Source organism: Triticum urartu, chromosome 4A (genome assembly GCF_056163025.1).
Source record: "Triticum urartu cultivar PI428250 chromosome 4A, HENAU_Tu73, whole genome shotgun sequence".
In the NCBI taxonomy this organism is placed as follows: Eukaryota; Viridiplantae; Streptophyta; class Magnoliopsida; order Poales; family Poaceae; genus Triticum; species Triticum urartu.
This window is the reverse complement of record NC_141876.1, coordinates 617448422-617592600: the sequence shown is the minus strand read 5'-3', so window position 1 is coordinate 617592600 and position 144179 is coordinate 617448422. Positions and strand designations below refer to the sequence as shown.

The 144179-nt window shown below is 45.3% G+C and overlaps 2 protein-coding genes and 2 pseudogenes across 4 annotated transcripts; 1 reads left to right on the top strand and 3 right to left on the bottom strand.

Annotated features, from left to right (window-relative positions):
- Positions 1 to 62973: 62973 nt before the first annotated feature.
- On the bottom strand, positions 62974 to 67414 carry LOC147977446 (mitogen-activated protein kinase kinase 5-like; annotated as a pseudogene). Its single transcript, XR_015601898.1, has 3 exons — positions 64263 to 67414; positions 64095 to 64152; positions 62974 to 63612 (listed from the first exon to the last, which is right to left on the bottom strand). The product of XR_015601898.1 is annotated as a mitogen-activated protein kinase kinase 5-like (transcript).
- A 16-nt stretch (positions 67415 to 67430) lies between these two features.
- On the top strand, positions 67431 to 83251 carry LOC147977445 (uncharacterized). The gene is made up of 3 exons (XM_087519329.1): positions 67431 to 68306; positions 81820 to 82361; positions 82524 to 83251. The coding sequence occupies exons 1-2, from the start codon at positions 67619 to 67621 to the stop codon at positions 82143 to 82145; spliced, it is 1014 nt and encodes a 337-aa protein (XP_087375455.1). The 5' UTR covers positions 67431 to 67618; the 3' UTR covers positions 82146 to 82361; positions 82524 to 83251.
- An 11464-nt stretch (positions 83252 to 94715) lies between these two features.
- LOC147977444 (uncharacterized) lies at positions 94716 to 99673 on the bottom strand. Its single transcript, XM_087519328.1, has 2 exons — positions 98388 to 99673; positions 94716 to 96124 (listed from the first exon to the last, which is right to left on the bottom strand). Exons 1-2 carry the CDS (start codon positions 99549 to 99551, stop codon positions 94976 to 94978), a joined length of 2313 nt encoding a protein of 770 aa, XP_087375454.1. The 5' UTR covers positions 99552 to 99673; the 3' UTR covers positions 94716 to 94975.
- Positions 99674 to 138407: 38734 nt separating this feature from the next.
- Positions 138408 to 141657, bottom strand: LOC147977443 (uncharacterized; annotated as a pseudogene). The gene is made up of 3 exons (XR_015602226.1): positions 141567 to 141657; positions 138990 to 140895; positions 138408 to 138754 (listed from the first exon to the last, which is right to left on the bottom strand). The product of XR_015602226.1 is annotated as an uncharacterized LOC147977443 (transcript).
- Between the last annotated feature and the right edge of the window lie 2522 nt (positions 141658 to 144179).

The window sequence follows — 144179 nt, the reverse complement described above, 5'->3', positions numbered from 1 at the left end:
CGGGCTCTTGTTCATCCAGCCTCCATCGTGCGCTCCTCCACCGGTTACTGTTCAACCAGCCCTCTCCACGGGGTCCTGTTCAACCACCCCTCCACGGGCTACTGTTCATCTAGCCCTCCACCGGCTACTGTTCAACCAGCCCTCCACCGGCTACTGTTCAACCAGCCCTCCACCGGCTACTGTTCAACCTTCCCTCCATGGGGTCCTGTACATCAAGCCCTACCAGCTCGATTGATCGGGGTCCTGTTCATCCAGCGGCAACACGGGGTCCTGTTCATCCAACCTCCCCACCAGGAATTGTTCATCCAAACCCCCCCAACAACGCTCACTGTTCATCAAGGGAAGGAGGCAGCAGGTTCGATCGGCTTCAGTTAGAAGCAGTAGCGAACAAAGGAATCGCTCGATCGGGTTCAGATAACAACCATCGATCGATCGCTCAGGTTCAGTAACGCGTGGTCTGCAGTGCAATCGCTCGGGTTCAGTTAGAGCCCAACGCCTTGCTCGGGTTCAGCTAGAGCCCAACGCCTCGCGTACGTACGAGAGAAACGCGCATCGCTCGGCCCCCGACCACCCATCGTAACCGGGAACTCCCCCGATATTTTCCTCGCCCTCGCTTCTACCACGGTTTTGTCCGTCATGGACGACCCAAGGAATGTCATGCAGCTGCGTCTCCGGCCCGCCCAGGACAAAAAGCTCATTTTCTGTCATGAATTTTTGTCATAGAAGTAGGAGCCCACCACATCTATGATGATACCGGGTTTTGCCACAATTATCATCATAGAAGTGTCATAAGTATGACATAATTTTTTTTCGTTCAGCCCTAAATGTCATGGATGTGTCTTTTTTTGTAGTGAATCTTCATCATTTAACGGGATGCTCGGGTCAATATTCACTGTGACAGGAGCAATTTCATGAAACTTTTCATAATCTTCTGACATGTCTGTCTTGTCCTCCACTCCCATGATGTTTCTTTTTCCTGAAAGAACTATGTGGCGCCTTGGCTCATCGTATGATGTATTCACTTCCTTATCTTTTTTTTCTCGGCTTGGTACACATGTCCTTCACATAGAAAACTTGCGCCGCATCATTGGCTAGGACGAATGGTTCGTCTGCGTACCCAAGATTGTTGAGATCCACTATCGTCATTCCATATTGTGGGTCTTCATTTACCCCGCCTCGTGTCAGATTGACCCATTTGCACCGAAACAAAGGGACCTTCAGGTCACATCCATAGTCAAGTTCCAATATCTCCTCCATGTAACCATAATATGTGTCATTTTGCCTATTGGTGTTTGCTGCATTAAACCGGACACCACTGTTTTGGTTGGTGCTCTTTTTATCTTAGGTGATCGTGTAAAGTGTATTCCCATTTATCTCATACCCTTTGAAAGTCTATATAGTCGAAGATGGTAACTGGGATAGCAAGTACAGTCATCTGCAACAGTGTCATCATGCATGAGACGTGTCTGCAACCAACCAGGAAAGTCCCCGTTTGTTCATGTGTAATCCAGTCGTCAGACTGCTCTGGGTGTTTGGAGCGTAGAATATTCTTGTGTTCCTCGATATATAGAGCCACCAAGGTGGAATTTTGTAGAACTGTGTAGTGTGCTTGCGCCCTAGAATGCATGTCCATACATATTACTTGGTCCCTTCCCAGCATGCCATTTCCATCCAGTCTACCCCCATGCCACGATTCAGGAACACCAATTGGCTTAAGGACATGAATAAAATGAACACAAAACTCAATGACCTCCTCTGTTTCATGGCCCTTGGAGATGCTTCCTTCTGGCCTAGCACGGTTATGAACATATTTCTTTAAGACTCCCATGAACCTCTCAAAGGGGAACATATTGTGTGGAAATACAGGACTCGGAATGGCAATCTCGTGGACTAGGTGAACTAGGACGTGCGTCATGATATTCAAGAAGGATGATGGGGACACCAACTCGAAACTGACAAGACATTGCACCAAATCATTCTGTAACCTTGGTAGAATTTCTGGATAGATTACCTTCTGAGAGATTGCATTGAGGAATGCACATAGCTTCACAATGGCTAATCGAACGTTGTCCGGTAGAAGACCCCTCAATGCAACCAGAAGCAGTTGCATCATAATCACATGGCAGTCATGAGACTTTAGGTTCTGGAACCTTTTATCTTCATATTTATTAATCCATTTATATTCGACGAGAAGCCAGACGGGACCTTCATACTGAGCAGGCATTCAAAGAAGATTTCCTACGCTTCTTTGGTAAGAGCGTAGCTGGCATGACCCTTGCCAGGGATATACCCCGCGGTGTAAACCGGCCGGAAGTTAACCCGGCCGGACTTGGCGGTTTATCTGAAGACCCCACTGATACTTGGCGAGTTACTAACGACCCGCCCTGACCTGGCGGTTTACAAGCAACCCACCTGGTCATTATGACTCACTGGTGATCCGGCGTGCGGGACAGACGGATGACAAGGCCCAAGGCCCAGAAGGCCGGTTCACGTTTAACGGTGGGCCGGTTTAAGAGGAAAGGCATGAGGAATATTTGTCCTACAAGGAGTTAAGACCTGGACTTATATCTGGTTTGTATTAGAGATAGACTAGTCCTAATCCTAATAGGACTCTACATGTAACCCGCCCCTCCAACATATATAAGGAGGGGCAGGGCTCCCCAAAGGGGACAAGATTGACAAGTTCCTCAAGTTGGATAAGTTAGGTTTAGACAATAGCTCTCGAGTTAGAGCACTCTTGTAACCGTGATCATCATCATCAATATCAATGAAGCAGGATGTAGGCTTTTACCTCCACCGTGAGGGGCCGAACCTGGGTAAAACATCGCGTCTCTCGTCCCGCTCAACCCCTCTCAAGCTACCAGATAGATGTGTTGGCCTCGCGACTAAGTCCTGACACTAAGGACATCTGCCGTGACAATTCCAGTAGGGTGGATTATCCTCAGGCGGTAGGTCTTTCCAGTAGGGTAGGTCCCAAAATATAGATTTCTTCTTCCACATGGGTGCGTGTCCCTCAGCGTCATTCGGAACAGCTAGTCCACCGGGACCCTTTCCAAAGATTACGTAGTGTAAATCATTGACCATAGCAAGCACGTGATCACCGGTGCGCATGGCGGGCTTCTTCCGGTGATCTGCCTCGCCTTTGAAATGCTTGCCTTTCTTTCGACATTGATGGTTGGTCAGAAGAAATCGACGATGGCCCAGGTACACATTCTTCCTGCATTTGTCCAGGTATATACTTTCAGTGTCATCTAAACAGTGCGTGCATGCGTGGTATCCTTTGTTTGTCTGTCCTGAAAGGTTACTGAGAGCGGGCCAATCGTTGATGGTCACGAACAGCAACGCCTTAAGGTTAAATTCCTCCTGTCTGTGCTCATCCCACGTACGTACACCATTTCCATTCCACAGCTGTAAAAGTTCTTCAACTAATGGCCTTAGGTACACATCAATTTCGTTGCCGGGTTGCTTAGGGCCTTGGATGAGAACTGGCATCATAATGAACTTCCGCTTGATGCACATCCAAGGAGGAAGGTTATACATACATAGTGTCACGGGCCAGGTGCTGTGATTGCTGCTCTGCTCCCCGAAAGGATTAATGCCATCCGCGCTTAAAGCAAACCATACATTCCTTGGGTCCTTTGCAAACTCATCCCAGTACTTTCTCTCGATTTTTCTCCACTGCGACCCGTCAGCGGGTGCTCTCAACTTCCCATCTTTCTTTCGGTTCTCACTGTGCCATCGCATCAACTTGGCATGCTCTTCGTTTCTGACCAGACGTTTCAACCGTGGTATTATAGGAGCATACCACATCACCTTCGCAGGAACCCTCTTCCTGAGGGGCTCGCCGTCAACATCACCAGGGTCATCTTGTCTGATCTTATACCACAACGCACTGCATAACGGGCATGCGTTCAGATCCTTGTATGCACCGCGGTAGAGGATGCAGTCATTAGGGCATGCATGTATCTTCTCCACCTCCAATCCTAGAGGGCATACGACCTTCTTTGCTGCGTATGTACTGTCGGGCAATTCATTATCCTTTGGAAGCTTCTTCTTCAATATTTTCAGTAGCTTCTCAAATCCTTTGTCAGCCACAGCATTCTCTGCCTTCCACTGCAGCAATTCCAGTACGGTACCGAGCTTTGTGTTGCCATCTTCGCAATTGGGGTATAACCCTTTTTTGTGATCCTCTAACATGCGATCGAACTTCAGCTTCTCCTTTTGACTAATGCATTGCGTCCTTGCATCGACAATGACCCGGCGGAGATCATCATCATCGGGCACATCGTCTGGTTCCTCTTGATCTTCAGCAGCTTCACCCGTGGCAGCATCATTGGGCACATCGTCTGGTTCCTCTTGATCTTCACCAGCTCCCCCCGTTGCAGCATCACCGTATTCAGGGGGCACATAGTTGTCATCGTACTCTTCTTCTTCGCCGTCTTCCATCATAACCCCTATTTCTCCGTGCCTCGTCCAAACATTATAGTGTGGCATGAAACCCTTGTAAAGCAGGTGGGAGTGAAGGATTTTCCGGTTAGAGTAAGACCTCGTATTCCCACATTCAGTGCATGGACAACACATAAAACCATTCTTCTTGTTTGCCTCAGCCGCATCGAGAAACTCATGCACGCCCTTAATGTACTCACGGGTGTGTCTGTCACCGCACATCCATTGCCGGTTCATCTGCGTGCATTATATATAATTAAGTGTCCAAATTAATAGAAGTTCATCATCACATTAAAACCAAAGTGCATACATAGTTCTCATCTAACAACATATAGCTCTCCAGAGCATCTAATTAATTAAACCATACATTGAAACTACGTAAAACATTTCAATGCGAAAACAAATGCGATCATAATCGCAACCAAGGTAACAATTGATCCAACGGCATAATGATACCAAGCCTCGGTATGAATGGCATATTTTCTAATCTTTCTAATCTTCAAGCGCATTGCATCCATCTTGATCTTGTGATCATCGACGACATCCGCAACATGCAACTCCAATATCATCTTCTCCTCCTCAATTTTTTTATTTTTTCCTTCAACAAATTGTTTTCTTCTTCAACTAAATTTAACCTCTCGACATTAGGGTCGGTTGGCATTTCCGATTCACATACATCCTAGATAAATAAAATCTATGTCACGTTGGTCGGCATAATTTTCATAAACAATAAATGAACCAATAGTTATAAAGATAATATACATACCAAATCCGAATCATAGACAGGACGAGGGCCGACGGGGGCGGATACCAAAACCATCGCACTATATAAGATGCAATAATAAATGTAAGAAAATGATACAAGTATCTATCTAAACATACAAGTAAGAATATTTTTCCTTTCAGAAAGAAGATAAGAACAAGAGGCTCACCATGGTGGTGTCGGTGATGAGATCGGCGCGGGTGATCGACGGCGGTGAAGACGGGGACGGGGCGTGACGGACCGCTAAATCTAGACAAATCTCGAGGAAAATGGAGCTTGGAGGTCGAGCTTCGAGAGGAGAAAGCTTAAGTAGTGTGGCTCGGGCATTCCATCGAACACCTCATGTGCATAGGAGGTGAGCTAGAGCACCACAAAGCCCTCTCCCCCTCGGCCAGAAAAAACAGAGCACTGTGCTCTGCTCTTGCGCGAGGGGGTATATATAGGCACCTCATTGGTCCCGGTTGATGACATGAACCGGGACTAAAGGGAAGCCTTTGGTCCCGGTTAAAGCCACCAACCGGGACCAATGGTGGTGGGCCAGGAGCGAGGCCCATTGGTCCCGGTTCGTCCCACCAACCGGGACCAAAAGGTCCAAACGAACCGGGACCAATGGCCCACGTGGCCCAGCCGGCCCCCTGGGCTCACGAACCGGGACCAATGCCCACATTGGTCCCGGTTCTAGACTGAACCGGGACTAATGGGCTGAGCCGGCCTAGACCATAGCCCTGTTTTCTACTAGTGCTCGCAAGTTCGAGTTTAAAGGCCGTCAGAAAATTTCCGGTTAAAAATGAAGATTCTGGTTTAAAATCCGGTTCAAGGGAAAGATGTCTCCCACAAAGCTTTGAAGCTCTCAATATCCGGTTCAAAATCCCGGTTCAAGAAGAATTTATCTCTTGCAAAAAGTTAAAAATTGCCAAAGAGGACCTGCTGCCATGATGCGCGGTTCAAACATGGGTATCCCGCCTTACTGGCCTGACATAATATTGATCACATGGGGGCTTCTGCTTTATAAAGCGGGGTCTCTGTTCTTTTACATCATGTGTGGTTACACGGAGTTGTTCTAAAGCGGCCTCCGGTTTACCCCTTAAGTTAGCTTTTTAAAAGCATCATGTTATATCACTTGGGGGCTTGGTCGTGTCCGAACCAATGCAATACCTCTTGATAGGCGAGAGCCACCAGATCACTTGGGGACTTGGTCACGTCTGAACCAGTCATGCCTCTTGATCGGCCTAAGGCCACAGAATCACTTGGGGGCTTGGTCGAACCCGAACCATTGCCATGCCACTTGATTGGCATAAATGCCACGGTTTCATTTGGGGACCTGGCTGACTTGAACCATAGCTACACCTATCGGGAGCTTGGTCGTGTCCGACCATGGTAACGCCATCTGATCAGCTCAAATAAGCTTCTTTTTGCAAACAGTTTTATCATTGCCTTTGCTTCACAATTTTCTTTGATAGATATTTCTTTCTTTTTGTTGCGTTTTTAAACCGACATTTCTTAAACCGATTCGACTGTCAATTACAAATGGATGGGACACGGTCAAATCTTAATTCGGAGACTATCTGCCCGGTTGGATTTTCTGTTACCATCCTATTATGGAGTAAACCGGTGTTTATCAAACCGGCTCGGCTTTCAACTACAAGTTGTCAGTACACGATCAAGTTATAATCCGGAGTCTATCAGCCCAGTCTGGTTTGACTACAAGTCACCAGTATTATATATGGTTAATCCGGTGTTTATCACAGCCCGGCACGGTTTTATCATAAACCGGCACAATATGAAAGGAGTTATCAATACTCAAGATTTGGGTTATCACCCCTACTACAAAAAGTTGGTAAAACCAACAATGTGATTCAATGTCACAGGTATGATATATTTCATATTTGATTATTCTTAAGTGCAGCCTTGGTTATAAACCCGGGTTATATGTTGGGTGTTATGACCCGTCCGTCGGTAAACCGCCAGGACACTTTAAACTTGTTGTATGCAGAAACAGGTTGAATAAAGCATAATTACAAATCACCGGTGTTTATTGAACCGGCCTGGCCTTGGACTATAAGTCGCCAGTATATATTTGGATTGCGCCATTGGAATTATGCGCTTATAAATCATTGGGTATATTATTCAAATAGCCAACATGGCTGGATTTTTTATGGTTATCAATAACCAGTATTATGATTAAGGTTTTCAAAGTCGCTTTAGCGCAATGTCTATTATTTTTTATTCTACAATGGAAGGAATAGTCCCGAGTCGCTGTAGGTTTACAACCCGGCACTTGGGGGCTACATTATTCAAATTGAGATTACATGCAAGTCTCATGTCGCTGCAAGCATGCATCATGACACTTGGGGGCTAATGTAAAGTCATTTTTACTAGTCTTATTGAAGACCCGACTCATCATATTATAATGAGCCGGCCCTTGGGGGCTACCAATTGCTCCTGTCAACAATTCTAGGTACACACGTTTTCATCTATTATTGAAGGATCCACTGCTCAGTTGGTAAAGCACAAAACTCTCAACCTTGTGGATATGGGTTCAAGCCCCATGATGGGAGTTACATAATATAATGTTATTCTCAATGAAGTATATATAAAGTCCTAGCTCAATATTATCTTACTGAGCCGGCCCTTGGGGGCTACATATAATTTGCTGTTAAAGTCTACATGATCATATTTTCAAAGTCCCTGCTCATTATTTACATAATGACCCGGCCCTTGGGGGCTACACTGGTTGAAGTTTTTTATGAGCATCAGGAAATTACAAGTCCCAGGTTGCTGCAAGCATGACAACCCGGCACTTGGGGCTACATATATGGAGTATTCAGTTTATATGATTGAGATGAACTAATTGGATTTTCTTCAAGGTTGAAACACTTATTGGAGCAAGTCTTAAGTTATCACTATGTTCTCCTCTTAAGACTTGGGGGCTACAGGTATTATGCATATAAAGGAGGAACATCTTCATCTGTTTTGAGCAAATCAGGAAGATCAATTACATGACCCGGTGTCGACAACAATTATGACCTGGCGCCATCAATATTTATAAACCGGCCATTTTGGTAATATTAAACCGGCAAGTTTTACATCTTCAAACCGGCTGAATATCAGATAAGTATTTTCAGACCCATATTTCTTAAACCGGCGGAGCTGAGTCAAAGGAGTTATTCTTCACAATATTTCTCGGTGACAAGCCAATGTCGACAAATTGATTATGAAGCTGGTCTGTTGACCCGGATTTCCCAGAAGGAGGAAATAATAAGGACTTAAGGATGATCAGGTACCGGTTTACAAAAATTCTTAACCCGGAGCATAACCTGTCAAATTTGTTCTTGTGTTTATTTTGCAGCATAAGCTTACCATGAATAAATCCAAGCTAAACTTGGGGGCTAATGTCTGGGATATACCCCGCGGTGTAAACCGGCCAGAAGTTAACCCGGTCGGACTTGGCGGTTTATCTGAAGACCCCGCTGACACTTGGCGAGTTACTAACCACCCGCCCTGACCTGGCGGTTTACAAGCAACCCACCTGGTCATTATGACTCACTGGTGATCCGGCGTGTGGGACAGACGGATGACAAGGCCCAAGGCCCAGAAGGCCGGTTCACGTTTAACGGTGGGCCGGTTTAAGAGGAAAGGCATGAGGAATATTTGTCCTACAAGGAGTTAAGACCTGGACTTATATCTGGTTTGTATTAGAGATAGGCTGGTCCTAATTCTAATAGGACTCTACATGTAACTGAAAGTGCGTTATATCGACTAGAGGGGGGGTGAATAGGCGATTTTTATGAAAGTCTTCAAAACTTGGGAGTTATGAAGACAAACAGTGAAGATTATGCCTATTACTATGCAGCGGAAGTTAGATTACACAAGGCAAGCCATGGTCAAGTATTCAGTATAGTGAAAGCACAGTGACAACAGCTTCAGTGTAATAAGGATCAGGTAGGAAGAAGTTATGAAGCCAGACAACTCATACAGTTACGTTGTGAAGACAAAAGATAGAGCAAGCATGCAATGGCTTCACAACGAATAACAGTAAGTCAGAGGGAGTGAAGAAGAAACCAGTGACACTTTGAAGACAATGATTTGTTGGACCAGTTCCAGTTGCTGTGACAACTGTACCTCTGGTTGGGGCGGCTAGGTATTTAAACCAAAGGACATACAGTCCCGGACACCCAGTCCTGAACACGCAGCTCAGGACACCCAGTCCTCACCGTTTTCTCCTTGAGCTAAGGTCACACAGACCTCGCCCAATCACTCTGGTAAGTCTTCAAGGTAGACTCCCAAACCTTCACAGACTTCATTCACTGGCAATCCACAATGTCTCTTGGATGCTCTGAACGCGACGCCTAACCGTCTGGAGGATTCACAGTCCTCAAGTGTAATAAGTCTTCAGATCACACAGACACGAAGACTTAAGTGATGCCCAATTTACTCTGGCTCTGGGTGGTTAGGGCTTTTCTCCTCGCTAGGAATTTTCTCTCAAAGGCTTCGAGGTGGGTTGCTCTCAAACGACAAAAGCCGTGCACTGAAATCTGAGCAGCCAACCGTTTATGGTTGTGGGGGTGGGCTATTTATAGCCACTTGGCAACCCGACCTGATTTGTCCGAAATGACCCTGGGTCACTAAGGAACTGACACGTGTACCAATGGTCAGATTTCGAACTCTCATGGCAACTTTACTTGGGCTACAAGCAAAGCTGACTTGTCCGGCTCTGGACAAGATTTGCTCTCATTGTCTTCGCTCGAAGACATAGGATTTGAATTAGGCATCACTTCAGTCATTCTGACTGGTTCTCTTGGACCCCACTTAACAGTACGGTGGTTCCTATGACCCAACATCAATGAAATAAAACTATGAAGGATCTAAGTCTTCGAGTTCCATTAGCTTCATAGGGGGTCTTCTCATGTCATTGTCTTCAATATGAATGTCTTCATAAACCACCATTGTCTTCAATGTCTTCGTACATTTTTAGGGGTCATCTCTGGTAGTAAAACCGAATCAATGAGGGACTTCTACCTGTGTTTTCCTGCAATTCTCACAAACACATTAGTCCCTCAACTAGGTTTGTCGTCAATACTCCAAAACCAACTAGGGGTGGCACTAGATGCACTTAGAATCTCCCCCTTTTTGGTGATTGATGACAAACTAGTTGAAGTTTTCAACGGGGAATATAATTTGTGAAATTGTAAAGGAATTGTCTTCATAAGTTGCAAGGGCTCCCCCTGAAGATGTGCATATAAGTAATTTGCTTCTTGAATGCAAATGCACATGGCAGGTTGTACTTGTGGAGATCCACTTCAACTTATGATGACAATCCACTATGCATGTGAAAGTATATGAAGATAATGACATGCATAATGGAAAATGGACGCCTGCAGAATGAGATGAGTGCGGAATTTATCGTCGCACATGCGGAATTTATCTTCGCATAACAGAGTGACAAACAGGTAGCAGATGACTATCAAGGCTAAGTGTTACAACTCAAAGAAGCAAATGTAGCAAAAACGGGAGTTGTAAGCACGAAGCAAAATGTAGCAAAAATATGAAGGCACCCGCCCATAGTGACCCGCTTGAAGACTATAAACATCATATGCTTCTCCCCCTTTTGCCAGGAATGACCAAAAAGGTTTGAAGACATAGAGTTTTCTACGCGTTCCCAGGCGCAGCAGGGTCGGTGTAGTTGTTTGGCGGTGCTGAGCTTTGAGGCGCTGAGGCAGGTGGTGGTGAAGTAGCATCATCATCTTCATCAATGATCCTCGCAGTGACGGTGGCAGCAGATGAGGAATACTCAGAGTCTTCAAGTGACGGTGTGTTGCGCATCACAGCCCTCCTAGGAGGTGTGGTGTCAAATTTGAAGCACTCTGTGAAGCCATCCTCTTCAAGTTCAGCTTCAGTGCAGATCATTGAGAGCCCTTTCCACGTGCGACGGCAAGTCTCATGTGTAACGAAGGCATTCTTGGTGGCCAGGTTTCGAAGACGATTGACATCCACCAAGAGGCTCTTCATCTGACGTTTCAGCCAGTCGTGATGCCTATCTTGCTTTTGGTGAAGGGCCACAAGAAGCTCTCGGTCAGTGAGGACACGAGCACGCTTCTTGGGTCTTGGAGCGTTTGTGCTATCTGTGGCTTCAGTTGATGCTGGTGCACGTGTAGTGCCAGCCATTGGATAGACCCTGGTCATGGCTTCAACACCTTCAACATTTTGCGTGAAGCTCTGGTGTTCGGCATTCTGAAGACTTATTGGTTGCTTGGCAGGCTCAGGGTATATTGCTTCAGCAGAGGTGTCCATATCTGGCAAGAAGATCCGATGGTTGCGGGCTGAGGGCTGATATGAAGTTGCAGAGTGAAGCTTGATCAGCCTCATAACCCAAGGAGCATAAAACTTCAAACCAAAGAGATCTGAGCCGGATGTTGCAAGTTGGCGTATAAAGAGATCCTGTGCGTTCAAGCATTTGCCATGCAGAATACAGAAGATGAGAGTCTTCATTGCACCTTCAACCTTGGCATATGGAGAGTGCCCCTTAATGGGCCATAGAGTCCGCCTGACGATGTGATATATGGTTCTGGGCAGGTACTCTAAGTCTTCAACGAAGAACTCAGTTGGATAGGGTGCATCATGAGGCAATGGCTTCATCATTGAGAGCATCTGACTCATATTGGGTTCAGGTCTCTAGAAAATACTCTCAATAGCTTCAGAGTGTGCTTGGCAGCCTTCCTCGAAGAATTCGCCTGGAGTGGGCAGGCCGGTGAGCTCAATGATATCGAAAGCATTGGCTTCATGATGGACATTGCCGGTCATCCACTCCAGGACCCAAGTCTTCGGATCTCTGTTGCAGCCTTTGATATGCAGGGTGGCATAGAACTGGAGCAGAAGCTCTTCATTCCAGTGCTCTTCATCGGTGATAAATGGCAGCAGACCCACATGCTTGAAGCAATCCAGTGCGTCTTCCAGGCTAGGCAGGCCAGCAACAGCTTCAACCTCAAGGCGCTTGTGAGGAAAGATGCGGCCTTGGTTGTATAGGATGCATGAATAATAGCTGCGCTGTTGATAGCTCCAGAAGCTATCTGATACAATCCGTTCCCTTGAATAAGGGTTCTTGGAGCTGTTGAAAAACGTGTTGTCTGCCCTGAAGCCGTTGATGTTGAAGGAGCCAGGAGCTGATGCAGGACCTGGGAACCTTGGCAGTCTTGGGATCGGCTTCTGGACCTTGGGCCTGTGCGCAACATGATAGTTGAATTGGGGACCGGCAGCAGACTCAGGCACAGAAGGTTCAGGAGCAGTAGCTTCAGTGTCTTCTGAAGCTGTTGTTGGGGAGGGCTCCACATTTGCTTCGGCGTTGTTTGTGGCAGCCTCAACATTTGCATCCTCCAGACGTGTAGTGGGAGGGACGAACTCAGGCACGTTCTCCTGGAGAACTGCTTCTTGTTGGTGCGGGGGAGTTGGAGCTTGTGGTATTTCTGCATGCTCTTCGGCTGATGCAGCCGGAATGTCGTCAGCAGCCTGAGCCCTTGGCCCTTTGCGAAGCCTACGGAATGTAGGCGCCGGTGGAGTTGCTGTGGGCTGGGGCTCATTATCTTCCTCTTGTGGGCGATCTGCCCACGATGCATCTTGTGTGATTGGCGTCAATGGACGACCAATGCTGATCAGTTCGCTTGTCTCAAGCTGAGGAAGGGCTGCATCACCTTGGACATTGTCTTGGAGACCAATGTCTTCAGCAGCGTTGGGGTCGGCTGCTGGAATGTCTTCAGCGTGCGGAGCCTCTATGAAAGCAGGCTCACGCACTGTTAACTGACGATCTGCGTCAGGATAGCGGACGGAGAGGGGTTCAACTATCAAGGGCTCTGTGGGAGCAGCCCGAGATTTCTTGGTCTTGCGCTTCTTGATGGTGGGGTCAGAAGGAGAGGCTTCAGAGTGTTTCCTCTTCCTAGCTTCAGCCTCTGCAGTCCGTGTCCTCTTGAGCTCTGAGGCGGTTGATCGACTCTTTGGCTTCGAGCCAGTCGTTGCAGTGGGGAAGACAATCGGAGCAGTTTCTGACCTTGGCGCTTCTGGTTCAGGCACAGCAGGCTTCTTTTTCTTCTTCGCGGCCACCCTGGGGTCAATGCCGGGACGCCCAAGTGCCTTGCGCTTCTCGGCCTCATTGTAGGCCTACACGCAGCGATCAGGCAGAGTCTTCATGCGTTCTCGCGAGCCTTGAGCTTCGGCACACGTCTTCAGAAAGTTCTCTTTCAGCTCATGCAACATGATCTTGAAGTTTTTCACTTCTTGCACGCTAAGCTTGGCCACGTGCTTCTTGAACTGAGCCTTTTCATAATCAATTTTCTGCTTCAGTTCAACAATGCGCTGGGCTATTGCAAGTTCTGAAGCAATTGCGCCTTGAAAGGCAACGCTGAGGCCTATGGGCAGCTGCAGATCGTTGAAGCTGATGTCCGGTGAGGCAAACCATTCATCGATGAAGTTGTGGATGATGGCGACATCAAACAGAGGCAGATTGTTGAAGATTTCATCCTCCTCCTTGCTCTTGATGAGCTGCTCAAGAGCGTCATCTCCAAGATCTTCATCGCTTGAGAGATCAATGGTTTCGCAGCGCAGAATGGCAGCAGCTGTGAGCTCTTTGCATGTGTGTGGCTGAGGCTTCTTGGCTTCTTGGGGCTTGGAGACTCGTGATAAGTCTTCAGACTGCACACTGGCAGGAGGTGCAGTTGCCAATGGCTTCGCTCTTGAGATTTTGGGAGAAGCGGCTGGCTTTGAAGCTTTTGGCTTCTTCTGCTTTGGCTTCGGCGCAGCAGGGGCGTCATCAGACTCAGTATCTGCTGGAGGGTCATTCACGGCAGTCCCTTGGACTAGGATGCGGGTGATGAGGCCTGCAAGATTGGCATACGGCCCGATGATATTGGGATCGGTGTCGCGTGTGCCATCTGCCCTTGGTGAGGAGGGACCAGGGTTGAAGTCAAGCCCAAATTTCTTCTTGTTTTTCTTTGCAGAGTTCTGAGCAAATTGGAAGTTGCGCTTGAACAGATTGTCATCGCGACACCAGAGAAGTGATGATGGATGTGCTTCAGCTGGCTGTGGTCCTCTCACCATGCATGGATAGAAGCCTTGAGCAATGGCTTCGTCTCTGGACCTGGGTACGAGATTTTTGTATAATACGTCTCCCCACGGTCTCTTGATGGCGCACTTCTCTGCATACTCCTGAGTGACGAAGCGGTATTGAAACCATTGCTCTGCCCAATATCTTCGAATCCATTGGATTCGTGTCTTGCGCTGACCATAGCTTTCTTCAGGATCAGTTTTGTACATCTCTGCCAATTCATCAGGCAGATCTTTAGACGTTCCACCACGTCTCGGTCTACCTCCCTTCCTTGCTGCTGTTTCTGAAGCCATGAATATTAACTTGGAAGGCTTCAAGATGTTCAAAGTCTTCAAAGGCTTCCTTTTGCTTGACCAACAAGAACTGGCTTCAGGAGAGTTGATGTGATGCTGCAAGTACTCTGCAAATGAATGCAGACTATGAGAACCAAAGGATTCTCCCACGGACATGTACCTGTGACAGCATTCAGGTGCGAGGGAAGGGGAAGAGGTCATATGCATTCTCAGAAGATTTTGAAGATAAATCGGTTTAGAAGACATTGACCTCATTGTGCGAAGACATTCACTTATAGATAGGAAGTTGGTTCCAGATTTGTACGAACCCATAGATCAGTACAAGTGAGGAATCTAACTACTTTATGAAGCACAAGTGAATATACTAGGCATGTTATGAGATGCAGCGAGAGATCTAACTGGTGTGAAGAGAAACTTCTTATGGAAGAAAGTGACTAAACTATAGGATCAAAAGAGGCTGTAAAAAGAGGTTTTATTTACCACACTTGGAACTGCTAGACGAAGTGAGAGTTGAGGCCGAGCAGTTTGATCCTCCGTGCCCTAACTTGGCGACGGAAGACACCTACGGCGACGGCGGAGAGAGCGATGTCCGCTGTCGGCGTGAAAACGGCGTCGGAGAGGTTGCGGCAGTGAAGCGCTTCGTCGCCGGCGTCGTTGAGAGCTAGCGGTGGCGCTAGGGTTCGTGCGAGGGTGGAAGAAGAGATAATGACCGCAGTGAATCGTGTATTTATAGGGATAGAGGCGGCACTGCGCTATTACTCAGGTGCCCCTGGCAATTCGCATCTGAACAGCACGTGGCCATCATGCGGTATTTTGGGGGCAGTTCCACATCCCACGCACGCCTTGATTGTCGGGTGTCGTTCCTACTTCTCCGGATTTCTTGTGGATGAATTGAGCATTGAAAACGATTTTAAAGTTTGTCTCTATGTCTTCAACTGACAAGGACACAGTGAAGACATTGACTGCTTCAACAGAATGCATATGACTTGGAGAGATAGAGTTTGAGATAGAAAGCATGGAGAGGTTAGGGTCCGATCACATTCACTTAGTTCAAAAAATTCAAACAAGAAGACATAGCTATAAGTGAATGCTGTAGAGGATAGAACACCAGTACATATATATATATATATATATATATATATATATATATATAATCAACGCAGTGAAGATAATCATGAAGACATATTGATATTGAAGCCAAACCAAATGTGAAGACATTGCGAGGTAACGCCATGAGTGAAACACTTCAAAATAGAACGTTTGGTGGTGGCGTTACCCACCGTATAGGAAGTATTAGACCCAGACACGGCGCACAATTATCGTGGCGCTCCGAAGTCAAATTCCACATTAATGTATTCACACTTAGAATGTATGTCTTCATTAATTGAAGATATACTTTACTTTGTGTGTTGCACATCTAAGTCATCAATATGCATAAGTGTTAGGATGTGTGCCTGATCACAGGACATTTGAGGATTCCAAGATATTTAGCTCACAACGTAACTTGCAAAATCTCTTCTCATCCAGGGGCTTGGTGAAGATATCTGCCAGTTGCTCTTCAGTGTTGACGTGTATGATATCAATGTCTTCCTTCACAACATGATCTCTGAGAAAGTGATGACGAATTTCAATGTGCTTTGTCTTCGAGTGCTGAACTGGGTTGTTGGCAATCTTGATGGCGCTTTCGTTGTCGCAGTAAAGTGGCACTTGCTTCAGATGAATGCCATAATCCTTGAGTGTTTGCTTCATCCACAGAAGCTGAGCGCAGCAAGATCCAGTAGCAATGTATTCAGATTCAGCAGTGGAGAGAGATACACAGTTCTGCTTCTTTGAAGACCAACATACAAGTGATCGTCCCAGAAAGTGACATGTGCCTGATGTAGACTTGCGATCAACTTTGTCACCAGCATAATCAGCATCCGAAAATCCAACCAAATCAAACTCTGAGCCCTTTGGATACCATAATCCTAGAGTTGGGGTGTGAGCCAAATATCGAAGAATTCGCTTCACAGCTAAGTGATGCGACTCCTTTGGTGCCGCTTGAAATCGAGCACACATGCAAACACTAAGCATGATATCTGGCCTAGATGCACATAAATAAAGCAAAGACCCAATCATGGAGTGGTATACCTTTTGATCGAACTCTTTACCATTGTTGCCAGGACCTAGATGATGTTTGGCCGGCATTGGTGTTGTGAAGCCTTTGCAGTCTTGCATACCGAACTTATTCAAGCAATCTTTAAGATATTTCTCTTGAGATATGAAGATGCCGTTGCGTTGTTGCCATATTTGAAGACCGAGGAAGAACTTTAGCTCCCCCATCATGGACATCTGATATTGCTCTTGCATCATATATCCAAACTCTTCACTGTACTTCTGATTGGTGCAGCCGAAGATAATGTCATCCACATATATTTGGCACACAAACAGTTCACCATCATATGTCTTCGTGAAAAGAGTGGGATCCAGGGAACCAGGTATGAAGCCTTTGCTCTTCAGAAAGTACTTGAGTGTATCATACCAGGCCCTAGGGGCTTGTTTGAGGCCATACAGTGCCTTGTTGAGCTTGTATACCATATCAGGATGTTTTGGATTTTCAAAGCCAGGTGGTTGTGCAACATACACTTCTTCTTCAATCTTGCCATTGAGAAAGGCACTTTTCACATCCATTTGATATAGAAGTATGTTATGATGATTTGCATAGGCCAGCAGTATGCGTATGGCTTCAAGCCTAGCCACAGGAGCAAATGTTTCATCGAAGTCAATGCCCTCCACTTGAGTGTATCCTTGAGCAACGAGACGAGCTTTGTTTCTGACAACTTGACCATGCTCATCTTGCTTGTTGTGGTATATCCATTTGGTGCCTATTATGTTGTGCTTCCGTGGATCAGGACGCTTAACCAGTTCCCATACATTATTCAGCTCAAACTGTTGAAGCTCTTCTTGCATAGCTTGAATCCATTCAGGTTCCATGAAGGCTTCTTCAACTTTCTTGGGTTCTGATATTGAGACGAATGCAAAATGCCCACAAAAGTTTGCTAGCTGAGTTGCCTTTGAACGAGTGAGTGGACCAGGTGCATTGATGCTGTCAAGTATTCTGTCAATCTGTACTTCATTTGCAACACGAGGATGTATAGGGCGAAGACTTTGCTCTTGCTGATCTGTGTTGTCACTTGGAGGTATATCTTCAGGCTGAGCATTGTCTTCATGTGGATCAGGTGTTGAGATGATAAGTTCTTCTTCAGGATGAGCTTCAGAAGGTACAATCTCTCCAGTTCCCATAAGCTTGATTGATTCACTAGCTGGAACTTCATCTAGTACATTTGGCAATTGCTCTCTTTGTGATCCATTGGTTTCATCGAACCGCACATCCACTGTTTCAACCACTTTGTAGTGGAAGAGATTGAAGACTCTGTAGGAGTGCGAATCCTTTCCATATCCAAGCATGAAGCCCTCATGTGCTTTTGGTGCAAACTTTGAGGTGTGGTGTGGGTCCTTGATCCAGCATTTTGCGCCAAATACTCTGAAGTAACTGACATTTGGCTTCTTGCCAGTTAGGAGTTCATAAGATGTCTTGTTCAGAAGCTTGTGAAGATAAACACGATTGATTTTATGGCATGCAGTATCAATGGCTTCACTCCAGAATTTTCTTGGAGTCTTGTATTCATCTAGCATTGTTCTGGCCATCTCAATGAGTGTTCTGTTCTTGCGTTCGACGACGCCATTTTGCTGTGGCGTGTATGGAGCTGAGAATTCATGTGTGATGCCCAAGGTATCCAGATATATATCAAGGCCAGTGTTCTTGAATTCAGTGCCATTGTCACTTCTGATGTGCTTTATCTTGGCACCAAAATTGTTCATGGCTCGATTGGCGAAGCGTCTGAAGACATCCTGCACTTTAGTCTTGTAAAGGATTATGTGTACCCAAGTATATCTAGAGTAATCATCAACAATGACGAAGCCATATAGGCAAGCAGAAGTAGTAAAAGTTGAGTAGTGAGTGGGACCGAAAAGATCCATGTGAAGCAGTTCGAAGGGTTGAGTAGTAGTCATGATTGTCTTCGAAGGATGTTTTGCCCTTGTCATCTTCCCTGCTTCACAGGCACCGCATAAGTGATCTTTCTTGAACTTGACGCCCTCGATGCCTATGACATGCTTCTTCTTCGCAAGGGTGTGGAGGTTCCTCATGCCAGCATGCCCAAGCCTTCGATGCCAAAGCCAGCATTCTGAAGCTTTTGCAAGAAGACATACTGCAAGTTGTGGTCCTGCTGAGAAATCTACCACGTACAAATCACCTTTCTGATACCCTTCAAACACTAGAGATTTGTCAGATTCCATTAGCACCAGGCAACGATATTTTCCAAACATTACAATCATGTTCAAATCGCAAAGCATTGAGACAGACATTAAGTTGAAGCCAAGGGATTCAACAAGCATGACTTTATCCATGTGTTGATCCTTTGAGATTGCAACTCTACCTAGACCCAATACCTTACTTTTACCAGTGTCAGCAAATGTGATGTGGCTCTTGTCGGATGGACGTAATGTTGAGTCCATAAGAAGGCTTCTTTTGCCAGTCATGTGATTTGTACACCCACTGTCAATAATCCATTCTGAAGACTTTGAAGTCGCTGGTGTCGTACCCTACAGTGCAGTTAGGGGGATAGGCTTCACGAAGAGAGTTGTGAAGCATAAAAATTTGACGAACCAGTGGGTTATGAAAACTTAGATCTAGATTAGGACTAATAGGGAGAGTAGCATGCGATTCAGGAGCAAAGTACATAATGATGCCATTTGGGCATTTTATCTTGCGCCCCACAAGATTTTTATGGTCCCCAGCAATAGCATCAGAAGATTTTGTTTTTGTGCTGGAGACCTTTCCCTGCAAAAGAGAGTTAAGCTTTCTTAACCACCCACATCTTCAAGGGTGGCTTAGAAGCAATAAGTCTAAGTGCAGCATCTGAGAATTTTGGCTTTGGAGCCCTAGCAAACAGTCTAGCAGGGGGACAATAGTAATCATAAGAGTAGGCAGAATAGTTCTTATTCATATGAACATGGCGGTTTGATGAACCGTTCTCATATTCATATGCCTGATTATGGTTTCCCTGCAAAACATTTGCGTTACTGCGACTCTGGTGAGTCCTCTGTCTGTATGAAGCCTTTGGACCATATGAAGCCTTTGGTCTGAGGTTTGTCTTCTTCAAGTGAGGTGTCAAGAAGACATTCACAGGAAGATTTTCCAGACATGTTTTCGGAACCCAGATCTTCTTCATAGGCGGTCCATTCCTGCAGTTAGTACCAATGTACCTGGCAAACACTTCACCATTCTAATTCTTAAACGGTTTATAGTTTGCATCAAAGGATTCATCAATGATAATGGGGTTAGCACAAGTGAAGCCAGACAGATTGGATGGATCTGTTGAGGATTCCTTTGCAGCAACCCATGTGGTTTTGGGGTACTGCTCAGGTTTCCAGTAAGAGCCATCTGCATTAATTCTCCTCTCAAACCCAACACCCTCTTTCCTAGGGTTTCGGTTCAGAATCTGCTTCTTAAGGACATCACATAATGTCTGATGCCCTTTCAGACTTTTGTACATCCCTGTTTCAAGCAATGTCTTCAACCTAGCATTCTCATCAGCAATAGCAGTGGTATCCTCAGCAGAGGGGTTAGTTACCACATCAACAGTTGAAGATATTGGAACAGCAGTAGCAGTGGAACATTCAGCAACAGAAGTAGCATTATCACGCTCAATGCATTTAAGACATGGTGGTTCAAATCCTTCCTGAGCGGGACTGATCTTTTCGGAGCGAAGTGACTCATTTTCCTTTTGAAGATCTTCATGAGCCACCCTCAATTTCTCAAGTTCTTGCTTCCTTTGAAGATAATCAGAGGAAAGCTTTTCATGGGTAGTTGAGAGAGTCTCAAGACGATCTTCAAGTTCCTGATACTTAACGTGAAGATTTTTTATGTCTTCAATTAAGGATTCAGAACGAGTCATTTCAGCACCCAACAGATCATTGCTTCTGTCTAACAGTTTTTGAATGTGTTCCATAGCTTTCTGTTGTTCAGTTGCAATTTTAGCAAGTGTTTTGTAGCTAGGTTTTGAATCACATTCAGAGTCATCGTCACTAGATGTTTCATAGCGAGTAGTGCGTGTGTTTACCTAGGCACCGCGTGCCATGAAGCAGTAGGTAGGAGTGGAGTCGCTCTTGTCATTTGCGTCGATGTCGGTGATGCAGTCATTGTCTTCAGTGTTGAAGATGGACTTGGCGACGTATGCTGTAGCCAGACTCGCAATGCCAGAATCAGACTCCTCCTCAGATTCCACCTCTACCTCCTCAGATGCGGACTCCTCCTCTGAATCCATCTCCTTGCCAACAAATGCACGTGCCTTGCCAGATGAGCTCTTCTTGTGTGATGAAGACTTTGAAGAAGACTTGGAAGAAGACTTTGAGTATTTCTTCTTCTTCTTGTCATCAGAATCATATTCCTTGGTCTTCTTCTTCCTTCTGTTCTCATTGTCCCACTGTGGACACTTAGAGATGAAGTGTCCAGTTTTCTTGCACTTGTGACATGTTTTCTTCTTGTAGTCATGATCAGAAGCTTCATCATTCCTTGAGCTTGATCGTGAAGATTTTCTGAAGCCTTTCCTCTTGGTGAATTTTTGAAACTTCTTCACTAGCATTGCAAGTTCTCTTCCAATGTCTTCAGGATCATCAGAACTGCAGTCAGATTCTTCTTCAGATGAGGAGACAGCTTTTGCCTTCAAGGCACGAGTTCGCCCATAGTTTGGACCGTAGATATCTCTTTTCTCAGAAAGCTGAAACTCATGTGTGTTGAGCCTCTCAAGTATGTCAGACGGATCGAGTGTCTTGAAATCAGGACGTTCTTGAATCATCACGGCCAGAATGTCAAACGAACTATCAAGTGATCTCAGCAGCATCCTGACGATTTCATGTTTGGTGATCTTAGTGGCGCCGAGGGCTTGAAGCTCATTTGTGATGTCAGTGAGCCGATCAAAGGTGTGCTGAACATTCTCATTGTCATTTCGCTTGAAGCGGTTGAAGAGGTTGTGAAGAACACTGATTCTCTGATCTCTCTGGGTTGAGATGCCTTCATTGACCTTGGAGAGCCAGTCCCAGACTAGCTTGGATGTCTTCAAAGCACTCACACGGCCATACTGTCCTTTTGTCAGATGACCACAGATGATATTTTTGGCAGTAGAGTCCAGTTGAGTGAACTTCTTGACATCAGCAGTAGTGACAACTTCTCCAGCCTTGGGAACGCCGTTCTCGACGACATACCATAGGTCGACATCAATGGCTTCAAGATGCATGCGCATCTTATTCTTCCAGTAGGGATATTCAGTTCCATCGAAGACGGGGCAAGCAGCGGAGACTTTGATTATCCCTGCAGTCGACATAGCTAAAACTCCAGGTGGTTAAACCGAATCACACAGAACAAGGGAGCACCTCGCTCTGATACCAATTGAAAGTGCGTTATATCGACTAGAGGGGGGGTGAATAGGCGATTTTTATGAAAGTCTTCAAAACTTGGGAGTTATGAAGAAAAACAGTGAAGATTATGCCTATTACTATGCAGCGGAAGTTAGATTACACAAGGCAAGCCATGGTCAAGTATTCAGTATAGTGAAAGCACAGTGACAACAGCTTCAGTGCAATAAGGATCAGGTAGGAAGAAGTTATGAAGCCAAACAACTCATACAGTTACGTTGTGAAGACAAAAGATAGAGCAAGCGTGCAATGGCTTCACAATGAATAACAGTAAGTCAGAGGGAGTGAAGATGAAACCAGTGACACGTTGAAGACAATGATTTGTTGGACCAGTTCCAGTTGCTGTGACAACTATACGTCTGGTTGGAGCGGCTAGGTATTTAAACCAAAGGACACACATTCCCGGACACCCAGTCCTGAACACGCAGCTCAGGACACCCAGTCCTCACCGTTTTCTCCTTGAGCTAAGGTCACACAGACCTCGCCCAATCACTCTGGTAAGTCTTCAAGGTAGACTCCCAAACCTTCACAGACTTCATTCACTGGCAATCCACAATGTCTCTTGGATGCTCTGAACGCGACGCCTAACCGTCTGGAGGATTCACAGTCCTCAAGTGTAATAAGTCTTCAGATCACACAGACACGAAGACTTAAGTGATGCCCAATTTACTCTGGCTCTGGGTGGTTAGGGCTTTTCTCCTCGCTAGGAATTTTCTCTCAAAGGCTTCGAGGTGGGTTGCTCTCAAACGACAAAAGCCGTGCACTGAAATCTGAGCAGCCAACCGTTTATGGTTGTGGGGGTGGGCTATTTATAGCCACTTGGCAACCCGACCTGATTTGTCCGAAATGACCCTGGGTCACTAAGGAACTGACACGTGTACCAACGGTCAGATTTCGAACTCTCATGGCAACTTTACTTGGGCTACAAGCAAAGCTGACTTATCTGGCTCTGGACAAGATTCGCTCTCATTGTCTTCGCTCGAAGACATAGGATTTGAATTAGGCATCACTTCAGTCATTCTGACTGGTTCTCTTGGACCCCACTTAACAGTACGGTGGTTCCTATGACCCAACATCAATGAAATAAAACTATGAAGGATCTAATTCTTCGAGTTCCATTAGCTTCATAGGGAGTCTTCTCATGTCATTGTCTTCAATATGAATGTCTTCATAAACCACCATTGTCTTCAATGTCTTCGTACATTTTTAGGGGTCATCTCTGGTAGTAAAACCGAATCAATGAGGGACTTCTACCTGTGTTTTCCTGCAATTCTCACAAACACATTAGTCCCTCAACTAGGTTTGTCGTCAATACTCCAAAACCAACTAGGGGTGGCACTAGATGCACTTACACTAACCCGCCCCTCCAACATATATAAGGAGGGGCAGGGCTCCCCAAAGGGGACAAGATTGACAAGTTCCACAAGTTGGATAAGTTAGGTTTAGACAATAGCTCTCGAGTTAGAGCACTCTTGTAACCGTGATCATCATCATTAATATCAATGAAGCAGGATGTAGGCTTTTACCTCCACCGTGAGCGGCCGAACCTGGGTAAAACATCACGTCTCTCGTCCCGCTCAACCCCTCTCAAGCTACCACATAGATGTGTTGGCCTCGCGACTAAGTCCTGACACTAAGGACATCTGCCATGACAATTCCACGACAACCCTGATGTTGGAAATATGCCCTAGAGGCAATAATAAAATGGTTATTGTTATATTTCCTTGTTCATGATAATTGTCTATCGTTCATGCTATAATTGTATAAACCGGAAACCATAATACATGTGTGAATACATAGACCACAACATGTCCCTTGTAAGCCTCTAGTTGACTAGCTCGTTGATCAATAGATGGTTGTGGTTTCCTGACCATGGACATTGGATGTCGTTGATAACGGGATCACATCATTAGGAGAATGATGTGATGGACAAGACCCAATCCTAAGCATAGCACAGACCATGTAGTTCGTTTGCTAGAGCTTTTGTAATGTCAAGTATCATTTCCTTAGACCATGAGATTGTGCAACTCCTGGATACCGTAGGAGTGTTTTGGGTGTATCAAACGTCACAACATAACTGGGTGGCTATAAAGGTGCACTACAGGTATCTCCGAAAGTGTCTGTTGGGTTGGCACAAATCGAGACTGGTATTTGTCGCTCCGTATGACGGAGAGGTATCTGTGGGCCCACTCGGTAATGCATCATCATAATGAGCTCAATGTGGCTAAGGAGTTAGGCACGGGATCATGTGTTATGGAACAAGTAAAGAGACTTGCCGGTAATGAGATTGAACGAGGTATGGGGATACCGACGATCGAATCTCGGGCAAGTAACATACCGATGGACAAAGGGAATTGTATACGGGATTGATTGAATCCCCGACATCGAGGTACATCCAATGAGATCATCGTGGAACATGTGGGAGCCAATATTGGTATCCAGATCCCGCTATTGGTTATTGATCGAAGAGGTGTCTCGGTCATGTCTGCATGGTTCCCGAACCCGTAGGGTCTACACACTTAAGGTTTGGTGGCGCTAGAGTTGTAATGGGAATAGTATGAGGTTACGAAGGTTGTTAGGAGTACCGGATGACATCCCGGACGTGGCGAGGAACTCCAGAATGGTCCGGAGGTTAAGATCGATATATTGGACGAAGGGTATTGGAGTCCAGAATTGTTCTGGGAGTACCGGGTGACGACTAGCGTGACCGAAAGGAGTTTCGGAGGCCCCAGCAAGCGTTGGGGGCCTTATGGGCCAAGGGGAGGGGGCACACCAGCCCACTAAGGGGTTGTGCGCCCCTCCCACCCCATCTCACGTAAGCTGGAGAGGTGGGGGCGCCTCCCCTAGGGCAGCCGCCCCTCCCGGCTTGGGGGGCAAGTTTCCTAGGGGTGGGGGCGCCCAAACCCATCTAGGATTTCCCCTGTGGCCACTGACCCTCCCCTAGGGAAACCCTAGGGAGCCTCCTCCTTCCCCCTTCCCCCTATATATAGTGAGGGAGAGAGGGTAGCCGCACCCCTTCCTAGGCGCAGCCCCTCCCTCTTCCAACACCTCCTCCTCCTCCGTAGTGCTTGGCGAAGCCCTGCAGGAGAACCACATGCTCCACCACCACGTCGTCGTGCTGCCGGAGCTCTCCCTCAACTTCTCCTCTCCCCTTGCTGGATCAAGAAGGAGGAGACGTCCCCGGGCTGTACGTGTGTTGAACCCGGAGGCGCCATCTGTTCGGCACTTGATCGGATCTTCCGCGATTTGAATCGTCGCGAGTACGACTCCATCAACGGCATTCTTGTAACGCTTCCTCTTAGCGATCTTCAAGGGTATGAAGATGCACTCCCTCTCTCTCGTTGCTAGCATCTCCTAGATTGATCTTGGTGACACATAGGAATTTTTTTGAATTATTACTACATTCCCCAACAGTGGCATCATGAGCTAGATCTATGCGTAGATTCTATGCACGAGTAGAACACAAGTAGTTATGGGCGATGATTTGTTCAATTTGCTTACCGTTACTAGTCTTATCTTGATTCGGTGGCATTGTGGGAAGAAGCGGCCCGGACCGACCTTACACGTACTCTTACTTGAAACAGGTTCCACCGATTGACATGCACTCGTTACATAAGGTGGCTAGCGGGTGTCTGTCTCTCCCACTTTAGTCGGATCGGATTTGATGAAGAGGGTACTTATGAAGGGTAAATAGCAATTGGCATATCACCATTGTGGCTTTTGCGTAGGTAAGAAACGTTCTTGCTAGAAATCCATAGCAACCACGTAAAACATGCAACAACAATTAGAGGACGTCTAATTTGTTTTTGCAGGGTATGCTATGTGATGTGATATGGCCAAAAGGATGTGATGAATTATATATATGTGATGTATGAGATTGATCATGTTCTTGTAATAGGAATCACGACTTGCATGTCGATGAGTATGACAACCGGCAGGAGCCATAGGAGTTGTCTTAATTTATTTTATGACATGCGAGTCAATGTAAACGCCATGTAATTACTTTACTTTATTGCTAATCGTTAGCCATAGTAGTAGAATTAATAGTTGGTGAGACAACTTCATGAAGACACGATGATGGCGATCATGATGATGGAGATCATGGTGTCATGCCAGTGATGATGGTGATCATGCCGCGCCTCGAAGATGGAGATCAAAGGCGCAAGATGATATTGGCCATATCATGTCACTTTATGATTTGCATGTGATGTTTGTCATGTTTACATCTTATTTTCTTAGAATGCCGGTAGCATAAATAAGATGATCCCTCTCTAAAATTTCAAGAAATATGTTCCCCCTAACTGTGCACCATTGCGAAGGTTCGTTGTTTCGAAGCACCACGTGATGATCGGGTGTGATAGATTCTAACGTTTGCATACAATGGGTGTAAGCCAGATTTACACATGCGAAACACTTAGGTTGACTTGACGAGCCTAGCATGTACAGACATGGCCTCGGAACACAAGAGACCGAGAGGTCAAACATGAGTCGTATAGTAGATGCGGTCAACATGGAGATGTTCACCGTTGATGACTAGTCCGTCTCACATGATGATCGGACACGGCCTAGTCAATTCGGATCATGTATCACTTAGATGACTAGATGGATGTCTATCTGAGTGGGAGTTCATTAAATAATTTGATTAGATGAACTTAATTATCATGAACATAGTCTAAACTATCTTTGCAAATTATGTTGTAGATTAATAGATCGCGCTTTAACTCCCTGTTTTATTATGTTCCTAGAGAAAGACTAAGTTGAAAGATATTGTAAGCAATTGTGCGGACTAGGGCCGTAGTCCGAGGATTGTCCTCACTACTACACAGAAGGCTTCTGTCCTTGATGTGCTGCTCGGTGTGCCAACTCCTCTGGTGTCGTCTGTGGATGTTGTGAACATCTGGCAGACACGTTCTGATGACTACTTGATAGTTTAGTGTGCCATGCTTTACGGCATAGAATCAGGGCTCCAAAGGTGTTTTGAACGCCATGGAACATACGAGATGTTCCAAGAGCTGAAATTGGTATCTCAGGCTCATGCCAGTGTTGAGGGGTTTGAGACCTCTAACAAGATTTTTGCCTACAAGATGGGGAGAATAGCTCAGCCAGTGAGCATGTGCTCAGAATGTCTGGGTACTTCAATCGCTTGAATCAAGTGGGAGTTAATCTTCCAGATAAAAGAGTGATTGACAAAAGTTCTCCAGTCACTATCACCAAGCTGCTAGAGTTTTGTGATAAATTATAACATGCAAGGGATGATGATCCCGGAGCTGTTCGTCATGCTTAAGGCCGTCAAGGTAGAAATCAAGAAGGAGCATCAAGTGTTGATGGTTAACAAGACCACTGGTTTCAAATAAGGGCGAGGGCAAGAAGGGAAACTTCATGAATGGCAAGCCATTTGCCGCTCCAGTGAAGAAACCCAAGAACCCAAACCCGAGACGAAGTGCTTCTATTAGGGGAACGGTCACTGGTAGCGGAACTGCCTCAAATACTTGGTGGATAAGAAGGCTGGCAACTTGAACAAAAGTATATTTGATATATGTGTTATTGATGTGTACCTTACTAGTACTCCTAGTAGAACATGGGTATTAGATATACCGGTTCAGTTGCTAATATTGGTAACTCGAAACAAAAGCTACGGAATAAATGGAGACTATCTAAGGGCGAGGTGACGATGTGTGTTGGAAGTGTTTCCAAGGATGATATGATCACCATCACACGTTCCCTCTACCTTCGGGATTAGTGTTGAACCCAGATAAATGTTGTTTGCATTGGTGTCTGCGTTGAGCATGAACATGATTGGATCATGTTTATTGCAATACGGTTATTCATTTAAGTCAGAGAATAATGGTTATTCTGTTTACATGAATAACACCGTCTATGGTCATGCACCCAATGTGAATGGTTTATTGAATCTCAATCGTAGTGATACACATGTTCATAACATTGATGCCCAAAGATGTAGAATTGATAATGATAGTATGACTTTATAGCGGCACTGCTGCTTAGGTCATATTGGTGTAAAGCGCATGAAGAACCTCCATGCTAATGGACTTTTGGAGTCACTTGATTTTGAATCACCTGACACATGCGAACCATGCCTCATAGGCAAGATGACTAAAACCCTGTTTTCTGGAACAATGGAACGGGCAAGTGACTTGTTGGAAATCACACATGCTGATGTGTGCGGTCCGATGAGTGTTGACGCATGCGGTGGATATCGTTATTTTCTCACCTTCACCGATGAATTGAGTAGATATGGGTATGTTTACTTAATAACGCATAAGTCTGAAACGTTTGAAAAGTTCGAAGCAATTTCAGAATGAAGTTGAGAATCATCATAACAAGAAGATCAAGTTCCTGCGATCTGATCAAGGGAGAGTATCTGAGTTATGAGTTTGGCAATCACTAAAGACAAAGTGGAATCGTTCCACAGTTGACGCCACTTGGAACACCATAGCGTAATGGTGTGTCCGAATGTCGTAATCGCACCCTATTGGATATTGTGCGATCTATGATGTCTCTTACCGATCTACTGCTATCATTTTGGGGTTATGCATTAGAGAAAATTACATTCACTTTAAATAGGGCACCATCTAAGTCCGTGGAGACGACACGGTATGAACTATGGTTTGGCAAGAAACCTAAGTTGTTGTTCCTTAAGGTTTGGGGCTACGATGGTTATGTCGATAGGCATCGTCCAGAAAAGCTCGAACCCAAAGCGGAAAATTGTGTCTTCATAGAATACCCAAAGAAGACGATTGGGTATACCTTCTATCTCAGATCTGAGGGCAAAGTGTTTGTCGCTATGAACTGGTCCTTTCTTGAGAAAGAGTTTCTTTCAAAAGAATTGAGTGGGAGGAAGATAGAACTTAATGAGGTTGTTGAACCTTTACTTAAACCAGAGAGTAGCGCAACACAGAAAGATGTTTCTGTGGCACCTACCTCAGTTGAAGAGAAAGCTAAAGATGATGATCATGAAGCTTCAGATCGAGTCACTATCGAACCTCGTAGGTTGACAAGGGTGCGTACAACTTCTGAGTAGTATGATACGTCTCCAACGTATCTATAATTTTTTGATTGTTCCATGCTATTATATTATCCATCTAGGATGTTTTATATGCATTTATATGCTATTTTATATGATTTTTGGGACTAACCTATTAACCTAGAGCCCAGTGCCAGTTTATGTTTTTTCCTTGTTTTAGAGTATCACAGAAAAGGAAAATCAAATGGAGTCCAATTGACTTGAAACTTCACGGAACTTATTTTTGGACCAGAAGAAGCCCACGGAGCATCGGATATGGACCAGAAGAGTCTCGGGCTGCCCACGAGGGTGGGGGCGCGCCCACCCCCTGGGCGCGCCCCCTGCCTCGTGGATAGCCCGGAGACCCCCTGACTTATTCTTGACGCCAAAACCTCTTATATATACTGAAACTTCCAGAAAGAAACATAGATCGGGAGTTCCGCCGCCAGAAGCCTCCGTAGCCACCGAAAACCAATCTACACCTGTTCCGCCACCCTGCCTAAGGGCGGGATCCCTCTCCGGTGGCCATCTTCATCATCCCGGTGCTCTCCATGACGAGGAGGGAGTAGTTCTCCCTCGGGGCTGAGGGTATGTACCAGTAGCTATGTGTTTGATCTCTCTCTCTCTCTCGTGTTCTTGAGGTGGTACGATCTTGATGTATCGCGAGCTTTGCAATTATAGTTGGATCTTATGATGTTTCTCCCCCTCTACTCTCTTGTAATGGATTGAGTTTTCCCTTTGAAGTTATCTTATCTGATTGAGTCTTTAAGGATTTGAGAACACTTGATGTATGTCTTGCATGTGCTTATCTGTGGTGATAATGGGATATCATGTGATCCACTTGATGTATGTTTTGGTGATCAACTTGCGAGTTCCGTGACCTCGTGAACTTATGCATAGGGGTTGGCACACATTTTCATCTTGACTCTCCGGTAGAAACTTTGGGGCACTCTTTGAAGGTCTTTGTGTTGGTTGAATAGATGAATCTGAGATTGTGTGATGCATATCGTATAATCATACCCACGGCTACTTGAGGTGACATTGGAGTATCTAGGTGACATGAGGGTTTTGGTTGATTTGTCTCGTAAGGTGTTATTCTAGTATGAACTCTAGGATAGGTTGAACGGAAAGAATAGCTTCGTGTTATTTTACTACGGACTCTTGAATAGATCGGTCAGAAAGGATAACTTTGAGGTGGTTTTGTACCCTACAATAATCTCTTCGTTTGTTCTCCACTATTAGTGACTTTGGAGTGACTCTTTGTTGCATGTTGAGGGATAGTTATATTATCCAGTTATGTTATTATTGTTGAGAGAACTTGCACTAGTGAAAGTATGAACCCTAGGCCTTGTTTCAACACATTGCAATACTGTCTATGCTCACTTTTATCATTAGTTAACTTGCTGTTTTTATATTTTCAGATTACAAAACCTTTATCTACCATCCATATTATTGCACTTGTATCACCATCTCTTCGCCGAACTACTGCACCTATACAATTTACCATTGTATTGGGTGTGTTGGGGACACAAGAGACTCTTTGTTATTTGGTTGTAGGGTTGTTTGAGAGAGACCACCTTCATCCTACGCCTCCCACGGATTGATAAACCTTAGGTCATCCACTTGAGGGAAATTTGCTACTGTCCAACAAACCTTTGCACTTGGAGGCCCAACAACGTCTACAAGAAGAAGGTTGTGTAGTAGAGATCAAGCTCTTTTCTGGCGCTGTTGCCGGGGAGGTTAGCGATTGAAGGTATATCTTTAGATCTTGCAATTGAATCTTTTAACTTCTTGTTTTATCACTAGTTTAGTATATAAAAGAAAACTACAAAAAATTGGAATTAAGGGTACCTCATATGCTTCATCGTTTTAATATCTTTCTTGAAAATAAGAATTCTGATAATTGCGCCAAAGTTTTAGAAGAAGAATGCATTAAAATGTTTGGCACTAAATATTTGAATGATGAGCATGATTGCAATGTTGTTAGTATGAATTCCTTGGATATCCATGATGCTAATGATATGCAAAGCCACAAGCTTGGGGATGCTATGTTTGATGAAGATGGTATTTTTTTTCTCCCCCAAGTTTTGATGAGCAAATTTATTATGATAATAGCATGCCTCCTACTTATTATGATTATATTGATAAAAGTGGATTTGGAGAGGTCATAACTTTATTTAGTAATGATTCCACTATTTCGGAAGAGGTTCCAATTGATTATGAGAGCAAAGTTGCTATATATGATGATTATTGTGATGACTTGTATGCTATCAAGAATAATGATAACCATGAAAATTGTAATCATGAGTTTAGTTTTCAATTGGATTATGCCTCACATGGTAATTATTTTGTTGAGTTTGCTCCCACTATTATTCATGAGAAGAATCTTGCTTATGTGGAGAGTAATAAATTTTTTCTGCTTGTGGCTCATGAAAAGAATGATTTATGTGATAGTTATATTGTTGAATTCATTCATTATGCTACTTAAAATTATTGTGAGGGAGGAACATATGCTTGAAGGAATTGCAATAATGTCAAGTTTCCTCTCTATGTGCTTAAAGTTTCAAAGTTATGCTTGTTTTAACCTCCTATGCAAGCTGATTCTTCTTCCCACAAGTTGTCTTTTCACAAAATCCCTATGCATAGGAAGTGGGTTAGACTTAAATGTGCTATTCATATTCTTCATGATGCTCTCTTTATGTTTCAGTTCTTATCTTTTATGTGAGCATCATTGAAATTATCATGCCTGGCTAGGGGTGTTAAACGATAGCGCTTGTTGGGAGGCAACCCAATTTTATTTTTGTTCTTTGATTTTTGTTCATGTTTAGTAATAAATAATTTATCTAGCCTATGTTATGGTTGTGTTTTTTATGTTTTAATTAGTTTTTGTGCCAAGTAAAGCCTTTAGGATCTTCTTGGGTGATTGTTGTTTGATCTTGCTGTAAAAAACAGAAAGTATGTGCTCACGAGAATAATTTTCATTTTTAACCAGAGAGCGATAAAATACCAATTCCACTTGAAGTATATTAATAAAAAAATTGCCTAGGACTTAATAATTTCTCAGGATTTTTGGAGTTACATAAGTATTCGTAACCTACAGATTACTACAGGCTGTTCTGTTTTTGACAGATTCTGTTTTCTATGTGTTGTTTGCTTATTTTGATGAATCTATGAGTAGTATCGGAGGGTATGAACCATAGAGAAGTTGGAATACAGTATATATTACACCTATATGAATTTAGAATTAGTTCACAACAGTACCTAAGTGGTGATTTATTTTCTTATACTAACGGAGCTTACGAGTTTTCTGTTAAGTTTTGTGTTGTGAAGTTTTCAAGTTTTGGGTAAAGATTCGATGGACTATGGGATGAGGAGTGGCAAGAGCCTAAGCTTTGGGATGCCCAAGGCACCCCAAGGTAATATTCAAGGACAACCAAGAGCCTAATCTTCGCGATGCCCCGGAAGGCATCCCCTCTTTCGTCTTCATTCATCGGTAACTTTACTTGGAGCTATATTTTTATTCACCACATGATATGTGTTTTTCTTGGAGCGTCATTTTATTTTATTTTGTTTTTCTTGCTGTTTAAATAAATTACCAAGATCTGAAATTCTTAAATGTTAGAGAGTCTTCACATAGTTGCATAATTATTCGACTACTCATTGATCTTCACTTATATCTTTTGGAGTAGTTTGTCATTTGCTCTAGTGCTTCACTTATATCCTTTTAGAGCACGGCGGTGGTTTTATTTTGAAGAAATAGATGAACTCTCGAGCTTCACTTATGTTATTTTGAGAGTCCTATACATCATGGTAATCGACTTTGGTTATGAATTTAGTCCTAATATGATGGGCATCCAAGAGGGATATAATAAAAACTTTCATATAGAGTACATTGAATACTATGAGAAGTTTGATACTTGATGATTGTTTTGAGATATGAAGATGGTGATATTAGAGTCATGCTAGTTGAGTAGTTGTCAATTTGAGAGATACATGTGTTAAAGTTTGTGATTCCCGTAGCATGCATGTATGGTGAACCGTTATGTGATGAAGTCGGAGCATGATTTATTTTTTGATTGTCTTCCTTATGAGTGGCGGTCGGGGACGAGCGATGGTATTTTCCTACCAATCTATCCCCCTAGGATCATGCTCGTAGTACTTCGTTTCGATAACTAATAGATTTTTGCAATAAGTATGTGAGTTCTTTATGACTAATGTTGAGTCCATGGATTATACGCACTCTCACCCTTCCACCATTGCTAGCCTCTCTAGTACTGCGCAACTTTCGCCGGTACCATAAACCCACCATATACCTTCCTCAAAAAAGCCACCATACCTACCTATTATGGCATTTCCATAGCCATTCCGAGATATATTGCCATGCAACTTTCCACCGCTCCGTTTATTATGACACGCTTCATCATTGTCATATTGCTTTGCATGATCATGTAGTTGACTTTGTATTTGTGGCAAAGCCACCGTTCATAATTCTTTCATACATGTCACTCATGAGTCATTGCACATCCCAGTACACCGCTGGAGGCATTCACATAGAGTCATATTTTGTTCTAAGAATCGAGTTGTAAGTAAATAAAAGTGTGATGATCATCATTATTAGAGCATTGTCCCAAGTGAGGAAAGGATGATGGAGACTATGATTCCCCCACAAGTTGGGATGAGACTCCGGACAAAAATAAAAAAAGGAAAAAAAGAGGTCATAAAAAAGGGAAAAGGCCCAAATAAAAAAATAAAAAAAATGAGAGAAAAAGAGAGAAGGGGCAATGCTACTATCCCTTTACCACACTTGTGCTTCAAAGTAGCACCATGATCTTCATCATAGAGAGTCTCCTATGTTGTCACTTTCATATACTAGTGGGAATCTTTCATTTTAGAACTTTTCTTGTATATTCAAATGACGGGCTTCCTCAAAATTCCCTAGGTCTTCGTGAGCAAGCAAGTTGGATGCACACCCACTTAGTTTCTTTTTGAGCTTTCATACACTTATAGCTCTAGTGCATCCGCTGCATGGCAATCCCTGCTCACTCACATTGATATCTATTGATGGGCATCTCCATAGCCCGTTGATAGGCCTAGTTGATATGAGACTATCTTCTCCTTTTTGTCTTCTCCAAAACCACCATTCTATTCCATCTATAGTGCTATGTCCATGGCTCACGCTCATGTATTGTGTGAAGATTGAAAAAGTTTGAGAACATCAAAAGTATGAAACAATTTCTTGGCTTGTCATCGGGGTTGTGCATGATTTAAATATTTTGTGTGATGAAGATACAGCGTAGCCAGACTATATGATTTTGTAGGGATAGCTTTCTTTGGCCATGTTATTTTGAGAAGACATGATTACTTTGTTAGTATGCTTGAAGTATTATTATTTTTATGTCAATATTAAACTTTTGTCTTGAATCTTGTGGATCTAAACACTCATGCCACAATAAAGAGAATTACATGGACAAATATGTTAGGTAGCATTCCACATCAAAAAAATTGTTTTTATCATTTACCTACTCAAGGACGAGCAGGAATTAAGCTTGGGGATGCTTGATACGTCTCCAACATATCTATAATTTTTTGATTGTTCCATGCTATTATATTATCCATCTAGGATGTTTTATATGCATTTATATGCTATTTTATATGATTTTTGGGACTAACCTATTAACCTAGAGCCCAGTGCCAGTTTCTGTTTTTTCCTTGTTTTAGAGTATCGCAGAAAAGGAAAATCAAACGGAGTCCAATTGACCTGAAACTTCACGGAACTTATTTTTGGACCAGAAGAAGCCCACGCGGCATCGGATATGGACCAGAATTGTCCCGGGCTTCCCACGAGGGTGGGGGCGTGCCCACCCCCTGGGCGTGCCCCCTGACTTGTTCTCGACGCCAAAACCTCTTATATATACTGAAACTTCCAGAAAGAAACATAGATCGGGAGTTCCGCCACCAGAAGCCTCCGTAGCCACGGAAAACCAATCTAGACCCGTTCCGGCACCCTGCCGGAGGGCAGGATCCCTCTCCGGTGGCCATCTTCATCATCCTGGTGCTCTCCATGACGAGGAGGGAATAGTTCTCCCTCGGGGCTGAGGGTATGTACCAATAGCTATGTGTTTGATCTCTCTCTCTCTCTCTCTCTCTCTCTCGTGTTCTTGAGGTGGTACAATCTTGATGTATCGCGAGCTTTGCTATTATAGTTGGATCTGGTGATGTTTCTCCCCCTCTACTCTCTTGTAATGGATTGAGTTTTCCCTTTGAAGTTATCTTATCTGATTGAGTCTTTAAGGATTTGAGAACACTTGATGTATGTCTTGCATGTGCTTATCTGTGGTGATAATGGGATATCATGTGATCCACTTGATGTTTGTTTTGGTGATCAACTTGCGAGTTCCGTGACCTTGTGAACTTATGCATAGGGGTTGGCACACGTTTTCGTCTTGACTCTCCGGTAGAAACTTTGGGGCACTTTTTGAAGTTCTTTGTGTTGGTTGAATAGATGAATTTGAGATTGTGTGATGCATATCATATAATCATACCCACGGATACTTGAGGTGACATTGGAGTATCTAGGTGACATTAGGGTTTTGGTTGATTTGTGTCTTAAGGTGTTATTCTAGTAAGAACTCTAGGATAGGTTGAACGGAAAGAATAGCTTCGTGTTATTTTACTAGGGACTCTTGAATAGATCAATCAGAAAGGATAACTTTGAGGTGGTTTCATACCCTACAATAATCTCTTCGTTTGTTCTCCGCTATTAGTGACTTTGGAGTGACTCTTTGTTGCATGTTGAGGGATAGTTATATGATCCAATTATGTTATTATTGTTGAGAGAACTTGCACTAGTGAAAGTATGAACCCTAGGCCTTGTTTAAACACATTGTAATACTGTTTATGCTCACTTTTATCATTAGTTACCTTGCTGTTTTTATATTTTCAGATTACAAAAACCTTTATCTACCATCCATATTATTGCACTTGTATCACCATCTCTTTGCCGAACTAGTGCACCTATACAATTTACCATTGTATTGGGTGTGTTGGGGACACAAGAGACTCTTTGTTATTTGGTTGTAGGGTTGTTTGAGAGAGACCATCTTCATCCTACGCCTCCCACGGATTGATAAACCTTAGGTCATCCACTTGAGGGAAATTTGCTACTGTCCTACAAACTTTTGCACTTGGAGGCCCAACAACGTCTACAAGAAGAAGGTTGTGTAGTAGACATCATAGTAACCCTGTCTTAAAGGTCATGTTGTTGGACAACAGTGAACCTACGAGCTATGGAGAAGCGATGGTGGTCCCAGATTCCAACAAATGGCTAGGAGCCATGAAATCTGAGATAGGATCCATGTATGAGAACAAAGTATGGACTTTGGTGGACTTGCTCGATGATCGTCAAGCCATTGATAATAAATTGATCTTTAAGAAGAAGACAGACGCTGATGGTAATGTCACCATTTATGAAGCTCGACTTGTGTCAAAGAAGTTTCCAACAAGTTCAAGGAGTTGACTGTGATGAGACTCTCTCAATCATAGCGATGGTAAATGATGACCCACAAGTATAGGGGATCTATCGTAGTCCTTTCGATAAGTAAGAGTGTCGAACCCACCGAGGAGCAGAAGGAAATGATAAGCGGTTTTCAGCAAGGTATTCTCTACAAGTACTGAAATAAGTGGTAACAGATAGTTTTGTGATAAGATAAATTGTAACGAGCAACAAGTAACAAAAGTAAATAAAGTGCAGCAAGGTGGCCCAATCCTTTTTGTAGCAAAGGACAAGCCTGGACAAACTCTTATATAAGGAAAAGCGCTCCCGAGGACACATAGGAATATCGTCTAGTTTTCATCACGTTAATATGATTCACGTTCGATACTTTGATAATTTGATATGTGGGTGGACCAGTGCTTGGGTGCTGTTCTTACTTGAACAAGCATCCCACTTATGATTAACATCTATTGCAAGAATCCACAACTACAACAAAAGTATTAAGGTAAACCTAACCATAGCATGAAACATGTGGATCCAAATCAGCCCCTTATGAAGCAACGCATAAACTAGGGTTTAAGCTTCTGTCACTCTAGCAACCCATCATCTACTTATTACTTCCCAATGCATTCCTCTAGGCCCAAATAATGGTGAAGTGTTATGTAGTCGACGTTCACATAACACCACTAGAGGCTAGACAACATACATCTCATCAAAATATCGAACGAATACCAAATTCACATGACTACTAGTAGCAAGACTTCTCCCGTGTCCTCAGGAACAAACGTAACTACTCACAAAGCATATTCATGTTCATAATCAGAGGGGTAATAATATGCATAAAGGATCTGAACATATGATCTTCCACCAAATAAACCAACTAGCATCAACTACAAGGAGTAATCAACACTACTAGCAACCTACTAGTACCAATCCCGGACTTAGAGACAAGAATTGGATACAAGAGATGAACTAGGGTTTGGAGATGAGATGGTGCTGGTGAAGATGTTGATGGAGATTGCCCTCTCCCGATGAGAGGAGCGTTGGTGATGACGATGGTGATGATTTCCCCCTCCCGGAGGGAAGTATCTCCGATAGAACAGCTCTGCCGGAGCCCTAGATTGGTTCCGTCAAGGTTCCGCCTCGTGGCGGAGGAGTTTCGTACCAAAAGGTTGCTTCCTATTTTTTCCTCGACGAAAGACTTCATATAGCAGAAGATGGGCATCGGAGAGCCACCAGGGGGCCCACGAGGTAGGGGGCGCGCCCTAGGGGGGCGCGCCCCCCACCCTCGTGGACAGGGTGTGGGCCCCCTGGCCTTCATCTTTGGCAAGGATTTTTCATTATTTATTATCAGATATTCGTGGAGTTTCAGGACTTTTGGAGTTCTGCAGAATAGGTCTCTAATATTTGCTCCTTTTCCAGCCCTGAATTCCAGCTGCCGGCATTCTCCCTCCTTATGTAAACCTTGTAAAATAAGAGAGAATAGCCATAAGTAATGTGACATAACATGTAATAACAGCACATAATGCAATAAATATCGATATAAAAGCATGATGCAAAATGGACGTATCAACTCCCCCAAGCTTAAACCTTGCTTGTCCTCAAGTGAAAGACGATAACAATAAATATGTCCCCAGGTTTAGAGGTAGAGGTGTCGATAAAAATAAAATACGGACATGAAGGCATCATGATTATTCTCATAACAGCAACATATATTGATTTTGTCATATGATTTCTTATACTCAAGTAATAATCCATTCACAAAGCAGGGTACGAATCATAAACTTTATTGAGAACCAACAAACTATAATCTCAGTCATTGAAGCAATTGCAATTTATCATAACATCAGAAAGAGTCTATGTGAGAGCTTAAAAGCAAGTCCACATACTCAAGTATCATCTAGTCCTTCATAATTGCTAACACTCACACAATACTTGTGGTTATGAAGTTTTAATCAAACACAGAGAAAGATAGGGGCTTATAGTTTTGCCCCACAACCTTTTACCTCAAGGGTAATGTCAACAATAATAACTCATGCTCCCCTACATCCAATTAGATATATATATATCAGGTTCTTTCCAACATGCTGGGTTTGCCAAAGGATAAAATGAAAAACGAAAGATGAAGATCACCATGACTCTTGCATAAGGTAGAAGATAATAATAAAATATAGGCCCTTCGCAGAGGGAAGCAGAGGTTGCCATGCGCTTTTATGGTTGGATTCATAAAATCTCAATGCGAAAGAATGTCACTTTATATTGCCCCTTGTGATATGAACCTTTATTATGCAGTCCGTCGCTTTTATTACTTCCACATCACAAGATCGTATAAAGCTTATTTCTCCCACACCAATAAATCATACATATTTAGAGCAATTTTTATTGCTTTGCACCGATGACAACTTACTTGAAGGATCTTACTCAATCCATAGGTAGATATGGTGGACTCTCATGGCAAAACTGGTTTAAGGGTTTTGGAAGCACAAGTAGTATTTCTACTTGGTGCTGAGAATTTGGCTAGCATGAGGGGCAAAGGCAAGCTCAACATGTTAGAGGATCCATGACAACATACTTTATCTCACATATAAGAAAACATAAATCATTACGTTGTCTTCCTTGTCCAACATCAACTCTTTAGCATGTCATATTTTAATGAGTGCTCCCAATCATAAAAGATGCCAATAATAGTATATTTATATGTGAACCCCTCCTTCCTTATTACTTCCTATTAATTGCAACGATGACCAAAGCTATGTCTGCCAACTCCCAACAACTTTTAATCATCATACGCTTTCTATGTGAAGTCATTACTTTCAATAAGATCAATATGAACTCTTTGTTTCTTTTTATTCTTTTTCTTCTTTTCTCAAGATCATGGCAAAATAATCAAGCCCTTGACTCAACACTAATCTTTATTATATATATATAGCTCACGGACTCGATTGCATAGAGAGATCATAGAGCAAAACTCAAAACTAGATCATGCCATAAACTTTATTCTACTAGATCAAGATACTACTAATAGGATCGAACTAAGAAAACGGTGAAGATAGGACTTGTGATGGTGATACGATACCGGGGCACCTCCCCCAAGCTTGGAAGTTTCTAAGGGGAGTGCCCATACCCATGTGATTATATCTCCTTTGTCGGTGAAGAAGGTGGAGGTGCTGTTGATGATGCAGGCTTGTCGTCCATCTTCCAAGGCATAGGCTCACCATCATAGAAGGATGATCGAGTCTCCGGGATCCTCAAATCTGCAGGCAAACTCTTCCTTTGGAATCTATATTCATACTCACAGGTTTGATTTTGCAGATCATAGATTTGAGCCTGGAGGTGCTCGATCTTCTCATGAAGCTTGAAGATGGCCTCCCCGATGTTGTCAGCATCCAGCTTGTGATTGCTAGTGAACTCCGCGATCATCATGTGGTTGGAGTTGAGTAAACGTTCCACCATCCCTTGACACTTGAAAACTTGTTGCTCCACTGCTTCGAGCCTCGTCTCCATGCTTCCGGTCCCCTTTGGTCCCTCTTCATCGTGGATGTGCAGCAACCCATCACGCAACTCAGTGGTTTGAGGGTGTCGCAACACCTCCGCGAGGTAAGGATTGATGACCTTCTCGAAGAACTTGTCCTTGGAAGCACTTGGGGACGTCATAATAATCTAGATCTGTCAGAAAAACAGCTCGAAGCAAGAATAGAGAAGATTTCCGTGATACGGGAGTCAAAACCTTCGGGAGAATATATAATGAATTTTTACCGACCAAAATACGTATCGTGCAAGAAAACAGAGTCTGGAAGGCACACGAGGTGCTCACGAGGTAGGGGGCGCGCCCAGGGGGGTAGGGCGCACCCTCCACCCTCGTGGGGCCCTCGTGTCCTTCCCGGACTGCCACTTATTTTTCTATTTTTCTAAATATTCCAAAACGGAGAAATATTGCCTTAAAAATTGTTTTGGAGTCGGTTTACTTATCGTACCACATACCTATTCCTTTTCGGAGTCTGAAACATTCTGGAAAGTGTCCCTTATGTATTCCTCCGGGGTTATGGTTTCAATAATATTGGTTTCAACATTTATGGGATTACCTAAGATATAATGTTTAATTCTTTGACCATTTACCACCTTCGGATTTGTGCCTTCGAAGTTGTTGATTTTTATGGCACCGGAACGATAGACCTCCTCGATAACGTAGGGGCCTTCCCATTTAGAGAGAAATTTTCCTGCAAAAAATCTTAAACGAGAGTTGTATAGAAATACATAATCACCTACGTTAAACTCATGCTTTTGTATCCTTTTGTCATGCCATCTTTTAACTTTTTCTTTAAACAACTTGGCACCTTTCCTTAGAACGATTGGCGCAATTATTGATATGAAGGAAGGGAATATTAAATTCCAATTTCCATTAAGGAAAGGCATGGAACACTTTCCTAGAAAGAAAATTAAATTAACCTATGAATCTATTATGAGGGCCACTTATGGATTGCTTACCAAAGATGGCAATACCTAGATCTATCTTCGCTTTTATGCCTAGCTAGGGGCGTTAAACGAAAGCGCTTGTTGGGAGACAACCCAATATTTTTCCTGGATATTATTTAATAAATAATTTATATAGCCTCTGTTTTGGTTGTGTTTTTTGTGTTTAACTAGTGTTGTGTCAAGTAGAACCGTTGGGAAGACTTGGGGAAAGTCTTTTTGATCTTGCTGTAAAAAACAGAAACTTTAGCGCTCATGAGAATTGCTATCATTTTTATTTGGAGAGTGATATTTAGTTAATTCTTTTTGCAGATGATTAATATATAAATTCCTCACGTCCAGAAATTTATTTTAGAATTTCTCGGGTTCCAGAAGTTTGCGTTAGCTACAGATTACTACAGACTTTTCTGTTTTTGACAGATTCTGTTTTTCGTGTGTTGTTTGCTTATTTTGATGAATCTATGGCTAGTAAAAGAGCTTATAAACCATAGAGAAGTTGGAATACAGTAGGTTTAACACCAATATAAATAAATAATGAGTTCATTACAGTACCTTGAAGTGGTGTTTTGTTTCTTTTGCTAACGGAGCTCACGAGATTTTCTATTTTGAGTTTTGTGTTGTGAAGTTTTCAAGTTTTGGGTAAAGTTTTGATGGATTATAGAACAAGGAGCGGAAAGAGCCTAAGCTTGGGGATGCCCATGGCACCCCAAGGTAAAATTCAAGGACACCAAAAAGCCTAAGCTTGGGGATGCCCTGGAAGGCATCCCATCTTTCGTCTTCGTCTATCGGTAACTTTAATTGGAGCTATATTTTTACTCACCACATGATATGTGTTTTGCTTGGAGCGTCTTGTATGATTTGAGTCTTTTATTTTTAGTTTACCACAATTATACTTTCTGTACACACCTTTTGAGAGAGACTCACATGATTTGAAATTTATTAGAATACTCTATGTGCTTCACTTATATCTTTTGAGCTATATAGTTTTTGCTCTAGTGCTTCACTTATATCTTTTAGAGCATGGCGGTGGTTTTATTTTATAGAAATAATTGATATCTCATGCTTCACTTATATTATTTTGTGAGTCCTTTAGAACAACATGGAAATTTGCTTTTAGGAATAATATAAAAACTTTCATAGAAGTGCATTGAATACATGAGAAGTTTGATACTTGATAATTGTTTTGAGATATGGAGATGGTGATATTATAGTCATGCTAGTTGAGTAGTTGTGAATTTGAGAAATATTTGTGTTGAAGTTTGTGATTCCCGTAGCATGCACGTATGGTGAACCGTTATGTGATGAAGTCGGAGCATGATTTATTTATTGATTGTCTTCCTTATGAGTGGCGGTCGGGGACGAGCGATGGTCTTTTCCTACCAATCTATCCCCCTAGGAGCATGCGCGTAATAATTTATTTCGATAACTAATAGATTTTTGCAATAAGTATGTGAGTTCTTTATGACTAATGTTGAGTCCATGGATTATACGCACTCTCACCCTTCCACCATTGCTAGCCTCTCTAGTATCGCGCAACTTTTGTCGGTACCATAAACCCACCATATACCTTCCTCAAAACAGCCACCATACCTACCTATTATGGCATTTCCATAGCCATTTTGAGATATATTGCCATGCAACTTTCCACCGTTCCATTATATGACACGCTTCATCATTGTCATATTGCTCGCATGATCATGTAGTTGACATTGTATTTGTGGCAAAGCCACCGTTCATAATTCTTTCATACATGTCACTCATGCATCATTGCACATCCCGGTACACCGCCGGAGGCATTCATATAGAGTCATATTTTGTTCTAAGTATTGAGTTATAATTCTTGAGTTGTAAGTAAATAAAGTGTGATGACCATCATTATTAGAGCATTGTCCCAAGTGAGGAAAGGATGATGGAGACTATGATTCCCCCACAAGTCGGGATGAGATTCCGGACGAAAAAAAAGAAAAAGCAAAGAGGCCAAAAGAAAAAAAAGAAGGCCCAAATAAAAAAAGAGAGAAGGGACAATGTCTATCCTTTTACCACACTTGTGCTTCAAAGTAGCACCAAGATCTTCATGATAGAGAGAGTCTCCTATGTTGTCACTTTCATATACTAGTGGGAATTTTTCATTATAGAACTTGGCTTGTATATTCCAATGATGGGCTTCCTCAAAATGCCCTAGGTCTTCATGAGCAAGCAAGTTGGATGCACACCCACTTAGTTCCTTTTGTTGAGCTTTCATATACTTATAGCTCTAGCGCATCCGTTGCATGGAAATCCTACTCACTCACATTTATATCTATTGATGGGCATCTCCATAGCCCGTTGATATGCCTAGTTGATGTGAGACTATCTTCTCCCTTTTTGTCTTCTCCACAACCACCATTCTATTCCACCATAGTGCTATATCCATGGCTCACGCTCATATATTGCGTGAAGATTGAAAAAGTTTGAGAACATCAAAAGTATGAAACAATTGCTTGGCTTGTCATCGGGGTTGTGCATGATTTAAATATTTTGTGTGGTGAAGATAGAGCATAGCCAGACTATATGATCTTGTAGGGATAACTTTCTTTGGCCATGTTATTTTGAGAAGACATGATTGCTTAGTTAGTACGCTTGAAGTATTCTATTTTTATGTCAATATTAAACTTTTGTCTTGAATCTTTCGGATCTGAATATTCATGCCAGAAATAAAGAAAAATTACATTGAGAAATATGTAAGAAAGCATTCCACATCAAAAGTTCTTCTTTTATCATTTACCTACTTGAGGACGAGCAGGAATTAAGCTTGGGGATGCTTGATACGTCTCCAACGTATCTATAATTATTGATTGCTCCATGCTATTATATTATCTATTTTGGATGTTAATGGGCTTTATTTTACACTTCTATATCATTTTCGGGACTAACCTACTAATCGGAGGCCCAACCCAAACTGCTGTTTTTTTTCCTATTTTAGGGTTTCGAAGAAAAGGAATATCAAACGGAGTCCAAACGGAATGAAATCTACAGGAACGTGATTTTCTCAACAAACGTGATCCAGGAGACTTGGAGTGGCCGTCAAGAAACAAGGGAGGAAGGCACGAGGCAGGGGGCGCGCCTACCCCCCTGGGCGTGCCCTCCACCCTCGTGGGCCCTCCGTTGCTCCACCGACGTACTTCTTCCTCCTATATATATCCACGTACCCCCCAAACATCCAGGAGCACCATGAAAACCTAATTCCACCGCCGCAACCTTCTGTACTCGAGAGACCCCATCTTGGGGCCTTTTCCGGAGCTCCGCCGGAGGGGGCATTGATCATGGAGGGCCTCTACATCAACTCCATGGCCTCTCCGGTGATGTGTGAGTAGTTTACTTCAGACCTACAGGTCCATAGTTATTAGCTAGATGGCTTCTTCTCTCTCTTTGGATCTCAATATAAAGTTCTCCTCGATTCTCTTGGAGATCTATTCGATGTAATCTTCTTTTGCGGTGTGTTTGTCGAGATCCGATGAATTGTGGGTTTATGATCCAGATTATCTATGAACAATATTTGATTCTCCTCTGAATTATTTTATGTATGATTGGTTTATGTTTGCAAGTCTCTTCGAATTATTAGTTTGGTTTGGCCTACTAGATTGATCTTTCTTGCAATGGGAGAAGTGCTTAGCTTTGGGTTCAATCTTGCAGTGTTCGATCCCAGTGACAGAAAGGGAATCGACACGTATTGTATTGTTGCCATCGAGGATAAAGGGATGGGTTTTATATCATATTGCATGAGTTTATCCCTCTACATCATGTCATCTTGCTTAAGGCGTTACTCTGTTCTTATGAACTTAATACTCTAGATGCATGCTGGATAGCGGTCGATGTGTGGAGTAATAGTAGTAGATGCAGGCAGGAGTCGGTCTACTTGTCTCGGATGTGATGCCTATATACATGATCATACCTAGATATTCTCATAACTATGCTCAATTCTATCAATTGCTCGAAAGTAATTTGTTTACCCACCATAATACTTATGCTCTTGAGAGAAGCCACTAGTGAAACCTATGGCCCCCGGGTCTATCTTTCATCATATTAATCTTCCAATACTTAGTTATTTCCTTTGCCATTTATTTTACTTAGAATCTTTATCATAAAAATACCAAAAATATTATCTTATCATGTCTATCAGATCTCACTCTCGTAAGTGACCGTGAAGGGCTTGACAACCCCTTTATCGCGTTGGTTGCGAGGTTCTTATTTGTTTGTGTAGGTGCATGGGACTTGGTGATCTCCTACTGGATTGATACCTTGGTTCTCAAAAACTGAGGGAAATACTTACGCTACTATGCTGCATCACCCTTTCCTCTTCAAGGGAAAACCAACGCAGTGCTCAAGAGCTAGCAGTGCCCACGAGGCAGGGGGCGCGCCCAGGGGGGTACGGTGCGCCCTCCACCCTCGTGGACGCCTCGTGTCCCTTTCAGACTACTTCTTATCTTCCTATTTTCTTAAATATTCCAAAACGGAGAAAAAATGCTATTAGAAATGTTTTGGAGACGGTTTACTTACCGTACCACATACCTATTCCTTTTCGGAGTCTGAAACATTCTGGAAAGTGTCCCTTATGTATTCCTCCGGGGTTACGGTTTCAATAACATTGGTTTCAACATTTATTGGATTACCTGCGATATAATGTTTGATTCTTTGACCATTCACCACCTTCGGATTTGTGCCTTCAAAGTTGTTAATTTTTATGGCACCGGAACGATAGACCTCCTCGATAACGTAAGGACCTTCCCATTTAGAGAGAAGTTTTCCTGCAAAAAACCTTAAACGAGAGTTGTATAACAAAACATAATCACCTACATTAAACTCACGCTTTTGTATCCTTTTGTCATGCCATCTTTTGACCTTTTCTTTAAACAGGTTGGCATTCTCATAGGCATGAGTTCTCCATTCATCAAGTGAGCTAATGTCAAATAACCTCTTCTCACCGGCAAGTTTGAAATCATAATTGAGCTCTTTAATGGCCCAATATGCCTTATGTTCTAGTTTGAGAGGTAAGTGACATGCTTTTCCATAAACCATTTTATACGGAGACATACCCATAGGATTTTATATGCAGTTCTATAAGCCCATAATGCATCATCAAGTTTCTTACTTAGACCAATTCTTTCTAGATCTATTAACAGTCTTTTGCAAAATTAATTTGAGCTCTCTATTACTCAGTTCTACTTGACCAAAGGATAAAGTGTAAAAAGGAAAGGTACCATGACTCTTGCATAAAGTATAAGACAATAGTAAAATATAGGCCCTTCGCAGAGGGAAGCAGAGGTTGTCATGTGCTTTTATGGTTGCATGCACAAAATCTTAATGCAAGAGAACGTCACTTTATATTGCCACTTGTGATATGGACCTTTATTATGCAGTCCGTCGCTTTTATTTCTTCCACGTCACAAGATCGTATAAAGCTTATTTTCTCCGCACTAATAAATCATACATATTTAGAGAGCAATTTTTATTGCATGCAAGAATGACAACTTACTTGAAGGATCTTACTCAATCCATAGGTAGATATGATGGACACTCACGGCAAAACTGGGTTTAAGGATATTTGGAAGCACAAGTAGTATCTCTACTTGGTGCAAGGAATTTGGCTAGCATGAGGGAGAAAGGCAAGCTCAACATGTTGGATGATCCATGATAAATACTTTATTTCGGATATAAGAAAACATAACCCATTATGTTGTCTTCCTTGTCCAACATCAACTCTTTAGCATGTCATAATTTAGTGAGTGCTCACAATCATAAAAGATGTCCAAGATAGTATATTTATATGTGAAAACCTCTCTTTCTTTATTATTTCCTATTTATTGCAACGATGACCAAAACTACGTTTGTCAACTCTCAACAACTTTTATTCATCATACTATTTATATGTGAAGTCATTACTCTCCATAAGATCAATATGATCTCTTTTATTTCTTTTTATTCTTTCTTTTATTCCCTCAAGATCATAGCAAGATAATCAAGCCCTTGACTTCAACACTAATCTTTATTATATATAGCTCAAAGACTCGATTACATAGAAGGATCATAAAGCAAAACTCAAAAATAGATCATACTAAAACTTTATTCTACTAGATCAAGATATTACCAAAAGGATCGAACTAAGAAAAACGGTAAAGATAGGAGTGTGATGGTTATACGATACCAGGGGACCTCCCCCAAGCTTGGCAGTTGCCGAGGGGAGTGCCCATGCCCATGTGATTATATCTCTTTCTTCGGAGGTGGTGATGTGATATTCTTGGCGACGATGCCCCTCAGGATACGATTCTCCTCCTCGAGCTTATCGACTTGCTTCTTGAGGTCCATTATTTCCTCACGGAGCTTACCCGTGACGGTTAAAGCTCCTTGCACCCACGGATGTTGCATAGCTGCGGGAGAACAAGTAACACTCTTTTTCATATTTTCATAAGAAAGAAATCTAACATTGGGAGGGATGACCAAGTTTAGAATTAGTGAGCTCTAAATTTCCTCCATGGTGAATATGGCTTTGAGACGAGAGGTAACTTCTTGATCTTCCTCCATGACGTCTATCCCTTTCAGGTCGGCCTCCATCTCTCCCTCAGTTGATGGCCCAAAGTAATCGGCATCACTGTTTGCTATTGGGACCAGTGTTGGGTTAGATACCCGACTCTCCCCGACTGACTCTTGAGAAGACATCTTGATCAAATCTGCGACAGAAACAACTCAAAACGAAAACAAAGGATTGTGTTGTGGTAAGGTGGTTAAAACCTTCGGGAGATTATGTAATGAATTTTTACCGACCAAAATACGTATCGTGGAAGAAAACGGAGTCCAGAGAGCACACGAGGTGCCCACGAGGCAGGGGACGTGCCCTCCACCCTCATGGACGCCTCGTGTCCATTTCGGACTACTTCTTATTTTCCTATTTTCTTAAATATTCCAAAACGGAGAAAAATTGCTATTAGATCTGTTTTGGAGAAGGTTTACTTACCGTACCACATACCTATTCCTTTTCGGAGTCTGAAACATTCTGGAAAGTGTCCCTTATGTATTCCTCCGGGGTTACGGTTTCAATAACATTGGTTTCAACATTTATTGGATTACTTGAGATATAATATTTAATTCTTTGACCATTCACGACCTTCGGATTTGTGCCTTTGAAGTTGTTGATTTTTATGGCACCGGAACGATAGACCTCCTCGATAACGTAAGGACCTTCCCATTTAGAGAGAAGTTTTCCTGCAAAAAACCTTAAACGAGAGTTGTATAACAAAACATAATCACCTACGTTGAACTAACGCTTTTGTATCCTTTTGTCATGCCATCTTTTAACCTTTTCTTTAAACAGTTTGGCATTCTCATAGGCTTGAGTTCTCCATTCATCAAGTGAGCTAATGTCAAATAACCTCTTCTCACCGGCAAGTTTGAAATCATAATTGAGCTCTTTAATGGCCCAATATGCCTTATGTTCAAGTTTGAGAGGTAAGTGACATGCTTTTCCATAAACCATTTTATACGGAGACATACCCATAGGATTTTTATATGCAGTTCTATAAGCCCATAATGCATCATCAAGTTTCTTAGACCAATTCTTTCTAGATCTATTAACAGTCTTTTACAAAATTAATTTGAGCTCTCTATTACTCAGTTCTACTTGACCACTAGATTGCGGGTGATAAGGAGATGCAATGCCATGATTAACATCATACTTAGCAAGCATTTTACGAAAAGCACCATGAATGAATTGTGAACCACCATCAGTCCTTAAATTTCTAGGGACTCCAAACCTTGGAAAAATAACTTCTTTAAGCATCTTAATAGAGGCATTATGATCTGCACTACTAGTTGGAATAGCTTCTACCCACTTAGTAACGTAATCAACAGCAACTAAAATATGTGTATAGCCATTAGAGGAAGGAAACGGTCCCATATAATCAAAGCCCCAAACATCAAATGGTTTAATAACAAGTGAATAATTCATAGGCATTTCTTGACGTCTGCTAATATTACCAATTCTTTGACATTCATCACAAGACAAGACAAACTTACGGGCATCTTTGAATAGAGTAGGCCAATAAAAACCGGATTGCAATACCTTATGTGCAGTTCTATCTCCAGCGTGGTGTCCTCCATAAGCCTCGGAGTGACACTTGCGTAGGATTTGTTCTTGTTCATGCTCAGGTACACAACGTCTATTAACACCATCTACTCCTTTATAAAGGTGTGGGTCATCCCAGAAGTAATTTCTTAAATCATAGAAAAACTTGTTCTTTTGTTGGTATGTGAAACTGGGTGGTATAAATTTAGCAACAATGTAATTAGCATAATCAGCATACCATGGAGCAGTACGAGAAGCATTTATGACAGGTAATTGTTCATCAGGAAAGCTATCATCAATAGGTAGTGGGTCATCAAGAACATTCTCTAACCTAGACAAGTTATCTACAAGGGGGTTCTCAGCTCCCTTTCTATCAATAATATGCAAATCAAATTCTTGTAGCGGGAGAACCCATCTAATAAGTCTAGGTTTAGCATCTTTTTTTCCATAAGATATTTAATAGCAGCATGATCAGTGTGAACAGTTACTTTAGAATCAACAATATAAGGTCTGAACTTATCACAAGCAAATACAACTGCTAAAAATTCTTTTTCAGTACTAGCATAATTTCTATGGGCACTGTCTAGAGTTTTACTAGCATATTGGATAACATTTAACTTCTTATCAACTCTTTGTCCTAGAACAGCACCTATAGCATAATCACTAGCATCACACATAATTTCAAAGGGTAAATTCCAATCAGGTGGTTGAACAATAGGTGCAGAAATCAAAGCTTTCTTAAGTATTTCAAATGCTTCTACACAATCATCATCAAAGACAAAAGGAACATCTTTTTGTAAGAGATTAGTTAGAGGCCTAGAAATTTTAGAGAAGTCCTTAATGAACCTCCTATAAAAACTGGCATGACCAAGGAAACTTCTTATACCATTAATGTCCTTAGGACACGGCGTCTTTTCAATAGCATCAACTTTAGCTTTATCAACTTCTATACCTCTTTCAGAAATTTTATGTCCCAAGACAATGCCTTCATTAACCATAAAGTGGCACTTCTCCCAATTCAAGACAAGGTTAGTTTCTTCACATCTCTGCAAAACTCGATCAAGGTTGCTTAAGCAATCATCAAAAGAAGATCCGTAAACGGAGAAATCATCCATGAAAACCTCAACAATATTTTCACAAAAATCAAAGAATATAGCCATCATGCATCTTTGAAAGGTAGCAGGTGCATTGCATAAACCAAAAGGCATATGTCTATAAGCAAAGGTGCCGAAAGGACAAGTAAAAGTGGCTTTTCTTGGTCCTCTTTTGACACAGGTATTTGAGAGAAACCAGAATAACCATCTAGAAAGCAAAAATATGTATGTTTGGATAGTCTTTCTAGCATTTGATCAATAAAAGGTAAGGAGTAATGATCCTTTTTAGTAGCTTTATTCAATTTGCAGAAATCAATTACCATTCTATAGACTATGATAATTTCTTTGTGGGATCAATTCATCTTTATCATTAGGAACAACAGTAATACCTCCCTTCTTAGGGACACAATGGACAGGACTTACCCACTCACTATCAGCAACAGGATAAATTATACCTGCCTCCAGAAACTTTAGTATTTCTTTTCTTACCACTTCTTTCATCTTAGAATTTAACTGTCGTTGGTGATCAATGACCAGTTTAGCATCTTTCTCTAATTTTATTTTGTGTTGGCATAGAGTGGGACTAATGCGTTTAAGATCATGAAGAGTATATCCAATAGCAGCACGGTGCTTCTTTAAAGTTTTCAATAATTTCTCTTCTTCCTGCTCTGAAAGGTTAGCACTAATAATAGCAGGATATATCTCCTTTTCATCAATATAAGCATATTTAAGAGTATCAGGTAATGGTTTAAGCTCAAACACTGGATCACCCTTGGGTGGAGGAGGATCTCCTAGAATTTCACCAGGCAAGTTATGTTTCAAAACAGGTCTCTGTTTAAAGAATACTTCATCTATTTCCCTTCTGTCATTCATAAACATATCATTCTCATGGTCTAGCAAATATTGTTTTAAAAGATCATTAGGAGGCACGACAATAGAAGCAAGACCAATAATTTCATCTTTACTAGGCAATTCTTTATCATGGCGTTGTCTACGAAATTTAGCAAAATTAAACTCATGAGGCATATCCCCTAAACCAATAGTAACAACATCCTTTTTGTAATCTATCCTGGCATTAACAGTATTCAAGAAGGGTCTACCAAATATAATAGGGCAAAACCCATCTTGTGGGGAACCAAGAACAAGAAAATCAGCAGGATACTTTACTTTCCCACACAAGACTTCAACATCTCTAACAATCCCAACCGTTGAGATAGTATCTCTATTGGCAAGCTTAATTGTAACATCAATTTCTTCTATCTCAGCAAGTGCAATGTCATGCATAATTTCTTTATATAAGGAATGAGGTATTGCACTTGCACTTGCACCCATATCACATAAGCCATGATAACAATGATCTCCTATTTTAACAGAAATAACAGGCATGCCTACAACAGGTCTATGTTTATTTTTAGTATCGGGTCTAGCAATCCTAGCAGCTTCATCACAGAAGTAAATAACATGCCCAACAATATTATCGACCAAGAGATCTTTAACCATAGCAATACTAGGTTCAACTTTAATTTGCTCAGAAGGTGTATGTGTTCTAGTATTACTTTTGTGAACCACAGTTGAAGCTTTAGCATGATCCTTTGTTCTAACAGGAAAAGGTGGTTTCTCAATATAAGTAGTAGGAACAATAGGATCAACATTATAAGTGATAGTCTTTTCTTCAACTTTAATAGGTTCAACTACCTTTACTTCAATGGGAGGATGATATTTAAACCACTTATCCTTAGGGAGATCAACATGAGTAGCAAATGATTCACAGAAATAAGCTACTATCTCAGAGTCAAGTCCATATTTAGTGCTAAATTCACGAAAAGCATCGGTATCCATAAAAGATTTAACACAGTCAAACTTAGGTGTTATACCTGACTCTTTACCTTCGTCAAGATCCCAATATTCAGAGTTGCATTTAATTCTTTCCAATAAATCCCATTTGAATTCAATAGTCATCATCATAAAAGAACCAGTACAAGAAGTATCGAGCATGGAACGATTATTGAGAGAAAGCCGAGCATAATTTTTTTGAATAATAATTTCTCTTGAGAGCTCATGATTGGGGCACGAATATAACATTAACTTAAGCCTCCCCCAAGCTTGAGCGATGCTTTCTCCTTCGCGAGGCCAAAAATTATATATATAATTACGATCATGATGAACAAGATGCATAGGATAAAACTTCTGATGAAATTTCAATTTCAATCGTTTGTAGTTCCATGATCCCATATCATCACATAGCCTAAACCATGTCAATGCCTCTCCCTTCTAAGATGAAGGGAAGACCTTCTTCTTGATAACATCCTCGGGCTTACCTGCAAGCTTAAATAATCCACAAACTTCATCCACATAGATTAGGTGCAAGTCAGGATGCAATGTTCCATCTCCTGTAAAAGGATTAGCTAGCAGTTTCTCTATCATACCCGAAGGAATTTCAAAGTAAACATTTTCAGTAGGTTGAGGAGCAACTCTTTGCTCTACTGGTCAGGGCAAAGATACCCCGAACAAGCCCCTCAAAGGATTATGTTCCATAGTAACAAGTGACAGTAAATTTCAGCACACTATATAAATTTTTCCTTACCAAATTCCACCTACGAAAGGCGCTTCACTCCCCGGCAACGGCGCCAGAAAAGAGTCTTGATGACCCACAAGTGTAGGGGATCTATCGTAGTCCTTTCAATAAGTAAGAGTGTTGAACCCAACGAGGAGCAGAAGGAAATGATAAGCAGTTTTCAGCAAGGTATTCTCTGCAAGCACTGAAATTATCGGTAACAGATAGTTTTGTGATAAGGTAATTTGTAACGGGTAACAAGTAACAAAAGTAAACAAGGTGCAGCAAGGTGGCCCAATCCTTTTTATAGCAAAGGACAAGCCTGGGCAAACTCTTATATAAAGTAAAACGCTCCCGAGGACATATGGGAATTATCGTCAAGCTAGTTTTCATCATGTTCATATGATTCACGTTCGTTACTTTGATAATTTGATATGTGGGTGGACCAGTGCTTGGGTGCTGCCCTTCCTTGGACAAGAATAACACTTATGATTAACCCCTATTGCAAGCATCTGCAACTACAAAAGAAGTATTAAGGTAAACCTAACCATAGCATGAAACATATGGATCCAAATCAGCCCCTTACGAAGCAACGCATAAACTAGGGTTTAAGCTTCTGTCACTCTAGCAACCCATCATCGACTTATTACTTCCCAATGCCTTCCTCTAGGCCCAAACAATGGTGAAGTGTCATGTGGTCGACGTTCACATAACACCACTAGAGGAAAGACAACATACATCTCATCAAAATATCGAACGAATACCAAATTCACATGACTACTTATAGCAAGACTTCTCCCATGTCCTCAGGAACAAACGTAACTACTCACAAATCATATTCATGTTCATAATCGGAGGGGTATTAATATGCATAAAAGATCTGAACATATGATCTTTCACCGAATAATCCAACTAGCATCAACTACAAGGAGTAATCAACACTACTAGCAACCCACAGGTACCAATCTGAGGTTTTGGGACAAAGATTGGATACAAGAGATGAACTACGGTTTGAGAGGAGATGGTCCTGGTGAAGATGTTGATGAAGATTGACCCCCTCCCGATGAGAGGATCGGTGGTGATGATGATGGTGATGATTTCCCCCTCCCGGAGGGAAGTTTCCCCGGCAGAATAGCTCCGCCGGAGCCCTAGATTGGTTCCGCCAAGTTTCCGCCTCGTGGCGGCGGTGTTTCGTCCCGAAAGCTTCCTTCTTATTTTTCTCGGACGAAAGGCTTCATATAGCAGAATATGGTCACCGGAGGCCTACCAGGGGGCCCACGAGGCAGGGGGCGCGCCCAGGGGGTAGTGCGCGCCCCCCACTCTCGTGGCCAGGGTGTGGGCCCCCTCTGGTTGATTCTTTCTCTAGTATTTTTTATATATTCCAAAACGTGCCTCCGTGAAGTTTCAGGACTTTTGGAGTTGTGCAGAATAGGTCTCTGTCGGTGTCAAAACTGGCGGATCTCGGGTAGGGGGTCCCAAACTGTGCGTCTAGGCCGAATGGTAACAGGAGGCAAGGGACACGAAGTTTTACCCAGGTTTGGGCCCTCTTGATGGAGGTAAAACCCTACGTCCTGCTTGATTAATATTGATGATATGGGTAGTACAAGAGTATATCTACCACGAGATCGGAGAGGCTAAACCCTAGAAGCTAGCCTATGGTATGATTGTTGTTCTGTATGTTGTCCTACAGACTAAAACCCTCCGGTTTATATAGACACCGGATAGGGTTAGGGTTACACAAAGTCGGTTACAATGGTAGGAGATCTACATATCCGTATCGCCAAGCTTGCCTTCCACGCCAAGGAAAGTCCCTTCCGGACATGGGACGAAGTCTTCAATCTTGTATCTTCATAGTCCAGGAGTCCGGCTGAAGGTATAGTCCGGCCATCCGGACACCCCCTAATCCAGGACTCCCTCAGTAGCCCCTGAACCAGGCTTCAATGACGACGAGTCTGGCGCGCAGATTGTCTTTGGCATTGCAAGGCGGGTTCCTCCTCCAAGTACTTCATAGAAGATTTTGAACACAAAGATAGTGTCCGGCTCTACAAAATAAGTTTCCACATATTGCCATAGAGAGAATAATATTTACACAAATCTAATCTGCTGACGTATTCCGTAGTGTGACATCGCACCACGGCCAAGCCTTTATTCGAATCGTTTTATTGTCCCACCTCAGCGTGTCATGCGAGGCGGTTTCCTTGGCACGTCTTGTTAAAGCAGAGATCGTGTCCCCTTATTCCGAGATTCTCATCAATACGGGCGTGGGTAACCCAACCGCGCCATTGATTATGGCGCTTGGAGATAAGCGAGTTTTACCAGGCTGGTGGGGACACGTAGTTGCGTCCACCCATATAAGGGGATAAGGATCCACCTTTTCACCTACGCCTTCTTCCTCCTTTGCCTATCCATTTTCGCACACTCGAGCTCCAGCGCCCAAGTCCGCACTCCCCACCTCAACCTTCTCCAGCCATGTCCGGAGCGGGAGGCAAGTGGATGGTCTCCTCCGTCACGGAGGGACACATAAAAAAACTGAGGAAGGCCGGATACTTGTCTAACGACATCGCATACCAGCTTCCCGAAGAGGGGCAGCTCCTCCCCACCCCAAGGCCCCATGAGAGGGTAGTGTTCCTTCCACACTTCCTCCGCGGACTGGGCTTTCCTATCCACCCATTCGTCCGGGGACTCATGTTCTACTACGGCCTGGATTTCCATGATCTGGCCCCGAACTTCATCCTCAACATCTCAGCGTTTATCGTCGTGTGCGAGGCTTTCCTCCGCATCCGCCCCCATTTCGGCCTATGGCTCAAGACTTTCAATGTCAAGCCGAAGGTGGTGCGCGGCAACCAGGCGGAGTGCGGAGGCGCCATGGTGGGCAAGATGCCCAACGTCTTATGGCTCGAGGGCTCCTTTGTGGAGACCCTGAAGGGGTGGCAATCGGGGTGGTTTTACATCACTGAGCCACGCGACCCTAAGTGGGTCGCAGCCCCCGAGTTCCGGTCCGGACCCCCAACGCGGCTCACGTCCTGGAAAGAGACGGGCCTGTCGTGGGGCAGCAAAGGAGAGGTGACTGGACTGCAAACATGCATCCAAACCCTGGTGGACAAGCAGCTCAAGCTTGTCAACGTAGTCCAGGTTATGCTCATCCGCCGGATCCTCCCGTGTCAACAACGGGCCTTCAATCTGTGGGAGTTCAACCCTGCGCAGCACCGAACTCTGAGCAGGCTCTTCGACACGACGTACGAAGATGCCTGGAAGGTGCTTTTTAAGGGCGCCGAGGCTCCCGCATCCGCTACCGAGGATCGCGGATTCATTGCGCAGCGTCACGCTAACGCGGTAAGTTGTTTGTACCTTTTACAGGGTATTAGTTTTTCATAGTTTAACTCTATGCGGGATTTAAGCTCCCTTACCTTTGACAGGATTGGCAGGCGAAGTCCGGACAGATCGACTATCCGGCTCCTTTGCCCGAAGACCCAGCCGATGCTCGCTTGGCGAAGCTTCTGGTTCCGGCACCCTATGCGGTGCCAGAGAAGAAGGCCACGAAGAAGGCCGCGGGGACTCAAAAAAGTGCCCGACGCCCAAAGGTGTCGGGTTCATCATCCGACGGCTCCAAGGCGCATTCCTCCCGTGAAGACGAGGAGGAGGAAGAAGAGACCTCTCCCCCTCCAGCGGGGGGAGAGAAGAAAAGGAAGGCCGCCCACACTGGGGAGGCCGAAGGGTCCAAGAAGGGGAAAACCCTTCCTCCGGACTACTCCACCAACGCCGACGACGGCGGAGCGGAGTGGCCGCTCAGGGCCAAGCCCCTGGCGAAATCATAAGTATACGGACACCAGAGTAATTCATAGTATTCCTTTATTGCACAGCTTTCCCTTATGTCAAATATGATTATGCAGCCCACCCAAAGACCGGCTCGACGCGTCGTCGAGCGGTTCACTGGACTCGTCGGACGTGAATTCACTTCCGACGGCTTCCTCCCCCCGCCCTACGGACGACGCCAAAGTGTTGTCCCAACAGGTTCCAAGCCAGGAGGAGGTGGTCCTGGAGGCGCCGCAAGGCAACCTCCCGGACTCCAGGAGTAAAGGGGATAAAACCCCCCAGGGCTCCAAGTCCGGCTCTAGGCCGGACACCGCTCCGGAACCTTCAAAGGTTCCAGAGTCCGGCGGGCGACCTCCTTCCAAGAGGAGCAAGCCCACCGTGCCGGTGACCCCCATCCAACCGGAGGCGCCGGACAATCTGTTGGAGGTGCTCAAAGGCGCCTCCATCGACGAGGAGCACCGCACCATTATGAGTGCGGTGGTCCAGAAGGTTCAGTCCGCCAAGAGCGGACTGACTGAAGCTTGTACTAGCCTTTTAACAGGCTTTGAGGTAAGTAAGGAATGTGTAAATAATATTACCGCATAGACAGTAGTCCCTGATGCTCTGTTTGGCGTTCGAGAAGAAAAGCCGAATAGAGGATCAAATAAAATTCGCAGGAGTCTAACAAAAAGGAGTCAATATGCGTATGCAGGCTTCTCTGCTGGTGTTCGCCGCACTGACTTCGGAAGTGGACACGCTAAAGCAGAGCCTCGAGCAGTCCGAGCAAGAGCTCGGGCGTGCCAAGAAGCAGCTCGAGGACAAGGAAGGTGAGAAATACCTTGTTTAAATATATATAAAAAAGTGCAATTGCAAAAAATGACAGGATTATCGTGGCTATTCTAGGGGCCACGTCTGAGGTGGCGACCCTTAAGCAAGCGCTATTCGAGGCCGAGAAGAGGGCGACCACGGAGCGCACCGAGCGGGAGAAGTATGAGGCCCAGGTTGGCGAGGTGCGGCAAGAGCTCCAGGCTCTCATGAAAAAACATGAGAGTTTGGAGCTTGACTCAAAGGCGCGAGCGTCCGAGCTCGCGATGGCTATTGAAAATGCCAAGTCTGCCAAGGCCGAATCCCAGAAGACCCTCCAGGAGTTGGATGCGGTGAAAAAGATAGCGGCGGGTAAGGCATTCTTTATGCAAAGCAAACACATAAACGTGAGTTACTTGTTACTTACCCGAATCCGGAGTTCTCCAGGAGCATTCGCAGATCTTCCCCGTAGCGCGTCCGATGCCGCCGCATTCTATCGAGCCAAGGAGGGCAGCTCGACAGAGAAGGTGTTCTGGTCTCAGTATGCTGAGGCCGGACACCCCATGCCCCTGAGCGACCAGCTGAAGCAACTGGTCGAGCTCCACAAGGCGGCCGAACAGGCCATGAAGGGCCTCATAGTTCGGCTGTGGCCTGGAGAGGCTCTGCCTGGGAGCTATTTTGGGCTAGTGCGGCGGCTGGTGGGGGCCTGTCCAAGGCTCGAAGTCATCAAGCGCTCCGTCTGCATTGAAGGTGCCCGTAGGGCCCTTGCCCGTGCTAAGGTGCACTGGGGCAAGATGGATGCTGAGAAGCTTGTGAAGGCCGGGCCACCACCGGGGAAAGAGCATCGCAAGCCCGAGAATTATTATAAGGATGTTCTGAAGGGTGCCTGCCTCATGGCGGATGAATGTTCCAGGGATGTAATTTTTGAGTAAAACTCGCTCGTTTTGTCCTATGCGCTGAAAAGTTGTTCATATGTGCTAAGCAATGTTGTTGGAATTTAAAATATTACCTTCTGTGCGGCTGTTTATCAATTCTGAGAGATGGCGAGTCATCGGCTTCTGCCCCCGTGCCGCTAGTGCTGGGGTGTTCGGGGATAAACCTGAGCGCTCTTTTTCCCATGTTTGGGTCCTTCGAGGGAGGCGCTCAGCACAACGAACAAGGCAATCAGACTATAATGCTTGAACACTCTCACTTAGCCATAGAATTCTATAATTTTAAATTTCGGCGAAGCCCCTGGTATTCGGAAGACCGAGTTCGGGGCGCTATCCACGCCTTGGCCGGACAGAGCCGAATCCTCGCTCTAAGCGGCATAAATCTTTAGGGACTCGAAAAACCTCTCGAACAGCGACCAGCTCTTGCTTCATCATGACAGTCAGTTTTAGCTTTCTCTACTGAGATGCTCGACCCAGCTCAACTGGGGCACAATCGCAGTAGTTCTCCTAGTGCTACCTTAGCCGACATAGCGGAACGTAAGGCACCAAAACATAGGAGCCGGGCAAACCCAACTATTGACCCAAGACATGATTCGGAGCCGATGCATATAATGTTATAAGTTCGGAGTGCCGCACTTGTTAAAGTGTTCGGACTTCTCACACCACATTGAGGGGTGCTAGATCCCCTAGCGTATTTTGGCCGTACCAAAGTGTACGGGTGCGTCATGTCGTTAAGGAACATATATTTGTAAAAAAAAGAGTAATGCAAAAATAGACAAAAGCTAGGCATTGTTTATTAATAAGGGCTGCGATCAAAGCAGAATGATACAAATAATGTGATAAGCAAAACGTTGGACTATTTAACATGTCCGTTCCAGGGGCAGGTTGCGGAATAGTATGCGAAACAGGTATACTGCTCGTGATAGAGACCACCTGGGTGTTCCGTAATGCGGCATGGCTTGTCTGCTTCCCTGGTTCTTGCATCGTTTGTGCGGCAATTGAACTGCCGAACAGGCCTTCCGAAGAATGGAGTCCTGAAAGTAAGAGAAAATTAAAAAATCGGTAGCCCCTGGTGCGGTTTAAGCCGTGTTTCGGGCGTGCCATGATGGTGCCCCTCCCCCTGTACCCATGGTATTTCTAGAGCGTAGTTATGTACGCGAAGCACTGGTGTCGCATTTTTGCGAGGGCTGGGGTTGGGGCCGCATTGCTACGCCTGCTCGGAACGTGCCAGGCGGTCTTGTTGTAGGTTACTCCGGGCGCGCTTGACGGTGTCCGGACGTTTAATGGCCGGACTGGAGAACTGCCTGGAGAGGCTGCTTTGTACTTCCGCTGCAAGGGCCGCCGTGTGCTCCTCCGTTCGGAGGGAGCATTCGGTGTTTCCATTGACCGTAATTACTCCTCGAGGGCCTGGCATCTTGAGCTTAAGGTATGCGTAGTGCGGTACCGCATTGAACTTGGTGAATGCGGTTCGTCCGAGCAGTGCGTGATAGCCACTGCGGAATGGGACTATGTCGAAGATTAACTCCTCGCTTCGGAAATTATCCGGAGATCCGAAGACCACTTCAAGTGTGACTGAGCCTGTACAGTTGGCCTCTACACCTGGTATTACGCCTTTAAAGGTCGTTTTGGTGGGCTTAATCCTCGACGGATCTATGCCCATTTTCCGCACTGTATCCTGGTAAAGCAGGTTCAGGCTGCTGCCGCCGTCCATAAGGACTCTAGTGAGATGAAATCCGTCAATAATTGGGTCTAGAACCAATGCGGTGAATCTGCCATGACGGGTGCTAGTGGGATGGTCCCTTCGATAAAAGGTGATTGGGCAGGAGGACCATGGGTTGAACTTTGGGGCGACTGGCTCTACCGCGTATACGTCCCTTAACGCGCGCTTCCGCTCCCTCTTGGGGATGTGGGTTGCGTATATCATGTTCACCATCCGCACTTGTGGGGGAAAACCCTTCTGTCCACTGTTGTTCGGCGGCCGGGGTTCTTCGTCGTCATCGCTATTCAGCCCCTTGTCTTTATTTTCGGCATTTAACTTGCCTGCCTGCTTGAACACCCAACAATCCCTGTTGGTGTGATTGGCCGGCTTTTCGGGGATGCCATGTATCTGGCACAAGCGGTCGAGTATTCGGTCCAAACTGGACGGGTCCCTAGGATTTCTGTTGAATGGCTTTTTCCGCAGACCGGATTTATAGCCTCTGAATCCGGCATTAACTGCCGTATCCTCAGCATTGTCGCCATTAATGCGGTGCTTCTGCTTGTTGCGACGTGACCTGCCACTACTGTCCCTGGTATCCGAATTACCAGGGTTCTTGGTCATATTGTTGCTACAAGCAAGCCAGCTGTCTTCTCCCGCGCAAAAGCGGGTCATGAGTGTCGTGAGTGCTGCCATAGATTTTGGCTTTTCCTGTCCAAGGTGCCGGGCAAGCCACTCGTCACGGATATTGTGCTTGAAGGCTGCTAGGGCCTCTGCGTCCGGACAGTCGACTATTTAATTTTTCTTTGTTAGGAACCGTGTCTAGAATTGCCTGGCTGATTCCTCTGGCTGCTGAATTACGTGGCTTAGGTCATCGGCGTCTGTTGGTCGCACATAAGTGCCCTGGAAATTGTCGAGGAATGCGGCTTCCAGGTCCTCCCAACAACTGATTGATCCTCCTGGAAAGCTGTTAAGCCAATGTCGAGCTGGTCCTTTAAGCTTGAGTGGGAGGTATTTGATGGCGTGGAGATCATCGCCGCGGGCCATGTGGATATGAAGGAGATAATCCTCGATCCATACCGCAGGATCTGTTGTGCCATCATATGATTCGATGTTTACGGGTTTGAAACCCTCGGGGATTTGATGATCCATTACTTCGTCTGTGAAGCATAGTGGGTGTGCGGCGCCTCTGTACTGGGCTATATCATGACGTAGCTCCAATGAGCTTTGTCTACTGTGTTCGGCCCTACCGGATTTGTGTCCGGCGTGATGGTTATCGTCTCGAGTCGTGGGGCGCCCACGCGATCCGTAGATCGATCTTGTTTTCCTTGCCTTGTCCTCCAACATATCTCGCAGGTCTGGCGCATTTTCCCGTCCCTTGGTATGGGGTGCGGCTTGAGTGGAGGGCTGAGAGGCCTCTCTGTCGCGGCCACGAGGTGGCCGGTCGGCCGTATCTGGTGATGTAGGTTTAAGTGCTTCCTCCTCTAATCGGGGTAGCAACCTGCGCTTTGGGTAGCTTTTGGAGGGGCATTCGAGTTTATGCTCTTCGGCCACAAGGACTTCAGTCCATCTGTCGACTAGCAAATCTTGATCAGCTCTAAGATGTTGCTGTTTTTTTCTTGAGGCTTCTTGCCGTGGCCATAAGCCTGCGTTGAAAACGCTCTTGCTCGACGGGATCCTCTGGCATGACGAATTCGTCGTCGTCGAGGCTTGCCTCGTCTTCGGAGGGAGGTATATAATTATCGTCCTCGACCTCTCTGTCTGCCGCTCTCTCATGAGGGCTGGCTTCTCCATCCTCCTGTGCCGAATCTTGCTGGAGGGGATTTTCTTCGGCACTCTCCGGAGTATTATTATCTCCCATGCTGGAATCGCCGTATTTGCTTTGGCGCTTAGGCTGTTTCTTGGAGGGGTCATCTTCCGCTGTTCCATCGCCATCTCCTTCTTTTGGGGTGTCCACCATGTATATGTCATACGAGGAGGTGGCTTTCCAGGGCCCAATAGGCACTGGTTCTTCATCGTCTCCTGCATCGGCGTCCATACCGTCGATGTCTTCGGAGTCGAAGTCGAGCATGTCGGTTAAATCGTCGACAGTGGCTACAAAGTGGGTGATGGGTGGGCTTTGAATTTCTTCATCGTCTGTATCCCAACCTTGCTGACCGTAGTCCGGCCAGGGCTCTCCTGATAAAGAGAGAGACTTTAGTGTCTTCGGAATATCGCCGAAAGGCGAGTGCTGAAAGATGTCCGCGACAGTAAACTCCATGATCGGCGCCCAATCGGATTCGATCGGCAGGGGCGCGGAGGGTTCGGAGTCCAGAGAGGAGTCCGGCTCCTTGGAGTTACGAGTCTCGCGGAGTGCGGGGCTGGTGTTCGGCTCGATCGCCGTTGGGATCGCAGCCCCCGAGGCGGCGTCCAACCACCCATCCTCGATCGGCGTAGTTGGCTCCGAATTAAGGGTCGAAGCCGATGCGGGTGCGGCCTCCAAGGCACTGTTCGGCGGCAGAGCTAGATCATGCTCGTCGTGACAGTGCGGCGCGCTCGGCAGTGGCTCGAATCCGTCGAAGATCAAGTCCCCGCGGATGTCAGTAGTGTAGTTTAAACTTCCAAATCTGACCTGACGGCCAGGGGCATAGCTTTCGATCTGCTCCAGATGGCCAAGTGAATTGGCCCGCAGTGCGAAGCCGCCGAAAACAAAGATCTGTCCGGGGAGGAAGGTCTCACCTCGGACTGCATCGCTATTGATGATCGTAGGAGCCATCAAGCCTAACGGCAACGACACAGAGGAACTCTCAATGAAAGCACCAATGTCGGTGTCAAAACCGGCGGATCTCGGGTAGGGGGTCCCGAACTGTGCGTCTAGGCCGGATGGTAACAGGAGGCAAGGGACACGAAGTTTTACCCAGGTTCGGGCCCTCTTGATGGAGGTAAAATCCTACGTCCTACTTGATTAATATTGATGATATGGGTAGTACAAGAGTAGATCTACCACGAGATCGGAGAGGCTAAACCCTAGAAGCTAGCCTATGGTATGATTGTTGTTCTATATGTTGTCCTACAGACTAAAACCCTCCGGTTTATATAGACACCGGATAGGGTTAGGGTTACACAAAGTCGGTTACAATGGTAGGAGATCTACATATCCGTATCGCCAAGCTTGCCTTCCACGCCAAGGAAAGTCCTTTCCGGACACGGGACGAAGTCTTCAATCTTATATCTTCATAGTCCAGGAGTCCGGCTGAAGGTATAGTCCGGCCATCCGGACACCCCCTAATACAGGACTCCCTCAGTCTCTAATATTTGCTTCTTTTCCAGGCCAAAATTCCAGCTGCTGGCATTCTCCCTCTTCATGTAAACCTTATAAATAAGAGAGAAAGGGCATAAGTATTGTGACCTAATTTGTAATTACAGTCCATAATGCAATAAATATCGATATAAAAGCATGATGCAAAATGGACGTATCAGCCGCTTGTTTGCCTCAGCCACAAGCAGAAAAGTTTTCACACCATTAATGAACTGGGAGAGCATCGGTCATCGTACATCCATTGCCGGCTCATCTTCATTACACAAAACCAAAAAAACCAAATTAATATAAGTTCATACATAAAGTTCATACACACTTATTTTCATAAAACAACATACAAACTCTCTAGCTAAAGCATTTAAATGCAACAACAAATGTGATCAAGATCGCAACTAAGGTAACAATTGATCCAACCGCATAATGATACTAAGGCCCATAATCAATGGCATATTTTCTAATCTTTCTAATTTTCAAGCGCATTGTATCCATCTTGATCTTCTGATCACCGACGACATCGGCAACATACAACTCTCGTTTCATCTTCTCTTCTTTAATTCTTTTCAATTTTTCTTTCAAATACTTGTTTTCTTTTTCAACTAAATTTAACTTCTTGACAAGAGGGTCTGTTGCAATTTCCGGTTCACATACATCCTAGATAAAAATATCTATGTCAACTTGATGGACATAACTGTCATAAACACGAAATGCAATAAATAGTTATAAAAGAGAATATACCACATCTGAATCATAAACCGGACGAGGACCGACGGGGACGGATATCAAAACCATGCCACTATGTATAACAAACAACATACGGGTAAGAAAATTATATATACAAGTAACTATCTAAATCACACAAACATGATCGCTTTTTTATAAAAGGAATAAGAACAAGAGGCTCACCAAGGTGGTGCCGGCGATGGGACAGTGCGGGCAATCAACAGTGGTTACGACGGTGACGGGAAGGCACTAAGTAAACCACACCTATATATGCAAACTAAGTTAATTTGAGCTCAAGTTGCATATAAATCCAATAAACAACCACGTATAATTACTCCCAAACTAAAACCCACAAATCACTATACTTATAGAGTATTGCAAGAGCTAACCTAGCAATGAGAGATGAAACGACAAAGTTGCTAACCTTTGTGAACACTTGGATAGATGGGGTGGTTTCAAATCTTGACAAATTTTGGCAAAAATGCAGGTGAGCTCGAGCATGAGGGCAAGAAAACAGAGAGGAGGGAGAAAATAGAGAGCTTCGACTCAGACTTGGACGAAGCATTATATATAGTGATATCTTTAGTCCCGATTGATTATACAAACCGAGACTAAAGGTGTACCACTAGTTTATGTCACGAACCGGGACTATATGTACTTGTAGGGGCCCAAACCTGACACAAGCATGCCAACACTTTTTAATTTCGGTTCGTGACACGAACCAGGACTAGAGGCATTGCCATGAATCGGGACTAATGATCACATTAGTATCGAGGTGTTATCAACCACGGGGCTGTAGCCGACACAAAAGGGCATGACGCATGACCCACCTGTCGCGATCGAACCAACCAGTCGGGCAGGGAAGACACCAACACGTATGTCCGGCTGGCCAATCCCTGGGACAGCGCGCAAAGTAGCCACCGATACAGTGGGCGCAAACAGTGGGCGCATGCAGGCGCGAGCGAAACCACGCGCTACCCGCCTGTCGCCACCGAACCAGCCTGGCACGGGGCCAAAGGCCGGTGATAGGCGGGTCCAGCCCCCTGTTTGCTCGGGGGCAACATGGAAAAGGGCTCTCGTGGGTGCACCCGAAGCCGTCCCACACTGCTTGAGGCCTCCCCTGTTTTCTTCTTACTAGAGTAGTATAGTACTCCGATTACCCTAAAAAAAAGGTGGTACTCCGATTGTGAACGAGACAACATCAGGTAGTACTTCCCTTCCCATGGGTCACCACCCCTCGAGCGCATTCGCTCCTCATATGCCTTATACCTTCCTATCAGATCTTCTACTGACAAGGTGTCAAGGGTAGTGACAATTTACATGAACCTAGTAGGTGCAGCAACTAGGAATTTGTGTACCATTGTTAAGTTCGGTCGCATTGTCACTGAGGGATTGAAGCCTGACGACCAGTGTGTGTGAATCGCTGCGCGAAAACATCCGGTGCCTCATCATCCGCTCTTCAAAGTCCAGCCATGTCGATCGCAGGCTGCCTTCTCCATTGCCGCCTCCTTGGTTTCATCCAGTTTGGGAGGCGCCTCCGCCTTGTACAATGACCTAGCTCTAATGCCAAATGTTGGGGGTCAGGGGTTTTATCTCTCTTGTCCGGTGAGCGTTCAAATGGGAGATAAAACTCAGGAGGATTTGGTCCAGCCCTCCTTCAACTCCTCATTTTTTTTTCTCATTCTATTTTTTTTCAGGAGTTAGAGCATCTCCAGTCGGCCCTCCAAGAACACCCCCAAAACCATTTTTTTAGCCCCGGCGGTAGAAAAACGCTCTACTCACACCCCCAAAGCCTTGTTTTTCGCCGGATTTCATTAAAATTAGCCCCGGCGATCCCACCCCAAACCCAGCCCCCCGGGAGGCAGCTGGGGACGCCGACACCACTTTTTTTTGCCTCATGTGGCCCACTTGCAGCCGCATCTCCCCCCACGTTCTCTCTCCCCGTCGCTTTCTCGCCCCCACCTTTCCTTTCCCTGCCCGCTTCTCTCTCCCCGTGCCAGGTCCATCTTGCCTTGCCGTCTGCTCGTCGCGCTTGCCCTGCGCCCTCCTTCCTCCTCCTCCTCCTCCTCCTCTCTGTCCTCGTCGTCACCGCCGCCGCGGCCTCGGAGGAGCGCCCGCGCGTCACCCCTCCTCGCCAAGCTCCCCTCCGCCGCCGCGCCTACGGGATTCGCCTCCCTGCATTCCGCCGGGGTGCCGCCAGTGCCCGGCCGCCGCGGCCAGGAAGCTCAACGACAGCGCGGGCGCGGCCAGCGCGAGCAGATGGGGCACATGTGGGCGGCCCAGTCGCCCTGCTTCCGAAGGTTCTCCCCAAGCGGGAAGCGGCCCAGGTAGAACTCGAGGATGCTGCCGAAGCTCCAGATGTCGCCGGCGTAGCCGTTGTAGTCGCCGTCGTTGAGGAACGCCTCGGACGCGATGCGGTGGCCGTCCATGTACTCGAGCAGGATCTGCAGCTCGCCGGCCTACTCGTACATGTCGTGGCAGCACACGATGGGCGGGTGATCCGCAATGCGCAGGATGGCGATCTCCCGCGTGATCTGCCGCTGCACCGCCTCGTCGTGGTGCCCGTAGAGCACCTTGAGCGCGTAGGCGCGGCCCGTGGGCGCATGCCGCACCAGCCACACCGTGCCGCCGGCCCCGCTCCCCACGCGCCGCGCCGGGGGCGTGCGCATGGACGACGCGCCGCCCGAGCCCGACCCTGACCGCGAGGACGACGTGGACGACGGAGCCAAGGACAGCGGTGGCGGCAGCGAAAGCGGCACGGCTAGCGCGAGCAGGAGGAGCGGCGCAGCAGCAGCAGGCGTGCCGTCCTCGCTTGGGGGTGGAAACGAAATCCCCATGCCAAAAATCTCGCGGTCAGCCCCTCAAGCGGCGAAGAAATGCCTCCTAAAGGCTCAACAGCTGGAGATGCTCTTATCTACTAGTTATCTACTAGGAGTACAGCAACGCTGCCTGTCCTTTTACACCTATTAGTATTATACTCTTACGCAGCAGAGTCAGAGGACGTGCTTCACAGTGCATTCATCGCCCGTGCCTTCACACGGCCAGCTACACACCGCTGACCAATGCAACCCTTGCCTGATGGCTGCTGCTGTAGATGACCGAATGTACCACCGGATCCTATGCTTAGAAAAATGCATTTGGTGGAGATAGCTAGGGACTAGACCACATCATGGGACTCCACTCCTCTGTAGGAGTAGTCTGTAGTCTGTCCTGCTACTAGATCTCTTCTCCGTCCGCCCAGAAAATCACTTTGCTTCCTATCCCCTTTCTCTCCACGCAACTCCTCTCTTCCTCACGCAAGCCTCCTCCTTCATCTTCTCTCATCCGTGTCGAGTTCCAGGCCGCACTACGCCCCCAGACAAGTCCACCCAGGGCCGCGTCTCCCAACATGGACGAGGACGAGGCCTAGCCGGCCAGCCAGCCGAGGTTGCTGGTGGCTGTACGTGGTCGCATTTCCGCTGCGGCTCCTAGCCAGCCGAGGTTGCCGTGACCGTGAATACCTCTGGCCGGGTGTGCTACACACACATAGGGGGAGTGAGATGCATCCTTCCGAGGCGCACAAGGAGAGCAAGCTAGATGTGCAGCAGCACCAACCTGAGCTGCTTATGGCAGCTCGGAAGGGCGATTCTAAGCGACTAAGTGCTATTCTGGGCAACGACAACACAAGCACAACGCCGGTTGTGTTGGTGCCTACAGTTGTCGTCGACATTGAGAGGGTGGAGACCCTTGAGATGGACTCAATCCTCCATGTGGTTGCGGCCAGCGGCGACGGTGAAAATTTCTTGGAATGCGCAAGAGTGATTCACAGCAAGGCCCAACACCTCCTAGATGCAGGCAATAGCAAGGGCGATACGCCATTTCATTGTGCTGCCAAAGCTGGTGGGATGAAGATGCTATCCCGTCTCATCGATCTCGCAAGAGCCGATGGTGGTGATGCGAGGGTGAAGAAGATGCTGAGGCAGCAGAACAAGCAAGGCGAGACAACCCTCCATGAAGCCCTCCGCTGGGCTGACAAGAAAACAATGGCGGACCTGGTTAATAAGTTAATGGCGGAGGACGCAGGATTGGCTTGCATTCCACATGCCAATGGTACCTCGCCCTTGTACTTGGCCGTCTCACTAGGACATGATGCTATTCCAGATTTACTGCATTCTATGAACAAGGACTTGTCCTACTGTGGACCAGATGGGCAAAATGTCTTGCATGTCGCGGTGCTTAGGGGCAAAGGTGCGTCTTACGTATTATTTTATTATTTTTTTCGAATATTTATGACCATCTCATCGTATTTTATGATGCATGTATTTGTAGTAAGGTTACTGCAATTTCCATAGATTTTCTTTTTTAAGTTATACACAACATTTTCGGTTGTATAGTTAAAATCATTATGCTACTACTTCTGCAACTTGCGATATATATATATAGCTGCCAGGTTTCTCAGCCCCATGCTGCGGTTTTCTATTCTAGTCATCGGACTAATTTTTCCTGGAAACGATTAGTGCCGATGGTTCAGATTGGATGGATGGGTTTCTTTTTCAATGGAATACCAACCCTCGTCTTGAATTTGAACAACTTTCGAGTAAATCCGGATGTTTTAACTTATTTTCAAATGCTACACAATATCTAATCATTGACGGTTAATAAATAACATCATATTCTCCCTTCGGATGGGTTTATAAGTCGGGCACAGGTTTGTAGATCTTCATTTTGACTAGGAAAAAATGATTAAACTGTCAAAACATATACTATCATTAGATCATTTGTCAAATGTATTTTCTAACCATATAAATTTTGTGATATATTAGACATGTTTATTTGGTCAAATAGAAAATCTAAAAACACGTGCCCAACTTAAAAACACATCCGGAGGGAATATGGTTGAACGAACTGTCGGATCCAAGGGTATGCCCATAACGGTGGTTCATCATAGACGTTTCTTGGACCATCTGTGACAACCATATTATTGATGGTTCTTAACTCAAAACCAACCCTAAAAGCATCTTCAGCCGTTCGGCCTCCCAGGATGCCGAAAAAGAGCCGTCTGGGGCTAAACAGGCGCTTACTTTGCGCGTGGGGGCGACTGCGTTCCCAGTCGACGCTCCCAGGTCGCCGCCAAAATCACGCGAACTCGGCGATATTTCATACAAATTTGTACAAACTCGACGATATTTCATTGAAATTTGTACAAAAAACAGATAAACATGCAAACTACGCATATCCCTGCTACGGCCACCGCCTGCCATCTACATGCCGAGAAGCCTGTAGAAACGGGTGTAGTCGTTGTCGCCATCGTCGTTGCGCGCCGCGCCGGAGCCGCCGCCGTCCCTACTGCACCCCTGGCCAGGGTCGCCGACGTGCGGTGGGGGGTTGGACGGCCCGGCCTCGTCGTCCTCGCCGCTGTCGAGGACGATGACGCCACCCTTCTCGCGTCCGCGGCGCCGGGCCTGGAGCTCCGCGTATGCCCGGCGCTGGCAGAGCACCTGCTCGCGGACGTAGTCCTCCCTCGCCCACTTGAGGGCGGCCTCATCGTCGGGGGTCACCATGTCCGCGTGCTCCGGCTTCACGAGGAGCAGCCTCGGCTCGGGCTTTGGCCGGACCAGGCGGAGGGAGCGCGGGGAGGGGCGGGCACCCTCGTTGATGATGAGGGGGCCGTTGCGGGTGCGGCATCGAAGCGGCGTCTCTTCCGGCTCCGTCTTGACGGGGCGGAGCGCCGATGAGCTAGAGGAGAGCGAGCCGGAGCCCGACGACGAGGACGTCCCCGGCTCAATTCGCCGCGGCGTCGAGGAGCTGCCACGGCGGCGAGAGAAGGACAGTCGTGGCGGGTACTCGAGACACGGCGTGTTGCCGGTCTCGATGTGGTCGAGGACAGCCTCGAGGGTGCGGCCGGGAACGCCCCATCACTCGCGCCGCCCATCGGCGTTGAGGCGTCCGCGGGGGATGATGCAGTTGGTGGAGGCGATCTGGTCTTCGCGGCGGCGCTCGAAGTACATCGTTCATAGTGTGTGGCTGTCGGCGGCGTACCTCGGCTCGTTCCGCTGCGTCTCCGTTAGCGACGAGCGGATGCGGGCGATCTCGGCCCGCCGGCGCTCAACTTTCACGACCCCAGCACACGCATGTCCGGGGGCTCCGGATACTCGGCCTCGTAGAGGAGGCGCACCTCCGGCTCTTGGAGATGGCGGCGGTCGAAGTCGTTCGCCGCCGGGCCGTCTCCTGGGTACCTCTCAGCCGTTGCTCGTCGGCGGGAGGGGGTGTTGCTTTGTGTGGCGATGCGAGGCGAGGTGTGGCAGCTGTGGCGTTCACCGGCGGGGAGATCGACTTTTATAGCCACAGTGGGGCGGCGAGAGGCTGCGTGCCGGGTGATGCATGGCGGGAGCGGGTGGGACGCGCGTCGGTGGCGCCTTCACTGTGCCGTCCGTGAGGCATCAATGGAGGCTGACCAGCGCGGCAGCCTTGGCATTGATTCTCGCGGGAACCGAAGCGATGAGGACGACGAAGCGGCGTCTCGCTGACTCGGCGGGCCCATCCCCGTTTGCGCCAAAAACGCATTCCCCGACGCCCCCAGCACGTCGGGTTCGGCCTGGGTCCGCTGGCGCCAGTTTCGGCCCAAACAACAAAAAACGAGCTCCTGAGGCGCAACTGGGCCGATTTTCGGCCGCCAGTGCCAAAAAAACACCTAAGGAGGCCTGTTGGGGGCGCGGGTGAAGATGCTCTAATTAGTAGACTGCAAGGATTAAGAAGCACCTGTGATTGCCTAGCCGCAGGAAATGTTAGCCATTCCTTTTTGAAGCAATCGGAAGCAAAACACATATACGACAACATTCAACATTCACAAACTACACACACTGCACATGTCTTATTTCAAAGTTACCAATGCAACCATATAGAGTTTTATTATTGTGGGGATACATACAAAGTTCAAGTTATCATCACAACAGCCACATGTCGTCTTCGACTTTGTGGGCATGAAACATGTTGTATTCGTTTATGGAATCAATCTTTAATCAAGAACGTGGCTATTTTGTTTATGGGATCAATCTTTAATCAATAAGGCGAATGAAACTTCTTCAACTCTTCTAAGTTGGACAGTTTCCAAAGCCACAATTTTCATTCAAATCTGCAGTTGTCATCGTCATTATCAGTTGCCTCCAAACAAGCGACTCTGACTTCACCGTAGAGCACATGGCAATATATGGCCACACTACCGGTCATCGTCACCATCTGGACACATTCCACCACAGCTCCGAATTCACACTAACAATCAACCCACGGAAGAGCTCCTCGGACACGCCGGTAAGAACTAACTACCGAATCCCGATCTGTGATCCAAACTCCACTCGATGCCACCATCGGTGCCAAATAGAAATCAGCGCCCCCAAAATGGCCGCCTCAGCAAACCAGGGGGACAAGCCACCGCCAGTCATCAGTCTCCCAGTCGTAGCCGGCTTCGAGACAATGACCCCAAGAAAGAGAAAGACGTGAAGATGCCTTCATCATCTGATCCAGTGTATCAGAGGTTTTCCACTGAAGTCGAACCGTGGGGATAAGGAGTAGCACACCTCCATGAGGGCCCTTCCAAGAAAATGTTGGAAATATTAGCACTTTTCTAATTAGGCTAATCCATGAGTATACAATAAGCATGGCATAAATGATATGCATCTCATAGCGATACCTAAGCATACTAACACGTACATAACATAGAAGTGAACCATCTATGAGCAGCACATATACGGCTAGCACAAGTATGAGTAAGCGAGGGATGAACAGATCATACCCTCTGGTTGGCTAGGCCAACGCGGCGGCGGCAACAGCAACCTTGGCGTCGTTCGTGGCCTTCTTCTTAGCGGCGGCGTCGTCGGCCATGGTGTCGATGCAGGGGAAGTAGTGGAAGCAGAGGCGGACGGAGTTGGGGACGGATCGGGAGCAGTCGCGTTGAGACGCCCCGCAAAAACCTTATTGTCGTTCTCCCGGGCAGGATCTCGGAGACAGGGTTCCGGAGGCACCTGCTCTCCTGACCAACCGTGCACGCGGTCGTCGGGATGGGGTCGCCGGAGATAGCGCAGAGTGAGGAACTGTAGATGATGGCTAGGTTATGCGAGAGGGAGTGAGTGAACCGAACTAGGTCACTTCACTGGGCAGAGCCTTCTTATATAGGCCATCGGTAGGAAGTCGTGGACCTGGGTGGAGGCCCACGACCGAGTCGACGCACTCCCGGCAAGGGAGTCAGAGAAGGGTCGCACTCCCAGCAAGGGAGTCGATGAATCCCGGGGCTCGGCTCATTCCCACAACCCGCGGCGCACGCGCTTCGTGACGAGGCGAGGCGTGGCGAGGCGGGCGACGAGGGAGGGGAGCACGCGTGTACCACTCCTCTTCCCAAGCTCCCAATTGCAAGTGGTAGAACAACCCTTATAAAGTGATCTCAACTCTCCTCAACTAGGGACTAAACTTCTCACCACCTGCCATCTCATACATGGGCCTCAAGATTAACCAGGGATTAGTGTCTTATATGGGCCTAAGCCCATGCATAATCCAACGATCCCCAACCAGATCTCGAGGCACATAAGTTTGCCAACGGTTCCAAACAATGTTTGATATATCAGAAATTTCAGTGGAGACTGTTAAGTTTAACTTCCACCTAGAGCAACAGAATTAGACTTCTTCACAACTGAACAATGGACTGTGTCTTGAATTTTCAGTTTGGCGTGCAGAAGTTTCGCCTATTGTCAGCTGATACGTGGCATCCGAAGGCTAAACCCCATGGGTGGAGCTTATTAGTCATACTCCGTACCTTCTCATGAGCTTACTAGAGATTATCCAATCTCATAGACCGTGACCAGCAGTCGGGCTCACATACGTGTGTTCCTCCATAGAATGCTGTGTAGGTTAGCATCTTGCTTACATAAGCTTTGGAACACATTAAGATAGAAGTCAGCCTGCCTTAAAGAATTGAGAGTATTGCGCATCTCCAACGGAGTGGGTTAATTAAGGATACTCTCCTCAGTTGACAAAAGTCAGCCTTTGAACTCTTAGCCTTGGCAATCACCGTTTGATTGTCATAGTTCATAAGGACAGTCGGTACTGGTTTATCTACCACATGCAAATCCATCAAAAACTCTCGAAGCCATTCTGCTTCGACGCATGATGTGTCTAATGCTGTGAGGTATGCTTCCATAGTCGATCTGGTTAAGATGAAATAGCACCACCACTAAGTGTGAAGACATGTCCACTTGTGGTTTTCATCTCATCAGTATCAGATATCCAATTCGAATCACTATACCCCTCAAGTACCTTCGGGTACCCAGAATAGTGAATTCCATAGTTCGCAGTACCTTGCAAGTAACGCATCACTTGCTCAACAGCATGCCAATGCACATCTCCCGGATTGGAAACAAACCGACTCAGTTTGCACACAGCAAATGAGATGTCAGGACGAGTAGCACATGCTAGGTACATCAGTGAACCAACCACCTAAGAATATCTCAATTGATCTATAGTCGTGCCTTTGAACTTTCGAATCCGCACGCTAGGATCATATGTGTTGCAGAAGGTTTGTAGTCCGAATATCCAAACCAGCTCAAAATCTTCTCAACATAGTGGGATTGCAAAAGTGTAATTTCATCCTCAGAATTTCTCAGTAGCTTGATGTTCAAGATAACATCAGCCACGCCGAGGTCTTTCATCTCAAATTTATGAGATAGAAAAGCCTTGACCTCCTCAATGACTTTGAGGTGGGTCCCAAATATCAGTGTGTCGTCGACATACAGACACAGTATAACTCCTTCGCCCCCACCATAGCGATAGTATACACATTTGTCAGCTTCATTCACAACAAAGACAGCAGATGTCAGAGTAGTGTTGAACTTCTCATGCCATTTCTTAGGCACTTGTTTCAGGCCATACAAAGATTTCACTAGCTTGCACACCTTTATTTCCTGACCATTTATTACAAAGCCATCTGGCTGTTGCATGTAAATTTCCTTGTCTAACTCTTCGTTAAGGAAAGCCGTCTTAACGTTCATCTAGTGGATGAGAAGACCATGTGAGGCAGCCAAAGCGAGTAACACTCGAATGGTTGTCAGTCTAACCACAGGTGAATAAGTGTCAAAGAAATCCTCTTCTTCTTACTGGGTATAACCCTTGGCCACAAGCCTAGCCTTATACTTCTCAACAGTACCATTGGGCCTAAGCTTCTTCTTGAACACCCACTAACATCCCAATGGTTGACAATCATAAGGACGATCAGTGATTTCCATGTCCCGTTAGACAAGATGGAATCCATCTCGCTATGGACCGCATCCTTCCAGTAGTCAGTATCAGGAGATGCATACGCTTCTGAAATGGAACTGGGAGTGTCATCATCCACGAGGTACACGAGGAAATCATCACCAAAAGACTTTGCAGTCCTTTGTCTCTTGCTCCTCACAAGAGCTTCCTTGTCATCCTCCGTGGAACTCTCATCACTTTTATGTTCATAGTATTCCATCGGAATGACATGTTCAGGAGTCTCATCAGATTCCAGTCTAGAAGTGCTTTGCATATCTTTCATGGGGAAAATATCCTCAAAGAATGTAGCATCCCTAGACTCCATGATCGTGCCGACCTTCACGTCGTGTACATCATATTTCACCACTAGAAATCTATAGCCAACGCTATGCTTGGCATAGCCAAGAAAAACGCAGTTCACGGTCTTTGGTCCCAACTTGCGCTTTTTGGTTATCGGCACATTGACTTTCGCCAAACAGCTCCAAGTGTGCAAGTAAGAGGGTGTAGTTCTTTTCTTTTCTTTTTCCATTACTCACAGGGAGTAGTCTCCTTATCCTTCGTGGAAACTTTATTCAGGACATGACACGATTTCAATACAACCTTCCCCCGCCATGCCTTGAATAAACCCGATGTATCTAACATGGCGTTAACCAAATCAATTAGAGTATGGTTTTTCCGTTCGGCAACCCTGTTTGACTGGGGTGAGTAGGGAGGCGTCCTCTCATGAATAATACCATGTTCCGCACATAATAAATCAAACTCATTAGAAAAGTACTCTCCACCACGATCAGACCGGACCCGTTTTATTTTCTTCTCAAGTTGGTTCTCAACTTCAGCCTTATAGATTTTAAAGTAGGGTAGAGCCTCATCCTTAGTATTTAAAAAATACACATAGCAGAATCTAGTGGAATCATCAATTAGAGTCATGAAGTATTTCTTTCTACCTTTAGTCAACACACCATTCATCTCACAGAGATCTGAATGTATGAGCTCTAATGGTGCCAGGTGTCTCTCTTTCGCAAGCTTGTGAGGCTTACGAGGTTGCTTAGCTTGCACACACGCATGGCACTTAGAGTCTTTGTCTAAAGTGAAACTCGGGATTAAGTCCATCTTAGCTAGCTTCGTCATACAACCGAAATTTATGTGACAAAGACGTGAATGCCAAACCTCAGATTCATTCACATTAGAATGAATTTTGTTCACGACTTTATTACAGAAATCATCCAGGGAAAGGCGGAACAAACCACCACAATCATATCCTTTTCCAACAAATAGTCCATACCGAGATGCGACTACTTTGTTAGACTCAAATACTAACTTAAACCCCTCTTTACATAGAAGGGAGCCACTAACGAGATTCTTCTTTATGACGGGGACATGCTGCATGTTCTTCAGTTGCACGATCTTTCCCGAAGTAAACTTCAGATTTACCGTGCCAACACCATGAACAGAAGCATGCGAGCCATTCCCCATCAGGACGGAACAATCTCGTGCGACCTAGTAGGAAAAAACAAATACACATCAGCACACACATGAATATTGACCCCAGTGTCAACCCACCAATCGGTGGACTGATAAACTGAAAGTATGGTAAACAGATTACCATACCCAGATGCCGCATCATTGTTGCTCAGAGTGACATTCACAGACTTGGAGTCCTGTGCTGGCTTCTTGTACTTGTTTGGGCACTTGTTTGCCCAATGTTCCTCTGAACCACAAGTAAAGCAGTCATCTCTCTTTTTGTCTTTCTTCTTACCCTTCTTAAAGGTAGTATTTTGCTGGACAAAGTTCTTTCCCTTGAACTTGTGGAAGTTCTTCTGCACCACATTGGCGCTAGAAGAACCCTCTGTCCCTTTCACGTATGAGTCCTTTGCTCTCGAGTTTTGCTCAACACTGAGATGACCGATGACATCCTCGATAAAGAATTCACGTCTCAGGTGCTTGAGAGAAGTAGCAAAGTTCCTCCAACTAGGAGGGATTTTTGCAATATTGCAACCCACGACAAACTTGTCCGGTAACTCACATTTCAGGAGCTCCAGCTCCTTAGCAATGCACTGTATCTCATGAGCTTGGTCCAATACAGGACGGTTATCAACCATCCTGTAATCATGGAACTGCTCCATGGCATACAGCTCACTGCCAGCATCGGTTGCGCCGAATTTGACTTCGAGCGCGTCCCACAAGTTTTTGGCAACCCCCATATGAATATATGCGTCAACCAACTTGTCTCCAATCACACTCAGAACTGCTCCCTAAACGATTGTGGTTGCCTCCCTAAACGTCTTCTCCTTTTCAGGAGCAATCATTTCTGTGGGGGACACACCACCAACCCAGAACACGTTCATGGCTGTGAGCCACAAGGTGGTCCTAGTCTGCCAACGCTTAAAATGCGTCGCGGTAGACTTTTCCGGTTTCAGAGTAGCAGCAAAGCCTTGAATCGAAAAGTGCCTAAAATAAGGTTTTTGGATTGTTTGAAATATTAGCACTTTTCCAATTAGACTAATCCACGAGTATACAGTAAGCATGGCATAAATGATATGCATCTCATAGCGATACCTAAGCATACTAGCACGTACATAACATAGAAGCGAACCATCTATGAGCAGCACATATACGGCTAGCACAAGTATGAGTAAACGAGGGATGAACAGATCATACCCTCCGGTTGGCCAGGCTAACGCGGCGGCTGCAACAGCAGCCTCGGTGTCGTCCGTGGCCTTCTTCTTAGTGGCGGTGGCGTCGGCCATGGTGTTGATGCAGGGGAAGTAGTGGAAGCAGAGGCGGACGGAGTTGGGGACGGATCGGGAGCAGTCGCGTCGAGACGCTCCGCAAAAACCTTATTGTCATTCTCCCGGGCAGGATCTCGAAGACAGGGTTCTGGAGGCACCTGCTCTCCTGACCAACCGTGCACGCGGTCGTCGGGATGGGGTTGCCGGAGATAGCGCAGAGTGAGGAACTATAGATGACGGCTAGGTTATGCAAGAGGGAGTGAGTGAACCGAACTAGGTCACTTCACTGGGCAGAGCCTTCTTATATAGGCCATTGGTAGGAAGTCGTGGGCCTGGGCGGAAGCCCACAACCGAGTCGACGCACTCGCGGCAAGGGAGTCGGAGAAGGGTCGCACTCCCGGCAAGGGAGTCGACGAATCCCGGCAACGCAAGTCAGCCCACAGTCCAACGTCTCGGACAGTGGCCCACCTGTTAGCGACTGTGAATTAATCCCTGATTAATTATTTCGTTGCTGAGCGGCAAAAATAAGCTCCGGCTAAGCTCATTCTCGATACCCGCGGCGCGCGCGCGTCGTGACGACGCGGCGGCGGAGGAGGAGCGCGCGTCTACCCCTCCTCTTCCCAGGCTCCCAATGGCAAGTGATAAAGGAGCCCTTATAAAGGGGTCTCAACTCTTCTCAACTAGCAAGATGGGACTAAACTTCCCACCACCTGCCATCTCATACATGGGCCTCAAAATTAACCAAGAATTAGTGTCTTATATGAGCTAAGCCCATCCATAATCCAACAGAAAAGCCATACACCTGCAAAGCGCCGCCGTGGCATATCCTAAACGGCGCTCGCTGCGCCCGTCACAGTACTATTCGCAATCGGGCGCACACCCCTGCAAGGAGCCCTTATAAAGGGGTCTCAACTCTTCTCAACTAGCAAGATGGGACTAAACTTCCCACCACCTGCCATCTCATACATGGGCCTCAAAATTAACCAAGAATTAGTGTCTTATATGAGCTAAGCCCATCCATAATCCAACAGAAAAGCCATACACCTGCAAAGCGCCGCCGTGGCATATCCTAAACGGCGCTCGCTGCGCCCGTCACAGTACTATTCGCAATCGGGCGCACACCCCTGCAAGGAGCCCTTATAAAGGGGTCTCAACTCTTCTCAACTAGCAAGATGGGACTAAACTTCCCACCACCTGCCATCTCATACATGGGCCTCAAAATTAACCAGGAATTAGTGTCTTATATGGGCTAAGCCCATCCATAATCCAACAGAAAAGCTATACACCTGCAAAGCGCCGCCGTGGCATATCCTAAACGGCGCTCGCTGCGCCCGTCACACTACTATTCGCAATCGGGCGCACACCCCCTGCTGCGCTAGGCTGGCCCGTTGTCATTTTTTTTCTGTTTCAAACTGAATCAACGCAAAAAATTAACCAAGAATTAGTGTCTTATATGAGCTAAGCCCATCCATAATCCAACAGAAAAGCCATACACCTGCAAAGCGCCGCCGTGGCATATCCTAAACGGCGCTCGCTGCGCCCGTCACAGTACTATTCGCAATCGGGCGCACACCCCTGCAAGGAGCCCTTATAAAGGGGTCTCAACTCTTCTCAACTAGTAAGATGGGACTAAACTTCCCACCACCTGCCATCTCATACATGGGCCTCAAAATTAACCAGGAATTAGTGTCTTATATGGGCTAAGCCCATCCATAATCCAACAGAAAAGCTATACACCTGCAAAGCGCCGCCGTGGCATATCCTAAACGGCGCTCGCTGCGCCCGTCACACTACTATTCGCAATCGGGCGCACACCCCCTGCTGCGCTAGGCTGGCCCGTTGTCATTTTTTTTCTGTTTCAAACTGAATCAACGCAAAAAAAATGGTGTGTTTGAGGCAGGGTTCGAGCCCAGGATCTCCACGTTCAAAGAGCAGCGCCCCATCCACCACAACAAGTCGATCGATGTGTCTAGACACTTCTTTTGTCTTATTTATTCTTTGTAAAGGTCGGGGAATCCTGGGTTCTTTTTTGGAACGGTTTTTTACTTTACTTTTCTCGTTTTGTGTTTCTTTTTTCCTTTACTAAATGCGTGAACTTTTTACAATTAGTGATTATTTTTTAAAATTCGTCATTTTGTTCGGTGTTTTTTTTTCTTTTGTTCACTTGAATGTACTATTTTTCAAAATTGATAAACTTTTTTTCAAATTTGATGAACTTTTTTTGTATTGGATGACTTTTTTCGAAATCGATGAACTTTTTTTGTATTGGATGACTTTTTCCAAAATCGATGAACTTTTTACAATTCGTGATTATTTTTAAAAATTCGTCATTTTGTTCGGAACTGTTTTTTCTGTGTTTTTTTCTTTTGTTCACTTGGAATGTATTATTTTCCAAAATCGATAAACTTCAAATTCGATGAACTCTTTTTTGTATTGGATGACTTTTTTCGAAATCGGTGAACTTTTTTTTGTATTGGATGACTTTTTCCGAAATCGATGAACTTTTTACAATTCATGATTATTTTTTAAAATTCATCATTTTGATCGGAACGGTTTTGTTTGGTGTTTTTTTCTTTTGTTCACTTGAATGTACTATTTTTCAAAATCGATAAACTTTTTTCCAAATTCGATGAACTTTTTTGTATTGGATGACTTTTTTCAAAATCGATGAACTTTTTTTGTATTGGATGACTTTCCAAAATCGATGAACTTTTTCTGTATTGGATGACTTTCCAAAATCGATGAACTTTTTACAATTCGTGATTATTTTTTAAAATTCATCATTTTGTTCGGAACGGTTTTGTTTGGTGTTTTTTTCTTTTGTTCACTTGAATGTACTATTTTTCAAAATTGATAAACTTTTTTCCAAATTCGATGAACTTTTTTTGTATTGGATGACTTTTTTCGAAATCGATGAACTTTTTTACAAAATTATTGAACTTTTTCCAAATTCGATGAACTTTTTTATAATTTGATGAACTTTTTTCCAATATTGATGATTTTTTCCAATATTTATGAACTTTTTTCAAATTTGATGAACTCTTTTCCAAAATTGATGAACTTTTTTACAAAATCGATGAACTTCTTTCTAATTTGTGAACTTTTTTTAAATCGATGAATTTTTTAAAAATTGATAAACTCCGAACTTTTTGTTCAAAATCAATGAACCTTTTTCAGATTTTCTGGACTTTTCTAGAAATCGACGAACTTCTCAGATTTTTGTGAAGTTTTTGTAAATGGATGAGTTTTTTTCTAATTCGTGGTTCTTTCTAAAATATGTGGACTTTCGGAAAAAAAATTGATGAAATATGTTTCAAATTTGATGAACTTTTTTTAAAGTTCATGAACTATTTTCAATATCTATGAACTTTTTTCAAATTGATGAACATTTTTAGAGAATCGATGAACTTTTTTAGGGAATCGGTGAACTTTTTTTGGAAATTGATGACCGTTTGTTCATAATTGATGAACTTTTTTCAAATTTGTGAACTTCTTTGAAAATCGATGTACTTTTTTAGAATACATGACATGTTTTTTCTAATTCGTGATGTTTTTTAAATCTGGAAAGTCAAAATTTGTTCACATTTCTTTAAAAGAAGTCACGTTTTTCTAAATAGTGCGGCTATAGTTTTGGTTTAATATGTTTCGCGTTGAAAACTTTCACAGAGGGTGTGATAGCTTTATTGGTTAGCCAACCATGCGTTTAAGCAAATTGGCGCAAGTCCGATACCTCACGAAATTGAATTTTTTTCTGGTGGTTTTCGCGCTGTAAATACTTTTTACACTGTAAGCGTGTTCATGGGCTGGCCCGCTAGCGCGCTGCGGTAGGCGCCCGTTGCCTCAGTGGGCGCATAAGGCGCCCGTTAGGAGCTCCCCGCCGCCGTCGCCTATTCTGATGAAGACCAGAAAGAGGATTCTCCTGAAGACGCACCGCCCACACCGAAAGATCACCAACAGCCAGATCTGCCGAGGCCGACCCCGATCTGGCTACTACCCTCACACTAGACAAACATCGCAGTGCCAACAAGCGCCCACAGCGTCGTCCACGACCAGCGCCGTTGTGCCTATAGGTTCGCTGATGCACCAATATAGGTGCGTCAGCGTCACCATGCTCCTTGCTTTTGTTGTCGCGGTCACTGAGGGCCAAAAATGACCAGTGGAGGCAGCCATGACTAGTCCTCACAGGCATGTAACTGCACCGCCCAGACCATCCATCTCGATCAGCCTTGGTACCAAGGCTCGCATGCATTACCGCCATTGTCGACCAGGTGGTCCGTGTGGCCGCCTCTGCAAACTCCGGCACCACGGTGTCACACACACACACACACACACACACACACACACTACATTCATCAATCTTATGCAAATATAAACCATGATTTTGCACACTTATAGTGTATATAACCATGATGAGTGACGTTTCGAGGGGCCAAAGTTTATGGAGTTTCCAGAAGTCCATCAAGTACAAAAAAAACCTAAACTTCACCTTGATGGCCAGGTAGTGATAACCAATTGATGGATTTGCTCATACATCAAGGTCTTGCGAGCACACTTTATTCTTTCCTTTCCCTGTTAAAGGATAATTCTTCCATTTTGATTTGATAAGCCAAAAAGCATTGTTTAGCTAGGTTCGGTTGCAAACTTGCAATTGATTTTGACCAAGTTAGTGATGAAACCATACCTAGACGATTTCCAACTTAAATCAAATTTCATCACAGCTGTTGGCCAACTAAAATGAACATCCGAAATTGCAGGGATTACAAAGAAGTTACTGGACTGGAACAATGTGCTCACAAAACAAGCGGACCAATGCACTGGCAGTACGCCTCTTCACATTGCTATATCATGGAGGGATCAGAGCATGGACGTGATTGAACTATTATTGGAGCAGGACGAATCATCCGCATTTCAATGCGACAACCGGGGTTTGTTCCCGATACATGTGGCAGCAATGCAAATGTCGTGGTCTGCAGTTCATATCATCTTGAAAAAGGCACCCAGATGTGCCGAACTGCGTGATGCTAAGGGCCAGACCTTCCTACATGTTGCTATTGAGAAGGGGCGCTCTTTTGTGATCTGAAGCTGGTTCAACCGCATATCATTTGCGTCTATTATTAACGTGCAAGACAATGATGGAAACACTCCAATCCATCTGGCTGCTTTGGTCGGGAACGAGTGGATTTTCTATTTTCTAATTCAGAACCCACAAGTTCAGCTGGATTTTGTGAACAACAAAGGGCAAACACCGCTTGATATTGCATGGATGATGATACCCCAAGGGCTTAATTACGTGCTGGTAGTTCATCAATCTTATTCTTCGGTCGTATTTATGTATTTTCAATCAGTATTGTTCTGGTCTAGATAGATATTGTGTACTATCTAGACTAGATAGAAGTGGCTTACCTCCATCATAAGAAAAAGAAACTCATAAACCTTTTGAATTAATTTGTTCTTGCAGCACCCTCGAAATATGATATATCTACTACTTGAAGGCGCTGGAGCTAAAACTGCTACTTACCGGTGCGATTGGTTCCTCAAAGAGCATATCCGGCCACTAGATATTAAACAAGAAGAAAAGAAGATCTCAGATTCAACACAGATTATTGGCATTGCGTCAGTGCTAATTGTGACAGTAGCTTTTGCAGCAGCTTTCACTTTACCTGGTGGGTTCCGAACTGATGACGTCAAGGGTAAGCCCAATACAGCTGGCATAGCCATGCTCTCTGAAAAACCAGTCTTCCGTGCGTTCATCATCGCCAACACGCTGGCGTTGGTTTGCTCTGCTCTAGCTACCACGAGCGTTCTGTTCGCTGGGGTGACCACAGTTGACATACGCACGCGCATGACCGCCTTCAGCATCTCTATCTTCTTTGTCTACTCTTCAGCCAAGTCCTTGGCTGCCGCATTTGTGTTCGGACTCTACGTGGTGCTGGCGCCGGCTGCCCCGGTAACAGCTTATATTTCTTGTGCTATAGTAGCCCCTTTCCTTTTTCTCGATGCTGCTTATTTTAACTTCACGGTAGCTATCGGGGAGGTAATGCTGCTCAGAAGGTTAGGTTTCAAGGCATGGCTTCGCAATTTCAAATTCTCCCGGCTTCGTTTTCGTTGGCTCAGCAAGTGGTGGCGTGACCTAATGTGACATATTTTGTTCTTCTCTCTCTTTTTTTTTAAACATCAGTACACACACAAGAGCTCCAGGTGAAAACCGTACATGTAATCTTAGTTGGTTGTTTCTGGTAAAGGACATTCTTCTTGTCGAAAATAGATAAAGGTCATTCTTATTTAATCGATATATCGGGTTGATACAACTCCACTGATCGAATACTCGACCTCCACATAGCACGACACACACAACCAAAACGACCGACTGAACGAAAAAGAAAAGTATTTATGATCTTTCTCAATCGCTTTAACATCATTTGCAAAACTCTTGTTTTTAAATAAGTAAAATAATGAGGTTGCCTGCCATCTATTAGTTTCTGGAGAATAGCATTGCACAAATCCCAAGAGAATGTAAGCTTTTTCTGGATAATCTGGTCTAGATAGAATTGTTGGGGAACGCAGTAATTTCAAAAAAAAAATTCTACGCACACGCAAGATTCATCTAGGTGATGCATAGCAACGAGAGGGGAGAGTGTTGTCTACGTACCCTCGTAGACCGAAAGCGGAAGCGTTATGACAACGCGGTTGATGTAGTCATACGTCTTCACTATCCGACCGATCCTATCACCGAAGGTACGGCACCTCCGCGATCTGCACACGTTCAGCTCGGTGACGTCCCACGAACTCTAGATCCAGCTGAGGTCGAGGAAGAGTTTCGTCAGCACGACGACGTGATGACGGTGATGATGAAGTTACGGACGCAGGGCTTCGCCTAAGCACTACAACGATATGACCGAGGTGGAAATCTGTGGAGGGGGACACCACACACGGCTAAACAATCAATTTGTGTGTCTATGGGGTGTCCCCCTCCCCGTATATAAAGGAGTGGAGGAGGGGATGGTCGGCCTTCTCTATGGCGCGATGGGAGTAGGATTCCCCCCTTCCCTAGTTGGAGTAGGAGAGGAAGGAAGGAGGAGAGATGGAGAAGGAAAGGGGGGCTCCCAATTCGGATTGGGCATTGGGGGGCGCCCCCACCTTGGCCGCCTCCTCCTCTCTCCCACTAAGGCCCATATACTCCCCGGGGGTTCCCGTAACCACCCGGTACTTCGGTAAATGCCCGAACTCATCCGGAACCATTCCGATGTCTAAACATAGACTTTCAATATATCGATCTTTATGTCTCGACCATTTCGAGACTCCTCGTCATGCTCGTGATCACATCCGGAACTCCGAACAACCTTCGGTACATCAAAACACATAAACTCATAATACCGATCGTTATCGAACGTTAAGCGTGCGGACCCTATGGGTTCGAGAACTATGTAGACATGACCGAGACTCATCTCCAGTCAATAACAAATAGTGGAACCTGGATGCTCATATTGGTCCCTACATATTCTACGAAGATTTTTAACGGTCAAACCGCATAACAACATACGTTGTTCCCTTTGTCATCGGTATGTTACATGCCCGAGATTCGATCGTCGGTATCTCAATACCTAGTTCAATCTCGTTACCGGCAAGTCTGTTTACTCGTTCCGCAATGCATCATCCCGCAACTAACTCATTAGTCACATTGCTTGCAAGGCTTATAGTGATGTGCATTACCGAGAGGGCCCAGAGATACCTCTCCGACAATCAGAGTGACAAATCCTAATCTCGATCTATCCCAACTCAACATACACCATCGGAGACACCTGTAGAGCATCTTTATAATCACCCAGTTACGTTGTGACGTTTGATAGCATACTAAGTGTTCCTCCGGTATTCGGGAGTTGCATAGTCTCATAGTCATAGGAACATGTATAAGTCATGAAGAAAGCAATAGCAACAAACTAAACGATCATCGTGCTAAGCTAATGGATGGGTCAAGTCAATCACATCATTCTCTAATGATGTGATCTCGTTCATCAAATGACAACTCATGTCTACGGCTAGGAAACTTAACCATCTTTGATTAACGAGCTAGTCAAGTAGAGGCATACTAGTGACATTTTGTTTGTCTATGTATTCACACATGTACTAAGTTTCCGGTTAATACAATTCTAGCATAAATAATAAACATTTATCATGATATAAGGAAATATAAATAACAACTTTATTATTGCCTCTAGGGCATATTTCCTTTAGTCTCCCGCTTGCACTAGAGTCAATAATCTAGATTACAAAGCAATGATTCTAACACCCATGGAGTCTTGGTGCTGATCATGTTTTGCTCGTGAGAGAGGCTTAGTCAACGGGTCTGCAACATTCAGATCCGTATGTATCTTGCAAATCTCTATGTCTCTCTCCATGACTAGATCGTGGATGGAATTGAAGCGTCTCTTGATGTGCTTGGTTCTCTTGTGAAATCTGGATTCCTTTGCCAAGGCAATTGCACCAGCATTGTCACAAAAGATTTTCATTGGACCCAATGCACTAGGTACGACACCTAGATCGGATATGAACTCCTTCATCCAGACTCTCTCATTTGTTGCTTCCGAAGCAGCTATGTACTCCGCTTCACACGTAGATCCCGCCACGACGCTTTGCTTAGAACTGCACCAACTGACAGCTCCACCGTTCAATATAAATACGTATCCGATTTGTGACTTATAGTCATCCGAATCAGTGTCAAAGCTTGCATCGACGTAACCATTTACGACGAGCTCTTTGTCACCTCCATAAACGAGAAACATATCCTTAATCCTTTTCAGGTATTTCAGGATGTTCTTGACCGCTGTCCAATGATCCACTCCTGGATTATTTTGGTACCTCCCTGCTAAACTGATAGCAAGGCACACATCAGGTCTGGTACACAGCATTGCATACATGATAGAACCTATGGCTGAAGCATGGGAATGCCTTTTATTTTCTCTCTATCTTCTGAAGTGGACGGACATTGAGTCTGACTCAACTTCACACCTTGTAACACAGACAAGAACCCTTTCTTTGCTTGATCCATTTTGTACTTCTTCAAAACTTTATCAAGGTATGTGCTTTGTGAAAGTCCAATTAAGGGTCTTGATCTATCTCTATAGATCTTGATGCCCAATATATAAGCAGCTTCATCAAGGTCTTTCATTGAAAAATTCTTATTCAAGTATTCTTTTATGCTATTCAGAAATTCAGTATCATTTCCGATCAACAATATGTCATCTACATATAATATCAGAAATACTATAGAGCTCCCACTCACTTTCTTGTAAATACAGACTTCTCCAAAAGTATGTATAAAACCATATGCTTTGATCACACTATCAAAGCGTATATTCCAACTCTGAGAGGTTTGCACCAGTCCATAAATGGATCGCTCGAGCTTGCACACCTTGTTAGCACCTTTTGGATCGACAAAACCTTCTGGTTGCATCATATACAACTCTTCTTTAGGATATCCATTAAGAAATATAGTTTTGACATCCATTTGCCAAATTTCATAATCATAAAATGCGGCAATTGCTAACATGATTCGGACGGACTTAAGCACCACTATGGGTGAGAAGGTCTCATCGTAGTCAACTCCTTGAACTTGTTGAAAACCTTTCGCAACAAGTCGAGCTTTGTAGACAGTAACATTACCGTCAGCGTTGTTGACGCCAGATTTTGACATGGTCGAAAACACAATTATTCGGCCTTTGTCGGCTGAATGAAGCTTGCCGGCTGAGTAAAAAGCTTGTCGGCACAATGGAAAACTTGCTGGGATGGAGACCTTGCCGGCGTGGAAAGCTTGCCGGGATGGAGATCTTGCTGGCATGGAGATCTTGCCGGCATGGAAAGCTTGCTGGCGTGGAGACCTTGTCGCCGTGGAAGCTTGCCGGTGTGAAAGCTTGCCGGGGTGGAAAGCTTGCCGGGTGGAGACTGTCAAAGTCAATCCGACCCATATTTAAAGATAGATCCTGTGAGTCATAAGATAGCCTTAAAAGGAGAAGTGGCCCGCGTAGTTTTATGCAGATCATCGAGGCGGACAAGTTTAATGTTGAACTCGACTCCATCCGAGTTAATATGCGATTCCTATGGCCCGTGCAAGAAGCAGGACAGAAGTATGGGACAGATTCGGGCTAAATCCAAGTTGGACTGGAACTAGAGTTGTAGGACGTGAATTGATGTAATTTTCTTGTAAGGAAAGCCTAGATGAATCCGTTACTTGTACGGGAAGTCCAGCCGCCTCTTATATATGTTAGAGGTGACGGCCGATTGAAACAACACACAGTCGAACAAATCAATATACTGCTTTTTCATCTACATTTTATCTCTTCATCGTTTTTCTCTCTCGTTCTTCGCAGTTCCTCAAGTTTGAGAGCTACGAATCCCGAGGCTCTAGGGGCGAGCAATTTGACCTAGGGCAGCCCATAGCCGTCGCGCTCCCTGACGGGGTCCCTCCCGGGCGTGCGGTGCGGGGTTTCGGGTCTGCAAAAGCGCCCGTCGACTGTCCTGCATATCGCTCTGTCGGTCAGGCCTCCTTCGACGTGAGCTGCGGTGCATCACCCCCGGCGTCGATGGTACACGTGACGTGTTCGTGTGTCAACACACTTTTTGGTGCGTGTGGCGTGCGTCTGTTGCTTGGCTATGGCCGACAGCCATGGTGGTTGGCGGTCTCGAGCAGTGCACCCCCATTCCTTGCCGGCATGGTGCTTGGCAGGGCGCGGCGGTCAGTTGCGTCCGGTGGCCGCTCTTGGGTCTGCCAGCTGGCTCTTGGATTTGGTCGTCGGTGGCCTCCGCGAGGTGCGGTTGGCTACGGCGGCGGCCTCTTCGTCGTCGGGCTGGTGTGGCGGTGTTGGTTGGTTGGCTTGTCGGCGCCGGTGCGGGATGATGTGCAGCCGAGGTGGTGTGGGAGCTTGGGTGAAGACCCTGTCTCGGCCTTGTGCCGTGACCAGCTATGGCGGCGGTTGTGGCCGTCGTGACCTTCCTAGAGGCATCGCTGATTTGCTACCGCACCCCTCCCGCACGGATCCGGCCATCTCGGCCTCTTCAGGGGAAACCCTTGATCTTATGATCGGACGATGACGGTACCTTAGTGTCGTTCTCCCTCTTGGGGGCTTCGTCTTGGAGCTCGGCATCGGCAAGCGGGACTGGTGGCTTGCGGCGGTGGTGGCGTCCATGCTTATGTGGCAACGATGATGATGGGAGCGATGTCGGCGACGCGGCAATGGTTGCGGTAGTCGGCTCTTCTTCGGCGTGTCCATGGTTTTGCCTCGGTTTGTTTGTTGCTATGGAGTCGAAGCTGCTGCGGCGGGGCCCTGTAGTATACGATGAATGGCTGCAGGTAGCCCGTTCGGCAATCTCCAGTGGTGCCAGCCGTGCCTGGTTTTGTCCTTCAGAGTTCTTCGTCAGGGTCGGAGCTGCGTTGTTTGGCCGCAGGAGGCTGAGGTTTTGTCATAGATCTTCATGCAGCTTCACGCGTCTGCTACAGTGTGGGTTGAGTCGACGATCGCCTACCACGAAATCGGAGTCGTTTGCTCAGAGTGTAGGGATGGCGATGACGCCTTTAGGGAGGAGTGATGACGATGACGCCTACGTGCGGTCTCGCCGAGGCCCTCTTTGGAGTGGTGCGCGTGGGTTTTTTTAGGTGTGCCGCTTAGTGGTTGTGAGGGTTTTTGCCTGGTTCTCCATAATTAATTGGACAATTTGGTTTTTGCTCGGTTTTTTCTAATTAACTGAGCAACTCTCTTCTACTTAATTAATTGATGAGGCAAAATTTTTGTCTCCGTTTCGAAAAAATATGGAACCCAGATTGGGGTTGATTCCGTAGGGCAATTATACCCGGTGATAGACACACTACCTGTTTTGACGAGATTACGAGAGGAATCGGACAAATCGCCCCGCGAATCGCCGTGTCGCCCGTCGCCGGATGCGGCGATCGATTTTGCTCTCGATGGACGCGCCTATGTTTTGCTCTGGATGGGATCGATCCCGTTCAGTTTCCGATCGAGGCGCCGAGCAGGCGGTCTGGGACGATCGACTTAGGTGGAGTCGTGGACGCGCCAGCGGCCCAGAGCCATGCGCGACCCAGCTCCCAGGAAGAAATATGTATATAGGCCTGTAAAATTTTTGCGGCCCCTAAAATTCATGGGCCCTGTGCAGGCCGCACAGTCCGCGCACCTATGGGCTCGGCCCTGGCCACAGCAGCAAGATTCATCATCTACTACAGACGATGCCTTAGCTAATTTATTAAGAGAGGAGATGTCTAAGATGCTTCGAAAAAATTTTGAAGTTGAGTTACCTCGGAATCAGATTTACGAGAAGCCATATCCCGAGTACTTTGATGCCATCCAGTTCCCTTCGGGATATAAAATTCCAAATTTTGTTAAGTTTAAAGGAAAACGCACAAAAATTACATGGGAGCATGTTAGTCAATATTTAGCACAATTAGGTGAGGCAGGCTCGTTAAATGAATTGAAAGTGCGTTTGTTTCCTTTATCATTAACTGGTACTGCATTTTCATGGTTTTCTTCTTTACCACATGGTTCTTTTCGGGTTTGGTCGCAGTTAGAGCAGAAATTTCATGATCACTTTTATAGCGGTGACAATGAACTCAAGTTGTTGCATATAACATCGGTTAAATAGAAGCATAATAAATCGGTTTCCGATTACATCAAAAGATTCAGAAAAACAAAGAACCAATGTTTTAGTTTGATGATAACTGAGAGACACGCAGGTACACAGCTAGCAGAAGCGCTTGATTGATTATCTTTGGATTGGAGGTTGGCTCAAGTACGTACGTAGGAGGCCTGGCTAGCATATAAAGTACGCCCCGGATGTAGCTTCTTTTTTCTTTTCTTTTTAAATAACAGGTCCATGCATGCACCATCTTTTCTCTCTCTCTTTTAAATAACAGATCTGCATGTAGCTTGTAGCTACGTAGCCGAATACAGCAAACCAAGCCGTCCAGATATGTACTTTTCCGTTATTAGCATTTATTAAAAGTTTAGTCAAGTACAACACGGGCAAAAGAGTCTTTTCAACTGTTTTTACACCATTAAAGTCAAAAATGGACTAAAGTGTCATAAAAGGCATAAAATTTAGATTCAGTGTTATACATCCTAGCACGTGGCCCCACGGCCGACCTCGCGACCTATCAGGTCTACGATATCAAGGATACACGTTTTACACAGAGGCCAAAGATATAAACAGTGATTTTCAGAACTCAGGGGTGACAATGGAATGCATGACCAGCAACAACGCCGCAACTGAAAGATTCTACGGAAGGGTCGAGGAGATCTGGGAGCTTGACTACTCTAGACTGCACAGTGCGACGATGTTTTGTGTCAGATGGGCTAAGAAAGTCAAAAGAGAAAACCGGTATTCCACTACCATGTCTATACCCGATGCCAAGAGTGCTACCGTGAACGCCATCGCAAAAAATGAGCCATGGATACACGCTAAGCACGTGACATAATGCCTATTCATAACCGACCCAAGGAATCCCAACTGAGTTGTCGTGAGGAGAGGCAAAAGGAATATCATTGGAATGGATGGAGTCACCAATAAGGAAGACTATGACCAGTACGGCAACCCGATGAGGGAAGATGACAATGACGATAAAGCATACGCCAAAAGAAGAATCAATACTATATCTAAGAAAGATCGTACTCCATGGAAAAGGAAAAGTCACAACGAAAGGCTCAATTATTCGTCAACGAACAAGAAGAGAAAAAAACTCACTCAAAAATGAAAACGTCGACGCTGAGAAACCATTGTACGCACTTAATCGTTATCGGTGAAATGATATGTAATCTAAACCGCCGCCTGAGTTAGATACACTGTATCCGATCCGATCCCCTTCTTCCCGGCTCGGACTTTTTTCTGAAAAAAAAAGAAAAGAAAAAGAAAAATGAGAAAGGACAGAAGAAAATGAAAAGAAAATTACAAGGGATAGAAAAGAAAAAGGAAAATGAGAAAATAAAATAAAATGGAAAATAAAATTTTTAAAAAAGAAAAGGCAGGAAGGAAAAAAGAAAATGAAATGAAATGAAATGAAAAAAATAAGTCAAAATAGCAATAGCGCATTTTTTCTAAAAGGCGCTACTGCTAAGTGAAAATAGCAGTAGCACGTTTCTGGATACGCGCTATAGCTAACTTAGCTATAGCGCGTTTTGTCTTGAAACATGCTACTGCTAAATTATCTTTAGCTCATATAAAAAACGCGCTACTGCTATTTTGACTTAACCCGCACTGTGCGGGCCTCTTTGCCCCAATTTCCCCATTCCTCCCCTTTGTCCTTGCGCCATCGCCGGAGCCCTCGTTACCCTTGCCTCCTCGCACCGTCGCCAGAACCCGTCCTCGCCGCGCCTGCCTTTTCCTCGACGTCGTCGCGCACCTGCCTCCTCCTCCTCGACCTCGCCGGCACCTGCAGCCTCCTCGACGTCGCCTCGCTCCAACCTCCTCCTCCTCGACCTCGCCGGCGCCTGCAGCCTCCTCGACGTTGCCATCTCCCCCGACCCCGCCTCCCCTCCGACCATCCTTGGTGCGGCCGTCTCCCCCGACCCCCCTCTGTAAGACCCACCCATCCCCCGACCTCTCCCCTCCCCTCTTCTCTGATCTCTGCTCTCTCTCTCTCTCTCTGCTCTCTCTTTCTGTGCCATATGAACCCTAGCTAGGTTAATTTATGCAATATTAGTGCTATATGAACCCTAGAGCCTCGAGCCTCGATGGCGGCACCTACAGCCTCAAGGATCGCTGCCCTTCAATACGAAGAATGAATAAAGAACGAGAGAGAAAGAACAAGGGAGAGATATAAAACTAGGGCAAAAAGTAGATGTGTTTTGCAACTGTGTGTTGTTCAATCGACCATCACCTCTCGTCTATTTATGAGGCGGCTGTACTTCCGTACAAGAAAAGGACTCCAAGTCTCTTTCAAATCCTTCCAAAATTAGCCGAACTTGGATTAGATATGTCTGACACAACAGTTTGGTTTTTGTGTTTCACAGGCCAAATACGACCTTAGATGAAGATGCGCTCCAAAAGCAAATATAAACGTTTTGACGACACGAACAATTTTCGTGTTGGCCGTTTTTCGATTCGAGGGCATCTTGAGGGCCGAACCGCTCGCGCGACCCATCAGATATCGTGTCTGATGCCCCAGGCCAGTTTTTACTCATGATAGGTCCACAGTGCGTTGGCTCCAACTTTTGCATATGACCTCGGAGTGAGACGATTTTTATATCATAATTGATCGTTTGGACGAGACGAAGACAATCTGTATATAAACTTTTCTCATATGAGGCTGTCTTGGAGGTCTAATCGGCTGAACAGTACTCTACATACAAAATCTAATACTTCGAGCACAACTTCGTCCCTTGAGATAAGATCGGATGACGATGGCCCAAATTTCAAATATGTTCACATCGACAATACGGAACTTTTTATGTAGATCACTCCTTCACTTAAGGTCATCTTAATTAAGTTCTTGACCGTGCATAAATTTAGTGTGAACACTACCAGAAAAACATAAGGGAAAGATATGATTTGTGTTAGTAGTAACACTGGCGGTGCAGGTGTTCGCTGGACAAGAGCGACAAATACTATTCGCAGCCTCTTCATCGGCTCAGAACTGTCTTTTTCCTTTTGTTGCTGGGCTGGAAAAAGACACTTTTTCCAGCCCAGCAACAAAAGGAAATCAACAACCCAGCCCACTCGATTGTCAACCTAGCTGGGTCTTAGACACCGCAGCGACAACCGGATAAAAAGAAAGTAGATGCGTGCGTGCGGGAGCTAGCATGCTAGATGAAAAAAAAACTGTTAGGCTGGTCACAATGGGCAAGAACATAAGCTAGTAACTTACACACTTCCCTAGACTATGTTACTACCTCCATAGTGGGTAGGAACATCTATGTAGTGTCATGCAACGATGTATTTATTAGGTTATAGACTCATTGTTTCTTGGAGTGTGTGATGTTCCGGTAACTTAGCTAGTTACCACAAGCACCTCTCTCTTCATTAAATATGTGCCACATAAGCAAAGTTGTATTGGAGTGTGTGATGTTACTCCTAAGTTCCTCCCCATTGTGACCAGCCTTAGCAAGGCGGGTTGTACGCGAGAAAGCACACGGAAAACAAATATATGTGACAATAGGGTGTGTCTAGAACTTGGTCAACTAAGACTTAACATGGTCTCAGTCGAGTGATGTCAGCGTGTTTTTTTGCTACAAGTGGCATGGCTGGATGCTACATACGGCGGCGAAAAACGTTGCGTCGGTATTGCAAGCAACAACAATAAATGCTACAACCGTTCTAAGTGGAATGCTACGACCGTTCTAACTGGAATGCTACAATCGTCAACGAAAGATGTTACAATCGATGAGATGACATGCTACAACCGATAAGGGAGGACATTTTTTTAGAACGAAGGCTCAAGCAGAGCCCGGCTTTAAATTAACAACGCCATCAACCGGCCAAAAATTACAATCTCCCATACAACGAGAAAGAAAAACAAAGAAACTGAAAACAGCAGATACAAGGTGCTACAATAGCAGCCTACAAGCACCACAGCAGAAAGCACAAGAAGATACTACAGAAAAACCCTGCCCCTCACCCTGGATCCCTTCGACGCGAATGAAACACCGAAGCATGACAGAGAGAGAACTTCAAGAGGAAACCCCGCCTAGTGGAGATGAACACGCCCTCATCCACTACGAAAGGAGACCACCGTCATTAAACCTTCCTTCTCCAATTCCGAAGGGGGCCCCTGCCCCTCACCCTGGATCGAAGGGCGTCGGACCATCGGAAATTGGAGCAACTCACCCTAGAGCAAGGAACGATATATATTCTGGAGCACCTTGGGAGATTCTCAGCATGACCAACCCACTGTGCAAAGATCACCAGAAGAAGAGTCCAACCGCAGCTCACTGGATCATACATGAAGAAACGAAGCTGCTGAAGGACAAGGACGCCGATGGAACAAATAGCAGAGTTGATAAGCGACCGTAGCTACTGAAGGACGAGGACTCCGATGAGGAAGGACATGCTACAACCAGCAAGACGGATGTTCCAACCGGTAGGAAAAAAAGCTACAAACTTTGACATAAAATGCCGAGACCTGGCCATAAAGTCTTAATGGACTGAGACCTGGCCACACCCTAAAAAGAAAGTACATGCGTGCGTGCGGGAGCTAGCATGGTAGATGAAAAAGAAACTGTTAGCGGGGCGGGCTGTATGGAGAAAACACACGGAAAGCAAACATGTGACAATAGGGTGTGTTTAGAACTCGGTCGACTGAGACTTACAGTCGAGTGATGTCAGCTTGGTTTTTTGCTACAAGCGGCACGGCTGGATGCTACAAACGGCGGCGAAAAATGTTGAGTTGGTATTGCATGAAACAATAATAAATGCTACAACCATTCTAACTGGAATGCTGCAACCGTCAACGAAAGATGTTACAACTGATGAGATGACATGTTACAACCGATGAGACAGCACATGCTACAACAAGCAAGACGGATGTTGCAATCGGTACGAGAAAATGTTGCAAACGATGACATTAAATGCTGCATGATCGACTGAGACTTGGTTAAATCTCAGTGGACTGATTTTTAGCAGGCGCGGTGACAATAATAATAAAGCAAGCTTGATGTGAAATAACAATGTCACGTCTAGAGGATGCTTAGACAGGCACATTTATTTAATTGCATGCGTGCGTACGCATGGATGGGAAAGAAAACTGCTAGCTGGATGCATGCGTGCATGCATGAAGCTACCACAAGAGAAGAGAGTTGGACGTGGAGTAGTACAAATGAAGTATGGCCAGAAGAAGAAGCGCGCGTGATTTGTAGGCAGATGGAAACGAAACGGCCGGAGAGGGAGAGTGATGGACCGGGCGCTGATGATTCATAATCAGCAGGACCTCTTGTCTATGATGAGGTGGCCGGTCATGTGCCAGCCCTCCTTCTCGCCATGTTGGCCGCGCGCGTACGGGCACCGTGGCGGGATGTACGGGACTCTCTCCAGCATCTTCCACCTGGCGTTGGGGTCTTGCTGGCCGTCGGTGTGGGGCGACCACGTAGGCGTGGAGTACTCGTAGCGGCTGTGCGTGATCCGGTGGTACTTGTGGATGTCCTTGTTCTTGGCCATGTTCTCCCTGTCGAGGAGCTCCACGGAGAAGATGTCGCCGTAGGGCCTGACCGAGTGCATGAAGTGCGGCATGGAGATGGGGTCGACGGAGACGGCGGCGAGGTCGGCGGTGAAGACGATGCTCATCATGTCCGGGCTGAACACGGGGTGGTTCACGTGTCCTGCGATGGTGGGCGCGCTGTGGATCACCCGCACCGGCACCGGCACCGGCACCACGCCCATGTCCTTGGCGTTCACCAGGTAGACAGAGAAGTAGCCCGAGTCCAAGCCGTGGTCCGACACCGGCGCGCCGCCCGGCTTATCGCGGCTCGAGGAGAAGACGATCCAGTCGCAGCCTTCCCTGGGTGACCAGCTGCAGTGGGTGTCTGTCCATGGCCCATCGGTGAGCTGGTCCACGCCGGCGTGCTCCCCCTTCTCGGCGTCTATGATGAAGAGGTTCTTGTCCTCCCTCTTCCCTCCATGGACCCTGTCCCTGCTGGAGCGGAACACGAGCTTGGTCCCCTCCGGGTTGGTGGACGGGAAGGCGCAGTTGTACTTGTGGTCGGTGAGGGGGAACGACTCCTGCTCGTCGGGGTCCAGCTTGGTGGACACGTTGGGGATCCTGATGATCTGCACCGGCTTCTCGATGCTGAAAGCTGGGCCTTCGCAGACGTAGAGCGTGTCCAGCTCGTCCTTCTGGTTCCACGACGTGGAGAAGACGCTCTTGTTGGACTTGGCCTTGTAGACAACGCGCGGGGCGGCTTCGCTGTCGGCCTCCACCAGCCACACGGCCTGGAACTCGTTGTCCACGAAGGCCAGCTTCTTGCCGTTCTTGGAGATGGACGGGAACACGCCCGTCACCCTATACAGCCCGACCTCCGGTTCGTCCGACTGCACCTTGTCGAACCTCTTCTCGATGCTTTTCTGCTCACCCTATATATATACAGACCGTGTTCGGTTAGCTCATTTTGTTTACTTTTGAACTACTAGCTAGCTAGCTTCAGTAATGCATGCATGCACAGAATCCTAAAAAAAAAGTAATGCATGCACAGATAATTAATAATAGAGAATTAGGTCAATTGATTAGATAGATAGACGACATATATAGAGATCGATTGACACAATATAATCAAGCAAGCAATTAGGAGTGAAGTAAATACAATACTCCCTTTGTTTTTTTTTGTTCAGTTTGTATATAAGAATTGGTCAAAGTCAAACTTTGACAAAGTTTGACTAGTTTTATAGGAAAATATATCAACATTCACACGATGAAATCAATATTAATTAGATAGTGATACTATTCATCACCCAGGGTGTAGAATAAGCTATTCTTCATCCGAGGTAATCTTACGGTCACTTCATAATTAAATTACACTAGTCGTCAACCCGTGCTACTGCACGGGCTAGCAATTTTTAACATTGTATTGGCTACTACATCAAATTATAGTATTATTGATTAAGTTTTTGTATGTATTGTTTTGTCGAAAGCCTTGTATACATAGAAATACAAAATATTGAAATTTGAATGTTTGCTCGAATATTCCAAAATATCCCCTAAATTACTGGATGCATGTCTGTAAGACTTTAGAAGTTACTTTATACATTTTTTAAAATTAACTGATCCTTTTCAAATCCCAAATGAACAACTACGAAAAGTGGTGATGCTATTTTCTTTATGGGATGGCGGCTAGCTAGCCAGTGTCCTAGTCTATGATATATTGCTTTATCCAGTCAACGCCTATGTCCACTCTCCTTTTGCTATATATTAAAAGGATTAATTAAGTGCTTAAACATCATTGTTGTTTTATTCCTTAAATATAAAACATAAACGACATAAGTAAACTTCAGAAAAACATTGGTTTTTCCTTATGCGCTTGCATAGTTTAGGAAATTTCATTTAATAGATATAATATATAATTTGTTTATTATGACATTCATGACGTAGATTTTGAAAAAACATTGACACTATACCTTTTTTTCATTTTCAGCAAACTATGTGCTACCCAAACAAATTTGGAGTATATATGCGTGTGTGATTTGTCGACGGGGTTTTTTCCCTATGGTTGTGTGCATGGCGATTTTCATTTAATAACCATGTATGCATTGGGTACGTTTCTGAAAAGAAAAACATTAGTTTGTTAGGTGATTTTAGTTTGGATATTTCCTTCTTCTCCTTTTACAGCCTGGATGTTTCTTTACTTTCATTCAAAAAGAAAAAACTGGACGTGTCTTCCACTGTAACATGTTAGGACTCTTGGGACTTGTGCGTGAGGTAGGTAATCCTGGAAGTTGTAACTTGTTAGGACTCTTTGGCCTGGTACGTGAGCTGGTTTCTTAATCTGGACGTTGTATTTCTGGAAAAAAAATCATGGACATTGTAACATGTATGTACTCTTGGGATTTCCTATCGTTTTCAATCCTAGACGCATAATTACAATCTAATGGTCATTTTACAGTAGTTTTGGAGGATTAACGTAGAGGCTCGTATGGTGCTTCTAATTAGTAAATATAAGATTTGGAATTTAAATAGTTACATTCCTATTGATTCAATACATAAATTTTTACATAAGAAAATAAAAATATAGATCATAAGACAAGAAAATTTGTAGTTTGTGTATACTTTACACAATGTTTTTACGTTTTAATTTTACGCAACATAAAGTATTTTTTACGTCGATTATATATTTTCTTACGGTCGGTCTTTTTTTACGTGGAAATAAGACAAAATAGATGAAATGTAAAATAACGGTGCATTGATGATAAAATAAAGGAGGGTGAAGAATAACTATTCCTCACCCAGGGTGACGAATAGTCATGCATGATTAAATTAATTTTCATAAAATATAATTTTAGTATTGTAGGTGTTGATTTTTTTCTATATGACTAAATCTTATATGCAAAAGAAACAGAGGAAGTACTACTCCCTTCATTTCTTTTTTGTCTGCATATAAGATTTGGTCAAAGTCAAGTTTGACTAACTTTATAAAGAAAAATATCAACATCTACAATACAAAAATTATACGTTATTAAAATTAATTTCATCATGCATCTAAACCTATTAATTTCATAGTGTGAATGTTGATATCTTTTCTTACAAAGCTAGTCAAACTTTAGAAAGTTTGACTTTTACCAAATCTTATATGCAAACTAAAAAAAACGGAGGGAGTACTAAAAAATGAGTATATATAGGACGTACGTGCGGAGTGAGCTTGTCAGTTCTGCAGCGGTGGTAGCCGATGCGGCTGCCGCCGTCGAGCACGAAGGGGTTGTAGTGGTCTCCCAACGGCCTCATCCTCTGGGTGATCTGCACAGAGCACCAAGGGGTGGCCGTGTTGAAGATCTCCACGTGCCGGTACTGATCCATCACGCGCTCCACCTCCATTTCGACCTGCTTGGATTTCTGTCGGACGGTCGCCACGGCCACTCTGGTCTCGCTGATGGCCGCCGGAGTCATGGCGTCGATGCCCACCGGGGTGACCCGCTCTTCCCTGTGAGCCGCGAGGTCGTATCGGAACACGGCCCAGTCTGCGGTGTTGGTGGGCGGCGTCTTGTCGAACCCTCGGTGGAAGAAGATGACGTTGTCGCTGCCCCAGGTCGGCCAGCCGGCGTCCTTGATCACACGCCTGCGGCCATCGCCCCCCAGCCCTCGCCAGTGCACCTCCATGATCACGATGTCGGTCTTGAGGTTCTCGATCTCGCCGTTCCACTCGCTCTTCTGGAAGTTGGCCACCGCCACCATCTTCCCGGACGGCGACACGGCCGGGCTGAGATCGTACTGGCCCTGTGGGGTGAGGCGCTCGGTCTTGCCGTCGGCAAGGTCGGTCCTGTAGACCACGGTCCACGGGGTGCGCCGGGCTTTCACCTCCTCCTTCGTGGACACGTAGATGAGTGAGTGGCCCACGGTGACGCCATCCACCATGTAGCCGCCGGCGATGCAGCCGCTGTCCTCCATGCGCACGCCTAAATCGTCCAAGCCATAGATGTCGCCCAGCAGGCTCAGCACCTTCACCTCGCCGCCGGCGCCGGTGGAGCGGCGCAGGGCTAGGTGCAGCGTCTCAAGGCCGCGGTCCCTCTCGGAGACGAAAACCATGCCGGTGACGTGGCCCGTGTCCACGTCCTCCAGGGTGGCGCCGCAGTCGGAGGCCAGCTCGGGGTTGGTCTTGCCCAGGAAACCCAGGATCTCCTTGAGCGCCGCCGGCGGGACGGCCCGGCCGTTCTGGTTGTACGACACGTCGTCGGTGAGGAGAAGCTCGTCCTCGGCAGATGACGGCGGCGGATCAGCCGGGCAGGAGAAGATGTCCAGGGGCACAGGTGGCCTGTAGGTCCCGAAGAAGAAGATGCTGCCGCGGCTCTCCCCCATTGCTATATTATATGGAGTAGTATGTAGTGAAAGAAACAAAGAAGAAAGTGCTCGATCGCTACTTGTGATTGTGTGGTTGGATGATATAGTCCCTCCTCTCGGATGGCTGATTATTTATAGTTGGATCCAGTGATCGTTTCAAGACTAGCTACTCCAGTTTGCTTTCATTGGAGCATCCTCGACGTTAAAAATCGGTCCAGTCGCGTCCTCAGTAATCCGTTTTTCGTCGGCTCGGGTCGAAACGGGTGCTGGCGAACCCGAGCCGAACCTGGCGCGCTGGGGGGCGCCGGCACAAGCGAAAAGGGGCGTGGGGCCGCTCTGTCGGCGAGTCGAGAGCCTCTTCCCGCCGTTTCTTCCCGCTTTTTCCCCACTTCCCTCCCATTCTCTCCATTTCATCCGCCAATCTCCTTCTCGCTCGCCTCCCAGCCGGTCGCCATGCCGTCGAAAAAGTACGTGATCCCCCGCACCGCGACCACCGCGACCGCCTCCATCGCCCAGCCGAAGCAGAGGAAGCCGAGGGTGCCGCCGTCCAAGCCACCGGGCATGACAAACGCCGAGTGGAGGGCGAAAGTTCAGCGACGGGAGGCTGTCATCGCCGATCCGCGGAACATGGCAATCGCCAAGAAGGCCCGTGACAACGCGGCGCGTGCGGCTGCGGCTGCGGTGGACCGCCGTGAAGGAAATATGCCCTAGAGGCAATAATAAAGTTATTATTTATTTCCTTATATCATGATAAAGGTTTATTATTCATGCTAGAATTGTATTAACCGGAAACATAATACATGTGTGAATACATAGACAAACAGAGTGTCACTAGTATGCCTCTACTTGACTAGTTCGTTAATCAATGATGGTTATGTTTCCTAACCATGGACAAAGAGTTGTCATTTGATTAACGGGATCACATCATTAGTTGAATGATCTGATTGACATGACCCATTCCATTAGCTTAGCACCCGATCGTTTAGTATGTTGCTATTGCTTTCTTCATGACTTATACATGTTCCTATGACTATGAGATTATGTAACTCCCCTGTGCCGGAGGAACACTTTGTGTGCTACCAAACGTCACAACGTAACTGGGTGATTATAAAGGTGCTCTACAGGTGTCTCCAAAGGTATATGTTGGGTTGACGTATTTCGAGATTAGGATTTGTCACTCCGATCGTTGGAGAGGTATCTCTGGGCCCTCTCGGTAATGCACATCACTTAAGCCTTGCAAGCATTGCAACTAATGAGTTAGTTGCGGGATGATGTATTACGGAACGAGTAAAGAGACTTGCCGGTAACGAGATTGAACTAGGTATTGGATACCGACGATCGAATCTCGGGCAAGTAACATACCGATGACAAAGGGAACAACGTATGTTGTTATGCGGTCTGACGATAAAGATCTTCGTAGAATATGTAGGAGCCAATATGGGCATCCAGGTCCCACTATTGGTTATTGACCGGAGACGTGTCTCGGTCATGTCTACATTGTTCTCGAACCCGTAGGGTCCGCACGCTTAAGGTTTCGATGACATTTATATTATGAGTTTATACGTTTTGATGTACCGAAGGTTGTTCGGAGTCCCGGATATGATCACGGACATGACGAGGAGTCTCGAAATGGTCGAGACATAAAGATTGATATATTGGAAGCCTATGTTTGGATATCGGAAGTGTTCCGGGTGAAATCGGGATTTTACTGGAGTACCGGGAGGTTACCGGAACCCCCCGGGAGATATATGGGCCTTAGTGGGCCTTAGTGGAAAAAAGAATAGGCGGCCAGAGTTGGGCCGCGCGCCCCTCCCCTCCCTTGGTCCGAATAGGACAAGGAGAGGGGGCCGGCCCCCCTTCCTCTTTTCCCCCCTCCGCGAATCCTATTCCAACTAGGATTGGGGGGGAATCCTACTCCCGGAGGGAGTAGGACTCCTCCTGGCGCGCCTCTCCTAGGCCGGCCGCACCCCCCCCTTGAGCCTTTATATACGGAGGCAGGGGCACCCCAGAGGAACACAAGTTGATCCACGTGATCATATTCTTAGCCGTGTGCGGCGCCCCCTGTCACCATAGTCCTCGATAATATTGTAGCGGTGCTTAGGCGAAGCCCTGCGACAGTAGTACATCAAGATCGTCACCACGCCGTCGTGCTGATGGAACTCTTCCCCAACACTTTGCTGGATCGGAGTCCGGAGATCATCATCGAGCTGAACGTGTGCTAGAACTCGGAGGTGCCGTAGTTTCGGAGCTTGATCGGTCGGGCCGTGGACAGAGCCGGCCCTGGGGCATGGGCAGAGGGGCGACGGCCTAGGGCCCAGGCCAGAGGGGGTCCCATGATGTAGTACACATATAGTATAGCCCAGCAAAAATACAGACAAGAGAAAAATTATGAGAGGAAGAAAACAAGATGGGCTCGGCCCATTGGATCGCCTGATAATGCATAGCGAAGCGTCGCGCACGCAAGTCACAGCCGCTCGATGCACGCGTACGTGTGAAACAAATCAATCGGAATGTCTGGCTTTTCCTTTCTTCTTAAAAATAAAAAATCTGACTTTTTCCATTCGTCACTCGTCGGTTCTTCTTCGTCGTCTCATCAGCCCGTCGCTCCGTCGTTCCTCGCTCGGTGCCTCAGCCGCTCGTTGCCGCCGCGGCACGCAGCAATCCGACAACTCGGCTTTCCAGCAATACGGCAATACATATGTATGTGAACGCAGGTCTGTACCCAATATTCATGTTCGGATGTTCCTGATCTATTCATCCATCCCCAATTTCAGTAGTTTCTTTAGTACGTATATTAAACTATTCATCCACGATTCATCCCATGGAGTATCTAATTTTTTATGTATAATTTTCTAATTCAATCTTTCATAGTATGTATTCAACAATCCTAATTTTTTGTCATTCTGTGTACATGTCTAAGGTTCTGATCATCCGATCTATAAATTTCTAATTCGTTGTCTACTCTTTGCTTCGTAATATTAGGACATTAGCATGCCATGTTGCGTAAGAAGCATTTGTCGGGTGCTGAAAAAAGAAAAAGAAAGAAAGAAATACATCTGAAAATTCAACCACTTAAGGGTTCTTTGACAAAGTATTTTACATCTTCAAGTATTGTTGATGTCAGTGAAGAACATAGGCAAGGAACTAATCCCGAGCATGAAAATTCAGATGTTAAGGTCAATGAAGATTGTGAAAATATACAGAGGAGCAAATAAATTTGTTTCCTATTTGAGGTAATCATGTCATGTTTGTTTTATTTTGCATTGTCCAATAACTATTGTAGTCAAATTTCAAACTAAAGATGTGTGGTTGAAAATTTAGTTTTAGTATTATGCAAACGAAGTTATATATATATGTATCACGCAAAAACACACACACACACAGTCTTAGGACATAAAGGGCCCATGTCGTCGAGTTCGCCTAGGGCCTCCCGGAACACAGGGCCGGCCCTGGCCGTGGAGACGTACGACTACATCAACCAAACGCTTCCGTTGTCGATCTACAAGGGTACGTAGATCACACTCTCCCCTCTCGTTGCTATGTATCACCATGATCTTGCGTGTGCGTAGGAAATTTTTTAAAATTACTACGTTCACCAACAGTGGCATCCGAGCCTAGGTTTTATGTGTTGATGTTATATGCACGAGTAGAACACAAGTGAGTTGTGGGCGATATAAGTCATACTGCTTACCAGCATGTCATACTTTGGTTCGGCGGTATTGTTGGATGAAGCGGCCCGGACCGACATTACGCGTACGCTTACGCGAGACCGGTTCTCCCGACGTGCTTTGCACATAGGTGGTTTGCGGGTGACAGTTTCTCCAACTTTAGTTGAACCGAGTGTGACTACGCCCGGTCCTTGCGAAGGTTAAAATAGCACCAACTTGACAAACTATCATTGTGGCTTTGCTGCGTAGGTAAGATTGGTTCTTGCTTAAGCCCGTAGCAGCCACGTAAAACTTGCAACAACAAAGTAGAGGACGTCTAACTTGTTTTTGCAAGGCATGTTGTGATGTGATATGGTCAAGACATGATGCTAAATTTTATTGTATGAGATGATCATGTTTTGTAACCGAGTTATCGGCAACTGGCAGGAGCCATATGGTTGTCGCTTTATTGTATGCAATGCAATCGCGCTGTAATGCTTTACTTTATCACTAAGCGGTAGCGATAGTCGTGGAAGCATAAGATTGGCGAGACGACAACGATGCTACGATGGAGATCAAGGTGTCACGCCGGTGACGATGGTGATCATGACGGTGCTTCGGAGATGGAGATCACAAGCACAAAATGATGATGGCCATATCATATCACTATATTGATTGCATGTGATGTTTATCTTTTATGCATCTTATCTTGCTTTGATTGACGGTAGCATTATTAGATGATCTCTCACTAAATTATCAAGATAAAAGTGTTCTCTCTGAGTATGCACCGTTGCCAAAGTTCGTCGTGCCGAGACACCACGTGATGATCGGGTGTGATAAGCTCTACGTCCATCTACAACGGGTGCAAGCCAGTTTTGCACACGCAGAATATTCAGGTTAAACTTGACGAGCGTAGCATATGCAGATATGGCCTCGGAACACTGAGATCGAAAGATCGAGCGTGAGTCATATAGTACATATGATCAACATAGTGATGTTCACCATTGAAAACTACTCCATTTCACGTGATGATCGGTTATGGTTTAGTTGATTTGGATCACGCGATCACTTAGAAGATTAGAGGGATGTCTATCTAAGTGGGAGTTCTTAAGTAGTATGATTAATTGAACTTAAATTTATCATGAACTTAGTACCTAATAGTATCTTGCTTATGTATGTTTGATTGTAGATAGATGGCCCGTGCTGTTGTTCCGTTGAATTTTAATGCGTTCCTTGAGAAAGCAAAGTTGAAAGATGATGGTAGCGATTACACGGACTGGGTCCGTAACTTGAGGATTATCCTCATTGCCGCACAGAAAAATTACGTCCTGGAAGCACCGCTGGGTGCCAAGCCTGCTACTGGAGCAACACCAGATGTTACGAACGTCTGGCAGAGCAAAGTTGATGACTACTCGATAGTTCAGTGTGCCATGCTTTACGGCTTAGAATCGGGACTTCAATGAAGTTTTGAACGTCATGGAGCATATGAGATGTTCCAGGAGTTGAAGTTAATATTTCAAGCAAATGCCCGGATTGAGAGATATGAAGTCTCCAGTAAGTTCTATAGCTGCAAGATGGAGGAGAACAGTTCTGTCAGTGAGCATATACTCAAAATGTCTGGGGGTATAATAATCACTTGATTCAGATGGGAGTTAATCTTCCAGATGATTGCGTCATTGACAGAATTCTCCAATCACTGCCACCAAGCTACAAGAGCTTCGTGATGAACTATAATATGCAAGGGATGAATAAGACTATTCCCGAGCTCTTCGCAATGCTGAAAGCTGCGGAGGTAGAAATCAAAAAGGAGCATCAAGTGTTGATGGTCAACAAGACCACTAGTTTCAAGAAAAAGGGCAAAGGGAAGAAGAAGGGGAACTTCAAGAAGAACAGCAAGCAAGTTGCTGCTCAAGAGAAGAAACCCAAGTCTGGACCTAAGCCTGAAACTGAGTGCTTCTACTGCAAGCAGACTGGTCACTGGAAGCGGAACTGCCCCAAGTATTTGGCGGATAAGAAGGATGGCAAGGTGAACAAAGGTATATGTGATATACATGTTATTGATGTGTACTTTACTAGAGCTTGCAGTAGCACCTGGGTATTTGATACTGGTTCTGTTGCTAATATTTGCAACTCGAAACAGGGACTGCGGATTAAGCGAACACTGGCAAAGGACGAGGTGACGATGCGCGTGGGAAATGGTTCCAAAGTCGATGTGATCGCGGTCGGCACGCTACCTCTACATCTACCTTCGGGATTAGTATTAGACCTAAATAATTGTTATTTGGTGCCAGCGTTGAGCATGAACATTATATCTGGATCTTGTTTAATGCGAGACGGTTATTCATTTAAATCAGAGAATAATGGTTGTTCTATTTATATGAGTAATATCTTTTATGATCATGCACCTTTGAAGAGTGGTCTATTTTTGATGAATCTCGATATTAGTAACACACATATTCATAATGTTGAGGCCAAAAGATGCAGAGTTGATAATGATAGTGCAACTTATTTGTGGCACTGCCGTTTAGGTCATATCGATATAAAGCGCATGAAGAAACTCCATACTGATGGGCTTTTGGAACCACTTGATTATGAATCACTTGGTACTTGCGAACCGTGCCTCATGGGCAAGATGACTAAAACACCGTTCTCCGGTACTATGGAGAGAGCAACAGATTTGTTGGAAATCATACATATAGATGTATGTAGTCCGATGAATATTGAGGCTCATGGCGGATATCGTTATTTTCTCACCTTCACAGATGACTTAAGCAGATATGGGTATATCTACTTAATGAAACATAAGTCTGAAACATTTGAAAAGTTCAAAGAATTTCAGAGTGAAGTTGAAAATCATCGTAACAAGAAAATAAAGTTTCTACGATCTGATCGTGGAGGAGAATATTTGAGTTATGAGTTTGGTGTATATTTGAAGCAATGCAGAATAGTTTCGCAACTCACGCCACCCGGAACACCACAGCGTAATGGAGTGTCCGAACGTCGTAATCGTACTTTACTAGATATGGTGCGATCTATGATGTCTCTTACTGATTTACTGCTATCGTTTTGGGGTTATGCTTTAGAGACGGCCGCATTCATGTTAAATAGGGCACCATCAAAATCCGTTGAGACGACGCCTTATGAACTATGGTTTGGCAAGAAACCAAAGTTGTCGTTTTTTAAAGTTTGGGGCTGCGATGCTTATGTGAAAAAGCTTCAACCTGATAAGCTCGAACCCAAATCAGAGAAATGTGTCTTCATAGGATACTCAAAGGTGACTGTTGGGTACACCTTCTATCACAGATCCGAAGGCAAGACATTCGTTGCTAAGAATGGATCCTTTCTAGAGAAGGAGTTTCTCTCGAAAGAAGTGAGTGGGAGGAAAGTAGAACTTGACAAGGTAACTGTACCTGCTCCCTTATTGGAAAGTAGTACATCACAGAAAACTGTTTCTGCGACACCTACACCAATTAGTGAGGAAGCTAATGATAATGATCATGAAACTTTAGGACAAGATACTACTGAACCTCGTAGATCAACCAGAGTAAGATCCGCGCCAGAGTGGTACGGTAATCCTGTTCTGGAAATCATGCTACTAGATCATGATGAACCTACGAACTATGAAGAAGCGATGGTGAGCCCAGATTCCGTAAAATGGCTTGAAGCCATGAAATCTGAGATGGGATCCATGTATAAGAACAAAGTATGGATTTTGGTTGACTTGCCCGATGATCGGCAAGCAGTTGAGAATAAATGGATCTTCAAGAAGAAGACTAACGCTGACGGTAATATTACTGTCTACAAAGCTCGACTTGTCGCAAAAGGTTTTCGACAAGTTCAAGGGGTTGACTAGGATGAGACCTTCTCACCCGTAGCGATGCTTAAGTCTGTCCGAATCATGTTAGCAATTGCCGCATTTTATGATTATGAAATTTGGCAGATGGATGTCAAAACTGCATTCCTGAATGGATTTCTGGAAGAAGAGTTGTATATGATGCAACCGGAAGGTTTTGTCGATCCAAAGGGAGCTAACAAAGTGTGCAAGCTCCAGCGATCCATTTATGGACTGGTGCAAGCCTCTCGGAGTTGGAATAAATGCTTTGATAGTGTGATCAAAGCATTTGGTTTTATACAGACTTTCGGAGAAGCTTGTATTTACAAGAAAGTGAGTGGGAGCTCTGTAGCATTTCTGATATTATATGTGGATGACATATTACTGATTGGAAATGATATAGAATTTCTTGATAGCATAAAGGGATACTTGAATAAGAGTTTTTCAATGAAAGACCTCGGTGAAGCTGCTTACATATTAGGCATAAAGATCTATAGAGATAGATCAAGATGCTTAATTGGACTTTCACAAAGCACATACCTTGACAAGATTTTGAAGAAGTTCAAAATGGATCAAGCAAAGAAAGAGTTCTTGCCTGTGTTACAAGGTGTGAAGTTGAGTCAGACTCAATGCCCGACCACTGCAGAAGATAGAGAGAAAATGAAAGATGTTCCCTATGCTTCAGCCATAGGCTCTATCATATATGCAATGCTGTGTACCAGACCTGATGTGTGCCTTGCTATAAGTCTAGCAGGGAGGTACCAAAGTAATCCAGGAGTGGATCACTGGACAGCGGTCAAGAACATCCTGAAATACCTGAAAAGGACTAAGGATATGTTTCTCGTATATGGAGGTGACAAAGAGCTCATCGTAAACGGTTACGTTGATGCAAGCTTTGACACTGATCCGGACGATTCTAAATCGCAAACCGGATACGTGTTTACATTAAACGGTGGAGCTGTCAGTTGGTGCAGTTCTAAAGAAAGCGTCGTGGCGGGATCTACATGTGAAGCGGAGTACATAGCTGCTTCGGAAGCAGCAAACGAAGGAGTCTGGATGAAGGAGTTCATATCCGATCTAGGTGTCATACCTAGTGCATCGGGTCCAATGAAAATCTTTTGTGACAATACTGGTGCAATTGCCTTGGCAAAAGAATCCAGATTTCACAAGAGAACCAAACACATCAAGAGACGCTTCAATTCCATCCGGGATCTAGTCCAGGTGGGAGACATAGAGATTTGCAAGATACATACGGAGCTGAATGTAGCAGACCCGTTGACTAAGCCTCTTCCACGAGCAAAACATGATCAGCACCAAAGCTCCATGGGTGTTAGAATCATTACTGTGTAATCTAGATTATTGACTAGTGCAAGTGGGAGACTGAAGGAAATATGCCCTAGAGGCAATAATAAAGTTATTATTTATTTCCTTATATCATGATAAAGGTTTATTATTCATGCTAGAATTGTATTAACCGGAAACATAATACATGTGTGAATACATAGACAAACAGAGTGTCACTAGTATGCATCTACTTGACTAGCTCGTTAATCAATGATGGTTATGTTTCCTAACCATGGACAAAGAGTTGTCATTTGATTAACGGGATCACATCATTAGTTGAATGATCTGATTGACATGACCCATTCCATTAGCTTAGCACCCGATCGTTTAGTATGTTGCTATTGCTTTCTTCATGACTTATACATGTTCCTATGACTATGAGATTATGTAACTCCCGTGTGCCGGAGGAACACTTTGTGTGCTACCAAACGTCACAACGTAACTGGGTGATTATAAAGGTGCTCTACAGGTGTCTCCAAAGGTACATGTTGGGTTGACGTATTTTGAGATTAGAATTTGTCACTCCGATCGTCGGAGAGGTATCTCTGGGCCCTCTCGGTAATGCACATCACTTAAGCCTTGCAAGCCTTGCAACTAATGAGTTAGTTGCGGGATGATGTATTACGGAACGAGTAAAGAGACTTGCCGGTAACGAGATTGAACTAGGTATTGGATACCGACGATCGAATCTCGGGCAAGTAACATACCGATGACAAAGGGAACAACGTATGTTGTTATGCGGTCTGACCGATAAAGATCTTCGTAGAATATGTAGGAGCCAATATGGGCATCCAGGTCCCGCTATTGCTTATTGACCGGAGACGTGTCTCGGTCATGTCTACATTGTTCTCGAACCCGTAGGGTCCGCACGCTTAAGGTTTCGATGACAGTTATATTATGAGTTTATACGTTTTGATGTAACGAAGGTTGTTCGGAGTCCCGGATGTGATCACGGACATGACGAGGAGTCTCGAAATGGCCGAGACATAAAGATTGATATATTGGAAGCCTATGTTTGGATATCGGAAGTATTCCGGGTGAAATCGGGATTTTACGGGAGTACTAGGAGGTTACCGGAACCCCCGGGAGATATATGGGCCTTAGTGGGCCTTAGTGGAAAAGAGAAGAGGCAGCCAGAGATGGGCCGCGCGCCCCTCCCCTCCCTTGGTCCGAATAGGACAAGGAGAGGGGGCCGGGCCCCCTTCCTCTTTTCCCCCCTCCGCGAATCCTATTCCAACTAGGATTGGGGGAGGGAATCCTACTCCCGGAGGGAGTAGGACTCCTCCTGGCGCGCCTCTCCTAGGCCGGCCGCACCCCCCCTTGAGCCTTTATATACGGAGGCAGGGGCACCCCAGAGGAACACAAGTTGATCCACGTGATCATATTCTTAGCCGTGTGCGGCGCCCCCTGCCACCATAGTCCTCGATAATATTGTAGCGGTGCTTAGGCGAAGCCCTGCGACAGTAGTACATCAAGATCGTCATCACGCCGTCATGCTGACGGAACTCTTCACCGACACTTTGCTGGATCGGAGTCCGGGGATCGTCATCGAGCTGAACGTGTGCTAGAACTCGGAGGTGCCATAGTTTCGGTGCTTGATCGGTCGGGCCGTGGAGACGTACGACTACATCAACCAAACGCTTCCATTGTCGATCTACAAGGGTACGTAGATCACAATCTCCCCTCTCGTTGCTATGCATCACCATGATCTTGCGTGTGCGTAGGAAATTTTTTGAAATTACTACGTTCACCAACACGCCGAGGCCGAGGCAACTCGCGTGGGGATGATGAATCCATCCGGCGGCCAAGCCCAGTACGCGTCCTGGAGCCAGCAAAGCGTCGGCTCTCCGTCCGGCTTCTCGTCTCGTCGCAGCCATGGGGATGCACGCCGTCACCGGGCTACGCCGACGGGGACGCGCACGGTGGGTTCAACCCCAACGTCACCTTCCCCCATGGATACCCGGCCCAGCACACGCCCTCGCCCACGTTCGCCGGCATGCAGTACCCTCCATACAACTACTCGCCGCCGGCTTACGTGTGCTCCCCGACGCCCCCACTCTGCCGTGGCGCGCTGCCCTTCTCACAAGCTTCTACGTCGCACCTCGGCGACACCGACGAGACTGACGCCGACATGGACGACATCATCGCGGCAGGCTCGGCCGCAGCCGCCGCGTCCCCCGGGTTTGCTACCCCGGACGACACGGTGGATCTCAGCAGCGGCATGGACGGCGAGGAGGAGCCGGAGGAGCAGGAGGAGAGGAGGAGGACGAGGAGGAGGAGGAGCCGGCGACTATTCCGGCGAGGAGGCGCAAGAAGAAGAAGGGGGCGGCCCGGACCGGCGAGCCGCGCATTAAGTGGGCGTCCAAGGAGCAGGAATGCCTGGCCGAAGCGTGGAAAGTCGTCTGCCTCGACCCGACCACCCGCACGAACCAGAGCATCGAGACATACTGGGAGCGCATCAAGGCCGAGTTCGATGAGCGCAAGCTCGTCGACCCCTACTTTAAAGGCGTCTACATGCAGCGCGGGGCGAAGGCAAAGGCAAACAATTGGGGGCTCATCCAGGCGGCATGCAACAAATGGCATAGGATCGTCGAGGAGGTCGCGGCTCGCCCGGAGAGCGGCGCCAAAATTGGGGATCAGTTATGGCACACCGGTCTCCCGCTTCTCTTCGCCGTGTGCACCCGCCAACTGTTTGTTCCTCCGCGCAGCTGGTGCGCATATTCGCCATGTATCGCCAGGGCAACAGCGATCAAAAATTCAAGTACCTCCACGTTTACAAGCGCATTGACAAGTGCGAGAAGTGGGCGGAAGTCCGACGCACCCTCGACAAGGCCAAGGAGACCTACAAGCCGGACGCGCCGACGTCGGGCGCGTCAGAAGGGCGGCCGGATGGCAACAAAGGGGCCAAGAAGGGGAAACATGCCGACGCGGCTACCGCGCGAGTGCAGGAGTCCATCGAGTATTTTTGCCTCGCCGACGCACAGGCCCGGGCCGTCCTGCGTGAAGAGAAGACTGAGGCGCTGTGGTCGGCGTTGATGACGAGCAGCACCGTCAAGCTCGACCTACTCCGGACCAACGTCACCGCGAAGAAGAGGAACACCGACCTGGCTTTCCTACTGGGCGGGGCGGACATGCTCGAGAGCAACGACGAGGCGGTCAAAGCGTGCTACTTGGCGAAGCATGGCCTCATCCTGAACCAGCTGCCGTCGACGGCGCCGCAAACTCCCACGCCCACGCCGCCACCGCCGCCAAGCCCGAGCGATGATGCCTCCACGACTCCCCGCACAGAAGTCACGCCGACGCCGCCCAACACAGAAGAAGCTCCGACTCCGCCAAGCCCGCGCATGACCCTGCCAAGCCCGCGCACGCCGACTCCGCCGATGCTGGAGGCCAACCTCGCCGTCTGATGCGCTACATGCGCGACCTTTATTTTTTGTACGCCGAACTTTTTATTCGATCGCCGAACTGTGGCCGCTTGATCGCCAGATTTGTGACATATTTTGTGAGCGGGAATAACTATGTTTGAATTTGCCATGGCTTGGGGGCGGCGCCTGGGGGCGTGGCTGGTAGCTAGGTCGCCCCAGGGGCCGATCTAGCGCCGGTTCGCCCCCAGGCCGTTCTTCTTCGGCGCCCTGGGGGCTGAACGGCTGGAGATGCTCTAAGATGGGTGATCCATCGATGTTACTCCCTCCGTCCCTCGTGTCAAAAACGTTTTTATATTATGAAACGAAAAAATAGCATTTTACGTGCATATGAGTACAGTGACGGTCACGGCACCGTCGCCCACATGTACTTCGCTGCCCCTGCGGTCTCCGTCTTCGCCAGCATCGACGGTCCGTCTTTGGCTCATATTAGCCAATCCCTTCAACGTAGCAGCCGTCACCCCATTTCCGGTGATGGTTCTTCTCTAACTGATGAGCACTCAATGTCTAAGAGTAAGTACAATGTCTAAGAGTAAGTACAATAGCACGAGCTCCAACAATCTTTGTGAGAGAGAAATGTGGACCATATATTAATGATATGAGTAGCTATTGTATGAGTGGGCTATTAGGTTAGCTATAAGTGACATGGCAACATCATATAGCCGATTGTTAGCTATATTATTAATCATGCCCGAAGGCCATGTGTCGACAGCCTGGACGCAATTTGGACCTCATTTTTTCAAAAAGGAGGAACACCCTCGGCCTCTGCATCAAAGCGATGCATACAACAATTTTATTATATTATTGCACAGAACACAACAAAACAAATACATGGATCAATCGAAAGCCACCTTCCTGGCAACTATTGTCGCTACACCAACAATCTTGATGACGTGCCCTGACTGCATATCAACACACTACATCTATTCTAGTGGCCTCCACAAGCCGCCCGCTGGGGAAGCAAAGGTTCTAACTAGACCCTCTAGGCGCAACTCTAGGATCAGCTGCCATCATCTTTTGCTGTCCCACCTTTAGGGGTGATCAACGTATCCACCTCGTCGGGACATACTGCCGTCGACGTAACCACGACGCCACACTACACAACCATCATGCACGTATCCATCCACACGCTCCCGTCGCGGAATCTCCGTTGTGCCATGCCGCCGAGATCCGCCTACGGCCTTGCAATAGGTGTAACAATGCTCCTCCTCTTATCTCCTCTAGCCAGCACTTGCTCCAAAGCTATGCCCCCAAGAGGAGAACGACATCGAAGGCGTCGTCATCGTCCGATCCGACAGACCCAGATCTAGGGTTTCCCTCGGAACATCCTGATCGAGTTGACACGACCTGCAGCGATGATGCCTTGAGAAGGAAACGATACCAGAGCTGTCGCCATTGTCCGCCAAGACCGTAATCAGACAGGATTTTCAACGGAAGCCGCGTCGCCTCGATCTCGCGGCTGGCTAGAATCGCGTGAGCCTCGCCATGAAGACGTATGCTGCCACCTGTACTCCGGCAGAGATCCTCCATGCCCTCTTTTGACATAGGCATAGTGACTGTCCTTTTTGACTCTATTGGTGCCGATATGCCAACTTTTATATTTATTCATACTATGTTTGGTTGTGTGCATTCTAACCATGCAGAGGTCGGTTATTACTCATCATGATTTGTATTCACTTGATGCTACCACTAGTAGAAAACGGACCATTAGTACCGGTTTGTAAGGGCCTTTAGTGCCGGTTATGCAACCGGCACTAAAGTTTCGGCACTAAAGGCCTCCCCTTTAGTACCGGTTCGGCACGAACCGGCGCTAAAGTGCCACCACGTGGCGTGAGCTCGCGCCCTGGTACGGGGGACCTTTAGTACCGGTTGGTGTTACCAACCGGTACTAAAGGTTTTTTTTTGAATTTTTTTTTGAAAATTTTGGAATTTTTTTTTTGATTTTTTGATTTTTAATTTTTCTGAATTATTTGATGATTTAGTCTCTAATCACCTCTCTTAACTGCTCAAGTGTGGATCACTCATTCCAAATCATCTAACTTCCCGACCGGTCACCCATCCCTCTCACTACTCCAGCCCGAGCACGCTTAACTTTCAGGTTCTATTCTCCTTCGTTTCCGAGTCTGCACTTGTTGTTTTCCTGACAATAGTAAGATGTCAATCCTATTAACCTTCAGGAATTTTGCTTGAGCATGAAGTGACACATTTCACTGTTTGAGTTTGAAACTATTGTTTTAAAAACAATAATTATTTAGTAACACTAATATTTCTTGAATAATTAGTTTGACCATTGTTTGACCACAGTTTGACCAGATTTGACCAAAATTGAAATAAGTAAAATAATTATTTAGTAACACTAATATTCTAGAATAATTAGTTTGACCATTGTTTGACCACAGTTTGCCCACTGTTTGAATATTTTTCAATTTTTTCCACTCTAGATCTTAAAAGCCCCGTAACTTTTTTCTATTAGGTTTTTGAGGATTTTGCAAATGTTTAACGGGGTTCCCCCAGTTAAATTCGGATGTAACTTTTCGAGTAGATGATTTTTCATATAAAAAACTTTTTCATCTGAGTTAGTATGCAAAAGTTATGCCCATTTTTACAAATTTCAGAGAGATTTTGCAAATAAAGTCAAAATTCACATTTGCAAATTTTCCCAACAACTAGACCACATATCACATGAGAAACTTATTTTCTTTTATTTTTTGACATTTCCATTATTTTCTTTTATTTTTTTAAAAACTGAAAAGGCGATCCAAGGGGGGGGGTGTAGAGTTTGAAAATGGGACCTTTAGTACCGGTTCGTGGCACGAACCGGTACTATAGGTTAGACCCCTTTAGTACCGGTTCGTGGGTTAGACCTTTAGTACCGGTTCGTGCCACGAACCGGTACTAAAGGTGATCGTGGGGCCCCGGCCTGACGCCAGCCTGCCACCACCCCTTTAGTGCCGGTTCGTGCCACGAACCGGCATTAATGCAAATCCGTTCGAACCGGCACTAATGGTACCATTAGTACCGGCTCAAATACAAACCGGCACTAATGTGCTTCACGTTTGACCCTTTTTCTACTAGTGTACATTCTGAGTTAATAAAAACGCCCTTTATCGAGAGAAAAAAGTACACTTGACTAGTTCTGCTAGCTAGCTAAAAGTTAGTGACCTTGGTTAGGTTTCTCTTTCAGTTCCGTGACAGCCAAGAAAGAGTAATTTCATGGAGTTTTGCTATAACACTATATATGGATCTATTTCCCTCCTATTTCTCCCCCTCGATTTTTCTCCGCAGCCTATAATACCCCCTAGCTTCAACTTGGATCTCTATGCTGCGTCGGAGGGGAAGTTTCACGGTCGAATGTTTAGTTGGAAAGTGTTTAAAAAGATAGAAGGTAAGAACATCTACAACCGCATACACCTAATCAGGCCCCTCAAACATCTGTGGACGCGTCGTGGCGTCCACGGACAGTGACCGGTCATATCTTCAATTTTTGTTTCCACAGCCAAGTGCCCACTTTTCCCCTTTACATCCGGTCATATGCATGTGATTGATGGAGATGAAAAAAGAGAAAGAATGAGAGAAAGAAGAGAAAAACTAAAAACAAGGAGAAAAGATGATCCATGGTGGGCCAAATCCTATGTGGCGAACCCAGGACCACTAACGAGACACGTCCGGACATTTCTCATATTGCCCCATATATAAAAAGTGTCAGACAGCTCGGGTGTTTAAGAAGATTTTAAGGGGTCCGGTTGAGTTAACTTTTCTCTTCTCCTTCTTGTCCGATCAATGGTCGTGTGTCCATCTAGTCAATTTCTGGAGTACGGCCGTAGACGCTCTAAGTCATGCCAACCACGATCTAATATAATTGTCCGAGCACGTACATACATATCTGGGGTCATGCATATCGTGGGTGTTGTGATGATATAACTGCTCTTGACCTAGCGGTTGGTGTATATTAGGGCGGTTGTGTGTGAACGCTCAAGACAGACATGCATTCATGACCGCAAACAACCACCGACACGATGATGACTTGCTGGATGGAGAAGCTAGCGATATGCAACTCCAAATTTCATGCATTCCTCTCCAGTGCAAACCAAAGAGAGGGAGAGATAGTTTCTTTTAGAGCACATGTAGCTATGCCGCATCACCGGAGTAATTACATGCATGCCTCCTTCAGTCCATAAATAGTTCCCTTCTCATGAACGTAGAGTATTTGCTCTTGAGCTCAAGTGCTCCATAATGAGCAGTAAAATCGAAAGAAATAGTAAAAAAATTCTGAATTTGTTTTTTGTTAAACTTTGAAAAATCTTTTCTATGCTTGCAAAATTTCAACGCGAAGTGACATTCGTGGAAGTCATTGTAAAACAAAACAGAATTGATGCTCCGAAAAATGCTAGTTTTGAAAACATATTGAGTGCTGATTTTATTTTATTTTTTGCGATGTCTCGCAGAAATGTCATTTTGTTCTGAAAATTTACAAGCATACAAAAAATTTGTCAAAGTTTAACATGAAAATTTTCAGATTTTTTTAATTTGTTTACTATTTTTTTTCGTTTTTATTGTTCATCAGGGTGAATTTGTGCTCGGGGTCAGAATAGAAGTTTCGCCTTCTCATGCGCTACTGTGATATTATTTTTTATAAGTCCATTTCAACCGGCAACTGAGGGCACATATGATGAATTTAGATAGTTTGTATTTAGGATTGTCGCGGTTGTTTGTTCCACCTAAAAATAACAAATTGTATTGTACTCTAGCATCTACGACGAAGGATTGAATGCCTATCATGCAATTGTTTACTTCATGTGGCATAAAGCTTATCAAACAGCCATTGCAGAAATATACGACGAAGATAGAAGTTTCTACAAATATCCATTGCAACGTGTGGGTCATCTAGTTTTCCAAACATACACGTACAATCTAGCTTCATGCATACCACTGAATATTGTGACATGATAACTCTTGGCCAGCCAGTTAACAAAATAACAAATACAATGTCTGTGTGTGAACGATCGAGACGGGCATGCATTCAAGATCATGGCAATTGCACTACTAGACAAAGATGATACACTATACCTATGGACCAATATAGGGAGAGAAACGGGAGCGCCCCCCCCCCCCCCCCCCCCCTCCAGCCGTCGGAGCAGCGGACAGAGAGGGGTGGAGATAACCGCGGTCGTTGGCGTCCAAACAAGGCAAGAACTGCCGCCTCTCTCTCACAAGGTGAAGAGAGTGAAGTGGTTGGGACGTGCTTGAGATCTCCTCAAAAAACTTGGTCCAATTTGACAGAGCCCAAATGTTGATGGGTTTCGCTTGTGGTTGCCCAGGCGAACAGAAAGCGATCCATTTGTGCCGGCCAGATCCACGCCGTTCTCTTCTTCGGACGGCCTCACGGTGGACATGGGAGGAGAGGAAACTGGTCTGGCCAGGTGGACCTGTGTACGGTAGGGTAGTTTCTTCTAGCTTAGTTGTGTAGTTTTTTCTGTCCATCTCTTTGACTCCAGTGGTGGCGATGGGGGCAAACAGTAATGCACCAAATTTCTACACGAAGATGAGGTTCTTGTTGTCTTTGTTGGTGGATATGGGTGCCTGGCTATTCCGGCTTGCCGCTGATCTTTGGATCTATTGGATTTCGCCGGCGGTAGTGTCTGAACGTGCTCGAGACCAATCAAGCCAGCGCATGTGGTGATGCGTTGTTGATCCATCGTTCCGATGTGCTGGTCTGTTTGGATCGAAGGTGAAGACTTCCCATCTGTCATTAACCCGTGCGCTCATCCAAGGTTTCCTTCCTGCTCTGGGAGGGAGCGGCGGCGACAGCAGCACGTTCTCATCTTGCGCTGGTATGTGTGGTGAATCGGTTTCCAGGAACCTATTTGTAATTTCATTTCTTTATGGAGTGAGTTGTACCATAACTTAATTTCAATATAAGTACGGGCCCTATTCACAAAAGAACATGGTCCAATTTTAGGCTGCTTTCGAGCCAAAGGAAGCCTGTAAGAGAAATGGAAGGAGACCGTTTCATCATAGGATTAAATATCTTTTATGTGTTTGGAACGGAACACAGGAAAGTTTGCAATCCTCCCTTTTCACAGAAAAAGTGAACATTTGGTTCGACCTCTTCTTTTTTGCGTATCTCTGCATAACTCAGATGGTTAGGTTCTTTGTGGTGAAACTAGCCCATCAGGGTTTAAGTCTTAGACTTGGCACTGGTGCTCGCATTTTTCTAAATTTATTTTAGATTTTTCGAAGATGTTCGTTTAGTGAAAGGAGACGTTCCCATTAACTATGAGACGGTTGTGGTAACTTTATCAACCTTGAGATGTTGTATCTTCGAGGTGCTCATAGGGATAGAGTGTGCATGCGCGCGTTCATACTAGGGTGAGTGTATGGGTGTGTGTGTGTGGGAATTTACGATTTGTACCGTGTTTAAAAATAAAACTTTTTTGGTGTAACCATGTACTACTAGTTTTTTTTCTCTATACACGCACGAGGGTCGCATACTTTTTTTTTCCTATGTCAAGTATTAGAAAAATATTCAGCCAACGGTTTTAAAGTCAATGCTTAAGTGGTAAAATGAGAATTCCTGATACAACTTTTGAGAAATTCCAGAAATTCATTGTACTAATTTTGTATCTCCTACAAAACTAAAAATTCCATTATACCAGTTCATGCAAAAAATTTAATCCAAATGATAAGTGCCACACATGTGGCATTAAATAACATCATCCAAACGCCTCTATTACCATCTATTTTGCCACATCAAACAGTATGACATCAGTGGATTTTTTTAGTTTTTCGGAATTAAAAATGTTTATCTCTTAAGTAAAAATTCTAATTTAAAATCCGTTTCATATTAAATCCGTCCTGACTAGATCTTCAAAACTAGATTACATATTAATATGTTTTGACGACTTTTTTTGGGGCCAAAAGTTGTCATAATATTACACTGAAGTTGCCATAGTGTTTACACTAAAGTTACATGATATATTTCATCTATTTTTTCTTCTAGATTTAAAATTACAATTTCATTTCAACTACTTCTCACGACAAATTTTATTAGTTGACCATGGCAATTTTTAGTAACTAACAACGACAAACTTAATTCATGGATCATGGCAATTTTTAGTAATTCATGATGGCCAATTTAGTTTATATATCATGGCAATTTTAATATTTTGACCATGGCAATTCTAGTATTTTTATCATGGAAATTAATTTTTTATACGAACCATGGCAATTTTTTGTGCATGTATCATGGCAAATTTAAGTAATTCACCATGGCAATTTTAGTTTCTGGTTCATGGCAAATTTGAGTAATGGACTGTGCATTTTTTAAAGTAATTGACGATGATTTTTTTAGTTATGAACGGTGTAAAAATTATTTCATGGATCATGGCAAATTTTAGTAATTCACTTTGGCAAGTGTAGTTTCTTAATTTCTTTTTTTATAACATGTCAAAATTTACTTTAAACATAGAATAAAAAAGTAGTTAAAACATATCATGGTAACTTTAGTGTAAACATCATGGCAATTTTTGTGCAATAGATATGAAAAAAATATCGTCAAAACATCGATACTGGATCTAGTTCTGAAGTTCTCATTGCGACAAATTTAATGGTGAAAACGGATTTTCAATCGGATTTGTCATTTAAGAGACAAACACTTTGAAGATTGAAAAACCTAAAAGATTTCCGCTGGCATCATCAGTTTATTTTCCTCTTTGCATGTATGTGTGGAAAAAACAAAAAGGCCGACGTGTCACAATAGATGCCTAGAAGGGCGTGTGGCCCGACCTACTTCAGCCCATACATCACTACTAGGAAAATGGTTAGAGATGAAATTGACACTAATGGCGCACCAGAGAAATGGTGCGCCACTACTATATACTAATGGCGCACCATGTGGAGATGCGCCATTAGTGTGAAGACACTAATGGCGCACCAGGCACACGGTGCGCCACTAGTAACAAAATGTTTTTTTTCTTCATTTTTTCAAACATACTAATGGCGCATCCGGGTAGAGTGCGCCATTAGTAGTTAGATTGCTCCACTACTGTAATTTTTTTTACTTTTTTGCAAAACTACTAATGGCGCACCGTTGCATAGTGCGCCATTACTAGTTTAAACTAGTAATGGCGCACTGTGCCACGGTGCGCCATTAATATAAAAATTATTTTTTTTACTTTTTTGCAAAACTACTAATGGCGCATGTCTGTGTGGTGCGCCATTAGTATGTTGGGTTACTAATGGCGCATGGCTGTGTGGTGCGCCATTATTAACCTGGGACCAGCTAGATATTTTTGGACAGCCACACCTACACACTCACTTTCCCCACTTCATTCGCCCCACCTCCTTCTCTAAACTTGTCGGCTGCCTCCTCCTCCCCACCTCATTTGCACCATAGATTCATCAAAATTAAGTGGTGAAATTACCTTTTTTTGATAGGTAAGTAAGGGGAAAGCTATCTTCATGTTGTAGATCTATTTTTTTTCTCCCTAACTCGCTCCAACAACGTGCACATGCACTTTTTGTGGCCTAGCTAGATCTATGTATGTTTGTGGTATTGCATATGTCTGTGGTGTTGCATATATGTTTGTGTTTGCAGGTACCGGTATTTGAAATGCGATAGTTGCCAATATTTTGCCGGAATGTTGATTCATTTCCGTTTTGGCGAGAATTTTGGCACTATGCATTCTTTTTGGTCCTATTTTTAGGGAAAGTCATGCCAAATTTTTTCTTGGTTCTAAAATATCGTTTTGCTCTACCCCGCAGGCGACCATGGTCCGCACGATGACCGAAGGCATCGTGAATAGGTTTTTGAGCTCCGCGAAGGCCGAGATGCTTCAAAAGAACGAGACGGAGATAAGATGTCCGTGTCGAAGATGCAAGCTGAAGAGCCTTATTGCGGACCCGGATTCCGGGCAGGTGCGGGACCACCTGCTCTTGCGTGGTTTCATGGATGGCTATCGGTGGCAAGGTGATGAAGATGACTATGAAGTCGTCCATGGGGGCCGGGCAAGAAATGAGGAAGGGCAGCAAGACAAACACCGCGGCTCGGGCGGGCGAGAAGACGAAGAATCTCCAGGAAATGATCACGACGGTGATGCTGTACACAGTCATCATGTAGAAGATGCCGGACATGATGATGAGGAAGATGCCGGAGCAGACGAAGGGCATGATCATGAAGATCAAGATGGTGGAGGAGTAGACGACGATGGGTCATCGATGGGCTGGGTGCAGGACCCTCATATTCAAGAGCTGCTTCTCAAGCAGACGGATAACGCAAGAGCTACCGCCCAAGAGAAAGCCAAGCTGGATCAACTGGAGATAGACGCGGTTACTCCATTGTATGAAGAATGCAGACCCGAGGATACCCACCTGAAAGTAACGCTCATGGCTTTGGAGATGAAGGTAAAACACAAAATGACCGACGCATGCTTCGACGAGAACATTGTCATTCTGGTACGAACGTCTTCCCAAAGGGAACAAGTGCCCGACCAGTTTCGACGAGGCGAAGAAAGTCGTGTGTCCTATGGATTTACCGCACGTGAAATACCATGTGTGCATGAACAATTGCATCATTTATCGGGGCGAGCACGCGGAGTCTACCATATGTCCGGTGTGCGGCGTCACTTGATACAAGAAGAGGAAGAAAGCTCCTCGAAAAGTGGTGTGGTATTTTCCGATCACTCCTCGTCTGCAGCGGTATTTCGCGGACCCTAAGGTAGCAAAGCTCCTGCGTTGGCACGCGGATAGGGAGGAGAAGCGAGAAGATGACGCAAATGATCCGGAGATAAATAAAAAAGACAAGATGCTGAGTCACCCTAAGGATGGGAGCCAGTGGCAAGCGTTGAACTTCAAACACCCAGAATTTGGGAAGGATCCAAGAAACATCGTGCTGGACGCGAGCACCGATGGAGTCAATCCGTTTGGCAGCCAGAGAAGCACACATAGCACCTAGCCTGTGTTTGTGTGGATGTACAACCTTCCCCCCTGGTTGTGCATGAAGAGGAAGTACATTCACATGAGTATGCTAATTGACGGGTTGAAACAACCAGGGAACGACATCAATCTGTATCTGGGGCTACTGAAAGAGGAGCTAGACACGCTGTGGAAAACGCCAGCCAATACATGGGACGCCGCAGAGAAAGAATATTTCCCTATGAGAGCCGCACTTCTCACGACGGTGCACGACTATCTCGGTTACGGATATCTCACGGGGCAGGTGGTCCATGGATTTTCTGGATGCGTCAGGTGCATGGATGACACAACGTATCGCCAGCTAGATAGAGATCCCGGGTCTTCGAAAACCGTGTTCATGGGACATCGAAGGTGGCTTCGCGATGATGACCCGTGGAGGAAACGCAAGGATCTGTTCGATGGTGAAACCGAACTCCGAAGACGCCCGCGTATGAGGAGCGCGAGGAAATAGACGGGCTATTGAAAAATTGGAAAGATTGCCCACTGCCGGGAAAGAAGTAAAAGGCGCCAGAGCCGGGAAAGAAGCGAAAGGCGCCAGAGCCGCTGCTGAAGGTATGGAAAACAAGGTCTGTTTTCTCCAGTGTATATGAAGGATACAAAAAATTTAGCAACTTCTCTGATTTTATAAAGTTGTTCTTATATGGGTGAAACTTCACTTGTTTTTAGGCTAGTGCAGGGTGTTGCTTCTTCTGTATGGGCCAACTATGTCACAAATAAATTGCTCCTTCTTCTGAATTTGACAAGTAATGACTTGCAAAGATGATGATCATCTTGCTAGTTTCCTGGGTTTTGTCTTCGACCATTGTGTCGTGATGAATTTGCAGGTACCCCGAGAGGCCCTTGAGTTTGCCGGAATGTCGATTAACTTCCGTTCCGGCAAATTCGGGTACTCCATATGTCCTATTTTCAGCAAAGGTCATGCTGAAATTTTCCGTGAATTTTAGCATGACTTTGCTAAAAATAGGACATATGGGGTACTTGCGACTAATGCATGGGCCGGGGTATCTTAGTACTTAGTTAAGTAGGATCAACTGCTCCGCCATTCTTGCTGCATTAAACCATAGGTGGCAATAGAGCCAAGTGATTAGGCCCAACTTAGAATTCTTCTTAGCATCGATAAACCCTAGATGATAAACCCAACATAGGTGGCAATAGAGCCAAGTGATTAGTGCCAAGTGATTAGGCCCAACCTAGGGTGCCTCGGCATCGATAAACCCTAAATGATGAAAACTTAACTTGGCTTCTATAGGGTGCCTCGGTGTCGATGAGAACCTAAATGATGTACGCTTAGGCTTTTAGGGTGCCTCGGCGTCGACAAACCCTAAATGATAAAAGCTTAGCTTTTAGGATGCCTCGGTGTCGACAAACTCTAAATGATGAGACCATGATCTTGTTCCTTGACAATAACCAACTTTTTGACCAAACTTTTTTCCTATTTAGAGCGAAACATGGCCCAGAACGATGAGGCCGGCGGTTCGGGCGGTAAGCCATTCTGGGAGCTGTCCTAGGAGTTGGAGGAAGAACCTCACCGCTATGAGGACACCGCGGAAGACATTGATCCTGACTACACAACCACTAGTGAGGTCGGGGATGACACCACTGATGGCGCCGCCGAGGATGCCACCACTGATGATGGCGGCACACGCACAAATGGCAGCCAACCGAAGAGGCAACGGCGCCCGAGCGTGCTCGCCACCGTCAGGGAGGAATTTACTGAAGTGAACTCTGACGGGCAACCGACGACGCCCAAACAAGTAGTCAAGGGGTACTCGATTCAGCTCGGGTGCATTCTCCGGAGCACCGCCTCGATCAACACCGAGAACCTAAGGCATAAGGACCGAGGGAATTTGCGCAGCCTCCTCTTCACGAAGCTGCACGAACGATACAAGTTCCCCGCTGAGTTTGCAAACACACGCCTCTCAGGGAATAAAGTGAACAATGCCGCCCTCATGAAGATGAGCACGGCCCTATCTACTTGGAGAAGCACAGTGAAGGCAATGATTGATAAAGGTGATAGTTATGACAAGATCAAGGCGAAATATCCTTTGATGAGCGAAGATGACTACAAAGAGTTCAAGATCAAGTGCGAGAGCCCCGCAACCTCCGGATCAAGTCAGTGGGGGAAAGAAATGCGGCAGTTGAACTTAGGGGTCCACCAACTCGGTCCCGGCGGTTACAGAGTGGCAGAGCCTGTATGGGACAAGGAGGACGCGGAGCGTGCCGAGCAAGGCCTACCGCCCCGCTTCGAGAAATACAGTGACAAGCAGACCAGGAACTTTCTCAGGGCCCGGTACAAGGAGGACCCGGTAACAAAGGAGCTTACCACGGATCCGAAATCCAAGGAGCTTGAGCTTGTTCTGGTAAGGAATACACCCCCGCGTAATTAGCTCCATATGGTTGCATTCTAATTAATCCCCAATATTTCTAAATGGTTCACGTTCCTTCCGCAGGACAAAGAATGCAGTAGCGCGGGGTCGTCTCCGAGCTCCCCTTTCAACACCCCTTTGAATAGGGCGCTGAACGTAACGAAAAACAGGGATAAGCTCAATAAGCCGACGTCAACTGGTCGTGTGGCTGGCAAAGACTTGTCCACAAAATGGTCGTCATACTATACCGTTGGTGGGCGAAAGGAGAAAAAAACCAGCTCGGAAAGCCAGTCGCGCGAGGTTGAAGCACTCAAGGCACAAGTGGCGCGGATTCCGGAGCTTGTCCAAGAGCAAGTGCAACAACAACTTGGAACAACACTCAACGCCATGGTGCCTACGTTGATTCATGGGCTGACGACGTGGATTGCGGGCGGCCAACAGGGGCCTTCCCCGGTTCCCAGCTTCACGGCCAGCAACTCGCACAACGCGCAGGCGGCACCATTGGTGTCTCCGGCGGAGGCGGTATTCGTGTCTCCGGCGCCGGCACGGGCATTGGAGCTTAATGCACCCGGGTGTACGCCGGCCGGCACCTCGCCAGCAAGCGACCCCTCCATCAGTTGCACGCCCGCCGTTGGCGGTGCCTCGACATTAGCCGAGCTCGACGGCATCACGGTAACTAAGCCTCTCGGCCAATGACTTCATCTCCTTGCCTTTAACTGGGCATCCCTGACGCCCTACATGTTTTCGCAGGGCGCCGCTGACGTTCCTTGCACTCTCCTGCACTTCGTGGGCGGCGAGTTGGTCGATGTCGCCAAGGGCAGAATCGTTCAACCAGGCAACCCCGTGTTCCACGGTAATCCGATGCCACCCACAATGTATAGGGTTGAAGTGGTTCGGGTGCTGCCAGGCTGCGACGAGCTGTTACCTCCGATTCGACCCGCTGGGGCCGACGAAGAAGATGAGATGACCCTCAGCGCCTGCGTAAGCTGGCCCCTGCTTTGGCCGAAGAGCCAGATTCATTTGGGGGCGGGGGACACCACCCCACAGACAAAGCCAGTCGTGCCGGCGCCAAGCCATGGCAAGAATGCCGCAACGCTACCGGACATGCCGAACATCCCTATGGCACAGGATCCGGACATGCATATGGCACAGGATCCGGACGACGATGGCAACGGTACATTTACCAACGTCGATAAGTACTTTGAAGAACATGGGTACGATGACGAGTTCTGCGGGCCTCCTTCTCAAGAACCCAACCAAGACGACCGCGATCTAGCTGGTACGTCGGAGAAACCCAGTTGCAACAGGCGTCGTCTGGCGTTCAGTTCTCAGGAGACGCCTCCAGCTGCCGCCTTCACCGAGCCTCAGATAGCTGAGGTGCGAAATATTATCAGCCCCAACATGCTCAAGAAGGTGGTCTGTGAGCAGAACTCGGTCCCATTACAACAAATCAAGAAGAAGAGCCGGAAACGGAAGACTAAAAAGGGCGCCGGTGCGAGCCAGCCGGCACCGAGTATGATCCGTGCTCAGGACGGGCCACCTTCACCTAAGGATATCTCGAGGAGGGTGCATGTGGCGGGTAGGGCGATGCTACCGACAAATATGCTCAATGCTGCAACCGGTGCTATGCGGAGTCTACACGACAGTGTTCTTTCTTTGGAGAAGCGGCGTCTAAAAGAGAATGATGTGGCATACCCGGTTTTCATGGCCAAGGTGCCAGAGGGAAAGGGCTTTGTGGATGGCGACATCGGGGGTACAATCGTCCGGCGGTTTGATGACATCTTTGCTATGTTTAACCTTCATCCGCTGCACTACACCTTCGTTCGGCTGTTTTCGCTGAGTATGGAGATGCGGATCATTAGAGACAAGACCCCGGACATCGTGATCGTCGACCCCTTCTACATGCGTGCCAAGCTCTTGAGCAGCGCTGGGGACCGCCAAGTCGCGATTTCACACCTCGAAGGCGTCATTCTGGCAAACCCAGATAAGGATAACTTCCTTGTGGCTTACTTTCCCGAGTAAGTCATCCCTTAACCGCCCCGTAACATATGATTTCTTAGATTTCGATCGTTTTTTTTCTAACATTCCGTGTTCTGTGCAGTGACACACATTGCACACTCATCCTCTTAAGCCCGAAATATTCCATGGCCACGTATTTCGACCCGAACCGTGACTCCAACATAGACTACACAAATATCAAGAAAGTTCTTGATGATGTTCTCCCCGGCTACGCCAAATCTGGAGGCACCTTCACCAGGGCAGTTCGTAAGTACGGCAAGCACGTGTTCGCCCACAATACGACGTTCTGCTGCATCAAGCAGCCGCCTGGCAGTCAGAAGGATGCCTACTACGCCCTCCATCACATGCGGGCGATCGTAAGGGACCATCATCACCTTCTGCTACCAGATAATGTCAAAGATTGGGCCGCGAGCTTGTCGGCAATCCAGGACACGGACATCAGACAAGAATTCTTTCGCATCCAGTCGGAGTTTGCGAACATCACCCATCAAGATGCCCTTCATACCTCGGGGCAGTTCTTCCTCAGATATCAACCGTCCAACATTGAGATAGACGGAATGCTACAAATGCAGGCTGACAATGCCCGCGATTTCATGACCATCACGATAGACGGCGGCTTCATCCACGCTCCTGTCCATGAGTCGAGTCGAAAGTAGTGATGTGTAGTTCTGAAACATTGATTGGCTCATGTTTGTAATTAAACTTTAATGAAACGTATGTCTCTTTGGTTTGGACAGTCGTTCAACTTAGATGTAATCGATGCTATTTATTAGTAGGACCATGAATCGTGCTATTAATGTCTTGCTTTTCTCTTCCGATCCTTTTGTTGCATACTTATATATTGCTTATGTATGTATTGTCTGTTGTTTGGCTTGTGCATAGAGATGTCGTCGTATCTTGTGTACAAGGGTAAGGTTCCCGGAGTCTACGACGACTGGGAGGAGTGTCGGAGACAGGTTCACCGTTTCAGCGGTAACAGTTACAAAGGATACACCACTAGGGCGGAGGCGGAATCTAGATATGCCCGCTATCTAGTGGGAGAGAGGAGGGAGCGTTGGAGGAACCGGATGAAGACCAGTTTCATCACGATGATGCTCATCGTGATGACCGCAGCTCTCTTCTATGTGATGGTAGTTTAGATGATCGATATTGACTTGTAATGTGAAGACAAACTCGATACTCGCGGTCTCGAGACTTGTAATGTTTTATCTTTGTTCGGTCTTTTGAATTCAGAGACTAATATGATGAATTGTATTCGGAGACTAATCTTCTATTGTATTCGATGAATCTGCTGTTGTTGTGTGCTACTGTCTATATTCTATCAAATAATATATTTTGTAACCTGTGCAAAAATCAGAAAAGTAAAAAAACCCTAATATTCATACTAATGGCGCATCACTACAGAGTGCGCCATTAGTATGCCAAAGTATACTAATGGCGCATCACCAAACAGTGCGCCATTAGTATGCCAAAGCACATGGTTAAATATGGCCCCTGGGAGGCATAATAATGGCGCATGGTGTTCTATACTAATGGCGCACTGGGTGGTGCGCCATTAGTATACCAGATACTAATGGCATACCAGTGGTGCGCCATTAGTAATAAATACTAGTGGCGTGATACTAATGGCGCACCAGTGATGCGCCATTAGTAGGCAAAAGTGGTGTGCCATTAGTAGGCCTTTTCCTAGTAGTGCATGTGGCACTTATCAGGGTCCAAATTAAAACGCTTTGTGAAATTCAAGATATTAGGAGTGCATGTTCATGGATCACGAAGAAGTGGTTCCAGCATGATACTTTTCATTCACTAAAAGTATATGAGAACATATTTGATTACAGAATCTTAAAAAAGTAGTTAGACACTCATGTATTATTCTTTAATGATGCAGTCCATAATCAGTGTGCTTTGCCTGCATTCGCAAAAGAAAAATGTGCTTTGCCTACAATCACTCCCTGCCAAGGGACCACTACACCACGGGAGCATTGCATTTATGTTACTAATTACTCCTTCCGTTTTTATTTACTCCGCATATTAGCTTTCAAAATTCGTAAACTTTGACAAAGTAGACAAAATATGAACATATACAATAACAAATCAATATCATTAGATTCATTATTGAATGTACTTTCACATCATATACATTTGTTATGGTAAAGGGTTGTATTCTTTTCTATAAACTTGGTCAAACTTTACGGATGGAGTACACAACATGTATTGCATCTGAAACTATTTTTTGAACGACAGTTTGATTCATCTCCATGCACCTGTTGCCGGTATTTATATCGCGGGAGGGTACCAAGTTAGAAAACAAATCATTGTTCAAACAGGTAGTACATACAATCTGGGGCCATGCATATCACTGGATGTTGTCACATAACTACTCTTGCCTGCCTGTTCATTACTACTCCTTTAAGAGTATGATGTATGTGTGTGAACGATCATGACGGGTATGAATTCTTGACCAGAACAACTACCGAGACAATGCCAACTTGATGAACGGTGAACATAGCGATCTACAAATCTATATGCATATAATAAATTGATGTGGAGGCCACATACAAGAGAGCCAACCGACCGCTTCGGTGGAGGACCGCGCGGCGGAGGGGGGCAATTAATTATAGAAACATGTACGTACTATCGAGGTTCATGCATATCAATGGGTGTTATGAGTTGTTGGCCCGCTGGTTAATGAACGTGATGTTGGTGTGTGAGTGATCAAGATGTGCATGAATTTATGACCGGGAACAACCACCGTGATAAGAACAATTTGACGAATGGAGAAGATAGTGATCTACAAATCCATATGAATGTAAGAATTGGTGGAGAGGCTAGACACGCCAGAGCCAATCATCCGTTTCAGTAAGGAAGGGGGAGGGGGCGTACATACAATGTTTAAAAACAAACCTGACTTCAGGCACATCATTGCGTGTTACGATGTCTGTGTGTGAAGAATGAAGATGGGCATGCATTCATTGTCCTAACACCCGAGAGCCAAACATCCGCATCCGCACGTGATGGGGTGGGGACATGTACCATGTTTATAAACAAATCTTTGAAACAAACAAATATTCGTTCTAACAAGTATGTACAATGTACCGGGTCATGCATACCAATAAGCGTTCTAACATAACTAATCTTGCCCTTCTGGTTGAAAATATGTGTGTGGACGATCAAGACCGCCATGCATTCATGACCGGAAACTACCCCAAAGACGACATTGATTACTTGATGGATGGAGAAGATACATACTTCCTTCTTTCCGGTTTATAGGGCTCATCTCAATTTTTTCATTTTTCCGATTTAAAGGGCTCATCTCCATCTCCTATTGAGATTCCGAGGCGCATTAAATATTTGCATGCAGTAATTTAAAAGGAATTCACCAATGCATGTAATGTTCCTACTCATCTAGTGGTCAAGCATGCATGCACTGCAATTAATTTAAATTAATGCATCAGTTTAATTTGGTTAGTTTTGTAAAGTACGATCATTCCTACACTCACCATCTGCCTTGGTTGATGAGATTTCAGATTCGAGCCCTATAAACCGGAAAGGAGGGAGTATCTGGATAGTTGCTCCGTGATTTGTATGGTGGTACGCTATTTCTCGTTTCCCATGCTTTACATCGTCTCCTGTGAAAAAAAAGCTACTAAGCTACTCCCACCTTCCCAAAATATAATACCCTAATTGACTTTTTTGGTTTTTATTGTATATATTTGACTATGATTTCCATGTTTAAAACAAATCTGACTTCCTGCACGAGAGTGTTACAATGCATGTGTAAACGATCAAGATGGGCATGCATTCATTGTCCTAACACCCGAGAGCCAAACGTCCGCTACCGCACGGGGTGGGGTGGGGGCACATACCATGTTTATAAACAAATTATTGAAAAAAATCGTTGTCCTAACACCTACGTACAATGTAGTGTGTCATGCATATCAATGAGCGTTGTGACCTAACTACTCTTGCCCTGGTGGTCGTAAATATGTGTGTGGACGGTCAAGACCGCCATGCATTCATGACCGAAAACAACCCCTAAGACCACATTGATGACTTGATGGATGGAGAGGATCCATATCTGGATGGTTCTTCTGTGATCTGGATGGTGGTACGCTATTTCCCATGCTTCACACCATCTCGCGTGGAAAAATTGCTAATCTAGTACACTTACAAACATGAAAAATACTATTCGAGCAAATAGTTTATGTTGTGTCTTGCATCCCTGTACAATTTCATCTATAAGTTTGATCATTTGTGACATGTGCAAAGAAGTAAATAGAGAAGTACAATTGCATGGTAACTTCTTTTATTTGGATTTTATGTGTACGTGTTTAAAATTTCAGGATGAAATACCTTGAAATGTGATCTATGCAAAAAAGACAAATTCATGAACTTTGAGAATGAATAATGCATCTACTAATAAGCAATCTACAAATACATATGCATTTATAAATTTGTGGAGAGGCTACACACGCGAGAGCCAAACATCCGCTTCAGCAAGGATGAGGGAGGGGCACACATACCATGTTTAAATACAAATCTGGCTTCATTTGCATCATTGAGTTTTACGATGTTTGTGTGTGAACAATCTACATGGGCATGCATTCATTGTCCTAACACCCGAGAGCCAAACATCTGCTTCCGCACGGGGTGGGGTGGGGGCACGTACCATGTTTACAAAAAAATCATTGAAAAAAACCAAATATCTGTCCAATGTACTGGGTCATGCATATCGATGAGTGTTTTTTGGATTTATTTCAAGATTTCCGGCGATGCATTTTCAGTGGGAGGAGACATTCCCGTCGATGACGAGGCGTCTACAGTGACTTTGTAAATTTCAAGATGATATGCTCTTGAAGGTGTTCATAGGGATAGGATGTACGTGAGTATGTTCATAAGGATGAGTGTATGCACGTATGTATGAGCGCTTGCGTTTATACCGTGTTAAAAAAGATATAACTATTCTTGCCCTTCTGGTTGAAAATATGTGTATGGACCATCAAGACCGCCATGCATGCATACATGACCGAAAACAATCCCCAAGACGACCTTGACGTCTTAATGGATGGAGAAGATGCCGATCTGGGCGGTGGTGCCATGTTTTCCATTTCCCATGCTTCAAACCACCTGCCGTGGAAAAGCTGCTAAGCTTAGTACACTTACAAACTTGAAAATACTATTCAAACAGATATTTTATGTTGTGCCTTGCATACCTGTAAAATTTCATCTAAAAAAATGATCATTTGTGACATGTGCAAAGAAGTATATTGAATGGTAACTTCTTTTATCTGGATGTTATGTATATATGTGTAAAATTTCAGAATAAAATACCTTGAAATACGATATGTGCAAAAAAGACAAATTCATGGACTTTAAGGATGAATAGTGCATCTACTAAAAAGCAATCTACAAAATACATATGCATATATAAATCCGTGAAGAGGCTATACACCTGAGAAGCAAACATCCGCTTCATCGACGGTTCGAGAGACTCCAAGTACGATCTACACTGTCACATTCTTCTTCCGCTGCAACTTGGTGATGGTAATGATCGTGATTCCAACCCTTTATGCATCTTCATATTGATCTTGGGTGATCGCATACGTGATTTTTTTTCTACTACGTTTCCCAACAAAAGTACCACTACATCAGAGATTGTGTGGAAGAAGGAAAGGTGGATGTTCATTATGTCGACACAAATGATCAGCACGCAGATATTCTGACCAAGTCACTTCGAAGGGTGAAGTTCTAGGAGATGCATGGGAGGATTGGAGTAAAAGGCAGCTAAGTAGCTATGGTACTGTGTTTAGTGAGGGGGGGCTCTGTAAACACTTACGAATAGCCGAACATAATGTCTAAAAGGAGAACGTTTGTTTACATTTTATGTCTGAGTCTGTAAAGAGAACGTAACTCTATGTTCCATGTATAAGAACATAAATTTATGACGCAAGTCCGTATCACATAGGGCAAGTTTGAAACTTGTTAGGAGACGTTTTAGCATCAATCTCTTCAAGATAAGTTGGATTTTAATGTTGACCGACATCTGGTCAGGGTCGCGACGTGTTGGGCAAGTTTAGTAGGCCGTATTGGTCGCGGGGTCGGCTCTTTGAGCCCTATATGATGCGAATAAAACTCAGAGAAAGTTGTGCGTTGGAGCAGCCCAAAACTCATCTGTGTTTGTTCTTGTTGTTTGATCTCATGCCTACAACCTCTCGATACGATCCATAAGCCAACATCTGATAGCCTCAACCGTGTCCTATAAATGAATCTTGATGAAAAATGACTCTATTCATGCCAGGGAGATACACAACCAATATGGCAACAGAGTGCCTATAACATGACCTGCAGTATAGACTCGCATTTTAAGGTGCATGCTGAGAGTCACTTCGAGGAAAACAATGGTACAGTACTGGTCAAAATTTACACACTATCAATAATGTACTATTGCCTAAATAGTTCGTAGATGCAATGGCAAATGCTAGAACCGATATGAAAATAGTCATAAATCTAAAGGTGCGCTAAAATTGAACCTTAAAGTGTCATATGCGATATCTATATTCTGGCCAGAACCAAAATCGTGGGGCAGCACCATGGTGTTGAGCTACTGCCCCAGCGGCGTCAATCCAGGATATAGGCATGGTGGTGACGTCCGTGGACACCCTAGGGCAGCAGTGTTGTAGGCGAGGCGGTGGCTCATGGAGAGGAGGATCGGGGAGGCAGTGGCTAGCGAGGCGTCTCTCGGGATCGTGCGACGCCGGTGGATAGGAAGTTGGGGGAGGGCGCGGCTGGTAAGTTGCCGATAGGAACCGTGGAGTGGCGACTACACCGAGTATTGGCGTCGTGGAAGGAGGCTGGGTAAGCGAGCTCATGCGCGACCAGAAGCATGGGGGAAACATAGTGCTTTCGTACCTGGAAGAATGATTACAGACAATGCAGCAATTGCCTTCGAGTGCTTCCATAAGTTTCAACACGGCAGAAATGAAAGGGATATGTATTGTGCCTACAAACTTGACCTAGCTAAAGCCTACGACCGGGTTGATTGGTGATTCCTAGAAAGTGCACTGAATAAGCTAGGCTTCAGTCAGGAGTGGGTCAGTTGGGTTATGAAGTGTGTGAGTTTGGTTAGATATTTTGTCAGGTGCAATGGGTCACTTCTTGAGATCTTTGTACCCTCACGCGGATTGAGACAAGCTGATCGGCTCAGTCCCTATCTCTTCCTATTTGTGGCGGATGGCCTTGTGGAGTTGTTGAAGAGAGGAGTTGAAAATGGCATCCTGACACCTATTAAAGTGGCCCGTAAAAGCCACGAAATCTCAAATCTCCTATTTGCTAATGATAGCCTTCTTTTCTTCAAGGCGACCACTGATCAACCTATATCAGTTAGGAATGCTTTGGAGGCATTACAGAGAAGGACAGAGCAGGTGTTGAGCTCAAACAAGTGCTCCTTGCTCTTCAGTGAGATCTGCCCAATCTAAACTAGAGATAAGATCAAAGGGTTTTTGGAAGTGGAGACTGCCACCTTTGAGAGCAAATATCCGGGTCTTCCCACTCCTGAAGGCAGAATGAACGACGATAGCTTTGAGCCAATTATCGATAAGTATGGGAAGAGATGCAACGACTGAAATAAGTACATATCACATCCCTTGTCCAAGCCCTCCCCACCTTGGTCATGGGATTTTTAAAACTATTTCAAGGTTTCTGCGAGAAGTGTGAGAAACTGATCCGCGATTTTTGGTGGGGAGATGAAGAAGGCCACAAGAAAGTTCATTGGATGCCATGGGACTGCATCACGAAACCGAAAAGAGCGAGAGGCATTGGGTCCAGGGATATGCATCTTTTTAGCCAAGCATTATTTGCCAGGCAGGTTTGGGGGCTCACTTTGAAACCTGATAGTCTAAGTGCTAGGGTGCTCAAGTCTAAGTATTGTTATAACAGCAAAATACCGAGACACGGTTTTGGCTTCGGATGTGTCCACGGCATGGAGGGGAGTAGGTCTCATCCAACGTGTGGGAAATGGCAATAGGATTCAATTTCAGTTAGATCAATGCTGAAGAGGAAAGAGGTGTTGGAAATAAGCCATGCCCGTGGCGGTGGCGACCGGGGCGAGCGAGACCAGGTCTAGTCTGTGGCGAGCGTGTGCGCGTGTATGGGGCATGTCTCGCCATTATCTGGGGCATGTCCGGATATTGTCTGGTAGAGTCCATGTGTGTGTGCGCGCGTGCGTGTGTTAGTTGGCGAAATAGGCGGGGAGTTGACCATGTCAAAGCACTGCAGCGCGGGCGCGTTGATCGCCTCTGTGCGCGACGTGGTTGCGAATCGGGGCGTGTCGATCGCCGGGGTGTGTGAATGGGGGAGCAGCGTGGTGTGTCTGTGCGTGCGCGTATAAGACCACCCCCCCCCCCTCCCTGTGTGATTCAGCAGTGTGGTAATGAGCCAGTAGTTTCAGTTGTAGAAAAAATTACGTCGTGTGTGCCGTGGGCGTTCATCGCCGAAACCAGCTTGACCATGTGTACGTGCAATGCACGTTAATTTAAAAGTATATTAAGTAGGATATTATTTACGTGTCTGCTCCTCTGTACTAGTCAATGTGTACGTGCAATGCACGTTAATTTAAAAGTATATTAAGTAGGATATTATTTACGTGTTATTATGTTATTAGCACTATATTTGACATGAAATTATCACGCTGAACGTGTTGAGCGCTTGACATTGAAGTAGTCTAGGTCGTTGGATTGATATAATTTGATGGCCGAGATTAATTGCATCTCCCTTTTTGGGTCTTTTTATATTGGTATAGATGTGCAACACAGGGCTAGAGTAGTGTTCGAGCCCAACAAGAGAGGCTCATGGCAGCAAAACTTATTTGGAGATCGAGAATTAGACGGGCTAATCAGCTCATCCTCTCCGATTCTATGGAATGGAATGTTGCTCTAGTCAACCAGATTTTCCATCACTTTGATGCGGAGGAAATCCAAAAGATCAGACTGCCTCGTAAGGAAATGGAGGACTGCTTAGCGTGCCATTATGAACATAATGGGGTTTTCTAGGCTCACGGTGCGTGCAAACTCGCTGCCACAGAACGTTCAGGAGGGAACTCTGCTGCGTCAAGTTCTTCGGTAGATGCGAACGACAAGGATTTGGGATTATATTTGGAAAGAAAATGTTCCTGAAAAGATAAAAATCATGGTTGGAGAGTGGCGTCCAATACTGTAGCCACCAAAAGTAACTGTTTGAAAAGGACGCCGACGACCAACGGACTTGCAACATACTTCCTGCATCCCAAAATAACTGTCTCAACTTTATACAGACTCTAATGCAAAGTTGTACCATGGTTGAGCAACTTATTTTGGGACGGAGGGAGTATGTGGTAATGGAGAAGAAAATGAGTATCATGCCAATATTTTGTGTACGAAAAGCGAAGCACTTCGGAATGCATTATGGAAAATGTGGCCCTTACCTGATGAGAAGGCCTTCTGGTACACAGGGGAAGATTGGCTTCAGAACCTTCTAAGCACATGCAACAACATCATCAAATCCAGAGTCCTTTTGATCTTATGGCACATGAGGAACAACTGCATCCATGGAGATGGCAAAGATTCAGTATCGAAACAAACTCTGTTCAATTCCTGATTATGTACGACGAGGAGAATAGAAGCTGCCAAACTGAAGCTGAATCAGAGAAAGGTAAAAGCCCAGTCACTGGATAGCTCACTGAATCCATCCCCAGCGAACCGCCTGATTCATCGCCAAGTCACTGGATAGCTCCTGAAACAGGTGCGGTCAATATAAATGTACAAACGCTTCTATCCTGGTTTAGTGATCTTTTTTGTCAAAAAAAAAGGAAACGCAAGGAAAAATAACAGACCACCTGGGCTACACCGTCTGCACGTGTAGGTCTCACAGTAAGTGAGGTATTTTTCCTATTTGCCGCTCGTTCTGGCAGAATGAGCCGGCCCAATTAGTACTACAGGATTCCTGTTATTGGACCAACCTTCTGGTTCAGCTTTTTTTTCATGTTTTCTGTCGCTTTTACCTTTTTTTCTGGTTGTCCTTTTTTCCTCTTTTTTTTTTCTACATACACTTTTTATAATTCTTTTTTCCTTTTTCAGGAATACCAATAATTTTAAAAATCTTGCATTTTAAAAATGTTCAACGAATAGAAATAAAAGTTCAAAAATAAAAAAAATGCTTGTGTTTGAAGATTATTCGCAATTTCAAAGTTTTTATTTTTAGAAAAAAAATCCAAAAACACAAAAAGTGTTCATTTTTTCTAAAAAAATTCTCATTTTCTATAATTTTTTTAAAAGTTTCAAACATGTTTAGATTATTTTATGTGTTCATACTTTATACACTTTTATAAATAGCGTTTGGCTTTAAAATATATTTTTTGTAATAATATAGAAAACACCAGCAAAACAGGAAACAAAACCGCTAAAAACTAGGGCGAAACAATTTCGCTACAAACACTCACACGAGCACTTAACAAGCCAGCCCATTTGCTTGCCCTATGTGCTTTTATTGGCATTCTGCCACGGCGAGTGTCGCATAGGAGTTCGTGTAAGCGAGATATAGCTAGCGCGGAGTCCTCCCAGTCAGCGCATAGTGCGTCATTAGAAAAGGTAACGCGCACTACCCACACGCTTTGGGCCCACCCATGTGTGGGGAAGGGGTACCCTATTTTTCTCATTTAATTTCATGATTTCTTTTTTGTTTTTGTTTTCTGTTTTTCTTTTTTTAAACAATAGACAAAAAATGGAAAGGGGAAAAGGATTTAAAAAGCCAAAGAAAATAGATGGAAAAATAAAGAGAGAAAAAAAGGTTGACGGAAGGTTCTAAAACCTTCCCAAATTCGGTTGGGCCGGCCCATTATAGCCATTACACAGTATTCCCGGTGTTAAGCGGGGAAAAGAATCCACCGCTAGTGCGGCCGTGGGCTGCTATTCCAAATTCCCAAATCATCTAAAGCGGTGCTTAACGGCCGACCAATATATTGGCGGTTCTCTTCTTCTAGGCTACGAGGGTGTTTCTACACTTTTCCTTGTTCGGGTATCTATGAAATTGTTGTGCGTACAATGAAACGTGGTTATAACAGAGCGGATTCCTGTAAGATCCCTTAGTAGGGGTCCAAGCGTAGATGGAAGTCATGGATCGGAGGTCACACGAGGGGTTTATCCAGGTTCCGGCCTTCGGAGAGTAATACCCTATTTCCTGCTGGTTTTGATGATTCATAATGGAGGGATACCTCGTGCGAGGGTTTACAATGGTGAATAAGGTTGCTACCGAGAGTTTTCCTATCTGTGGATTGATGATCAATGGGTGCCCTAGACCTCCCTTTATATAGGAAGGAGAGGTCTAGGGTTTACATGGAAGATGTGATATGGGGCGCCACCGTCCTCTAGTCTTGGATATCATGAAGGCCGTCCTTGCCTCCTAGGGTTGACGCCGTATCCTGGGCCTGGTGGGCCCCTTGTAGCAGATGAGGCCGGGCTCCCTGACATTGGCCACCCTAGTTCAGGACCCGTCAGCGTACAATTTTTTGTACGACATGATCTCACCCATCCACGAAATACAACGATGGCCTGAGTCGTGGACCTGTGGGAGGAGGCCGAGGTATGAACGTCAGCACACGCCGTCCTGACTCTCACAACCCTAGGTCTGCAAACCCAAACATTTTGGTCCTCAGTAAATCCCGAAAGTTTGGATTTTAAGCATGTCATCCCGAACATTTTTCATGGCACAACTTTAGTTGACGCGAGGTGGCAACTTTAGTTGTTATAACATGGCAACTTTGTCCCAGGTTGTTCTTTTGCAGAAAATTTCCATGATTGCTAATCTCGCGTGAACTAAAGTTGTCATGAAAAATGTTCAGACTGCACTGCTTTAAATCCAAACGTTCGGGATTTATCATTTCCAAACATTTTCTTCTCATCGCCCTGGTGCAATTTTTTTGACAGATAGCGGTTATCCTCATGCGTCTAGAATCAAACACATAGTTATGGCACGGATTAATCGGTAGGCTCATGCGTGTTGATTTTGCTCAGATTGCCCTTGAACAATCCTGAGGTGAAGTGGTGGGATAACATATTTCAGGACGACGCATATGCGTGTTGAGTTTGGCATATGGCGTCTGATTTTGCGGGCTTGGCCCTGCTCCGTTGTACAATTTTCGCCGACAATGATGATGTATATGTAAATAAATATTCATCTCACAATATATATGGAACTTCTATGTATATGCTTCATTGGAAATGAACCATTCATGCTTGCCTATCACAAGATTTGCTTTTGTTTAATTGGTTTTGTTCAACGCTGAAATTGCAAATTTGCATAACATGAATGGTGCAACACAACATGTGTAGAAAACAGAACAAACCACGGAGTGGTTTCTTGTACCAAAGTGTAAATAACTAGCACAGGCTGGAAATCAGGGAAGAAAATGATAGTCGTTTGTACATGCATGTAACAGCAGACAGAATGAACAACAATACTCCTAATCCCATTGGTTGTCAAGAGAAGAAGAAAAGGTAAAGAGGATGTGAAAACCAAGGTGGAGCTCAGTTATTTGATCAAGCAGCGGGCACAATCGATCCTCGAAAATGCTCAAGTGCTTTTGCAGAACCTGACAAATTAATAAAGAAACAAAATAATTCACATTAGACAGTAAACTCTACATTTTATTTTCGGTAAGGACAAGAAACTTGATCTATACATGGATGGTAGAGTTGACGGTAGCTACTAGCTAGAATTAACGGGCATGGGTTGATATCGATCGAGCGTGGCTTGCATCAACTGAGTAAGTAGTTACCAAGAAATCATATAGATAGATGTAAGTGGAAGAATATGTATGTACGTACCTATGAGGCTTGAGGTTGAGGAGGAAAACAGAAGGCGTAGTGGCGCCGAACAGTAGGTGCATCAGCGGTCATCTCGACGGGGCATTGCATTACATCCCCAAGCCCGTAGTGGGCCATGAGCAGCCAGATTAAGGTAAGGAGCTCCCCTCCTTTGGCTAGCAGCGCCGCATGGATCTCCGGCCGCGACTTGCTGGCGGCATGGAGGAGCACACCTACCCATGCCTCTTGGAGCTCCAACAGATGCGCCTCTGTGCACTCCTCCGGGGGCTCCGGCATATTCATATTAGTCAATGTCGAAACTGCCAGACGCATCATGTCATTATCCGCACCCACGTCTTGATAGAGGAATGCTACTAACCGGTCTACTCCGCTATCGCTGCTGATGGTCGGCAGCATTTCAGGGTGCGTGACCACAAGATAAACCATATGCTGGGATATCATCCGGCATACACGGACCGAAGCATCGCCAGACTCACTGTCCATAGCAGTGCCAGTGCCAGTGCCAGTGCGTACATACCTACTCAACAGTACCTCTGTGAATAAATGGAGCATGATGATGGAGAGATAATTAAAATCGGAATGATGCCGCTTCACAATCTTCTGTAGGAGTGGACCAAGATTTTGCCATTGCCCGGCCTGGGGGCTGCCTTCTTGGCGATGGCGATACTGAGCAATCCTTCGGACCACGCATCTCATGATCTGCTCATCCACCTGCACAAACTTGGTGTCCAGCAGTTTACTCATCCACAACTTTTGCTCTCTCGTCCTGAAAAAAACTTTCACCAATTTCTTCCTTGACTGCCCCAAATAGTCTAGGATGTTGTACTGACCCATGGAGTTTGACCACCTTTTGCTTGGACACCTAGTACGTATACACCATTTGACAACGGAACCAAGGAAGCTGCAATTCCGAGTCTTTTTCCATAGCCATGCCCAAGTCCAAGGTGACCTCATGATGATACATACGGAGGAAACTTCAAGAGAGAAACCGCCGAAAAACAGACCATAGGTGATTGAGGTGTGAACAAAATTGTACTGCCGCCTCTCTTCTTTGTTTCTTACTACAGAAAAGAAGAGCACAAAAGCAGCCAGGAAGGAAAGATGTGAGATGCACCGAAGGATGGTGCAACCCCACGTTCGAAGCACCAGGGCCTTAGTATACATATCATCAAACATTATGCTGAGTTCAATCTCCATGATCCAGAATAACTTGGTTGAAAGGTCTGGGCGTAAATTGCCTATATGCCAAACGTCAGAGGGCAACCTAAGGCCAGTAAAAAAAACAACGCATAGCATTTATTAAAGCCAAGCCAAACAAAACAGGGTCAGAAGAGGCAGCAATGCGCAATTCCGAAGCAGAAGCACGAGGATCCGAGCCCCTGATGTTTGTCAGGCTGCCACACCACAAAGCCCATGTTCTCTCCCCGTACTTGATAGTGCCAGTGACGAACAAAAGGATGCTAGGAGCAATAAGCTGCATGTTAGGGCCGCCATCGAATGATTTCCAGAAGATATAGAGGGTGAGGGACATTTGGACAACAAGATTCAACAAGTGCCTCCGCCAGAGATTGTTGTCCTCCATGGCAAAAGCAGTGATGGTGTCTTGTCCGCCGAGATGTATGAGGAGGAAGGGCGCCCAGAGAAAAGACAGATGACGAGTGGAAACCTCTTGTCGCGAGATGAGGCCTAGGACATAAGCGGCTACCAAGTCCGCTCCCAAATAAGCTAGCCAGATTGATGATCTCAGTACACTGCTTCTGATACGCAGCCGGAGGCCGCCAGCAAAGAAGAGAAAGAACTGTGGTGTGAAGCTAACAAGCACTAGTAGTTGGATCTCCCACTCATTGAACAGCTGCACCAAGCTTTTCATTGCTAAGTGGTTTCCTCCTCTCATTGATGCCCTTCCCTAATATTGTTGTAATATAATACATACATCAGTGTGGATTAATACTAACAACAAATTTTCAACTTGCAAATAACACAGCAATTAAACCTTAAGAGTGCAAAGAAAACCCACACGAAATCAACAATACAGAGTCGGGTCAAAAATACTACTCCCTCCGATCCATATTACTTGTCGATTAAACGGATGTATCTAGACGTATTCCAGTGCTAGATACATCTGTTTGAGCGACAAGTAATATGGATTAGAGGGAGTAATGATAATAACATAGAGGTATACCAATACATATGGGCATAGTACTTAAATTATACTTCCTCTGTAAAGAAATATAAGAGCATTTAGATCACTATTTTAGTGATCTAAACGCTCTCATATTTCTTTACGGAGGGAGTACTTATTTAACTAAAATTCTGCATGAAAGGTTCATTGGGATCCCTAGGAGTATTATCTTATCTATGATCATATAAGCGTGGTGTAAGAGAAGTCTTCAAAATTATTCATATACGAAGTTAGTACACACACTCTAATCCTATAACTAGAAGCACCATCAGAAAAATAATGTACGAGGCCATGCTAATGCACATATATAAACAACTAATTCAAGACATGTTGTCCATAACTAGGAACACAGTCATTGAATTTGGGTGAGCTAATCAAAAAGAATTTGTGCATACCTTAGAATAGACGTACGGACGCTTTGAGACAACTATACGTTGCAAGATTTCTCTATCTTCTTGTGGCATACCTTGTGAAAACTTGATTGAGCTCTGATATATAGAGCTAGCGCAAGACCATCCAGGTCTCTCTTTCTCTTTATTCCTTGCTTGTACAATGCCAAAGTAGCAAAAGAATACAGAGGCATTGGATTTGGAGGATACGTTTCTTGCAATCAGAGCAAAGGGTATAAACTAAAGATATATATGCTGTTCTTGGTTCATTTCTTCAGTTTTGAGGGATCTTAGTTGGAAAAAGTTGAAGGTCATGGACTATCAAACTTTTCATCGTTACCCTATTTTTGTCTCGTTTGTTTTACCCTGTAGCTACATTAAGCTGCATCATTTTAAAGATAATAGCCAGGTAACCCGTGCACCATAGATCATCGACAAGGCTGATGTCGATAGGCACAAGCTAGCTAATTGGCGAGGTTGAACGAGCATTTGGAGACCATAAGATAGCTGTCGATCGGCTACAAGTCCTGGGTAAGGACATGCTTAGTGTAGCCTTACAAATTGATTTTAGTGAGACAATATAAAAACAATCGAAGAAACTATTTGCTGAAGCTGTATGCATGCACACGTTACCTCATGAGCGCATCCTGAAGGCTATGGCGCACAAGCTGCACATGCATGTCTAAGCAAAATCACGGGGCATCGTTCGGGTAGTCCACAGGGGAAAGACACTTGAACCATCCTACAAAAATCATATAACACTGCAAAAATTTCAAAATAAAACATGATTAAACTTGAGGGAAGGATTTGGAAAAGAACAGCTTCCAGACGACTTAGGCATGCCTTCCAATGAGGAAGGGATTCAAAGTATGTCACCTAGCCAGATAAAGACACATGACCCTTAAGGGGAAAATAGAGTAAATTTGCATCCGAGATTTGCTGATGTCCTCTTTTGAGAGACAAAGCGGATTAATGTAGAGTCCGCTCTCTAAAAATGTGCGCAACACGACCTATGCGCTTTGCTGTGATCACCATCATGGGAGGAGTGAAGTTTAATTTTTAACTCACACCCACTCAGTGCATTTAAGGACCATCCAAACTTAAAATTCAAGTGAGATTTCAAATTTGGCTACCCCAATAGCCAAAGTACATGCACTCTCAATATGAGATGCAAAATCATTAGGAGGAGAGAGGAGAAGAATAATGATAACTTTGACGGCAGATGGTCGTTTATGTTCAATACTATTATTGAAAGCTTGGATCTGAGGGAGATAGAGCTTTCTGGTAGAAAGTTTACCTGGGCTAATGCTCTGCCAACCCCAACTTACGAAAAACTTGATCGAGTTCTCGCGAGCGTGGAGTGGGAACAAAAGTTCCCTCTGGTTACGGTGCAAGCTCTCTCGCGAGGAATATCCGATCACACACCCTTGTTCGTGGACTCAGGGGAGCCAAACCACGTGGGTAATAAAAACACCTTTTCTTTCGAGATGTCATGGTTCGAACGCGAGGGGTTCTTGAACCTGATTGCCAGGGAATGGGCTAGAGGTGCAGGAGGTACGACTGCGGTCGAGCGTTGGCAGAATAAGATTAGGCATTTGAGAAGTTTCTTACGGGGTTGGGCTAAGCACCTCAGTGGTGTGTATAAGATTGAAAAGGATAGACTCCTTTCTCTTATACAGGCCCTAGACATAAAGGCCGAATCCATGATTTTGCTGCCAGCTGAGCTTCAGGTTAAAACTGAGGCAGAGAAGAGGTTGAAAGAACTGCTCCGCGAAGAAGAATTGAAGTGGGCTTTGCATGCTAAAGTCCGCAAAGTGTTCCAAGGGGACGCGAATACTCAATTCTTTCATTTGATTGCTAATGGTAAGCACAGAAAGAAGCGAATCTTTCAACTTGAACAAGATGAGGGCACTATTTTAGGACAGGATAACCTAAAAACATATATTACCGAGTATTATAAGCAGTTATTTGGACCTCCGGAGGATAATTGTGTGTCCCTCGACGAGTCCAAGACTGAGGATGTGCCTCAACTATCGGCTGCCGACAATGATATTCTGGTTGCTCCGTTCTCAGAGAAGGAGGTGTTTGATGCTATTGCACAGATGAAAAACAATAAGGCTCCTGGACCGGATGGATTCCCAGCCGAGTTCTATAAAAAGTGCTGGCACATTATTAAGGGGGATTTGCTACCTATGTTCCTGTTGGGTTTCGTAGTAATTTCAAAAAAATTTCCTACGCACACGCAAGATCATGTGATGCATAGCAACGAGAGGGGAGAGTGTTGTCTACGTACCCACGCAGACCGACTGCGGAAGCGTTGACACGACGTAGAGGAAGTAGTCGTACGTCTTCACGATCCAACCGATCAAGCACCAAAACTACGGCACCTCTGAGTTCGAGCACACGTTCAGCTCGATGACGATCCCCGGACTCCGATCCAGCAAAGTGTTGGGGAAGAGTTCCGTCAGCACGACGGCGTGGTGACGATCTTGATGCACTACAGCAGCAGGGCTTCGCCTAAACTCCGCTACAGTATTATCGAGGACTATGATGGCTGAGGGCACCGCACACGGCTAAGGAATAGATCACGTGGATCAACTTATGTGTTTCTGGGGTGCC

Coding starts and splice junctions, on each gene's coding strand:
- LOC147977445 (XM_087519329.1), top strand. CDS start 67,619: ATGCATCCTTCCGAGGCGCACAAGGAGAGCAAGCTAGATGTGCAGCAG. Junction 68,307..81,819: donor CGCGGTGCTTAGGGGCAAAG/GTGCGTCTTACG, acceptor CCGAAATTGCAG/GGATTACAAAGAAGTTACTG.
- LOC147977444 (XM_087519328.1), bottom strand. CDS start 99,551: ATGGGGGAGAGCCGCGGCAGCATCTTCTTCTTCGGGACCTACAGGCCA. Junction 96,125..98,387: donor CTGACAAGCTCACTCCGCAC/GTACGTCCTATA, acceptor GTATATATATAG/GGTGAGCAGAAAAGCATCGA.